General features: G+C 38.0%; 1 protein-coding gene and 1 non-coding gene across 2 annotated transcripts; one reads left to right on the top strand and one right to left on the bottom strand.

The window, feature by feature from the left end:
* Positions 1 to 28,277: 28,277 nt before the first annotated feature.
* On the bottom strand, positions 28,278 to 120,546 carry RAB2A (RAB2A, member RAS oncogene family). Its single transcript, XM_036263758.1, has 8 exons — positions 120,246 to 120,546; positions 85,157 to 85,228; positions 75,570 to 75,637; positions 63,284 to 63,366; positions 62,752 to 62,844; positions 53,247 to 53,358; positions 30,667 to 30,735; positions 28,278 to 28,542 (listed from the first exon to the last, which is right to left on the bottom strand). Exons 1-8 carry the CDS (start codon positions 120,289 to 120,291, stop codon positions 28,447 to 28,449), a joined length of 639 nt encoding a protein of 212 aa, XP_036119651.1. The 5' UTR covers positions 120,292 to 120,546; the 3' UTR covers positions 28,278 to 28,446.
* LOC118631927 lies at positions 57,452 to 57,638 on the top strand. The gene has a single exon (XR_004959924.1). It is a non-coding gene; the product is annotated as a U2 spliceosomal RNA (small nuclear RNA).
* Positions 120,547 to 144,179: the final 23,633 nt, after the last annotated feature.

The raw sequence follows: 144,179 nt of genomic DNA, 5'->3' as shown, positions 1-144,179 counted from the left end.
CCAAAGAAGTAAAAGACCTATTTTCAGAAAACTACAGGACACTGAAAAAAGAAATAGAGGAAGATATAAAAAAGTGGAAGCACATACCTTGTTCATGGATTGGAAGAATTAACATCATTAAAATGTCCATACCACCCAAAGCAATCTATAGATTCAATGTAATCCCCATCAAAATACCAATGACATATTTCACAGAACTAGAACAAATACTTCAAAAGTTCATATGAAACCAAAAGAGTCCCCAAATAGCCACAGCAATTTTGAAAAAGAAGGACAAAGTAGGTGGAATCACAATACCAAATATCAGTTTATACTAAAAAGCTACTGTAATCAAAACAGCCTGGTACTGGCACAAGAACAGGCATATAGACCAGTGGAACAGAACTGAGAACCCAGAAATGGACCCAAGGCAATATGCTCAATTAATATTTGACAAAGGTGGCAAGAGCATACAGTGGAGTAAAGACAACCTCTTTAATAAACGGTGTTGGGAAAATTGGACAGCTACATGCAAAAAAATGAAACTAGACCATCAACTTACACCAAACACAAGAATAAACTCAAAATGGATAAAAGACTTAAATGTGACCCGTGAATCCATAAAAATTCTAGAAGAAAGTTAGGCATCAAAATTTCGGACATCATACGGAGCAGAATTTTCACTGATAAATCACCTAAGGCAACAGAAACAAAGCAGAAAATGAACACATGGGACTACATCAAACTAAAAAGCTTCTACACAGCAAAAGAAACAGTCATCAAAATGGAAAAGCAACCCACTGTATGGGAGAACATCATTGCCAATGATACATCAGATAAGGGGTTAATTTCCAAAATATAGAGAGTACTCATACAACTCAACAAAAGAAAGACAAAGAACCCAATTAAAAAATGGGCAGAGGAACTGAATAGACACTTCTCCAAATAGGACATACAAATGGCCAAGAGATATATGAAGAAATGCTCAACATCACTAATCATCAGAGAGATGCAAATTAAAACAACAATGAGGTATCACCTCACACCTGTCAGAATGGCCGCCATCAACAAATCATCAAACAACAAATGCTGGCGAGGGTGTGAAGAAAAGGGGACTCTAGTACACTGCTGGTGGGAATGCAGACTGATGCAGACTGATGGAAAACACTATAGTGTTACCTCAAAAAATTAAAAATTGAATTGCAATTTGACCCAGTGATCTCACTTCTAGGAATATACCCTAGGAAGCCTGAAACACCAATCAGAAAGAATATATGTACCCCCATGTTCATAGCAGCACTATTTACAATAGCTAAGATCTGGAAACAGCTCAAGTGTCCATCAGTAGACGAATGGATAAAAAAGCAGTGGTACATATACACAATGGAGTACTATGCAGCTGTAAGAAAGAAAGATCTCTTATCTTTTGAGATGGCATGGAGGGACCTGGAAAGTATTATCCTAAGTGAAACAAGCCAAGCAGAAAAAGACAAATACCACATGATCTCACTTATATACAGAATATAATGAACATAACAGTCTGAGGAATATGGTAGACCCAGAAACATGCACGTAGGGTACAAACTGACAACCCTCAGAAGAGGGGGTGGTGGGGGTGGGAAGAGATGAAGCACAGAACTTATATGCATGTATGCATAACCAATGGACATGGACAACAAAGCCAGGGATGGGGTGAGGGGGTGGGAAGGAGAGTGCCAATGGGGTAAAAAATGGAGAAACATCTGTAACAGAAATAAAATTAAAAAAAAAAAAAAAAAAAAAAAAAAAAGCAAGCCAGACTTGACACTGGTGGCAAATACCACAAACAAAACATAGCAGCCATTGAAGCTTCATATTTGGTGGCACTCAGAATTGACAGAGCTATGAAACCTCATGACATTGCTGAGGATTTACTGTTGCCAGTGACCAAAGACATTGTTCGAGTTATGATCAGAGACTAATTTGTTATGAAATTGAGTGCAATTTCCTTATCTAATGACACTGTCTGCAGAAGAATAGATGACATGTCTGCTGATATTCTTGATCAGGTAATCCAGGAAATTCAATCTGCTCCAGAACTCACTGTATGATTCATCGGCAAATATTAGCAATGAAGACACTGCCACAAGAGTTACAAGAAGTGATGAAAAGTGTCATAAGTTGTATCAATTTTGTAAAGGCGAGCACTTTAAACAGTTGACTGTTTTGGCAACTGTGCAACAAGTTGGATGCACCATACAATGCTCTACTATTTCACACTGAAGTGAGATGGTTGTCAACAGGAGAAATTTTAGAACGTGTTTTTGAACTTCGTGATGAACTCAAAACATTTTTTAATCAGAAAGCAAGACCACAGTTCTAAGTACTTTTTAGTGATAAAAGTGAACTGCAGAAAATAGCTTACTTGGTTGACATCTTTGCTACCTTGAATGAGTTAAATTTATCACTGCAAGGACCAAAGGCAACATGCCTCGATTTGTCTGAAAAGATCCAATTATTCCAAATGAAACTTCAGCTTTGGCACACACACACACACAAAAATTGGATTAAAATAAAATTTACCTGCTTCCTTTGAGGAAGATGACATTGAACCAGACAATAAGATTACAATGTTAGTGTTTGTGAAAGAACACTGGCACATGCTTGCAGACAAAATTTCATTGTACTTTTCAAATCTACCTGACACCACATTTGCCCTTGCCAGAAGCCCATTCACAGTCAAAGTTGAAGATGTTCCTGAGACAGCACAAGAGGAGTTCATTAAACTTATTAACAGCAATGCAGCAAGAACTGATTTCTCTACAATGCCAGTTAGAAAATTCTGGATCAAGTCTTTGCAGTCATATCCTGTTATGTCTGAGACTGTGTTGCACCTTCTTTCGTTTCCAACAACATATCTCTGTGAAACAGGGTTTCCCAGCTTGTTGGTTATCAAGTCTAAATACAGAAGTAGACTTGTTCTGGAAGATGATCTTCGCTGTGCTCTTGCAAAGACTGTCCCAAGAATTTCTGATCTGGTGAGAAAGAAGCAATCTCAACCTTCACACTGATGTTGGCTTTTTACATATACTGTCACAAAATGTACCAATGTAGTTTACTGTTGTTATATTAAGACTGTTACCCATGCTACACCATACTTCAAGACAAAATTTTATTTATTTGTAATTAGAAATAAATATTTCACAATATATAATTACATATTATTTTTGTGATTAATCACTATGTTTTAATTGTGTTCAATTTATAACAATAAAAATATATCCTGCATATCAGATATTTACATAACGATTCATAACAGTAGCAAAATTACAGTTATGAAGTAGCAACAAAAATAATTTTATGGTTGGGGGTCACCACAACATGAGGAACTATATTAAAGGGTCACGGCATTAGGAAGGTTAAGAACCACTGCAGTAGAGGGAGCCACAATCAGCAGAACACCAACACCCATTGGGAAAATTGGGCAGGCTCCAAAACCCACTGAGACAGCCAAAATGGTGAAACAAAGAAACAAATCCCAAATGAAAGAACAAGAACTCTACCGAAGAAGAGATAAATGAAATGCAGTTAAGCAAGTTATCAGAGGTAGAGTTTAGAGTGATGATAATGTTGAAGCTCAACAGCATGAGTAAAGATATAGAAACATTGAAAACCAACCAATTGGAAATAAAGAAGGACACAGCAGAAATAAAGAACACATTGAAAGGAATAACTAGCAGAGTAGAGGCAACTGAGGATTGGATCAGTGAATTAGAAGACAGGGTACAAAAAATTACCTAATCAGAAAACCAAAAAAAAAAAAAAAAAAAAAAAACAAACAAAAACAAAAAAAAAAACAAACAAAAAAAAACCAGGAAGACAGTTTAAGAGAACTGTGGGATAACATGAAACATAACAACATCTGCATCATAAGGGTTCCAGAAGATGAAAAAATAAACAAGGGTTAGAGAATATATTTGAAGAAATAGTGACAGAAAACTTACCTAACTTGGTGCAGAAAAAAGACATTCAAATTCAAGAAGCACAGAGAGCCCCAAGAAAGAAGAAACCAAACAGGCCCACACCAAGGCACATAGTAATTAATATGCCAAAAATTAAAGATAAAGAGAGAATTCAAAAGGCAAGAGATAAGCAACAGGTTACCTACAAAGAAATCCCCTTAAGGCTATCACCTGACTTCTCAACAGAAACACTACAGGCCAGAAGAAAATGGCATGAAGTAATCAAGGTAATGAAAAACAAGGATCTCAATCCAAGAGTACTCTATCCAGCAAGGCTATCATTCAAAATAGAAGGTCAAATAAAGAGCTTCCCAGACAAAAAAAGGAAAAGGCTAAGGGAATATATTAGTTTGTGTACTAACATGTGGTCTGTCTTTGAGAATACCCCATGTGCACTTGAGAAGAATGTGAATTCTGCAGTTTTGGGGTGTAGTTTTCTGTAGATATCTATTAAATCCCTTTGATCTAGTGCATCATTTAGAGTTTTCTTGTTAATTTTTTGTCTAGTGGATCTATAGAAACCAGCACTGTTAAAGGACTGCTGTAGTTAGTAGAAGAAATAGGATGAAAACTACAACCACAATAAACAAAATGGCAATAAATAGTACTTATCAATAATAACCTTAAATGTAAATAGATTGAATGCTCTGATCAAAAGATACAGAGTAGCTAATTGGATAAGAAAGCATGACTCATATATATGTTGTTTACAAATGATCTATATCATAACAAAAGACTTACATAGGTTGAAAGTGAAGAAATGGAAAAAAATCTTCCAAGCAAACAGAAAGGAAAAAAAGCTGGGGTAGCAATACTCATATCCGATAAAATAGACTTCAAAATGAAGTCCATAACTAGACACAAATAAGGCCACTACATAATATTGAAAAGATCTATCCAACAGGAAGATATAGTCTTGGTAAACATATATGCACCATTATAGGAGCACCAAAATATATTAAAAAACTTCTGGAGCATTTCAAAGGAGAAATTGACAGCAATACAATCATAGCACGGGACTTCAGAATGCCACTCACATCACTGGATAGATCCTCTAGACAAAAAGTTAACAAGAAAACAGAGAATCTAAATGATGCAGTAGATCAAATGGACTTAATAGATACCTACAAAGAATTACACTCCAAAATGGCGGAATTCACATTTTTCTCAAGTGCACATGGGATCTTCTCAAAGATAGGCCACGTGTTAGGACACAAACTAAGTCTCTACAAGTTTGAGAAGATTGAAATCATATCTAGCATCTTTTCAGATCACAATGGCATGAACCTAGAAATTAATTACAACAAAAATATGCAAAGACATTTAAACATATAGAGGCTAAATAGCATGTTTTTAAACAATAAATGGGTCACCAAGGATATCAAGGAAGAAACTAAAACCTTCATGGAAACCAATGAAAATGAACACAAAACAATACAAAATCTATGGGATGTAGCAAAAGCAGTTCTGAGAGGGAAGTTCATAGCACTTCAGGCCTACCTCAAGAAAGAAGAAAATTTTCTAATTGACTATCTAACCTCACAACTTAAAGAACTAGAAAGCAAACAAAAAGAAAACCCCAGAGCAAGTAGAAAAAAAGAAATAGCAAAGATCAGAGCAGAAATAAATGACATAGAGACTAAAAAAAAAAATTCAAAAGATCAATGAAATAAAGAGCTGCTTCTTTGAAAAGATAAACAAGACTGATGGACCCTTAGCTAGACTCACCAAGAAACAAAGAGAGAGGGCCCAAATAAACAAAATCAGATATGAAAGAGAAGTAGCAATTGACACCTCAGAGATACAAAGGATCATTAACAAATACTATGAACAATTATATGGCAACAAATGGGACAATCTAAGTGAAATGGACAAATTTTGAGAAATACAGTCTCTAAAAACTGAAAAGGGAAGAGATGGAAAACTTGAACAGACCAATAACAATGAAGGAAATTGAAGATGTAATCAAGAATCTCCTAGCAAACAAAAGTTTGGGCCTGAATGGCTTCACAGGAGAGTTTTACTGAACATTCAACAAAGAACTAACATCCATTTTCCTTAAACCATTCCAAAAAAATTTAAGAAGAAGGAAGACTTCCAAACGTGTTTTAAGAGGCCAGCATAATTCTACTTCCAAAACCAGACAAAGACACTACAAATAAAGAAAACAACAGGCCAATATCCCTGATAAACATAGATGCCAAAATCCTTAACAAAATATTAGTAAATCAGATCCAGCAAAACATTAAAAAAATTATTTATCATGACCAAGTGGGATTCATTCCAGGGATGCAAGGCTGATACAACATTCACAAATCAATAAATGTGATGCACCACATAAACAAAAGGAAAGATAAAAACCATATAACCTTATAAATAGATGCTGAAAAAGCATTCGACAAAATTCAACACCCATTTCTGATAAAAATGTTCAGCAGTGTGGGAATGGAGGGATCACATCTTGACATAATAAAGGCCATATATGAAAAACCTACAGCCAACATCATACTCAATGTGCAGAAACTACAGACCTTTCCCTTAAGAACAGGAAGAAGACAGGGATGCCCACTTTCACCACTCTTATTTAACATAGTACCGGAAGTCTTAGCCACAAGTAGACATGAAGAAAAAATAAAAGGGATCCAAATTGGAAAGGAGGAAGTGAAACTGTCATTATTTGCAGATGACATGATATTGTACAAAGAAAACCCTAAAGACTCCTTCAAAAATCTACTACATCTAATAAATGAATTTGGCAAGGTAGCAGGATATAAAATTAACATCAAGAAATCGATGGCGTTCTTTTTTTTTTTTTATATCCTCACCAGAGGACATTTTTTGTTTTTTGTTCAGATAGAGTGGGAGGGAGAGAGAGGAAAAGAGAGAGAGAGAGAGAGAAACATCGATGTGAAAGGGACACATCAAGTGGTTGCCACCCACACGACCCAACCAGGGCTGGGGACAAACTGCAACGGAGGTATGTACCCTTAGTGGGAACCAAACCCGGGTCTCTCTGGACTGCAAGCCGATGCTCTAACCACTGAGCCAAATCAGTCAGGGTTCGATGGCATTCTTATACACCAATAATAAACTCACAGAAAGAGAAACTGAAAAAACAATACCATTTAACATTTGGCAAAAAAATTAAGATACCTGGCAATAAACTTAACCAAAAAAGTAAAGGACCTATTCACAGAAAACAACAGGACATTGAAAAAAAAAAATAGAGGAAGATATAAAAAAGTGGAAGCATATACCTTGTTCATGGATCAGAAGAATTAACATTATTAAAATGTCCATACTACCCAAAGCAATCTATAGATTTAATGCAATCTCCATTAAAATACCAACAACATATTTCACAGAACTAGAACAAATCCTTCAAAAGTTCATATGGAACCAAAAAAGACCCTGAATAGCCATAGCCATCTTGAAAAGCAAGGACAAAGTAGGTGGGATCACAATACCAGATATCAGGTTATACTACAAAGCTAGTGTAATCAAAACAGTCCTGTACTGGCACAAGAACAGACATATAGACCAGTGGAACAGAACTGAGAACCCAGAAATGGACCCAAGGCAATATGCTCAATTAATATTTGACAAAGGTGACAAGAGCATACAGTGGAGTAAAGACAGCCTCTTTAATAAATGGTGTTGGGAAAATTGGACAGCTACATGCAAAAAAACGAAACTAGACCATCAACTTACACCATACACAAGAATAAACTCAAAATGGATAAAAGACTTAAATGTGACTCACAAATCCATAAAAATCCTAGAAGAAAGTGTAGGCAACACAATTTCAGACATCATATGCAGAATTTTCACTGATACATCACCTAAGGCAACAGAAACATAGCAGAAAATGAACACATGGGACTACATCAAACTAAAAATCTTCTGCACAGGAAAAGAAACAATCATCAAAATGGAAAGGCAACCCACTGTATGGGAGAACATCATTGCCAATGATACATCAGATAAGGGGTTAATTTCCAAAATATAGAGAGTACTCATACAACTCAACAAAAGAAAGACAAAGAACCCAATTAAAAAATGGGCAGAGGAACTGAATAGACACTTCTCCAAATAGGACATACAAATGGCCAAGAGATATATGAAGAAATGCTCAACATCACTGATCGTTAGAGAGATGCAAATTAAAACAACAATGAGGTATCACCTCACACCTGTCAGAATGGCCGCCATCAACAAATCATCAAACAACAAATGCTGGCGAGGGTGTGGAGAAAAGGGGACTCTAATATACTGCTGGTGGGAATGCAGACTTGTGCAGCCACTATGGGAAACACTATAGTGTTACCTCAAAAAATTAAAAATTGAATTGCAATTTGACCCAGTGATCCCACTTCTAGGAATATACCCTAAGAAGCCTGAAACACCAATCAGAAAGAATATGTGTACCCCCATGTTCATAGCAGCACTATTTACAATAGCTAAGATCTGGAAACAGCTCAAGTGTCCATCAGTAGACGAATGGATAAAAAAGCAGTGGTACATATACACAATGGAGTACTATGCAGCTGTAAGAAAGAAAGATCTCTTATTTTTTGAGACGACATGGAGGGACCTGGAATATATCCTAAATAAAACAAGCCAAGCAAAAAAAGACAAATACCACATGATCTTACTTATTTGTGGAATATAATGAACATAACAGTCTGAGGAATAGGGTAGACCCAGAGACGTTGGGTACAGACTGACAACCCTCAGAAGAGGCGGTGGTGGGGGGAGGGAAGAGATAAACCACAGAACTTATATGCATGTACGCATAACCAATGGACATAGACAACAAAGCTGGGGATGGGGTGGGGGGATGGGGAGGAGGGTGTCAATGGGGTAAAAAAGGAGAAACATCTGTAACATAAATAAACAAAACAAAACAAAAAAAATAAGCTAATGAACAAAATAGACACAGAGACATAGAAATGAGTATGATTCAGACTGACAAACCTCAGAGGAAAGGGTGTGGGGGATGGATGAGATAAACCAAAGAACTTATATGCATGTATGTATAACTAATGGACATAGACAACAATGCTGGGGGTGTGGCGATCAGGAGGATGGTTTCTAGGGAAAAAGGAGAAACATCTGTAACAAAAATAAATCAATAAAAAATTGCCAAAAATATAAAAAATAAAATAAGGAAAAGCTATCCAGAGAATAGGGCATAAAAGGCTTCCCCTCTGTGCCTGGCACTAGACCCCCACCCACCCTCCCAAATAAATAAATAAAATAAAAGTAAAAATTTGTTTTCTAGCCAGAATTTAGTTCTTATAGTCAAATGTCTGGAATGTATTTCTTTATACAATTTTCTGTGTGTGATATGTATAATGTGTGTGTGTGTGTATGCATATATTTGTGTATATATATATATGATCATAATATATGTATTATTCTGCATCACACTTTTTTACATCTTATATGGATAGGTTTATATATTATCTAAATTGTTTTACTTAATAAAATGTCATATATATAGAATCTTTATTTTCTTAAACCATTATTTAGTATTCAATAACATTTTTCCTCTTTCCATTTAATCAACACATACATAGTGCTTACCATGCATAAAGTACTCTTCTAGTACTTCATAAGTGTTAGCTGATCTCATCATCAGATCAGCCCCACGGAATAGGTTTTACTCTATCCCCATTTTATCAAATAAAGTGAGGTATAAAAAGGTTAAGTTACTCCAGACCACAAGTTGCAGAATAGATTAAAAGTCTATTTTGAAATTCCCTTATTGAGCCTGGCTGGTGTGGCTCAGTGCATTGAGTGTTGTCCCTTGGACTGAGAGGTCCCAGTTCGATTCCCAGTCAGGGCACATGCCTGGGTTTCGGGCTTGATCCCTAGGAGGGGGCGTGCAGGAGGCAGCCGATTGGTGTCTCTCACATCAATGTTTCTCTCTCTCTAAAAAATTCAATAAAAACATTAAAAAATCAATAAAATAAAATTCCTTTATTGATTTGCTTCAGTTGATTTCAATTTTTTGCTGTTTCACTTAGTGCTGCAAAAAACATCCCAGGGATCTGGTGAAGAGAGGGGCTATGGGAGTCTAAAGGAAGTACCCAAACAGCTAGGAGGGAAATGTGCTGAGAGCACTAGTGTGGGTATGGAGGCATCTACGAAAATGCGCCTTTCCCATGTCTAACCTGGAAGGATTGGACCATGAAGACAATCAGTTGCACTTTGCCTTGAGAACAAGGCTATATGTCAACAAGGACAAGCCTGGACTTCAACAAGGGCAGGACTCCATGTGGAAAACTTCATCATTAAGCCATAAGCAAGGACTCTGATAGTGATTATTTTTCAATGTTTTGGATGTTGAATATGAAAGAATATCACAGTTTATTATCAAGTATCACATTGATATGATTTACTCTATTTACTTAGCAAATATTCAGTGTCTGCTGAATGATCATTCATACTGAACTGAGTCAAATGCATACTGAATGAATAGTTGCTGTTTGTTTTTTACATTTTGTAGCTAAAAGAAGAGAAAGGCTATTTCTTAGGATTATGAATGAGCTAAGAAATCTGTAGAAGAAAAAACAAACAATTTAAAAATAGATGAGAAATAATAAAAATTAGTAGGTATTGTGAAATGCCTTAGATTTGGTCAAACAGAAAACAAAATGGGAGGAAATTTCCTTCTTAAATGCACTGAATTTGAAAATTCGGACATAAGACTAATTTGTTTTTTCTTTATTGATAGAGAGAATGAGAAAAAAAGGAGAGAGAGATAGAAACATTGATGAGAGAACATTGATTGGCTGCCTCCTGTATGCCCCCACTGGGGATTGGGCCCACAACCTGGGCATGTGCCCTGACTGGGAATCGAACCAGCCACCTCTTGGTGCAGGGTTCATGCTCAGCTACGGCGCCACACCAGCTGGGCAGACTAATTTTAGATTTTGAAAACAAACTGAACTCTTTAAAACTTGGTTTCTGTAATGAATGTCACTGTCTTAAAAGCTTTGTTACACAGATAGACATACATAGTTCCTGTGTGAGTTCCTAGTCCACAACCACACTATTGTCTGTGTCCATGGCCTATGCATGTAAGTATAGAAGTTCTTTGGTTTATCATTTCTCATCCCCCCCACCCCGAGATATGTCAGTCTGTTCTATGCCTCTCAGGATTTATTTTGTTGGTCAATTTATTTTGTTGATTAGATTCCACAAATAAGTGAGATCATGTGATATTTGTCTTTCTCTGACTGGCTTATTTCACTTAGCATAATAATCTCCAGGCTCCTCCATGCTGTCTCAAAGGGTAAGAGATCCTTCCTCTTTTTTTTTTTTTTTTATCCTCACCTGAGGATATTTTTTCATTTTTTGTACAGATAGAGTGGGAGGGAGAGAGAGGAAGGAGAGAGAGAGAGAGAAACATCGACGTGAAGGGACACATCGAGTGGCTGCCACCCGCACGACCAACCAGGGCCGGGGACAAACTGCAACCAAGGTACGTGCCCTTAGCGGGAACCGAACCCGGGTCTCTCCAGACCGCAGGCCGACGCTTTAACCGCTGAGCCAAACTGGCCAGGGCCCTTCCTCTTTTTAAAAAAAATCTTCACCAGAGGATATTTTTACATTTATCTTCAGATAGAGTGGGAGGGTGAGAGAGAGAGAGCGAGAGAGGGAGAGAGAGAAATATCGATGTGAGAGAGACACATTGATTGGTTGCCTCCTGCACACCCCTGACCAGGGTCGGGGATGAACTGCAACTGACCGGGATCAAACCCATGACTGTTCCATGGGTCGACGCTCTAACTGCTAAGCCAAAACCACCAGGGTGAGATCCTTCTTTTTCGCACCTGCATAACATTCCATTGTGTAAATGTACCACAGCTTTTTTATCCATTCATCTACTGATAGGCACTTGGACTGTTTCCGGATCATAGCTATTGTAAATAATGCTGCTATAAACATAGAGCTGCATATATTCTTCCTGATGGATTTTCAGGGTTTTTAGGATATATTGCCAGATGTGGAATTGCTAGGTCAAATGGCAGTTCCATTTTTAATTTTTTGAGGAACTCCATACTGTTTTCCATAGTGGCTGCACCAGCCTGCATTCCCACCAGCAATGAAATAGTATTCCCCTTTCTCCACATCCTTATCAGCACTGATTTATTGATGATAGCCATTCTGGCAGATGTGAGGTGATACCTCATTGTGGTTTTAATTTGCATTTCTTTGATGATTAGTAATGTTGAGCATTTTTTTCATATGTCTATTGGCCAATCGTATGTCCTTTTTGGAAAAGTGTCTATTCAGGTCCTTTACCCATATTTTAATTGGAATGTTTGCCTTACTTTTTTGAGTCTTATGAATTCTTTATATATTTTGGAAATAACCCCTTTTCAGATGTATCATTGGCAGATATGTTTCCTGTACAATGGGTTCCTTTTTCACTTTAATGGTGGTTCCTTTTGCTGTGCAGAAACGTTTTAATTTAATGTAGTCCCATTTGTTTATTCTTTCTTTTGCTTCTCTTGTCCCAGAGAAAAGGTATTGGTAAAAATTCTGCTACATGAGATGTCTGAGATTTTACTGCCTATGATTTCTTCTAGGATTTTTATGCTTTCACAACTTACAATTAAGTCTTTTATCCATTTTGAGTTTATTCTTGTGTATGGTATAAGTTGGTGGTCTAGTTTCATTTTTTGCATGTACCTGTCCAGTTTTCCCAACACCTTTTGTTGAAGATCCGTCTTTACTCCATTGTATGTTCTTGCCTCCTTTGTCAAATATTAATTCACCATAATCATGTGGGTTGATTCCCGGGGTCTCTGTTCTGTTCCATTGATCTATATGCCTGTTCTTGTGCCAAGGCCAGGCTGTTTTGATTACAAGGCTTTGTAGTATAGTTTGATATTAGGTATTGTGATCCCTTCGACTTTGTTCTTTCTCAACATTGCTGAAGCAATGCGGGGTCTCTTTTGGTTCTATATACATTTTTGGAGTATTTGATATAGATCTGTGAAATATGTCATTAGTACTGTTTTTTAGAGTGGAAGAGAGAGAGAAAGAGGAGAGAGAGAGAGAGAGAAACACCAATGTGAAAGAGACACACTGATTGGTTGCATCCCATACGACCCTGACCGGAGCCAGGGATCAAACCTGAAATCCAGGTACATGCCCTTGACTGGGAATAGAACCCATGACACTTAGGTCTGCGGGCTGATGCTCTAACTGCTGAACCAAACTTGTCAGGGTATTGTTGGTATTTAAAAATTTTTATTTTTCTTTATTGATTTTAGGGAAAGAGGAAGAGAAATATAGAAACATTGATGAGAGAGAACATTGATTGGCTGCCTCCTGCATACACACCACTGGGGACCCGGCCCACAACCTGGGCATATGCCCTGACCAGGAATCGAACTGGGGACCTCTTAGTGCATGGGTTGATGCTCAACAGCTGAGCCATATTGGCCAGGCTATTGTTGGTATTTTAATGGTGGTTATGTGGAATCTATAGATTGCTTTGGGTAGTATGGACATTTTAATGTTGTTACTTCTTCTAATTCATGAACACGGTGTATGCTTTCACTTTTTATTTGTTTTTGTTTTTTTTTTATCTTCACCTGAGGACATTTTTTGATATTTTGTTCAGATAGAGTGTGTGGGGGGGAGAGTAACATCGACGTGAAAGGGACACATCGAGTAGTTGCCACCCACACAACCCAACCAGGGCCGGGGACAAACTGCAACCGAGGTACATGCCTTTAGCGGGAACTGAACCCGGGTCTCTCAGGACCGCAGGCCGACGCTCTAACCGCTGGGCCAAACCGGCCAGGGCTGCTTTCACTTTTTAAATATTTTCCTCTATTTCTTTTCTCAATGTGCCATTGCTTTCTGGATGTTGATTTTGTATCCTGCTACTTTTCCAAATTCATTTATTAAATGTAGTCGTTTCATGGTAGAGTCTTTAGGGTTTTCTATATACAGTATCATGTCATCTGCAAATAATGATAATTTTACTTCCCCTTTGAATTTGGATGTCTCTTATCTTTTCTTCTGGTCTGATGGCTGTGGCTAGGACTTCTAGTACTATGGTGAAGTAGGCATCCCTGTCTTGTTCCTGTTTTTAAGGGAAACACTTTTAATTTTTGCCCATTGAGTATGATGTTGGCTGTAGGTTTGTTATATATGGCCTTTATTATGTTGAAGTATGAGCCCTCTATTCCCACTTTGCAGAGAAATTTTATCATAAATGGGTGCTGGATTTTGTCAAACATTTTTTCTGTATCTATTGGTATGATCATATGATTTTTATCCTTCATTTTGTTTATGTGTTGTATCATATTTTTTGATTTGCAAATAATGTACCCACCTTGCATCCAGGAAATAGATCCTACTTGGTCATGGTGTATGTTCTTTTTAATGTATTGCTGAATCTAATTTGCTAATATTTGTTGAAGATTTTAGCATCTATGTTCATCCGGGATATCGGCCTGTAATTTTCTTTCTTTGTAGTGTCTTTATCTGGTTTTGGAATTGAGATAATGTTGGCTTCATAAAAAGAGCTTAGAAGTGTTCCTTCCTCTGGAATTTTTTTTGAATAGTTTGAGGAGGATAGGTGTTAGTTGTCTTTTTAATGTTTAGCAAAACTCTCCTGTAAATTCATCCTGACCGGTACTTGAGTTTGCTGTTTCTTGATTACTGCTTCAATTTGATTAGTTCTTGTCAGCCTATTCAGGTTTTTTATTCTTCCTGATTGAATTTTGGAAGATCATATGTTTCTAGGAATTTGTCCATTTCCTCCAGGTTTTCCAGTTTGTTGGCATATAGTTGCTCATAGTATTTTCTTACAATTTTTTGTATTTCTGTAGTGTCAGTTGTTATATTGAGTCTTTTATTTCTGATTTTATTTATTTGGGTCTAGTCTCTTTGTTTTTTGATGAGTCTGCCTAAGGGTTCATCAATTTTGTTTATCTTTTCAAACAACCTGCTCTTGGTTTCATGGATCTGTTGTATTGTTTATTTAGCCTCTATGCCATTTACTTCTGCTCTGATCTTTATTATTTTCTTCCTTCTATTTCCTCTGGGCTTTTCTTGCTGTTCTCTTTCTAATTCTTTTAGTTGTAGGGTTAGATAGTTCATTAGAGATTTTTCTTTTTTCTTGAGGTAGACCTGTATTGCTTTGAACTTTCCTCTCAGGACTACTTTTGCTATGTCCCATAGGTTTTGTGTTGTTGTATGTTCATTTTCATTTGTGTCCAGGAAGTATTTTATTTCTTCCTTGATCTCACTGGTAATCTGTTCATTGTTTAATAACATGCTATTTAGTCTCCATGTATTTGAGTGTTTCTGAGTTTTGTTATTATAGTTGATTTCTAGTTTCATGCCATTGTGATCCAAGAAGGTGCTTGGTATAAAATCAGTCACTGAATTTGTATAGATTTGTTTTGTGTCCTAACATATGGTCTATTTTTGAGAATGCTCCATGTGCACTTGAGAAGAATGTATGTTCTGATGCTTTGGGATGAAATGTTCTGTAAATATCAATTAGATCCATTTGTTCTGTGTCATTTAAGGCTGCTGTTTCCTTGTTGATTTTTTTGTTTGGAAGATCTATCCAGTGAAGTCAGTGGGGTGTTAAAGCCCCTACTATGATTATATTGCTGTCAATCTCTCCCTTAAAGTCCATCAAGAGTTTTATTTTTAAATATATTTGCGTGCTCCTATATCAGGTGTATATATGTTTACAAGGGTTATATTTTCTTGTTGGATTGATCCTTTTAGTATTATGTAGTGACCTTCTTTATCTCTTCTTAGGGCCTTTGTTTTGAAAGTCTATTTTGTCTTTTTTTTCCCCAGTTGCATGGAATATTTTTTCCAATCCTTCTCTCTCTCTCTCTCCTTCCTTCCTTCCTTCCTTCCTTCCTTCCTTCCTTCCTTCCTTCCTTCCTTCCTTCCTTCCTTTCCTTCCTTCCTTCCTTCCTTCCTTCCTTCCTTCCTTCCTTCCTTCCTTCCTTCCTTCCTTCCTTCCTCTTTCTTCTTTCTTTCTTTCTTTCTTTCTTTCTTTCTTTCTTTCTTTCTTTCTTTCTTTCTTTCTTTCTTTCTTTTTCTTTCTTTCTTTCTTTCTTTCTTTCTTTCTTTCTTTCTTTCTTTCTTTCTTTCCCTCCCTCCCTCCCTCCCTCCCTCCCTCTCTTTCTTTTTCTTTCTTTCTCTCTCTCTTTCTTTCTCTCTCTCTTTCTTTCTTTCTTTCTTTCTTTCTTTCTTTCTTTCTTTCTTTCTTTCTTTCTTTCTTTCTTTCTTTCTTTCTTTCTTTCTTTCTTTCTTTCTTTCTTTCTTTCTTTTGCCCCTAGCTGCTAGGGCTTGGGGAAACTGAACCCAGGACTCTCTGGTCTGCAGGCTGATGCTCCAACTGCTGAGCCAAACTGGCGAGGGCCTCAATCCTTCACTTTCAGTCTGTGTGGATCTTTTTTCTCAGACGAGTCTCTTGCAAATAGCATATATGTGGGTCATGTTTTCTTATCCATTCAGTCACCCCATGCCTTTTGATTGGAACATTTAATCCATTTACTTTTAAGTTTGTTATTGATAGGTACTTATTTATTGCCATTTCAATTTTCTGTATACCTATGTTCCTCTTTCTCTTGTTTTCTTCTTCTTAAAGTAGTCCCTTTAACATTTTTTGCAATGCTGGTTTGGTGTTGTACTCCTTGAGCCTTTTTTTTTTTTTTTTGTCTGGGAAGCTCTTTATTTCACCTTCAATTTTGAATGATAGCCTTGCTGGATACTATAGTCTTGGATTCAGGCCCTTGCTTTCCAGTACTTTGAATACTTCCTGCCACTCCCTTCTGGCCTGAAATGTTTCTGTTGAGAAATCTATTGACAGTCTGATGGGTGCTCTCTTGTAGGTAACTTTCAGTCACTCTCTTGCTGCCTTTAATATTTGTTCTTTGTTTTTAATGTTTGTCATTTTAATTATGATGTGTCTTGAAGTGGGTCTCATTGGGTTCATCTTGGTCAGGACTCTCTGTGCCTCCTAAACATGTGTGGCTTTTTCCTTCACCAGGTTATGGAAGTTTTCTGTCATTATTTCTTCAAACAGGTTTTTGTTCTGTGCTCACATTCTTTTCCTTTTGGTACCCCTATGATATGGTTTCTGTTAGGCTTCATGTTGTCCCAAAGCTCCCTTAAGATATCCCTCTGCTTTTTTTCCCCTCTATTTGCTGCTCTAATTAGGTATTTATTTCTATTTTATCTTCCAAATCACTGATTCAATCAGTATATTCTTTTTTTTTTTTTATCCTCACCCGAGGACATTTTTCCATTTTTTGTTCAGGTAGAGTGGGAGGGAGAGAGAGGAACAGAGAGAGAGAGAGAAACATCGACGTGAAGGGACACATTGAGTGGCTGCCACCAGCACAACCAACCAGGGCCGGGGACAAACTGCAACCAAGGTACATGCCCTTAGCGGGAACCGAACCCGGGTCTCTCAGGACTGTAGGCCGATGCTCTAACCGCTGAACCAAACTGGCCAGGGCTCAATCAGTATATTCTTGATGTCATATATGTTATTCTTTGTTTCTGACTGGTTCTTGTTCATGATTTCTATACCTTTTTCATGCTGTTTTAGTTCCTTGAGCATCTTTTTAACCATTATTTTGAACTCTATGTCTGATAGGTTGCTTTCCTCCATTTCATTTTGTTCTTTTTCTGGAGATTGCTCCTTTTCTTTTATTTCAGTGTTGTCTCCCCATTTTAGCTGTCTCTGTGTTTCCATTTATATTATAGAACCATTATATCTCCCCATCTTTGTCAGATGGCCTTATGTAGACAGTGTTCTGAGAGGCTCAGTGGTGCAATGTCTTTGATATTCTGAGCTGGATCCTATAGGAATATGCCTTGTGTGTGTTATTTGGGCTCTCCTGTTGTGATTCAGATTTGATTGTTGATATCCCATTTGTGGGTGGATCTACAGAGGCAAAACACAGATTAGTGGTCACCACGGGCTGGGGAAAGGGAGTAATGAGGGCTACCTGCTGAATAGATATAGGGTCTTCTTTGGGGGAAATGAAATGTTTTGAAACTAAAGGGGGTGGTTGCATAGATTGTGAATGAACTAGATGCTACTGAATTTTTCACGTTAACATGGTTAATTTTATGTTACATGAATTTTACCTCTGTTTATTTATTTATTTAAAGATGTTTTTATCGATTTTTTTTTTTAGAGAGAGAGGAAGGGAGAGGGAGATAGAAACATCAATGTGAGAGAGATACATCATCAGCTGCCTCCTACATGTCCCCCACTGGGGATTGAGCCTGCAACCTGGGCATGTGTCCTGACTGGGAATCAAACTAGGACCTCTCAGTCCATGGGGTGATGCTCAATCCACTGAGTCACACCAACTGGGCTGAATTTGACCTCGGTTTAAAATAAATAAAGAAAAAAGGATTCAGGTAGAGAAAGGAGTGGGAAAGCAAGAATCAGGAAGTTCATTGCCAGTGCATGGTTTTTTTTTTTTTTTTTTTTTTTTCAGAAATTTGCTGTGCAGGTGATGCTACCTGATGGCATGACATGTGGCCCTCAGACCAGGCGGCACCATCGAGACGCACACACACATGCCAGCCCCGTGCAGAAATGAAGGTTTAAGTGGCAAAGGGCTGGATTCCAAAGGGTTTTGATTAAATTGTGAGACATTTAAAATTAGGAAGGGGATTCTTTAATGTGCTGAGCTTGTCTCTAAATTTAGTAAACACAGATGAAGAAAATCAGAAACAGTAAGGAAGCGTTCTTTAAAGTCTCTTTACACCTAGCTTGTTCATGTCATAGGTGGTATTCCTCAAACCCCAGGCTTCATAAAGACACACCGGGCTGATTAAAGAGCTGAGTGCCTTCCTTTCAAACGCTCTCAGATCCATAATTTATAACCACTTTGTTTTGGGCTGAATTGTTGAGCCTCCCAAATTCATATGTTGAAATCCTAGACCCCAATGCTGCAGACTGTGACCTTATTTGAAGATAGAGTCTTTTTTTTTTTATCCTCACCTGAGGACATTTTTCCATTTTTCCTTCAGATAGAATGGGAGGGAGAGAGAGAAGAGAGAAACATCGACGTGAAAGAGACACATCGAGTGGCTGCCACCCACACGACCCAACCAGGGCCGGGGACAAACTGCAAGCGAGGTACATGCCCTTAGCGGGAACTGAACCCGAGTCTCTCTGGACCGCAGGCCGATGCTCTAACCGCTGAGCCAAACTGGCCAGGGCTGAAGATAGAGTCTTTGCAGAGGTAATCTAGTGAAGATGAGGCCATTAGTGTGGGCCCTAATCCAGTATGGCTTGTGTCCCTATAAATAGGGGAAATTTGGATACAAAGATACACATAAAGGGAGCATGATGTAAACAGACACAGGGACAAGACAGCCATCTACAAGCCAAGGGAGAGAGGGCCTCACAGCCCTCAGAAGGTGCTGACGCCTCGATTTTGGACTTCTGGCCACCACAAAGATGAGACAATAAAATCCTGTTATTTAAACCCCTTAGTTTATAACGCTTTGTTATGACAGCCCAGTGGCTGGCCAAATGGAATCAACAACATGATCTTTTGAGATCTTAAGTTTCTATAGGTAGGTCCTAGGACTAGATAACTTTGTGGCCACAGTCCCTGACAGAACCACTGATCGTTTGATTACAGTCCTTAATCCACTTAACCCACGATTACAGTCCTTAATAAATGCTTCGGTAATACTAATTGCCAAGAGCATGTTGAAATCAGTGCTCTAACATAAATCACCATGTGCTGGAGGGAAATGAAGTATGGATGACGTGTACCTGGGCTGCTCCGAACCCGGGCACAGGCAGTTGTGGAAAGACTCAGTGGAGGGCAGGCTTGTGGCCATTCACCATGTTCTTGCACATGTACCTTCTGTGAAGCAGCAGCTCCTGAGGACTGGAATGTGGCTATTTTAATGCAGAACTAATCGTCAACTAGAAGACTGCCATGGCCTTCTCCCTAGGGATTACCTCACCCTCCAGCTGGTCGCCTTCACTCTCCTCCTCATGCTCGGTACCTCATTAGCAAGATTCAAATGATCATAGATGATTTCAGTATTTCAAACTCAAAACACAACCCTCTTTGGTCAGCTTGCCCCCACTTTTTTTTTTTTTTTTTTATCCTCACCCGAGGACATTTTTCCATTTTTTGTTCAGGTAGAGTGGGAGGGAGAGAGAGGAACAGAGAGAGAGAGAAACATCGACGTGAAAGGAACACATCGAGTGGCTGCCACCCGCACGACCGACCAGGGCCGGGGACAAACTGCAACCGAGGTACGTGCCCTTAGCAGGAATCGAACCCGGGTCTCTCTGGACCGCAGGCCGACGCTCTAACCGCTGAGCCAAACCGGCCAGGGCTGCCCCCACTTTTGAATTGTTTTAACTTGCTTATTTCCACAATAGGAAGGACACCGTTCCTTGCATTTGTCATCTCTTCACTTTCATTGTCATCATCATAGGATCACACTTTGTATGCATTGACACATGCTTCACTTTTAAACTGAATTCTGGGCATAAAATTAAAAACCATATCTTTAATATCATATCCAGAAAGTCCTATGTGTAGTGTCTATGATTTCTCATGGGATCTCTATGTACAAAGATTTCATATTCTGAATAGCATCCTGATGTATAAATTAAGTTATTCTGAGGCAGGAAGATGTACGCATACTATTCCTAGAGTAACTTTGCTTCTCTCAGGATGAGCTAGTTCTTCATATGCTGAGCAGTGAGGCAGTTGTTACCCTCTCTTGAACCCACAGCTTCAACATGGCCTTTCACTGAAGGTGCAAACTATAAAAAAATGTCTTCCTTAAAGAGTACAAGAGGTGTATTCATTTTCTAGGGTGATTGTAACAAAGTGCCACACACTACGTGGCTTAAAGCAACAGAAACTTACTTTTTCAGTTCTGGAGGCTGGAAGTTCAAAGTCAAGATGTCAACAGGGCCTGTACTCCCTCTGAAACCTGTAAGGAGATCCTTCTCTGCCTCATCCTACCTGCCGGCGGTTGGTGGGCAATCTGGTGTTCCTGGTCTCAATCTCCGATCTTGTCGTCACGTGGCCCCTGTGTGTCTGTCTTCACGTGCCACCTTCTTAGAAGGACACAAGTAGGATATCATCCTAACTAATCACATCTACCACACTCATAACTCCAAATAAAGACAAATTCTAAAGTCCTGGCGGTTAGGGCATCAGCATATATTTGGGGAGGGAACAATTCAACTCACAACAAGGGAATAAGGTAAACTTCACACATTTAAGTTTTGAGGACAACTCATAAGGCAGCATTTTTGATTGATGGGGACAAAATCGTATTTACAAGAAAGTGCATGAAACACATGTGCAGCCCGGCCAGTGTGGTTCAGTGGATTAAGCGTCATCCCATAAACTAAGAGATCCCAGGTCAATTCCTGGTCAGGGCACATGCCTGGGTTGTGGGCCTGATCCCCGGTAGGGGGCGTGCAAGAGGCAGCCAATTGATGTTTCTCTCTCACATCGATGTTTCCATCTCTCTCTCTCCCTTGGTCTCTCTCTAAAAAACAAAATCAATAAAAACATACTTTAAAAACAAACAAAAGCCCTGGCCGATTTGGCTCAGCAGTTAGAGTGTCAGCCTGCGGTCCAGAGAGACCCGGGTTCGGTTCCCGCTAAGGGCACGTACCTCGGTTGCAGTTTGTCCCCGGCCCTGGTTGGGTCGTGTGGGTGGCAACCACTCGATGTGTCCCTTCACATCGATGTTTCTCTCTCTCTTCCTCTCTCTCCCTCCCACTCTATCTGAACAAAAAATGAAAAAATGTCCTCGGGTGAGGATAAAAAAACCAAAGCCAAACAAACAAACAAACAAAAAACACCTGTGCATGTATGATAAAGCAAATACTCCTGTAACTCCTGCTGCTCCTCCCAGAGAAGCCCCTCCTTCATTAAAACCCTCCTCCAGGATCCCCCCAGCACCCCACATTGCATTTAATTGTCATGCCTCCTTGTCTTCTCCAATGTGTGACAGTTCCTCATACTTTAAAAAAATTTTTTTTATTGATTTTAAAGAAGGGGAGCGAGAGGGAGAGGAACATCAATTTGTCGTTCCACTTATTTATGCATTCATTGGTTGATTCTTGCATGTGTTCTGACCAGAGATCAAACCTGCAACCTTGGTGTATTGGGATGACACTCTAACCAAATAAAGCTACCCAGCCAGGGCAGTTTCTCATTCTTCATCTTTTATGTCCTTGATATTTTTGAAGATCACTGGCCACTTACTTTGCAGAGTGTTCTTCAATTTGGGTTTGTCTGAGGTTTCCTAATGATTAGTCGAGGCTATTTATTTTGGCAAGAATCCCACAGGAGTGTTGTCCCATACACCAAAAGGTTGTGGGTTTGATTCTGGGTCAAGGGCACATACCTGGGTTGTGAGTTTGATCTCCAGTCAGGGCACCTAAGTGAGGCAACCAATCAATGTTTCTCTCTCACATTGATGTTTCTCTCTCTCCCTTCATCTATCTAAAAACCAATAAAAACATGAGCCACTCTTCTTCTGGAGAGCAAGCCCCTGTCATCGCCCCTTTCCCTTCCCCCACAGGCACTTATCTCCTTAATTCCAAGGAACTCCATGAGACTTGCAACCAGGGGAGCAAGGGGCAGCAGCAGCTCCTCTTGGGCTAAACCGCTGAACGTGTCTCCAAGGCCCCTTTCTCCGACTTCCTAGTAGCCAAGGCAGCACAACGTAAGCTCTCCTGTTGCTTCTTCTATGTCCTTCCTTGTTTCACTGTCCTACATGTGCTTTTGCTGTGACCAATAAGTTCTTGCTTGCTTTTCTACAATAAATAAAAACCATAAAACTAACAAACAAAAAGAAAAAAAAACATGTCTTCCTGTGAGGATTGAAAAGAGTCCCACAGAATTGTGCCCTTCTCAGCACATCCCATCCATTGGTACATGACATCCTCACATCTCATTGATCACTTAATGAAGGTAGTGTTAATTAACCACTAAGTTAGCACTTTTCCGTTTGTAATAGTATTTTGTGGAGGTACGCTGAGACTCTGCACATATCTTGTTTCTTGTCATGTTTTGCCCACTACCTTTAACACTCATTAGTGATTCCTCTTTGTCAGTTCTTGTGGTTTGATAATTTCCTGCATATATCGTGCCTGTTTCTAATTGGTATTCTACTGTTAAGAAGAAAACTGCCCCTGCTTTCCCCATTTATTTACTCAACCATGCATTTATATCATGGATATTTTATTCCATCGTTTATAATCCATTATTAGCATCAGTTTTTTCAAATTGTCCCATATTTGGCCATCGGAAGCAACAAACTGGCTCCTGTGTCCTTTGACATAAGTCTCCTCTCCTTTTTTGGCATGAGATGTTCCAGGCTCATTTTCTAATTTCCCTACCCCAGCCCTGGAATCAACCATCTCTCCAAGGAGCCCTAGTTCTCTTTATAACAGAATGGTATTTAGAAACCAGTATCTGAGCACTAGGTGTGTCTGCTGTTAGGTCCCATCTGTCGGCAAAACTAGGAAATACATGTATGCATACTCACACTCATCTGTCTGTATTTCCCTACACATCTGGACATATAAAGCCACGAGTTCCTAACAGCTCCAATTCCCAACATCACAGGGTTTATTCATGCCTTTCCCTACTTTTATTTCTAAGTCCTTTCTCAATGAGAACCTTTGCTTTCATTATCCACAATTTATCTATTTGCTCCATCTTAACCTGTAACCCTTTGCCAACTAGAAAATACTATTTGTGTATATTTCATTTTATCTTTAGCCTTACAGTATATAGTCAAAACCCCGTTTTCCAAAGTCGCTGGTTTTCTTTTCTACCCTCTGTCAGTGTGGTAATGTCATTTGTAATAAAGTAGGTTCATTCATTAATTCGTAATTCATTTTTACCTTCCTGCACATCATGGTTGATTTTACTTATTTTTGAAGTATGGAAACATTATCATAGTTCTGAGTCAGAGCTAAACAAAAATGTACACTGAGAAGTATCACTTGTCCCAAACATTCCATTCCCAATCACTTTTCACTCCATAACCACCCACTCTCTAGTTTCTAGTTTTTTCTGCAGATACACATATTTTCTTATATTGCCTTTTTTTCTTTTTAATCCTCACCTGAGGATATTCTTGCAGTTATGTCAGATAGAGCAGGAGGGAGAGAGGGGGAGGAGAAACATTGAGGTGAGCAAGACACATTGAGTGGTTGCCACCCACACGACCCCAACCAGGGCAGGGGACAAACTGCAACCGAGGTATGTGCCCTTAGCGGGAACCGAACCTGGGACTCTCCAGTCTGTGGCCAACACTCTAACCGCTGAGCCAAACAGGCCATGGCTTATATTGCTTCTTTATTACTTGAAAGATGGTAAACTATAGACCCTCTTGCACTTTGCTTTTCTCACTTAACAGTATTTCCTGGAAATAATGACAATTCATAGAACTCTTCCTTAAGGTTTTTACAGCTGTGAAGGACTCCAACGTATGGATGTACCAGTTTATTTTATAGGAGAGCACTCCTATGTGTAGACATTTAGGTTATTTCCAATTATTTTGCAATTACAACCAATGTTGCAATGAACAACCTTGTGCTTGTCATTTGTATTGTTGGAGGGTGTCATCAGGGTTTTCCTACAAGTGGGATTGGTGATTCAACAATGAAAATATATTTTGGTTTTATTAGGTATTGCCAAGTTTTTATCCAGAAAGGCAGCACTAATTTGCATTTCCACCAGCAATGTGTTTCACCAACAGAATATGTTGTCATGCTTTTAATAAATTTCAACAGAACTTGTCATACTTTTACTAAATTTCTTCTATTCTCATAGGTGAGAAACAGTATCTCTGTTTAATTTGCATTTCTCAATTATGTTGGAATTTTAAAAATACATTTTAGGGACATTATATCTTTTCTTTGGTGAATTGTCTTTTGCCACTTTTTCTCTATCAGGTTTTTGGTCCTTTGTCCTTCAACTTTTAACAGTTGGCCTCATGATTTTATAAAGCTAATGAACACTGAATATATACACTTGCACTTTAAAGTTTCCCATCATAACTTCAGTCAAGTCTGTACCATTACCTAGTATGTACCAATGTAATATGACATGCTCTACTATGATTTAGGTCTTATTTTTATTTGAACACCAAAGCACGTGTAAGCTCTAGAAAACACAGGTAGATATGTTGGTTTATGTAGTCCATTCTTATTATGAAACAGGGTTATCTTTTTTCATTATGGTTTTTTTCTTGTATTATTTTTTAGCTCATAGTCAAACCCTATCCTGACAATCTTATTACTAGCTCGGAGGGGGATTCACTACCTATGAGAAAACCAATATTTCATGTTCCAAAGCCAGACATAATTTTTTTGAGCAATTAGACACATTTTGGTATCATTTACATTCCTACTCTACAGATTACTAGAAGATAAAAAGACAATGTTCTTGTTAATAGGGTATTGTAAAATAAAATTTAAAATAACAACTATGTGAAGATTCAGTTGAGTTCCCATAAACAGGGTGCAGCAAAAGTAGGTTTACAGTTGTATGGAAAATATAATAATACAAGAATAACCTGTTTGCTGTACTCACAAATATAAACCTACTTTTGCTCCACCCTGTATTATTGGATATTTGTCTAATTATATGCTACTCTTTCAAAAATCTGTTCTCCATTCAGTTGTTTTAAATTCAGAAGACAAACAGTAACACTATCTTAATGAAGATTACAACTTTGAAATGTTACATGTTGAAACATTATTAAAAGTTGTATTTATTATTTTTTTTTAATGACTGATTTTCTAGCTCTTAAAACATGTCCATATGATGCTACAAAAACTAATCAATTACAGTATTCAAGATTCAATTGCAGGTGCCACTATTACATTATTTGTGATACGGATAATAAAATGAAGAATAGAAAGCAGACAATAACATTGTTTTGTTCACTGAGATAAGATCAGATATATAGAGAAAGTGGTAATGAATTAGAGAAGTCCATTCACTTCTAAATACACTTTAGGAGCTGTATTTGAGGGCTCCATCTTTTCTTAGGGTATTAAAGTACATGTGCTTTTAAAAAAATGTTTTTATTGATTTTTTAGAAAGAGGGAGAGGGATAGAAACATTGATGTGAGAAAGATAAAAAGCTCAGCTGCCTCCTGCACGCCCCCTACTGGGGATCAATGGAGCCTGCAACCCACGCATGGGTCCAGACTGGGAATTGAACTGGGACCTCTCAGTCCATGGGACTGACTGATGCTCAGTCCACTGAGCCACATCAGACAGGCTCATGTGTTGGTTTTATTTACTTTTTTAAACCATTAATTTCATTCTTATACTTGATTTATAAAAGAATTAGGCCAGACAGCATGGAAAAGAAACACATTAAACTTGGTATAAAGCAGAACAAGTCCTAGTTGCCTTAACTTTTGCTACTCATCACTAAAGAGAGTGAATGGTATGATCAATGATTTTGGTATGACTAATTTCAGGAAAAATAGTTCACAGTAAAAATACTCAAGAAACCCCATTTCCTCTCCCTTTTCACTCCAGGAGCTAGCTAAAAACAAAATTAAGACAGGTGACATCCCACAAAAGTAATGTTATAGCTTTAACAGAGCTTTGCCGAACCTTCAGGGAAGACCTATAGAAAAGGTAAACTCATGCTCAGCTGGTGTGGCTTCAGTGCTTGAGCGTCGTCCCATGCACCAAGAGGTCGCTGGTTCAATTCCCAGTCAGGGCACATGTCCAGGTTGCAGGCCTGATTCCCAATAGAGGGTGTGCATAAGGCAGCTGACTAATGCTGCTGTTTGTCTCTCATCGATGTGTTTCTCTCTCCCCCTCTTCCTTCCCCTCTAAAAAATATCAATAGAAAACAACAAAAAACGTGAAGTCATGAGTGAATTGAAAGTAGTTTCATATTTAGAACTTCTTCATAGAGTTTTTTATAGTTTAAATATGCTTTTGCACTGGTTGAGAAATAGAAAATATTGCTTATATCATCAATAACAAAAAAATTTTAATACTGTGAAGAGTTTTATCACATTTTAACAAAATTTTTTTTAAAAGGGCATTCAAATTATGACCCTTTTAAAAATATGTTTAGATACATGTAAAAGCTGTGGATGGACTAAAAAAAATAGATTTTTAAATAAAATGATGTGGTCATAATAAAAACACTTTTATACATAGGATTTTATTTTGCACTGCTATAACAATTTCATTATAGACCAGGAAAGAAAAGAAAGAGGGAAAAAAAAAGGGATAAAACCACCACACTGAGTATATTACTAAAGCTTTTCTACTCTTTAACAAGATCTTCCATCTGGTAGATTTATTGTTATATCCCCTTCAAAACAGACACGATGCTTATCATATTTTAAAGATTATATGTTACCACTGAAAGAAAAATTTTACACAGTCACTGTACATCAGGGTTGAAAAACTGTCCTGCATGAAAAATATACTTAGAAATCATGTGAATAAAAGAAAAATTACTGTGTTTAAGGAAAAATTAAAGTCCTCATAATGTGCCATCTCAACGTGGACATTCATTCTTCTTGGAGTCGCTTAGGTGTACAGAGTTCTTGCTTCTGCTCATTTCCCTCATTATATTATGTTTTTACCCAATAGCACTCATTAAGGCAAACAAATCCTTTTCTGAAGAGGTCTTAAAGAAACTGTGGACAAATAGCAAATTTTGGCATTAAAACAGGTTAACACATACATAGCTTTTTAAATGTACATTAAGCATATTTTTCTTGGACTAGTGACAAGAAAAGATGAACATGCTTGCTAACAACATCAAAAAGTTTAAAATTCAGTGTCCAAGCAATTCCTAATAATGCTGCGGTAGCTTTAAGCTCTAGACAGTTTAGAATTTATGCAAATGCATTAATGAATTCAAGCTTGGCAAATTACACCCAAGCAGGTTATTAAACTATATATACAGAAAGTAAATGATAAATACAGGATTAAAAGAATCCTCCTGTTTTTCCTTATAGCCTTGAAAATTGACAAACTTGTTGAGGACAGTTCTATTAATATTAAACATTAGGTAACCACAGGTGTTGGGAAACCTAAATACAACAAACCAATTTAAAATACTCAAGATGATTTTGTAGTGTTTAATACAATTCAGTCCGTAGGTAAGGGCACAAGACAACATTTAACAAAAATAATCACATCAATTGACCTAGAAATCAAATGCAAATAGACATGAATACAATCTCCAAAATCTGTCTTTTTAAGTGAACATTAACCATTTATTCAAAGTTATACAAGAATTTGAAAGAGTAAAGTCTTCTGTGACATAAAGCTATTTCAAATAGTTTCATGTCTCAGCTGAGCAGGAGAGGGTGAAAGAAATAGTGAGTAGGCCCCATTTGGGCAGCGAGGCAGTAAAAACGAACTCAACAGCAGCCTCCCCCCGCCTGCTGTCCTCCCTGATTGCCTGCATGTGTGGCGTTAGTAGCAGCATGCTGAGGGCCAATTTTAATGCCATTTGCCTGAAATAAAAGACAAAGAATAATAAATGTAACAATAAAAGCCCATTTAATTCTTAATGATATAACTTTACCAAATAACTCAGACACATATTAAAGAGATTTCTACAACAATTAAAACAAATCTCTCTTACGGGCTGTTTCTTCTTTTTAGGAACAATATTGTGGAAATATTTCTGAAAATAATTATTTATCATACCAAGTACTGGGTAAACAGAAACTGGATAGTGCAACTTTTCAAGGAATTCTCACAATGGAGAAAACGTTTAAAGCAATTATTGCAAGTCATCTTTAAAGGATAAAAATATGTAAAGCCTGTGCTGCCCTAACACAATGTCAAATCCTCTCTAGACAGCATTTCTCTTCCATGTTGAATCAGCTGTACAGGCTACGGGCATATGAGTGTTCTGTGTCATCAATAATTTCTATGATCCCCAAAGACATGGCAGCTTGCCAAGAACCCACACACAGAGCAGTTCTTTCATTCATCAAACTCACACTTATGTCTTAACCCTCACTCCCTCAAGTGGATTTTACCTAAAAATACAACACTTTGAGAAAAGTAATACAGTAGCTTCAGAAATTAAGCTCTTAAGGAAACTTTACGTCACAGTAAATCTCAGATTTATAGTGCTTGGCAGTTGTTCTGCAACAGGAGTAGCCTTGGGGTTTCTGGCACTAGCTCAGTATTGACAGCAGCTGATGTGGTTTCTTTTCGCTCTTTTGACTCCTCTTTAATAAAAAGCATGCCCTATGGCTCATTGGTTTTGCCCCCTCTGGGCTGGTAGCAACTTCTTGAGGAATCAAGGAGTCAGACTTGGCATTAGGCCAAATAAATCGCACGGCCTGTTGGCTCCTGACAGCACATTACAATCAAAGCTGCACCAGGCACAGTACAGCAGTCAGCTACTATATGAAACCAGACAGAAACAATGAACGTGCACTTTTACACAGTGGCTCAATTACTGTTCAATTTATATGGTATTAATCTCTGAATGGTGTTGCCTTTAAATTAACTCAAGATCTACCACCATATAAGCCTAGAAGATAGGATTTAGAAACCATAATACTCCATATTAAAACAAACGAGAAAATCAAGTACTTTTTGGAAGACTTGGCAAACCGTTTGGTTTGAGCAAACAATATTGAGGCAAATGATAAAGAGCCTCATTTATGTCTAGGCCAAGAGACACACACACAATGGCTTCCTAACATAATGCCTTCCTAACTGCGACTGGGGGAGGAATACGAGTTTTTCTCTTGGAAGCAAAAAGTCTTAATAAGAATGGCAAAAATGTTTATGTAACAGTAAATAAATAATATGCTATATCCACACAGTGGGGATTTAGGTAAAAATGATGACTGTTGGTAAACACTCTGAATTATATGCTTCACAGCTTTATAAACATTTTATCCTAATCATGTTGATCAAAACTGGCTCAAAATAATTTTCCAGAAAAAAACCCCACAACAAACCAATGCCCCCCGCAAAAAACCCCCCAAAACAAACCAGTGCCAGTGGCCAATTACAAATATTAATTTAGTTTCCTGAAAATACACTATGCTATACTGGGAGTAATTTCCAAATTGAGCATTTCCTGCTTTCATATCAGACAACAGGGAGAGCATCATCTTGCATTAGTGACACAGTACATGCATTTACACAAATAGAAAATTATTCCCCAAAGCAGATGACACCATATGGACATGTGGATAAAAGTGGATTTTCTTCTCTCTTTGGAGGATTTATATTATTTTGCATTGCTTACAATAAAATGGATAGGGTCACTTATGTTAATCTGTTTGCAGAGATAAAGTGATACTCTACTAGGACATAAACATTTAACTATGTTACAATAGCCAACAAAATTTCAGTTAGATGATTATAAACTAATCTGGTAAATTATACCAAATATCCATTTTAGGAATTAAAAAATATAAAATCATGAATCCAAATAGTAATCAAAACTCAGTTCTAAATTAATTAAAGTATGATAGTCTAACCACTATGCTGTATATCTGAAATACAAAATAACAGTAAATGTACACTGTACTTACAAAGAATAAATAAAAAAGCATAAAAAAATAAATTAATATTGGCCAATAATTTGTATATGTATATACTACCTCATTATTAATGTCAAAGACTCCTTCTTGGATTTTTTCATAAATTTCTTTTGCTGTATTAATAAATGCCTGAAATATAAGGTAGAGAAATTGGTTCAAATGATTTAAACCACAATAATAAAATGACATTATATACAAGCTCTGTAGAATATCATAAAGTTCAACATAAGAAAATCAACCAGTGTAATACATCATAGTAACATAATAAAGGGCAAAAACCACATAACAATTTCAATAGATGCAGAAGAAGCATTTGACAAAATCCAACAACCTTTCATGATAAAAACACTCAACAAAGTAGGATTAGAAGAGAACTTTCTCAACCTGATAAACAGAATCTAAGAAAAAAACCACAGCTAACGTCATACCCAGTGGTGAAGACTGAAAGCTTTCTCCTTAAGATCAAGAACAGAGCACAAATGCATGTGAATATATCAGCAACAACAGCCAAAAAGTAAAAACAACACAAATGTTCAACCGATGAATGAAAACCAAAATGTGGTATAACCATATAATGGAATTTATTCAGCCATAAAAAAATGAAGTACTAGCCCTAGCCGGTGCTGCTCAGTGGTTGGAGTGTCGGACTGCAGACCAAAGGGTTGCGGCTTCAATCCCTGGCCCTGGTAGGGGCACGTGCAGGAAGTAACCAACCAATCAATGTGTCTCTCTCACATGGATGTTTCCCCACGTCCTTCCACTGTTTCAAAAAATCAATGGAAAAAAAGACCACATAAAAGACCACATATAGTGCAATTCCATTTACACAAAATGTTCAAAGAGGTCAATCCACAGAGAAAAAAAGCAGATTATTGGTTGTCATGGTTTAAGTGAAGGGAGGAAATGGAGAACAATTGCTAATGGGTATGGGGTCTCTGGTTAGGGTGATGAAAATATTCTGGATTAGCAGTAATGGTTGCACAACATTGTGAGTATACCAAAACCCAATGAATTGTACCCTTTTTAAAAAATCCTCACCCAAGGACATTTTTCCATTTTTTTGTTCAGATAGAGTGGGAGGGGGAGAGAGGACGAGAGAGAGACAGAGAGAGAGAGAAACATCAACGTGAAAGGGACACATCGAGTGGTTGCCACCCGCACAACCAACCAGGGCCGGGGACAAACTGCAACCGAGGTACGCACCCCTCAGCGGGAATCGAACCGTCTCTCTGGACCAGAGGCCGACGCTCTAACTGCTGAGCGAAACCGGCCAGGGCAGAACTGTACCCTTTAAAAGGTGACTTTTTGCCAGGCGGGTGTTGCTCAGTGATTAAGCGTCGACCCATGCACCAAGAGGTGGCAGGTTTGATTCCTGGTCAGGACACATTCCCAGGTTACGGGCCAAATCCCCAGTTTGGGGCATGCAGGAGGTGGCCGATTGATGTTCTCTCTCCTGGATGTTTCTATCTCTCTCTCTCTCTCCTTCCCTCCCTCTAAAATCAATAAAGAAATAAAATAAATGGCCCTGGCAGGTTTGGCTCAGCGGTTAGAGCGTCGGCCTGTGGTCCAGAGAGACCCGGGTTTGGTTCCCGCTAAGGGCATGTACCTCCGTTGCAGTTTGTCCCCGGCCCTGGTTGGTCATGCAGGTGGCGGCCACTTGATGTGTCCCTTTCACATCGATGTTTCTCTCTCTCTCTCTCTCTCTCTCTCTCTCTCTCTCTTCCTATCACTCTCTCTGAAAAAAAAAAAAAAATGAAAAAATGTCCTTGGGTGAGGATAAAAAAAAATTAAAAAAAAAAAGAAATAAAATAAACAGGTAAATTTTATGGTATGTGGATTAAGTCTCAAAAGAAAAATGTGTAATGTGAGAATAACACGCATGAGAAAAACATGTCAATTATATAAACTGCGTTAACTTCCATGTTGAAACTAGCTTACTTTTGGAGGTTACTGTCCCCCACAAAATCCTTTTTGCCAGGAAATGTATCTTCATATACAGTTTAAGAGGGGAAAAAAATAACAAAGGATGCTTATAATAAAGAGATAAAAAGACAGCTCAACTTCTATGCAATGTGGAATAAAACTGTACCCTTTTCCCATACAGCACACTAGTAAATTGACAAAAAATAGTGTTAGAACATTGGAACCAAATTAAGCCTCTAAATACCAGAATTAATCCACAAACATTCTATAGTTATACACTATATTAAAACATTTTATGCAAGTATTGCCAATGGTATGGAAGGTGTTTCTAAATGATCAGATTTGAGAGATCACAAAAAATAGCATTAATAAGTCAGGTGCTCTTTAATTAGCATTCTATGAAAATTCATAAAGAAATCTATTCTTTACTACCACTGATACAGACTTAATTCAAAATTTGAAAAGTAAACAGGGTTTACGGAGAGGAACAAATCATACCTTTCGTCTTTTCTACACTGGAAATATCTGACTGCTGAACTTGCCACCAGAGCTTTTGTTTCCTAATTAACAGGACTGATATGTTTTCACCTTTAAAGGCCTTACAGCTCCCTGGAGTAATCAATCTACTGCAGCTCAATTACTGCACCAAGAACACACCAGTCAGTGAAGGAGACATGAACGACTGCGGCAGGAGCACAGAGATATGAATATGCATAAACTCTAAGTGGCTGATCGAATCATCAGAGAGGGTCAGGAGAATTTGCAGCAAAATAATGAGAAGAATTAATCACTGCAGATTCACAAGGCACTTTGGAAGTGAGTGAGCTTTTTCATGTGTGTTGGAGTTAAAGTGAAGGAGAAACTGGCTTTCAGCCAACTATAAATTGATTTACATTGCTCAAAATTGAAGTTATCCCGATAAATAAGGAAAAATTTAACTTTATTTCCAATAACATGTCAATTATGGTGATGGCCTTAGAAACCAGGCTAACCAAATACTGAAGTCAACAGGGTTGGAATTCCTTGTAGGGCCAGCCACATGTGTACATTTCACTAGAATGTTAGACAGAACTACATGGTCCTATAAGTGAGTTATAACTTCATATAAACACGTTACAAAAGTCATTATTAAATGTGCCAATTTATGTAAATAAATCAACTTTTTGCTAATTTGTTGATGAATCACTTTAAAAACTGGCTTAAGAAAGCTAAGGCTCTATAAAAATTTCCAAGTCAATACTAATTTTATTGCCTAAATAGTACTTATTATAGAGAAGATACTGTATAAATGGATTTTATCTACATCATACCAAAAATATTTAATATTATTAAGTAATTAATTAGTGATCAGTTTTAATGAGTCCTCAGAGTTTGGTTTAGTAGACATTAGTATACCTGTTTTAAAAGTGTGTGACTATAAACTGAAATTATCCAGTTCCCAAATATAATGAACATTAAGGCTTATTGGAGTTCAAATGAAACTTCTAAGATAAGAGTCTTAGGTGTCACAGACAGTATCTTTCCACTAAAGCAGCAAAGCATCTCAAGAACTTGGAAAGACAAAAAGAGATACATAACTGTTACAATAATTGACCATTTTCTTTAATTTCTCATTTCACTCTAGTCACTAAAAATCAAGCCCCATATATATTTTTCAAGGTAGAGAAATACCTCTAGAACACAGAAAAAAGAAAAAGAAAAAAAAAAAAGGAATTTAGCGACAATAAATTAAATAGATACTACAAAGACTTTCACTTTAAAAGCTTTAACAGGATGGTTTTAACTTGAAATTCCTTCAAATTTCAGACAGAATTTTAACCAGTTTTACCTTTCCTATTTCCCAGGCTATAGAAGCAAATTCTAAAGGGAGGGTGGGCTGGGAACAAAGCAGGCATGAGGGGTGTGCCAGTGTGCATGGTAAGTGGGGATGGGCATATGCAGCATTAAGGGAAGGGGTACTGGGGAAATTGCACACAACAGCAGCTGTGGCAGAAATACTGTGCAGACAGCTCCTGGTGGCAGAGTACAAGTGTTAATGATGATGATCCAAGTTACCCAGGAGAGAGAGGCTCAGTGTTTGCCATTTCACATAAGAAATAGAAAATATGTTCTTGAAAACTTTTATCATTATTCTTATAAGGTTGGATGTTTACCAGGCTAAGATTAAAAATCTATCTGGGCCCAGCCGGTATGGCTCAGTGGTTGAGCAATGACCCATGCACCAAGAGGTCACTGGTTTGATTCCTGGTCAGGGTAAATGCCCAGGTTGTGGGCCTGATCCCCAGTGTGGAGCATGCAGGAAGCAGCCAATCGATGCTTCTATCTCCCTCTCCTTTCCTCTCTTTCCAAAATCAATAAAGAAAAAATATTTTTTAACAATCTATCTGGAACACTTATTTCCTTAATATCAGAAAAATGAGCAAGCTGATGGCATACCTATAGAAAAATGTTAACATTAGTTAATGCAGTACTTTTAAAACATGACATCCTAAAGATCATTAAAGCTTTTGTGACACATAAGTTAGAACTACAGTAAGAACTCTATATTCATATATACTTCACATTTCACATATAGTCAGTCCATATAATAATAGGTTACAGAATAGGAGAAAATATCGGCTGAGAAACTAATGTCAAAGGATTGCATTATCAGCCCTGAGAAGCAAACAAAATCTAGGTGGATCCATGATCACAAAGTATCAACAGATTTCTGTGCAGCTGACTTAATTTGGTGAGCCTCTGCTTTCCTAGGCAGTGATCCACTCTAGTATCAGAAGCCCGACTCTCTTCATTTTATCATTAGCTCTCCTCCTTTGCCCTACTTTGATTAATTGCCATATTCAGTCCTTTACCTTCATTAGCCATTAATTACCTTCCACCTCAGACACTAATCTTTCAATCCTTGGCAGTAGTTATTTGAATGATCCTGATAATATCTAAACTTAAGCAAATTTTCAGACTTTTATAGTACAGATTAAAATAAACTATAATGCATTATGATTCAAATACATATGCAGCAAACACAGAAGCTTATGTGTACCCTACCTATATCATTTGTCATTTACCCAAGGGCACCTATTGTTATCACAGATGAACACTTCTCTAGACACTATGGGAGATACAGGAAGAGGATATAGTTCCTACTGTTGCTCAAATAAACAATTTAGTTGGGAGAATCTAAGCACAGGGGTTAAATCTCTGTTGAAGATGCAGGAATAAACAACATTCTGCACTGATTAACAGAGGGAGAACCTGTGCAGGGCAGGACTAAGGTAGGTCTGGCTATAGGCCATGCACAATGTACTAAGAGGGCCTTTACAGCTGACAAGAGAGAATAGAGGCAAAAAAAAAAATTTTTTTTACTATGGTTTAACAGTTTTTAAGGCAAAATACTGAAAAGAAATTCTCTCTACAACAGAGTAACATTTATTTCCTTATGTAACATGCTGCCACCTGGTGGAAAGATAAAAATTACAGCATGTGTTAGGTAAGAATTCAAAATAAAGTAGTTTTATTTAAACATCTTGAACAGTTGATAGAGACAAAGTACCCTGTAAAATAAGTGACTTTTTAATTTTCTCCTAGAACTGGGAAACATGCAATAACTAGAATGTTTACTCTTCTTCTCAATTGCTAACAATGCTACGGACATTACAAGTGTCCATTTGCCGAAGCTAATAACCAATATTTACTAAGTACTTACTATGGGCCAGTCACTATTCTAAATGATTTATGCAGGTGTTCATGAAGAAAAATACAAAGTATGTATAAAATTAAGGAAATTAATTTTAATTTTCTTTCAAGAAAATCTGTTTTTGGGATGAAGTTATACCTGTAAGATCGGCAGAATGGTTAAAGGTGAAGCTCTAGAACCAGACTGTCTAGGTTCAAACCTAGGTGTGTTGCTTGGGACCCACTGCTTAAGCTCCCTGTACACTGAGGAAAATAATGGTGCCTACTTCATAGAATTGTTGGATGAATATAACACAATGAAAACTGTGCTTGCCATCTCTCCTTGTCGTCTCTCCTCATAAATATTTGAGTATGGTGAAATGTGGGGAACAATAAGAGAAGAGAGTAGGTACTGAATGTGAACGTGCCCTGAAACACTGTAAACTAAAGGAGACACAGTGATCAATGCTCTTCAGTGAATTAAAATTAATTGATTAAATAAAACTAAACATTAAACAAGTAAATTAGCAACACATACTGTGTTCAATGAGCCCTAAAGAATAAAATATATTGAGATCAGATTCAAATATTATGCAAAGATAGGAAAGTCTTGAGAAAAGAACATTAGACTAGAATTCAAGATTTCGCAGTTTAAATACAAAACTCCTTCAAATTCTGTGACTTTAAAATGTTCTGATTTTATTTGATTAAGCTTCAGCGGGAGAGGACTCATACATACATCATCCAATATAGTAGCTTTCAAATTGTATTTCATGGAAATCCTGCAAGGGCCACCTCTTGGGGATGAGGTTGGAAGTAGGGATAGCCCACTGAAAGCAGAACACTTTTCTCCTCTTCCTCCCTCATTTCCCATGGTAGCCGTCCTCCACCCTCCCACCCCAAATCCAAAGCAAAACCGTTCTGCTTTTATTTCTTTCATACTGAGTTTCTTGTGTTCCGTTAAGAGGGCCACTGCTAAATCTACTAACTTAAAAAGCACACTTCTTACATTCTTTATAAAGCTTCTAGCTAAAAATTATTTTAGATTTCTAGAATTATTTTGAGAAGTATTTAATAGTTGTGATTATTTTCATCCTTTGTGTCCTTCCTCCCCTTTAGAAAAATTAACAGCAGCAGTGAATGCTTATTAAGGAGGAAAGGAAGTAGCCTAAACAAATCTTGATCAATTTTACCAGGAAAATAAAGGGGGAAAGAAACCGGAACAATTAGATTAGAAAGGTTTGGGAGATTACAGTATTTAATAATTTCCTATTTCTATTTTCTGTCAGAGACAACACACAGGTATGTTTAATTCCTTAGTAATTTAGCTCTTCCATTCAACAAGCATTTACTGAGTACTTGATTTCTACCAGGCACTGAGCATATTCTGGTACATTATGAGTATCTTTAACCTCAAAGATATGGTACAGGACATATGTAAATCCAAAACTGAAACACAGAGTGGAAACTTCCACAATAGGGATAATGTGGCATGACTACTTGATGGTAAAAAACTGTCAAGAGAAAAAGTCCTTGGAGTGAAAGCCTGAAGATTAAGTAAGCTCCCACGCATTTATTAGGAAAATTAAGGGGAGGAAAGAGTATTCTGGACAGAAAGGCAGATTTTAAGCTCAGTTACGTTGCAAGTAGGGGACAGACATATGTCTAGAGGTGACCCACTAGACATCAAGAAACCCTAAAAAGGTACAAATCAGAGGATAGTTTAGTAGATGAAATATAAGGAGGTAAAGTTGGCAAGAGGAAGACCAGTAAGGAGTCTAAAACAATATCCAGGTAAGAAATAAAGTCCTGACAAACCCAAACAGTGGTAACAAGTATGGAAATCAAAGATCAAACTTAGCATCTACTTTGGAGAAATCAGCAGAACTTGTTAAGTACGGTAAAAACGCTAAGGTGTTTAAGGAGAACTCCACTTTTGGCTTAACTGACTGGGATGGAAGGGTATGCCGTGAATTGAGATAAAAAAGGAAAAAAAAAATCAGGTTTCAAGGATAAAATGAGTTTATTTTAGACATAGGATTCTAATTCTTATGTCATATATATGAGGGAAAGTCTTGGTAGTTGGTGATCTATACAATTGTGTGCCTATGAATATACACTACAGATAAAAGTACGAATATGTGATATGCACATATCAGCATGATTTTCTTCAGTAAAGTTTGGCTATCCTGGTTTAAAAGTAGAGAAGATGAATGCAACTTTCTAAGTTAGTGTGCTGTGGATATCCTTAAAGTTCCCTAGGGTGATGGCTAAATAAGGATGGAGAAGCTGATTGATGCTAGTCAGCAAAATCTTATTTGTTAAACTAAACTTTCCGCAAGCATGATAAGGTCATGTCAGATTTCCAGTGGACCAAGGCAAGTAAGATGTGTTCTCAATGCAATTTAAACCTGCAGATTTTCAAGTACCGAAACAGGACACAAGTCTTAGCAAGAGACCTTGAAATTGGTCTTCTTAGTTATTTCTAAAGTCTTATCAAGTCACATGTTTTCCCCTGACATAGAAACCCACCTATCTGATGTCAGTTTAGGTGGCCTGGCAGGTTTCTGTAACCTGTCTGTGATTTAGCTGGCTGGAATTTCACCTTAGCTCTATCTTGAGTACTTTAACAGCAAAGCAATGACTTTTCAGCCCTGATTTTTCAACAGTTTTAAGATATATATATATATTTTAATCCTCACCCGAGAATATTTTTCTATTTATCTTCAGATAGTGTGGGAGGGAAAGAGTGGGAGAGAGAAACATCGATGTGAGAGGGACACATCGACTGGGTGCCTCCTGCACAACCCTGACCAGGGCCGGGGACAAACTGTAACCGAGATACGTGCCCTTGACCTAATCGAACCTGCAACTCATTGGTCTGTGGGCCGATGCTCTACCATTGAGTGAAATCGGCCAGGGATTAAGATATTTTTAATTACCAGACTTTTGTCTCGATTTCTGACATACGTGTGTGCGCACGCGCACAGATTTCAAGTGTACAGCTCAACAAGATGTTTATTTATTTTTCTGGTTTTACATAAATTTCCAATCTTAATTTTAAGTAAAATTGATAAACATAGGAAAAAAATAACCCATCAAATGGCTAAGAGATCTGAGAAGAATATTTGACAAAGTGACTACTGTTTGGGAAATGGCAAATTTAGTTATTATTCACACCACAGTCACCTTAGGTCTGTGCTGGAGGGAACATAATAATTTAAGTTTTGGTAATGTACAGCTCTAAGGAAATAAAATGTTCATTTACAGGGAAAATACATAGGGAAACAGGGAAGGGATTATACACATAAATAAACCATGTCTGGGGTATTTTAAAATCTTCAACAAGCTGGCATGAGGTTTTGGGGCAGGGTTACCCCCCCTAACCTGCCATAATTTTTGCTGCAGTTATCCCTGGGTCTAAAAATAACCTTTCAAACCACAAAGACCCCAGGCATCTACTGGAGTAAGCTCCTTGTCAAAGGAGGAGCCAAGTCACTCAGTGGGGTTTCCAAAAATCTAATATACATATATATTTAAATCCTCACCCTAGGACATGCTGAGAAAGAGGGAGACAGACACACACACACACACACACACACAGAGAGAGAGAGAGAGAGAGAGAGAGAGAGAGAGAGAGAGAGAGAGGAAAACATCGATCAGCTGCCTCCGTAAGTGCCCTGACTGGGGAGTGAACCAGCAACCTTTCAGTACATAGGGCAATGCTCAACAACTGAGCCACTCTGGCTGGGCTTGTAAGTTTTTACAGTGCTTAGGGCAAAGGTTCAGGACAGCATTCCATCTCCATGTTAACAAGTAGGACCAAGGCATAACCTGATTAAAAACAGAAGAGGAGTAAGGCTGAATTAAATAAACAAACCATCTAAACATTTGCTATCTACTATATGGGGAGATGAAAAGATAGTCTGTTTTCAAGGAATTCCGCCCTCTGGTGAGCTGACATCAAAAATAAATGTCGTCATAGAGTGTTAAGATAAATTCATGTCCAGGATGATACAGGAATGAATACAGAGAAAAGAGCATATGAATTCTCATTCGGTGTGCTTGTGTGGTGGTGGTGAGTGGTGGAAGGGGTCAGGGAGGTGGTGCCATGTGTCATTCCAAGAAAAGGCATCAGACTTGACTATATCTTTGAAGGATCAAGTAGGAAGGAAGGGCATTTCAAGTACAGAGAACACTTTCTGTGGATGGGGATCAAGAGTACCACACAGCTGATGGCTCTTAGTTTAATATGGAGAGCACTTTGTGGGGAGTTAGCAGATAGAGACTTGTATTCTAAGCAAAGGAGTTTGATTCTGAAGCAGTGGGGAACCACACTATTTAATAAAATTGGAATGTGACTCAATTTTCATTTTTAGAAAGATCTTACAGGCAACAATGTAGAGGACAGGGAGTCCAATTAGGAAGCAATTAAGGAAGAGGACAATTTGGAGAGATATTTAACAGGTAGAAATAACAAGAAACAAGTGGAAAATAACACATGCTGACTGAACAAATGACCGTAAAGTGGTCTGAGAAAGGGAATGCTCCAGGATGCAGGATACTGAAGGCTCGCAGACCACAGAAGGGCTATCTGTTCAGTCTGTGTGTGGTAAACAGGGAGGGTCGGAGAACCACTCATGCAGAGATGTCCAGGCAGCAGGAGTCAATGTGGAGCTGAATACACCCTAAAAAGGGTGTCTGAAGTCATAGATTTAGGTGACATTTCAACATGAAAAAGCTGGAAAAGGGCCCTGGGAAGGTTAAAAAGGCACAAAGAAGAGAAAATGGTATCATGGAGCTAAGAAAAAAGGACATTTAGTTAAGAGTAGTAAAAAATCCCCAAGGGACGGACTGTTTAAGGTAAGAACAGAAAAGCATTTGTTAGGTGAGGCAATTAGGAGGTCAAGGGTAACCTTGGCCATGGTAGAAGTAGTCACTGAGATGTAAAAAGAATGAGAAAATAGATATAGGTATTACTACAAACTAGAAGAGAACATATTCAGAACTGAAAATAACAGATTTTTATTTTTAAGATAGTTGAACGTGATTATGTAATTATGTGCCGAGAGCTGTAAAAAAGGAGAGGATTAAGATGATGAAGTTTGAAGGAATAATGCTCTGAAGAGATAGGAAAGGGCTCCACCAGATTCTTTAGTCTCTACTCTTCAGAGTTAGCCCATGATCAGCAGCATCAACATTATTTGAGAGCTGGATTCAAACAGGCCACACCCCAGACCTACTGAATCATAATCTGCATTTTAACAGGACTCCTAGGTGATCTGAATGCTCATTAATATTTGAGAAGGACTGCTCGAAACACAACTTATTTGGGAAAAAAATTTTTTGCAATATATTCTGAGCTTAAAAACTGTCTTCACATTCTCCACTGCAACCTGTATGTTACCATGAAGAGAATAAGCAAAATAAAAGAGACACCAATCCCTCAGATGTTGTGTGTTCCCCACTCCTAATTCCATATTTTGGGAGGAATGGCTTTATCACACCTGCAAATATCTGGATTACATAAAAGTCAACAAATTTCTTAACAGCTGGTTCTCAAAAACTAATACTATTGTAAATTCCTTATTTTAAGGGGGAGGGGAGTATTGTCTAGCTCCTCCTAAACTTGTTTGACTATGTAGAAGTGAATCATTTTAATTAACACTCCTCACAGGGGAGGATAACCTTCAGTACTGCTATTCTCCACTGTGTAGCACAACATAAAGAGGAATGGATGGGTACTGGATTCCAGTGACAGTAGAAGGCGCTCCTGGTGATCCTCATACCAACTTTACAGTCTGTCACAGGACAGACCACAGGGGTTAAATTTTCCTGGAACCCTGCAGAGTAGGACACTAAACAAAGTTGTGTTTCTGGAATGAACTGCCAGAGGGTGGCAGCTGAGGAACTATGAACCTGATGGCAGTTACCAGGCAGATGTGATCTCTTGATGTTCTCAATGATCTTCAAGTCTTACTTAAAAATGGAAGTCAAAATTTATCAAAAGTATTTATTGCTGGTCACACAGTTGATTCTTATTTGCTTATCAGCAAAATACTTAGTAAAATGAAGGTCAAAATAATTTTCTTCAATCAGAAAACCTAAATCTCCTTTTCCTAATATAAAAAGTGATGATACTATAAAGGCTCTGCACATTCAGCATAAATATTACTTGAGTAAATGATAGGCAACTAAATATCGGGTCCCCCCACTACATGCTTTACACTCAAATATATGTATAGCATCCAAATATTATGTTTAAAAAATCAGTAGTAATGGAAACTGAAAATGTAAAGAATGAGTTCCGATCTCCTATTACTATGGGAATACTATACAGACAAGAATATTTTGGTTACAATTGGCTTTTTAATTTCATTAACATTTAGGAGGTGAACTCCAGGGTATACTTCTACTATCACATTTATGAGCATATCTCCTCAGTGAGTTACAAAAAGGATAAATGATAATAAACACCATGTTTGGAGCCATCCCAAGTTATATAAAACTGATTAAAATCCACTTCATAGAAAGAATAAATTCCCTTATTATAACTTGTAACTTGGAAATTATAACTTAGTTTGAAAGCAAATATGCTTAAACATAACACATATGTACTGAACCAGTTTGCTAATACAGAGGTTTCATATGAATAAAGTTGTGTATATAATAAATATTTGTAAGTGTATATGTGTGTATGGTATTAATGTTATATATAATTTTATAAATATAAAACTGTATCTATCTATTTATCTACAAAATAGGAGATCTTGTCTCAGAAATTCTTACCTCTGTAAATAGTATCTAGTTTAAGCAAACTAGGGTATGATTTTATTTTTTATGTTCTTTAGAAAAAAAACATTTTTTTTAATAGAATTTGAAAGTAGGGACTGGTGCAGCCACTATGGAACTCAATATTGAGGTGTTTCCTTAAAAAATTAAAAACTGAACTGCTGTTTGACTCAGTGATCCCATTTCTAGGAATATATCCTAAGAAGCCTGAAACACCAATCAGAAAGAATATATGTACCCCTATGTTCATAGCGGCACTATTTACAACAGCTAAGATCTGGAAACAGCCCAAGTGTCCATCAATAGTTGAATGGATAAAAGAGCTGTGGTACATATACACAATGGAGTACTATGCAGCTGTAAGAAAGAGAGATCATTTATCCTTTGAGACAACATGGAGGGACCTGGAGAGTATTATGCTAAGTGAAATAAGCCAATCAGAGAGAGACAAATACCACATGATCTCACTTATTTGTGGACTATAATGAACAAAAAAAGCTGATGAACAAAATAGACACAGAGATATAGAAAGGAGTACAGTTCAGACTGACAAACTTCAGGGGGTTGGGGAGGCGGTGAGATAAATCAGAGGATGTATATGAATATATGTGTAACCAATGGACATAGACAACAATGCTTGGAGGGTGGGAGAAGGACAGGGAGGAGGGTGTCTGGGGGGAAAAAAGAAACAAAAATTAATTAATTAGTTAAACCATTAATTGATTAGTTAAAAAAATAAAGATTAGCTTTGGGAGAAAAAAAATGTAGAATTTTGAGTGTAATTTTTTTTTTAAATCCTCACCCAAGGATATTTTTACATTTATCTTCAGACAGAATAGAAGGGAGGGAGGGCGAGTGGCAGAGAGAGAGAGAGAGAGAGAAACACTGATGTGAGAGACACATCGACTGGTTGCCACCCTTATGACCCCAATCAGGGCTGGGGACAAACCACAACTGAGGTACGTGTCCTTGGCCGGAATCGTGCCCTTTGGTCCACAGGCCAATGCTCTCCACTGAGCCAAACCAGCCACGGCTTGGGTGCCATTTTTATTTATTTTTATTTTTTATTTTTTTATCCTCACCCGAGGACAGTTTTTGCATTTATCAGAGCGGAAGGGAGAGAGGGAGGAAGAGAGAGAGAGAAACATTGGTGTGAGAAAGACACATCGACTGGTTGCCACCCACACAACCCCAACCAGGGCGGGGATAGACTACAACCAAGGTACATGCCCTTAGTGGGAACCGAAACTGGGACTCTCTAGTCCGCGGGCCGACACTCTAACCACAGAGACAAACTGGCTAGGGCTGGGCGCCATTTTAAATTTAAGATTTGTTCAAGACCAGCAGCATAAATTCAGAGGTTATAGTTAAAGGAAAATATAAAGTTCAAGACATTCTAATTAGAGCAATGCTGAATGATGTATGAGTGGGTGCCTAAAGTGAAACAGAGGAGCTCAGTATGGTTTAGGAATTTATTGAACTTGGATTCGGGTGGCAACATCATCAGGAAGATGCTGAAACAATTGAGAATGCTCACTGTAGAATTCACAAGTCAGAGAAAGCCCATAAACAGAAGTGGTGTCACTTTATAACAGTACTTTCCAGTCTTCTTTCTCTCCCCCAGGTTGTTATTCCAAAGAAGTATTTTAAAGATCACAACCATATACCATCCCATCTACTAATAAATAAAGAAGATTCATGTATTATGCTGAGGTATATCAATTCACTTCATTGATTTTAATTGTATCCCATTATAATAGCCCAATGTTTCTCAGTCTTGGTACTATTGACATTTTGGGTCAGATCATTCTTGGTTATGGGAAGCTCTCCTGCATATTTTTCTCTAATACTACACTGACCCTTCTCCTCTTCAGCAGATTTACTGATTAAAAGTAAATCTATCTCCATCAACAACTCAACTAATGCTGAAAAAATGGTGTTATTGTATGTTGTAAGTTATCCAATCTCTTACAGGGAAATACAAGAGTTAATCTTCAGCCTGGCTGGTATGGCTGGTTTGGTTGGACTGTTGTCCTGTACTTCAAAAGGTGGAGGGCTCAATTGCTGGTCAGAGCATGTGTGGGAGCAGCAAATTGATGTTTCTCTCTCACATCAATGCCTGTCTGTCTCTCCACCCTCACCCCCATTCCTCTCTCTCAAGTCAATTAAAAAAAAAAAACCACAAAACTAAACTTCACGGTCTCTACTTGCATTACATATCCTCTCCTACATGAGGGTCTTCCAAGTTCAGGCAGTAAGTTGCGGATAAATTCCTGTCTTAGCCCATAGCCCCGCTGATGGAGGATGGCATTAATTAGGCAAATCCAAGTCCTTAGAAAGCAAAAACATAAGGTATAGTACTTAAAACAAATTTCCATTAAATTAATCCCTATTTTCTATAACCCCAAGTCATTAACTAATCAAGAATCTATGGACCCTATGAAACTAACATATTTTAAAAAATATGTTTTTATTGATTTTAGAGAAAGGGAAAGAGAAATAGAAATATCAATTAAAGAGAAACATTGATTGGCTACCTCCTTCACATGGAGCCCACAGCCTGGGCATGTGCCTTGACCAGGAACTGAACCAGTGACCTCTTGGTACATGGGACAATGTTCAATCCACTAGCCACACTGGCTGGGCCAATAGTAGCATATTTATTTGTTTTATATATATATATTTATATATATTTTTTTATCCTTACCCGAGGACACTTTTCCTTATTTTGTTCAGATAGAGTGGGAGGGAGAGAGAAAGAGAAACATTGATGTGAAAGGGACATATCAAGTGGTTGCCACCTGCACAACCCAACCAGGGCTGGGGAAAAACTGCAACCGAGGTACACGCCCTTAGCGGGAACTGAACCCGGGTCTCTCTGGACCGCAGGCTGACACTCCAACTGCTGAGCCAAACCATCAGGGCTTATTTGTTATATTTAATCATGACTCCTCTTTAGATTTAATTCTAGTAGGCTAACTCTTATATAAATCCCAGAAATGATATATTATAATTTTATGAGCTATACAGTTTCCTATTGAGGCCTCAGCTCTCCTGCCACAGAAACCGGTGTTGAGTACCTATCACAATGCAGATGCCTGATAAATGTTGGCTTAGTTGTCCTTCTTCCCCCTTCTTGAAGTAGAAAGAATATCCTTTGTTAGTCTTCCCCGATCTCAGAAAAAGAAACTAAGTACCTGTTTTCTAACATTTGCAGAATAAAATAAAAAGGGTGCTATTCACACTTGATATCAGATCGCTGCCTCCTGCACGCCCTCACTGGGGATTGAGTTTGCAACTTGGGCACGTGCCCTGACCGGGAATTGAACCGAGACCTCTCAGTCAATGGGATGCTCGATCCGCTGAGCCATACTGGCTGGGCAAGATGATGGCACTTCAAATTGATTTAAAATAGTAGTTCCCTTAATCTTATTGTGACCCTACCAAAATGCTTTAATACAGGTGATGGAGAAAAATAAACTAAAGAATAAATGTGTACTGTACAAATATCTTTACATAATGATGTACTTGTTTTAAAGTCTAACAAAGCGTAGGAGTTTGTTTTAAAAAAATACTAGTTTGTCTATCAAAGTGAAAAATATATAATGTTTAATCCATTTTTGAAGTTCTTCTTTTAGTTACTTTGCTAAATGTAATACTCATCTTCCACCCAGGTCCTTCTAATTCCATATAGACGAGTTCTTTTTAAAATAAGTATCAGTATTAATTTCACTGTCAGCTACTTCTGAGAAATCTTATTAAGAAAGTCTATGCAATCCTGGCTGGTCTTCTCAGTGGTTAGAGCACTGGCCCGCAAACCAGAGAGTCCTGTGTTCGGTTCTCACTAAGGGCATGTACGATTACAGTTTGTCCCCGGCCCTGGCTGGGTCGTGTGGGTGGCAGCTACTTGATGTGTACCTTTCACATCGATGTTTCTCTTTCTCTCTCTCCCTCCCACTCTATCTGAACAAAAAAATGAAAAAATGTCCTTGGGTGATGATTAGGAAAAAAAAAATCATTGGGTGGCCTGGCCAGAGTGGCTCGGTGGTTTAGTGTCGACCCATGCACCAAGAGGTTGCTGGTTCAATTCCCGGTCAGGGCACATGCCCAAGTTGTGGGTCAAATCCCCAGTAGGGGACATGCAGGAGGCGGCCAATTGATGTTCTCTCTCATTGATGTTTTTATCTCTACCTCCCTCTCCCTCTAAAATCAATAAAGAAAAAAAAAAAGTAAAATAAATTTAAAAAATCGGTTGGGTGTATTTGTGTGGGTCTATTTATGGGTTTTCTATTCTGTTCCATTGATGTATTTATTTATCCATTCACTAGTATCACAGTCTCAATGACAATACCTACAAAAGACTTATAATCAAACAGAGCAATTTTCCTCTTCTATTCTTCTTTTTCAAAATTATCTTAGCTAGTCTAGTTCCTCAGTCTTTCCACATATATTAATATTGCCAGATATTGACAAAAACTCCTACTGGATTTTGCTAGGAATTAGGTTAAACTATGTATTAATTTACAAAGAAGTGACATCTTTACTTGGTTGAGTATTCCAAACAACTAACATAGTATCTCTATTCATTTATTTAAATCTTACTTTTTCATCAAGTTTTACAGTTTTCAGCATACATGTCCTATTCATGTTATTTTTATATTTATACATAGGTATTTCATTTCTTTTTTCTGCGATTATAGATGGCATTGTATTTTAAACATTGGTGATCATTGCTTACTAGCAGAAATAGATTTTTAGATACAGGGTGAGGAAAAGTAGGTTTACAGTTGTTCATAAAGAACATAATACAATTATTAAATAATACAATAAACTGTTTCTTGTACTCCCAAATGTAAACCTACTTTTGCTCCACCCTGTATTTGTCTTGTGGTCTGTAACCTTGCTGAACTCACTTTTTACCTCATGCGTGCATGCATGCGTGTGTGAATTCCTTGGGATTTCCTAGAGAGCCAAGTATGTCATACACAAGCAGAAAGTTTTATTTCTTCCTTTCTAAGTTGTGTGCCTTTATTTCCTTTACTTGCTTTACGCACTGACTTGGACTTTTACTGATATGTTAAATAATGGTGAGAGCAGACATTGTTCTCTTGTTCCTAATCTAAAGTGTAAAGCACTCAGTCTTTCACCATTAAACATAATATCAGCTATAGAGTTCTTGTAGATGCTCTTTAACAAGCTGAGGAATTCAATTCCTTTTTTTTTGTGAGTTTTAAAACATGTGGGTGTTGATTTTTGGCAAATACTTTTTCTGCACTGACTGCTATGATGTGGGTTTCTTCTTTATACTGGTGGATGATACTGATTTGCTTTTGAGTATTGAATGAGCCTTGCATGCCTGGAACAAATTTCATTTGGCCATGATGCATATATTTTATGTACAAGTATATTATTTTATATATTGTTGAAATTCTATTTGCTGATATTTTGCTGAGAATTTTTGTATGCACACACACACACACTTTTAAAAATATTTTTTCTTTATTAATCTTAGAGAGAGGAAGGGACAGGGAGAAGAGAGGGAGATAGAAACATCGATGAGAGAGAACATTGAATGGCCACCTCCTGCATGCCCCCCACTGGGGATTTGGCCCACAACCAGCGACCTTTTGATGCATGAGTTGACACTGGCCAGACTGTATATATTAATAGAAGTTATCAGTCTGAACTTTCTGGGGTTTTTTTTTTTTTTTTTGGTATGTTTTGGTTTGATAACAGGGTAATATTAGTTTTATAAAATAAATAAGGAGATGTTCCATCTCTTCTACTTTCAGGACAAGACAGTATAGAATTGTTCAACCTTTCTTTAAATGTTTGGTAAAATTCTGTAGTGAAACCATCGGGCCTAGAGATTTCTTTTCAATGTCCTGGCTGGTTTGGCTAACCAGTTAGTGCATCAGCCCACGGACCAAAGATCGTGGATTCAATTCCGGGAAAGGGCATGTACCTTGGTTGTGGTTTGGTCCCCAACCCTGGTAGAGGTTGTGCAAGAGACAACCAATCAATGTGTCTCTCTCACATCTATGTTTCTCTCTCTCTCCCATTCTGTCTGAAAATTAATGAAAAAAAAAATATTTACAGAGATTTTGTTTTGGAAAATTTTAAAAGAATGAATCTGTTTCACACTAGGTGAGCTATGGTAGTTTGTGTTTTTTTGGGGGGGGTCTATTTCATGTAATTTATCATATTTATGTATTATTAATTTGATGTCTGCAGGATCTGTAGTTATATCTTGTTTTGTTCATACAGGTAATATGCCTTCACTCTTTGTCAGTTTTGCTTGAAATCTGTCCATTTTACTGACCTTTAAAAAACTAGCTTTTCTTATTTATTTTCTCTATTATTTTCCTGTTTTCAGTTTCACTGATTTCTGCTCTTATCTTTATTATTTCTCCTTCCTTGTATTTGCTTTAGGTTCTTGATGAAGGAGCTAAGATGATTGATTGGAGTCTTTCCCTCTAATGTATGCATTTAATGCTATAAATTTCCCTCTCTGGAGCATTATGTTTCCTATAAATTCTGATATGTTGTATTTTCATTCAGTTCAATGTACTTTATTTATTTATTTATTTATTTTAGAGAGAGGAAGGAAGAGACAGAAACAGCAATGTGAGCAAGAAACATCAACTGGCTGCCTCTTGTATGCCCCCTAATGGAGATGGAGCCTGCAAGCGGATATGTGCCCTGACTGGGAATCAAACCGGGACCTCTCAGTTTAATGTATTTTAAAATTTCTTTTTACACTTCCCCTTTGAACACCTACACTACTTAGAAATGTATTGTCTAGTTTCCAAGTCTCTGGAAGTTTTTCCAATGATCTGTTATTGATAACTGGAATCAAGAGAACTGAAAGAAGAAATAGATAAAACCATAATCATAATTGGAGACTGTCTTTGATTTCTAATTTAATTCTACTGTCTAGTTTAATTCCATTGGTTCTAATGCTTTTTGCTTTACATATCTTTTGGCTCTGTTGTTTGTGTATACAAATTTAAGATTACTATGTCTTCCTGATGGACTCATCTTTTATTATTATATGATGTCTCATGGCCTCCGGCAATTTTCTTTGTTCTTAAGTCTACTTGATACTACTAGAGACACTCCTGCTTTCTTTTGATTACTGTGTGATATATCTTTTTCCATCATTTTATTTTCAACTTGCCTGTATTGTTTCTATTTGAAGTGAATTTCTTGTAGACATCATATAGCTGTTATGTTTTCTAATCCTCTTTGCCAATTTCTTTTGATCGTTGTAGTTAGATAATATACATTTCATGTATTTATTGCTATGTGAGGTCTTAAGTCTGCCATTTTATTTTTATTTACTATTTTTTGTTTTTATTCCCTGCCTTTCTGAGGGAATTCTTTATTTATCTAGAATAGATAAATTCTACAATTTATCTATTGTTGTTTTTACTGTATCTCTGTATATTTTAGTAGTTGCTCCAGGTATTAAATTGTATACATAAAACTTACCACCGTCATTATTTTTTTCTCAGAACCATCTTTTTTGTTCTCTTTCTAGGATTCTGATAACACAATGTTAGAGCTTTTGTTATTGTCGTACAGGTCTCTGAGGCACTGTTAATTTTTTCCATCTATTTTCTCTCTGTGGTTTAGACTGAGTAGTTTCTACTGTTCTATTATCCAGTTCACTATGTCTTTCCTCTGTTCCCTTCATTCTACTAATCTCATCCATCCACTGAATTTATTTCAGTTATATTTTTCAGTTTCAAAATTTCTATCTGATTCTTTTTTATACCTTACACTTTTTTTTAGCTAAGACTATATTTCATGTGTTTCAGGCATGCTCCTAATTATTAATCGAGGCACTGTCATAATAATTTTCCAAAAATTTTTTCTGTCAGATAATTCTAGTATCTGTCATCTTGCCATTGGCATCTACTACTTTTTTTTAAATCATTCCATTTGAGATCTTCCTGATTCTAGGTTTGAAGAGTAACTTTTTACTGAAAACTTGACATTTTGGGTATTGTTTTATTAGACTCTAGATCTTATTTAAATGTATGTTTTATCTGACTTTCTCTGACACTGCTCCCACAGGGAAATGATAAGTATGGAAGAATCTCATTACAGTCGGCTGATGGTGAAAGCAGCACTCAATTTTTTTCTGTGATGTTTGGCAGTAAAACAGTGATTATTATTATTATTATTTTAATTAATTAATTTTGTTACAGATGTTACTCCTTTTCCCCCATTGACTCCTCCTTCCCTTTCCCTCCCCACCCTGTCCCCGGCTTTGTTGTCCATGTCCACTGTTCATGCATACATGCATGTAAGTTCTGTGGTTTATCTCTCCCCCACCACTCCTCTTTTGGGGATTGTCAGTCTGTACCCCACTTTCATGTCTCTGGGACTACCCCATTCCTCAGATTGCTATGTTCGTTATATTCCACAAATAAGTGAGATCATATGATACTTGTCTTTCTCTGCTTGGCTTGTTTCGCTTAGGATAATACTTTCCAGGTCCCTCCATGTCGTCTCAAAGGATAAGAGATCGTTCTTTCTTACAGCTGCATAGTACTCCATTGTGTATATGTACCACTGCTTTTTTATCCATTCTTCTACTGATGGACATTTGGGCTGTTTCCAGATCTTAGCTATTGTAAATAGTGCTGCTATAAACATGGGGGTACATATATTCTTTCTGATTGGTGTTTCAGGCTTCTTAGGGTATATTCCTAGAAGTGGGATCACTGGGTCAAATGGAAGTTCAATTTTTAATCTTTTGAGGTAACACCATATTGTTTTCCATAGTGGCTGCACCAGTCTGCATTCCCACCAGCGGTGTATTAGACTCCCCTTTTCTCCACACCCTCACCAACACTTGTTGTTTGATGATTTGTTGATGGCGACGACCATTCTGACAGGTGTGAGGTGATACCTCATTGTTGTTTTAATTTGCATCTCTCTGACGATTAGTGATGTTGAACATTTCTTCATACGTCTCTTAGCCATTTGTATGTGCTGTTTGGAGAGGTGTCTATTTAGTTCCTCTGCCCATTTTTAAATTGGGTTCTTTGTCTTCCTTTTGTTGAGTTGTATGAGCACTCTATATATATTGGAGATTAACCCCTTATCTGATAGATCATTGGCAATTATGTCTCCCATACAGTGGGTTGCCTTTCCCTTTTGATGATTGTATCTTTGCTGTGCAGAAGCTTTTGAGTTTGATGTAGTTCATGTGTTCATTTTCTGCTTTGTTTCTGTTGCCTTAGGTAATGTATCAGTGAAAATTCTGCATATGATATCTGAAATTTTGTTGCCTACAGTTTCTTCTAGGATTTTTATGGATTCATGAGTCACATTTAAGTCTTTCATCTATTTTGAGTTTATTCTTGTGTAGGGTATAAGTTGATGGTCTAGTTTCATTTTTTTGCATGTAGCTGTCCAATGTTCCCAACACCATTTATTAAAGAGGCTGTCTTTACTCCACTGTAAACTCTTGCCACCTTTGTCAAATATTAATTGAGCATATTGCCTTGGGTCCATTTCTAGGTTCTCTGCTCTTACTAGTCTTATCCAGAGGTGGAACTACAGCATTATTCTGGGCACACTACTTTTTAGCCTCATTTCTGCTTTTTGTAAAATAGAGTATAGCAATATATCTACCTTATAGAGAATTAACTGTCTACTCATCTTTGTACATTATATTAATACTATATTCAAACATATACAGCATAAAGAACATGATATGTTCAGAGAACTTCCAAACAGCTCTCTTTGACTAACAGAAATAATTACGATACTACAAATTTTATCTATTAAAGATGGCAGAATTCCCATGCATTGTATAATATTATACAGCAATTAATATAATACTTTACCTATTTAATCAGAAGTGGCTATAAATAAGCTATAAATATTCAGCATTTTGAAACATTTCCAAACTTCATTACTGTCCCTTTCCTCCTCTCATACAACATAAAAAAAGATTTTAGGAAGAATGTACACAACGAAGAATGTACATTCTTCCTAACGATGTTAAAGGATTCTGGCTTTCAGAAAAGGTTCAGAATATAAGTCAAGACTCTGATCTAAGATGAGTACTACAAGTAATTTCAAAGGAAAGAAATTTTCCTACTTTATGATATTCAAAGATTTAAGTGATTAAAAAGCTTATGGAAGATACAGTAATAAGTAAATATTAAAGTACATAAAATAAATGTATTAAGTAAAAAGATGACAAACATTTATAGGGGCCTCTCATGTACCTCTTCTACATTGGAAGCAGTCTTAGCAGAAGTTTCCATGAAAATAAGTCCATGTTCTCGTGCAAAAGCTTCACCTTCTTCTTTTTTTACTTCTCTTCTAGATTCTAAATCACTGAACACAGGAAAGAAAAAGTCATGTTATAAACCAACACAGGACAAATAGAGGAATCTATAGAAAATGTATCAAGAGTTTCAAAATTGTATTGACCATTCCCTCAATTAATTTTTAACACATATAGGGGGAAAAAGAGGGAACATCTGTAATACTTTCAATAATAAAGATCTGAAAAATTTTAACACATAGTAATCAACAGCATTATGTTGGGTATTATGAGGGTCAACGTGTTTAGAGCACACTGCTTAGTTTCAAAGAACTAACAATCCAACAGAAGATTCTGAATTACAGTTCTACAATGCAAAAACTAGGAGAAACCTAAAGGGAACATACAGCCCAACACCCTGCCTTTAAGTATACTTGATTCCCAAAGAAGGTACCATTTTACTCAAATTAATGTGAGAGAGCAAAACCACACTAGTTTCCTCATCTTTCAGCCAGACTGACTTTCTATGAATGTGATTAATAAACAAGTCACATGCCCAGCTGGTGTGGCTCAGTGGTTGAGCACTGACTCATGCACATGCCCAGGTAATGGGCCTGATCCCCAGTGGGGAGCATACAGGAGATGGCCAATGGATGTTCTCTCTCATCAATGTTTCTTTCTCTCCCTCTCCCTAAAATCAATCAATAAATAAAAAAATTAGCCCTGGCCGGTTTGGCTCAGCGGTTAGAGCGTCGGCCTGTGGTCCAGAGAGACCCGGGCTCGGTTCCCGCTAAGGGCACATACCTCAGTTGCAGTTTGTCCCCGGTCCTGGTTGGGTTGTGAGGGTGGCAACCACTCGATGTGTCCCTTTCATGTCGATGTTTCTCTCTCTCTCTCTCTCTCTCTCTATCTGAACAAAATATCAACAACAACAACAACAACAACAAACTGGCTTTCCTTGGAAAAAAAAAAACAAGAGAAAGAGAAACAGAAGTCTAAGCTAGAAATTTGGGACAAAAGCATGGTATTCATTTTTATCATACTGGAATTGTATCAGGTAGAGGGAGAAGTAACAGCGTACTTCAAGTGTGTTTTATTGTAAACATTTAAAAACTTCACTACTATAAAATATTTTAAGCACAAAAGGAAGGATAGAGAATATAATACCCATATACCTTCATCTAGCCTTGACACAGTATTTTGACAGATTTATATCAGTTTTTCTGTTGAGAAATAAAATCAGTACACAGCTGAATTGCCTCCTGTGTGCCTGTTTGTTCCTGATCACATTCTTTCCCTTCTTACCTTGAAGGTAACCACCACTCTGTACTTGGCATTTTTATTCTCATGGTACTTTTATATTTATACTCATGTAGAGAAGGGTTTATTTTTTTTGCCTGTCTAAAAAATTTCAGCTGCAGCCCTGGCCGGTTTGGGAAAGCGGTTAGAGTGTCGGCCTGTGACCAGAGACTCCCAGGTTCGGTTCCCGCGAAGGGCACGTACCTCAGTTGCAGTTTGTCCCTGGCCCTGGTTAAGGTCATGTGGGTGGCAACCACTCGATGTGTCTCTCTCACATTGATGTTTCTCTCTCTCTTCCTTCCTCTCTCCCTCCTGCTTTACTTGAAGATAAATGCAAAAATGTCCTCAAGTGAGGATTAAAAAAAAAAATTCAGATGCAGCTATCTTTCTACAACTTGTTAAATTCTGGTCAATATTATGGTTTCCAGATATATATACACAATGTATATAGGTCTAGTTTCTTAATTTCTTACTGTTCTATTATTATAATCTATTGAATGAATGCAGTAATTTATTTTCAATTCACCACTGACATCGCTATTTACAATGTCATTTAATCCACTTGACAGATCAAGAGTCTGAGGCACCAAGTCTTACCCAGAAGGTTAATTTAAGTAAAGCACCCAAACTCACACTCTAAGAGGCACTGGTAGAGTGATTGCATCTAGATCACTGTGTTATACTTGTACTATATAATTAAAACATTTTTTAATGATTACATTTTCTGATAATTATATTGAAGAACTTTTGTCAAATAAGAAAAAATGCAAAGAAAAAATTACCCATAATTTCACCTTCCCGAAGTAATTAACATCTTGGTGAATATACTTGTATCCACTATAATTTGTTTTTTTTTTTTTCATTTACTATATTTTGGATCATTTTTCCATGTCATTTTTGCAGACCTTTATAATATTATTTTTACTGAGTGCACAGTAAAAATTGGTAGTATTTTACGCAAATCCACATTACACAAATTAGGAACAACACAAACAAAACAAAGATGTTAAAGTCTTACTCACCTAATGTAAAGTAATATCAATGTTTCAACTTTACAAAATTCTTGCTGAATTTTGTCATTTCAAAGCTGGCTAACTGAATAAGCTGTCAGTCATGTTTACAAAGTTGCCATATCTGCCACTATCAGACACTGCTGTTTCTGATTGAAACTTCTATGACTGATTCTGGTGACTGTTTTGTGACCTTCACAGCTGTTACACTTGAGAAATATTTTATGATTAAGTAAATGCCATCTAAGCATTCCTTCAGTGAAACAAGTGCTGAAAAACATTCCTAAAAATCTGAAATGTTGGAAAGAAAGTCTGTTATAAGATACTATAAAGGGAACAGCAAGTATATGCCATACTGTTAACTTAAGAGACTGTGCTATAAAATATTAATGGTAAGATGAGGACATAAAAAACAGGCAACCTAAGTTTGCAATATTATAGCTACATTAAGTAGGCAAGGATAATTTATCTAACTATAATCTGAGGGCCTCCTGTGAGTCAAGACCCTTCCTGGATCTGGGGACAGACCACTCAACAAAATATAGACAAAAATCCAACCTCCCTCGCCCCCACATGGACCTATGGAGCTTACACTCTTAATAGGAATTAAAAATGGGAGACGGGGGAGACATGGGGAATGGGACTGGGACACAGACTCCTGAAATTCAGCCCATTTATCTGACAATCATTCTTAAGGAAAAATTAGCTTGGAATTACACATCTTCAAGAAAATACCTTTCCCTTAACTACCTACCCTCTTCCCCATTTTAAGCTTATGCCATGTTTTATTTAAACAATCTCTTACTTAGGGGATATATAAAGTTACTCTCAGTTTTCCACTACCAGTATCTGATTGTTTGCACTTTGAAATGTTATTTTAGCAAAGACGGTTAAGAACCTGGACATTTGAGGGATGGTTCAAAGAAAAGGAAGGGATACTTTACTATTCATGGTGTTTGTTTTATCATTCTAATTTGGTCACTTCCTCAGTTTTCCAGGCAAAAAAGCATACTGTTCCCTTTGACTTTTCATTCCATTAATCCCATTTAAACAGCTTTCATTACTTCTTTCTTTCCTAAATCATTCTCTTATCATGCTCACTTTTAGTTTAAGGTTTGTGATAATCCTTTAGCTACTAAAACCTTTCATCTATGTAGATTTTGCTTTCTATTTCTTGCATAACCAATTTAAAATGACATAGTAATAAAAATCTGTGTTATCTGTCACTCTGACTAGGTCACTTCCCTTCTCAAATCCCTTCACTGGCTCCCTAGTGCTTAATGCAACTAATTCAAAAATTACTTATTCCCTGTTTCCATGTTTACCTCAATTCATCTCATCTAATAATAATCACCTCATTTATCTCTGCTCATTTCCATTCACTCTTTGCATGTCATACATTCTTTTTTACTTTCTCCTATCTTCTTCCTTAACATGACTTTCTACAGCACTATCCCCTCATTATAAGGGCCACCCACCCACAGTCCTTAGAAACATCTCTTGCGTATACTATTCTTTGATTTTCCTTCTCACATTTGGACTATAAGCTCCTCAGGACAGCAACCAAACCTAAACCACTAGTAAGCTGCCACCCACCATGTTTCAGACACACACACACACACAAAAACACTGAAAATATATAAAAATTCTCTTTCTTCTCCAAATATTCTCTTATTATTTCATATATTACCATTGAATGATAGTATTAATACGTCCATATTACAAAGATTTAAACTTCCTTCCAATAGCCTTAATCTTAAATGGTTTAGTGAAGTGATTTAAATGAGCAAATGATAAGCAAGAAAGCCCTTGAGTAAAAGCCAGGATAATACATACACATAGCTACAAAATAATAAAAAATTGGCCTTTTGGCTAAGATCAACTGTAGTATCTGTTCTTATTAGTTTAATATCTGATAGGTCCTCTATCTAGGGACATTATTTAAATGTATTTATGGAACAGGGAGATGGAATAGGAGCTTGCTCTGTCCACTCCACGCATCAACCTGGTATTGCATTACCTCCGGGAACGATGCACCAGAAAAAAAAAAAAAAGGCCTTTTACAATGAAAGTATTACTTAAGTAATATTTTCTCTTAACAACCGAGATTTCTATTAAAACAATACTTTCTATAATCAAATTTATACAGTATACTGTTATTTCCTCTTATCTTTTAACAGCATAACTGACATAAAAGAAACTACATTTAATATAAAGTTTGATGACCTGTGAAGCCATCAACCTCCCCAGTGTTTCCTCATACCCCACTGTAATACATCCTTTCCTCCCCCTGTACCCTAAGCAACTAATGATCTGCTTTCTGCCACTATAGTCTGTATTTTCTAGGATTTATATAAATGGGATCACACACTATGTCTTCTTTTTTGTCTGTATTTTTCACTCAGCATAATCATTTTGAGATTCATCTACTTTGTTGTATATAACAATAGCTCATTCCTCTTTATTACTGAGTGGTATTCATTGTATGGTTATAACACAATTTATTCATTTACCAGTTAATTAAAATGTGAACTGTTTCCAGTCTTGGGCTGTTACAAATGAAGCTGCTATGAAGCTCCGCCGGTGTGGCTCATTGGTTGAGCGTTGACCCATGCACCAAGAGATCACCGGTTCAGTTTCTGGTCAGGGCACATGCCCAAGTTGTGGACCAAATCCCCAGTGTGGGGCATGTAGAAGGTGGCCAATCAATGTTCTCTCTCATCAATGTTTCTATCTCTCTCCCGCTTCCTTCCTCTCTCTAAAAAAATCAAAAATAAAAAAGCTGCTATGAAGACTTGTATATAATTCTTTGAGTGGACGTATAAAACATGCTTATACTGGGTAAAAACCTAGCAGTAAAATGGTTAGGTGGTATGGCAGATGCATGTATACTTTCTAAAGCAACCACCAAATTGTTTTAAAAAGTTTATAACACTTTAGATTCCCACCAGCTGTATATGAATTTCAGTTCCTCTACCTCTTTGCCAACACTTGGTATATTAATCTTTTTAATTTTAGCTATTTCAGTGAGTGTGCAATAGTATATCACTGAGGTTTTCACCTGCATTTCCTTCATGATTAGTAGTGTTAAATATTTTTCATGTGCTTACTTGCCATCTGTATATCTTCTTTAGTGAAGTGCTGGTTCAGATCTTTTGCTTATTTTTAAAAACTGGGTTGTCTTTTTATTAATGAATTGTAACAATTCTACATTTATTCTAGATTCAAATCTTGTTGGCTATATGTTCTGCATATATTTTCTCCTAGACTGTAGTTTGCCTTTTCATTTTTGGAACTGTCTTTTGAAGAGCAAAAATTTTTTAATTATAATTTATTTTTCCCCTTTTAATTTATTTTTTCTGTCCTATTTATAAAATGCTTCACAATACGGGAGACATTAAAATTTTGTTTTCTTCTAGATTTTTTTCTTTTTTTATACTTTTAGCTCTTACATTTAGGTCTATGATCCACTTCCAGTTAATTTTTATACATGGTGTGAGGTAAGGGTCAAGGTTCACTTTTTGGCACATGGCCACTCAGTTATACCACCATTTGATGAAAAGATTACCCTTTCTACTACTGAACTGCTTTGGCACCTTAGTCAAAAAATTAATTGACCATATATGTATGAATCTACTTCTGGACCTTTCACTCTATTCCACTGATCTATGTCCATGTATGCCATTATCAGACTAAAATGATTATAACAGCATAATAAATCTTGAAATCAGTATTAGTGAAACTAGTGAATCCTCCAATTTTGTATTTTCATATTAATTTTAAGATCAGCTGGTCAATTTCTACCTCCTAAAAATGTCTGATGAATTTTGAGATTACATGAATCTTTAGATCAATCTCGGAAGAACGGACATCTTAAAAATATTCAGTTTCTATCCATGAACACAGTTTCTCTCTTCATTTATTTAGTTTTTTTTTTTTTTTTTAATTTTGGACTTAAGGACTCAGAAGATGAGAAAGTAGTCATTTAATATAGGAATTTTAGGAATACTAAGGTTAGAGTTGAAGAATCAGAGAGCTGTGAAGAAAATTGTTTTTAAAAAATTATTTAGGGAATTTTTTACTGAGATATAACTGACACATAATCCTGTGTAAGTTTAAGGTATACAATCTGTTGATTTGATATATTTACATAACACAGTATGATTATCAACATAGCATTAGCTAACAGCTCCATCATGTCACACAATTATTTCATTCTCTGGTAAGAACATTTAACATCTAGTCTTTTAGCAACTTTGAAATATGTAACACAGTATTGGTAACCACAATCACAATGCTGTGCATCAAATCTCCAGAACTTATTCATCTTCTTACTACAAGTTTGTACCCTTTGACCAACATCTCCCCAATCTGTTTATTTTGTTTACAGTATTCTCTTACTATCCCTATACTATCTGAAGGATCTGTAGCGGTTTACTCTTTTATTCCTGATATTGGTAATGTGTCTTCTTTTTTCAGATCAGTATCTATTTTATTTATCTTCTCAAGAACTAACTTTCGGTTTCATTGGTTTTCTTATTACCTCTTTTTTCTTTTTTGCTTACCTTGGATTTAATTTGCTCTTACCTTTCTAGTTTTTAGTCTTCAAGTGAAAGTTTAGGTTACTCATTTGAAACTTTGTCCTAATAAAAGTGTCTAGTGTTATAATTTCCTTTTTTAGCATTGCTTTAACTGAATCACACAACTTTTCAGATTGTATAGACAAAAAATAACTTCTGTAAAACAGATAATGATGCAAATAATGTGGTTCATAGAAATGCAAACTGCATTTATCAGCCTGTGGATATTGTTCAGTTTTGCATCCATTTGTAAATTCCCTTCAGCATTTCTTACTTGATTTTAAATGTGGTATTCTGAGTTCTCTTTTAAATCAACTGTAATATCTTACTGGTTCCTTCATTAATTAATGAGATAAAAGCTTTGATGTGTTCATATCATATGACAATGATTTTATCTTTCTAAAAACATTATCTATTAACACTATTTTATAAACTTAAAAAACTAACAAACTGTGTCTAGCATTTTAGAAATACTAATTCATTTCTTACTACTGTAATTTTCTACTAAAATTGGTAACTTTCTGCATTCTTGCAAGTTTATGCAGACTACTGGAAAGAACACATTTTTTCAATGTACTATCTTTATTTTCTTTATTAATTTTATTTGTTTTTTTTTTTGTTGTTTTTTTTTTGTTTTTTTTATCCTCACCCGAGGACATTTTTCCATTTTTTGTTCAGGTAGAGTGGGAGGGAGAGAGAGGAACAGAGAGAGAGAGAGAAACATCGATGCGAAAGGAACACATCGAGTGGCTGCCACCCGCACAACCGACCAGGGCCGGGGACAAACTGCAACCGAGGTACGCGCCCTTAGCGGGAACCGAACCCGGGTCTCTCAGGACTGCAGGCCGACGCTCTAACCGCTGAGCCAAACCGGCCAGGGCTCTTTATTAATTTTAGAGAGATAGAAACATCGAGAGAGAACATCGACTGGCCACCTCCTGCATGTCCCCCACTGGAGATTTGGCCCACAACCTGGGCAGGTGCCCTGACTGGGAATCAAACCAGTGACCTCTTAGTGCATGGGTCAATGCTCAACCACTGAGCCACACCAGCCCGGCCCAATGTACTATCTTTTTGAACATAGAGCACAAGGACATTCACTGCAGATAATGCTCCCTAGAAATATAAAATAAGATAGAAAAAAACACACATTAATATGACACCAATATAAAACTTTGAGTTAAGTTTAAAAGTACTAATGTGATTATCTACTGAACAATTTTAAAAGTGTTTCAGGATTTTAAGTAGAAATACACTGGCTTAATCACTGTGTTGTATTAACTCATAAAATATACATTGTGATGAAAAAGGAAAAAATATTTTTTTTTAGTTTTGGCAGATACTCATTTTTATTGCCAAGTATTTGAAACAATTTGGGTAATATTTAACAGTGACTTAGCCCCCAAATAAATCCGTGGGTTTTATTTTAAATTACTAATCAGATAAAACTTTTAAATTTTCTTTAAAGTATACCTTCCAACAAAAACTATTTGAATAATAATTTTCAACAAAGTTTATTATCTGTACTTTAGAAATCAAATTATTTCACTCATTATGTGCAATATAAAACTGAAACTCATAGACACAGAAAACAGCGTTGGTGGTTACCAAAGAAAAGTGGGTGGGGTGGAGGAGTAAAAAGGGAGGAAAGGGTAAAGGAGGTCAAATGTACAGTGACAGTAGATTATTTGACTTTGGGTGGTGGGCACCTAATGCAATATACAGATCATATATCATAGAAATGTACACCCGAAATGTATATGATCCTAATAACCAATATCACCTCGGTTTTTTTTTTAAAAAAAAGGAAAGAAAGAAAGAAAGAAAGAAAGAAAGAAAGAAAGAAAGAAAGAAAGAAAGAAAGAAAGACCGACCGACCTGGCCTGTTTGGTTCAGCAGTTAGAGCATCAGCCTGCGGACTGAAGGTTTGACGGTTCGATTCCTGGTCAAGGGCATGTACCTGCGTTGCAGGTTCATTCCCGGCCCTGGTTGGGGTCGTGCAGGAGGCAACCAATCAATGTATCTCTCTCACACTGATGTTTCTCTCTCTCTCCCTCTCTGCCTTCCACTCTATCTAAAAAAAAAAAAAAGATAAAAAATATCCTTGGGTGAGGAGTAACCAAAAAATAAAAATATATAAATTTAAAAAAATAAAAAAACAAAACATATAAAGCATCTTAGGATTTTCAAGTTTTTATAATTTGATAAACTACTAACTGCCCTGGTTGGTTTGGCTCAGTGGAATGGTTAGAGCATAGGTCCATGGACCAATGAGTTGCGGGTTTGATTCCGGACAAGGGCATGTACCTTAATTACGGCTTGACACCGGCCCTGGTCGGGGTTGTGGGGGAGGCAACCAATTGATTTGTCCTTGTCACTTGGATGTTTCTCTCCCTCCCTCCCACTCTATCTGAAGATAAATAGAAAAATATCCTCAGGTGAGGATTTAAAAAAAAACCACTAACTTAACTTACTTTTGGACAAATGTACAAGATAAGAGCTTTTAACAGCAATCACATAAACAGCTATCCACAGTTGTCATAATTAATACAAAAAAACTTTAAATTATTCTTACCTTTTATTTCCAATGAGCATAATGACCATGTTGGAATTGGAATGCTGGCGAGCATCTTCTAACCAGGTGGTCAAGTGGTTGAATGTATCTCTCCTAAGCATAAATGATAATTTGATTACTACTGTCAAAGAATTTCCCCTAGTAAAATACAATGAACAGTACATATTCCATTAAAGATAACTAATTTTAGCCATATCCACTTATGCAATGACAACAGATTTCAAGTACAATATCTGGATTTAGAGTCCACTGATTACAGTTCAGTTTAGAAATTAAATGTAATAGCATTTGATTAAATTCCAATATATAAATAATAGCAAACTGATCAATCTAGGGTACTTTTTTTAATATAAGAAAATAATTTAGTTGCAAATTTTTGTAGTAAATTTATATTTCATTTAAGACATACAAGTTTTAAAGGCAAATAGCCAGGAAACAAAGGCAAAGTTATACTTTTATTACTGGTAACCATATTTATTTAGAAAAATCCTCTGCATTGACCACTGAACTGAAAAAATCTCTCAGTTCTTACCTTGTAATGTCATATACTAGTAAAGCCCCTGCTGCACCTCTGTAATATGACCTTGTGATGGAACGAAAGGACTCCTGCCCTGCCTGTGAGGAAAGAAAAGGTTGAGAGTTTCCTTTAATAAATTGTTCTCTTCATTTCCTTATTATTCATATGTAGAATATGGGCAGGTAAGGAATGAGTACCTAAAGGAAAAGTAGAAAACCTAACTTCACCAATCTTAGGAAAAAGTCACATAATACTACTATTTCTCAAGTCAACCAGACAACCAGATGCACATGCATTCCTCCCACCCCACCACCCCCAAGACCTCTAAACCCTTTTTGGCAATCCCTGACAACCCAATTGACTGAATGGCTTCACAATACATGAATCATTATTAGAGCACAGAATGGACTCCTAGCAACTAAGCTCTGAAGACAAATTTGAAAGGAAGCAAATAACCCAGAGCCTCACATTTGAATTCAATAACCCACTCCCTGGGGCAGCTGTTGACACTAGAATAAATAAAGTCCATTGTAAATAAATGATGAATGACATCTTTACGCCCACCATCTGCTGGTGTAAAGGTTGTTGGAAGGCCAAGGATGCAGATTTTATCAGTTATATCACAAACTGCAGTGAGCTTTCAACAGTCATCAGATGGAATTCTTTGAGCAATCATTTTATTATGAAAAACAGAAAATGGTTCTGAATTTAATTTATATAATTTTTCTCCACACTTAATCAATTTTCTCAGTATTTGATATATAATGCTGTCAAAAAGCAACAGGATGTAAAAGTCATCTTTATATTCATTTGTGAAAAAAGACTTCAGAGATTATGCAAAATAAGTTAATTTCTCTTTTACTGGTGGCACTAATGTTTTGTGATTTTAAGAAAGGCTGGTGAGGAATATGCCTATTTCCCTCAGTTCTTATCAAAAATACTTTTTCATTTTTAATCACTTCTTTTCTACCTTTGAGAAAAAATATGTAAATTAAGTAAACATAGCCAGTTTTCACAATTTTTGTATTCAAAATCTACTAACTTCTTGAAACATATTCACGTTTGCATGTTCTGAATTCTGATCTTCTGATGTAAGTATTAAGCCCCTCTTACTCTCAGTACACAAACAGATAGCTCAGGTTCTGTGCTGTTCTAACACTCAACACTATAATTCCTTGTTCTTCTTGGCTCTTCTACTATACTCCCTCTTCCCCATGCCCCACTCCCAGAGCCTAGCACCGGCTCTGGCACACAACAGAGAAAGCCTGCTGAGTGAAAAAATTAATCCTGATCTTAGTCAAATGTACAAAATGGTCATTACTGTGTCCCACATAAATAAGTAAACATCAGTAAATCCTAATATGCTAAGATTCAGTAAAATAACTTCTATGTGGAAACTAAAGATTAGGCCCTCTCTTGGTAATTTATGAGCAATTTTGGCACTTAGAATAATGTTATGCTAAATGAGATACTGAGAAAGCCACATATAAAAGGGCTGTAAAAATTCCCAACTCATTTCACATAGATTAAGGCTATAACATAAGATGACACTAGTTGGAAGCATAAAATTAAAATCATGTAAATATAATTTACTGGAATGTATCTTTCAAAAAAGTCCTTTCAAATTAAAGTTCAAAATGCAAGCATTATGGGAATTCCTCCTTTAATTGCTTAGCACGGAAAAACTAAGGATTAGATTTTTAAGAGATTCATTTCACTGTAAATTATATATAACAAGATAGGAGTCTGTGGTAAATAACATAAAAAAGATAAATATTTTATAAATTTAAAATAAAAATCAGGTTTAGAGTTCTTGTATCAGCTATGCCTAAACACTGAGCAAGGCAGTCCCCTTTTAAAATATTCTTGCAGGGACATTCTGTGGGACAAGTTAAAATAAATACACTACCAAAGGAACACCACTACAGAGCTAAAATTTCAGTGTTTACAGCCAAAAGAGGAGGGAAAACATACATTTACATACCATTCCCATTTCTCCCAAATTATTTAACAAGAACAAACATGGTGCAATATGGAAATAACATATAAGGCATCACCTTATGCTGAATCCATCGAATCTGGATTTTGCCCACCATTATAAAAATCAAACAAAAACACATTAAAAAAACCACACATTCCAAGTGAGGACTATGATTGTTGCTATGCATCTTAAAATCACTCATTACCCAATACTCAGCAGTTTCCAAATTCTTGAGATATGACTTATAGGAAAAACATCCTATGACTCTGAATCCAATCTTTTTGTTAATACTGGTAGCCTTGAAAAAAATCTTCCGCCAATAAGTGTTTTATTATGGCTTATCCAAATATAAACAAACAATAGCTAACTGCATAAAGCTAGCCAAATGGTTAAGTAATCTAGTTTTTAAAAAGCGCTTCCAATATAAACTTGTCCAAACTGCGACTGACCTATGTTGTTTTAAATGAAAAAGTATGTCAACTTAGGAAATATTTTTTTCCCGGCTTCAGATTTATTTGAACAAATAGCACAGGAGGAAGGACACCAGCTCCATGCAGACAGCAGCCCAGGAGTCACACCAGTCCTTCTGTCCTCACATTGGCAGGGGGAGAGCTCTACTGTGGAGCCTTTTGGGGGGCCTGGGTACCTTCGAGAGCCTGAGCTGCAGCAATAACCTAGGGCTTGGTTTGGGCCTTGGCCTTGGACTTTGGCCAGCAAAGCCCGAGACCCTCGGCAATGTGGGCACAAGCAAGTTTCTCAAGCTTGAGGCTGCTGCCCTTTGGGATCTTGGGCTTGACCTCCTTGGGCTTTACGAGGGCCTTCATAGCCTTGGCACGTGCACTCATAGCCTTGGCATTGTTGGCCTGCATCTTCTTCAGGCCTTTCTTGTTGTGCTTCTTGGCAAAATGCATGCTCCTTAGGAACTTGGGGTCTACACCCTTGAGAGATTCTTATCTTTGTGATTGGCGTTTCTTGATGCCATTTCTGTGCCATTTTAGGGACTGGTCATGTGCGGTGTGGTTCTTGAACTTGGCCAGATTTGCACTGAAGCCCACTACAGAGAGAGGTTTTTTTTTATCCTCTTCACTAAAAAGTATTGGGTTAAAGAGATTTCTAATATAAGCTAAGGGTATAAAGAAAAATGCATTTAATGAAATGAGGATGACTAGCTAAGTGAACAGCACCAGAATAACCTGGTGGCTAGAGTAGACAATACAGCTGTTGATTTCTGTAAAACATCAGCAAAGATACCTAGATATCCACAAAGTATAATATACCCAGATATCCGCAAAGTATAATAGAGTAAATTTGCCTTGAGAGATAATGGGCAAGTTCCATTTTTAGTGATGTTTAGGATTAAAATCAGAGTCATAGAACATTTGTGAAAAAGAAACTTTATAGACCTGCATTTTTCATGTAAGGATGGCTAAATCAAACAAATTTGATTCTTTTCTCCATACCTTTAAAATTTACTTCCAATTGCTATATAGATTCCCCCAAATTGGCTTCCCCATCTGCCTGAGTTGTTCTGTTGATAATAAGTTTCATAGTAACCAGGTTGGCAACTTAACTCTTCTTCCTCTCCTATTACCTCTATAACACCCAACTTTACGTATATTAAGCTACTGCTCAAAACTCTCTAAATACCCTGAAGCTCTTAGGAAGTTGATCTCTATTTGTTTCTTAGAATTTTATCTTCATAAATGAAAGTACTGTTCATACAACTAATTTTTTGTCTGATATCCTGCCTATATACTCTGATTATACCTGCTTTCGTATCTGTTTCCCTTTCTGACTGAAAATCCATTTTCTCCTCCCTCCACCTATCCAATTTCTATTCCCTTGGATAACCAGTTCAAGCCCCCAATTCTCTCACAAAGCTAGTAAGCTCATCAACCACAGCCCATAAGTTATCCTTTTCTTCAAGTAAATCCAAAAGCGCTTTCATGTGGTCATTTAGTTCTAACACTACTGATTGGATAAAACCAACACACTGCTCAAATGCTTATCTTTTTTCCCTCTTTAGTTCTTGAGGGATAGCCTTACAAAACAGTGAAGTACTATATTTATAGCAGGCACTAAAATGTTATCTTGATTGATCCCAAAGAGCCAATAAAGTTAGAAAATTAAGATCTGTGAGAATCAATATTACAGTAGTACCTCTTACTGTCATTTTTAGTCATTTATTTAATAATTCCAGTTATCAAACCCTGGCCAAGAACGAAAAAGAGAAAAAAGAAAAAAAAATGTCTAAGTAGCCAAATAAGTTGTCCAGTGCCCAGGCATGCGATCTCAGGCACTTCGCTAAACAGACTCAACTTAAAAATCTAGACCAGTGATTAAGAAACTGGTATCATCGAGGAAATTGAGAATTTCATGCATTGAGATCTACATGCATGAATAAAACTTCTGTTTTGGACAACAGTGACATTAGTAAGAATCAAAGTGACATTTAGGCTGCCTCAGTGTCCACAGAAAGGATGGAGGAAAGTCAACCTGGACTATAGCTCTAGGGCTTTTAAGAGAGTCTCCTATAAAAACTCAAGTAGATCCTAAGAGAAACAAGAGTTGTAAATAAGACTTAGAGGATGTGACTGCCAACTCCAGATTATTTCAATTCTGCCATTTAAGAGAAAACAGAGAACATAGGTGGGAAGTAAATATTAGAGTAAACTGAAATGTCTGAGATAGCTTCCTGTCCCTGTGGTTGTTCAATAAAAGGTTGATGAATAGCTGCCGAAGGAGGCAAAACAGGTGCGCCTCCGAAAGCCTCTCAACTCCTGGAGTTGGACAGGAGTGACGGAGGCAGAATTGTTTCCCAGTGCTTGGTTCCAGGCCCTTCCCCTCGCCCCACTGAATTCTGGCCATCCATCTTAGTGCTTCACTGATTCACAAAAAATATTCATTTTCGGGGTGAGGAGCTGGGTATAAACTGACATGTTCTACAAAGGACTCAAAAAAATCTGTGATTTGCTGAAAAGGTATTTTTAGCAGGTACATTTCACATGATTTTTTTTACATAGTTTCACTAACTCGTATGTGATGTCAACTATCTGTAAATATAAAATAAAAATATAGGGCCCTGGCCGATTTGGCTCAGCGGTTGGAGTGTCAGCCTGCGGTACAGAGAGACCCGGGTTCGGTTCCCGCTAAGGGCACGTACCTCGGTTGCAGTTTGTCCCCGGTCCTGGATGGTCGTGCGGGTGGCGGCCACTCAATGTGTCCCTTCACATCGATGTTTCTCTCTCTCTCTCTCTTCCTCTCTCTCCCCTCTGCTCTATCTGAACAAAAACTGGAAAAATGTCCACGGGTGAGGGAAAAAAAAATAAAAATAAAAATAAAAATATAGGGAAATTGAGTAGATACATAGACTTAAAACATTTATATTAGAAATTTTGTGGGAGAATAAAATTTATTTGGAAGGTGACTAAAAAAAATGACAGAAAACAAAAGACAAGAATAGAATGAGGAGGTGGTAAGGACTAGATGAGGGTCTAAAAGTCACAGACTTCTTATGCCCTTCTGCCATCAGTTAATGAATAGGAACTGGGAGTAATTTATGTTCTTCACTGACTTACTGTGACAGAGATGAAGAATATCACACATTTGACTTCTGATAAAAGATAAAAAGTGACACAGGGCCAAGGGAAACTGCTTTAAGGGAGGCACAGATCTGTTATCCCTGCTTCCAGCAAGGCCTCCAGGGGTACCTGGTCGCACTTCCTATTTTCAAAAAAAGCAAAGATGGTAGATGTGGATATTTTAAAGGGAAATGCCTTATTTTCATTTTTGTAAGTGGAAATGGATATACAATGAATGACAAATATACTAAGATATTGAGACTTAGACATGAAGGCAAAATCATTTCTTTAAGGCTGATGAAATTAACCATAACATTTGGCAAAATTTTCCCTGAAGGTTTCAGATTAGCTTTGTATATATCCCGGGCCAAGAACAGACATAATCCCTGCTAAAAGTGTAGCTTGCTATCCAACGTATAGAAACACTACAAAACAGCAATATGGGAAACTGTTTCACTTAGCATAAACTGAGTGTGAAACCAACCTGAATGATAACATACATTAAAAAGTTTTGGAAATCAGGTAAGAAAACAATGAAAATAAGAGAAAAGACTATAAGGTAGAGACTCAAAAAACAACACTCAAAAGTAGTAAGTTATCAGACTTTTGGGGAACATTCCTTAAATTTTGGAACAAGCCACTGAATCCTAGCACCCTCCATTGGAAGCCCTGGTAGTGTTTTGGAGGAGAGGTCATGATGTCCTCAAAGGCACCACAATCTCTCCCTTTTAGACACAGAGAAAAAAAAAACTACCTCTTGTAAAGGTAGTATGAACAAGAGTTCTTTTTTCTTTTTCTCTTTCACATTGTCTAACATATAACAGATTTCTTTTGAAAGATCATTGCAGTATAAAACAATCTACTCGCATGCTAAGAAAAAAAAAAAGACGCCTATCAAAAGAAGGCTAGTTAACTTACAGAAGAAATAGGCAGGAAATGAATGACTTGTTCAAGTTACAAAAAGCCCAGGGGAAGGGCCTTGGCCAGTGTGGCTTAGTTGGTTGAGAATCATCCCACACACCAGAAGGTCACAGATTTGGTATCTGGTCAGGGCACATGCCTGGGTTCTGGCCTCAATCCCCAGTCAGGGGCGTGCAGGAGGCAGCCAATGGATGTTTCTCTTTCACATGGATGTTTCTGTTTCTGCCCCCCCCCCCCCCACCTCTTCCCTCTCTCTCAAAAACAAATAGAAAAAAAAAAAAAAACAACCCAGGGTAAGGGAGAGGGATTTTGTAAGGGAACATCTTAAGGAAAGAAGAACAAGGCAACTAAAATAAACCAATGAGGTGGTTTGTGCCTAAAATATAACAATTTTCACTACTATATCAATCTTGTCTTTTGAAATTATGTATCTTACTAGATGCTGGTTCTTGAACACATCCAACAATCCTATAAGTTGCTTAGACAAAATGAGACAGACAGTTTATTCATTCATGAAATAAACTTACCAAACACTGTATCAGTCAGTAAACTAAGAATACAAGATACAAACTTAAATAAGATACCTTTACCTCATGATGCTTATTCTGTGGTTAGATAGATAAGTGAACAAAGAACTATGATAACAACAGGATCAGGACCGTAACACAAATCGTAAAATATTATAAGGAGAAAGAGCTATCCCATAGGGGTCAGAAAGGCTCCACAAGAGATGATAAAGAGCTGGGCTTAAATGGAAAGGAGGAAAAAGTATTTCAATCAAAGCAATTACTTATGTAAAATATAAGGCATAAAAACATGTATTAAAAAATATCAAGTAGTTTGTTTCACACTACACTACAGAAGGATGTGTGATACATAACTTTATTAGCTAAAAAAGCAACCTAGTTTAGGTAAAAAAAAAAAATCATTTTCAAAAAAGAAACTTTTAATGAAGTAGAAAACACTTCTTTTTGGCTGAAGATAATTTTAAATCTCTAGGAAAAAGGGACTTTGCATATTTTATTTTTCTCTTTTTGTTGCAGCTTGGAAATCATGTTACTTGAAAGAATATAAATCAAAACACTTATGAGATGCTATAGGCTGGGGGGGGGTACCCTAAAAAATAGTGAAAGGATAAATCTTCAATGAGAAAAAGGAGATAAGAAAGAATAAAAACATAGAGCCTAATGTATAGCTCTAGGGCAGAGCAAAGCAGAGATTTAGGGTTTTCCAGTGCAGGGACGATGGCGCGTGATACACAAGAAGCATTAGGAAACCTAGGTCTCACAGTGGTCTTCAGCAACTTGCTTGGTCTTGGGAATCTAGTCTGAGACTCTATTTCTTCACGGTTCCTTCCTTCATTCACTATCGCAAGTGACAGGTGAGAAACTAAGATTATATAACTAGAGAAAGACCAGGAATACATGATGATAAAATTCCCCATATTTTATATTTCATTTACTAGTTTACATAATATGCTCTTTGTCATACATAGTAAGAGACTTTTTGGTTCTTCTCAACTGGGATTCCACCAAGAACTAAGTCCTAATTGCTACAAAACAGTTTTTCTCCAAGTGTGATCTTAAGACTCCTGGATAGTCCTGAGAAATTTTCAGAGTCCATGAGGTCATCCATTTCCCAACCATCTATTTGTGTGAGGTTGTATTTTCTTCATATATTTCAACTAAATAACACACATAAGACTCAATGGAGAAACATTTATGAAAAAGAAGTCAGTAAAGAGTGTTTTCAAAATGTAACAAAATGACACTCTTCTCACTAGAAAGAAAATATATTATTATATATATTTGGTTTGGAAAAAACATAATTCCATAAAAATTGCATTATACCAACATATAAGTTAATTACAGTTATTTCTAAGTGAATTAATTGAATATTTAATAAGTTTCTCAGTATTAGTTTGTAATATGGTAAATACTGAGAGTTATAAATAAGCCATATAAGCAAAGGTTCTTTGGGTCTCCTCACTAATTTTTAACAGTATAAAGGGATTCTAAGATCAAAAAATTCGAAAACTGCTTCCTTAAGACATCCATTGTATATAATAAAGTAACTACTGTTTTATGCATCTAAAATGGGAGAATAGAGAAAATAGTTACTCAAATCATGTTCTGTGGCTCAGATGAGAAACTGCCATTAAAAATTATATAGCATGACAGATTGACATTATACTGTAAACAGAGAACCCTAAAGATTCCATGAAAAAACTAAAACTGATAAATGAATTCAGTAAAGTAGACTACAAATTAAATATATAAAAACCAATTTCATTTTTTATACAGCAATATTGAACTATCAGAAAGGGAAACTAAGCCCTGACCGGTTTGGCTCAGCAGTTACAGTGTCAACTCTCAGACCAAAGCATCTCAGGTTCGATTTCCAGCCCTGGTTGGGGTTATATGGGAGGTAACCAATCAATGTGTCTCTCTCTTACACCTATGTTTCTCTCTCTCTCTCTCCCCCTTTCACCCTCTCTAAAAATCGATGGAAAAATATCCTCGGGTGAGGATTAAAAAAAAAAAAGGAGAGAAAGGGAAAACTAAGAAAGCAATCCTATTTACAATTGTACCAACCCCTCCAAGAAAACAAACAACAAAAATAACATGAACCTAAAAATAAATTTAACCAATGATATAAAAGACCCATCTGTATTTGAAAAATTGTAAGACACTAAAAAAAGAAATTGAAGAGTGGAAGCATATACCATGTTCATGCATAGGAAGAATTAACATAATTAAAATGTCCATACTACCCAAAGGACTCTATAGATTCAATGTAATTCCTATCAAGATACCAATGGTGTATTTCACAAAACTAAAACAAATATTTCAAAAATTTATATGGAACCACAAAAGACCCCAAACAGCCACAGCAATCTTGAGAAAGAAGAACAAAGTTAAAGGAATCACACTACCTCTTTTCAAACTATACAATCTACAAGGCCATAGTAATCAAAACAGCATGGTAATGGCATAAAAAGAGACATGCAGATCAATGCAACAGAGAGCCCAGAATAAACCCACGCCTTTATGGTCAATTAATAGTCAACAAAGGAGGCACACATACAGTTGGGTAAAGACAGTCTAGTCAATAAATGGTGTTAGGAAACGTGGATATGTGCAAAAAAAATGAAACTAGACCTCCTTTTTACACCATACACAAGAATAAACTCAAAATAGATGAATGACTTAAAATTCAGACTCAAAACCATAAAAATCCTAGAAGGAAACATAGGCAGTAAAATCTCAGACATTTCTCATAGCAATATTTTTTCTGATATATAACCTTGGGCAAGGGAAACTAAGGAAACAATAAACACATGGGACTACATCAAACTAAAAAGTTTGGTTTTAATTTTTTTTCTTTATTGATATTTTTTTTGAGAGAGAGGAAGATAAAGGGAGAGAGAGAGAGAAACACTGATGAGAGAGAACATTGAGTGGCCGCCTCCTGCATGCCCCCCCCTGGGGATTTGGCTCACAACTTGGGCATGTGTCCTGACAGAGAATCTAACCAGAGACCTCTTGGTGCGCTCAACCACTGAGCGACACCAGCTGGGCCAAACTAGAAAGTTTTTGCACAGCAAAGGAAATCATCAACAAAACGAACAGACAACCCACTGAATGGAAGAATATATATAAATTATACATAAATTTATAATTTATATAAATTATAAGGGGTTAAAATTTATAAAGAACTATAAAACTCCACACCAGGAAGGCAAACAATCCAATTAAAAAATGGTCAAAGGGCCCTGGCCAGTTTGGCTCAGCAGTTCAGCTTGCGGACCAGAATCCCAGGTTTGGTTCCCACTAAAGGCACGTATCTCAGTTGTGGTTTGTCCCCGGCCCTGGTTGGGGATGGGGTTGGGGTCATGTGGGTGGCAGCCAGTCGATGTGTCTTTTTCACATCGATATCTCTGTCTCTGTCTCTCTGTCTCTCTCTCTCCCTCCCCCTCTACCTGAAGATAAATGCAAAAAAAATTCTTCGGGTGAGGGTAAAATGAAAAAAAAATGGTCAAAGTACCTGAATAGACACTTCTTCAAAGAGGACATACAAATGACCAACAGACATGAAAAGATGTTCAATGTCACTAATCATCAGAGATGCTGATTAAATGAGATATCGCCTTACACCTGTTACAATGACTATTATCAAAAAATCAACAAACAGCAAGCACTGGCGAGGATGTGGAGAGAAGAGAACCCTTGTATACTGCTGGCGGGAATGCAGATTGGTGTGGCCACTGTGCAACGCAGTATGGAGTTATCTCAAATAATTAAAAATGGAACTGCCTTATTACCCAGCGATTCCACTTCTGGGAATATACCGTAAGAAACGCCAAATACTAATTCAAAATAATACATGCACGCTTATGTTTACTGAGGCGTTATTTACAATAAACAAGATCTGGAAGCAGCTCAAGTGTCCATCAGTAGATGAGTGAATAAAAAAGATATGGTACATTTACACAATGAAATACTTACTCGACTGTAAAAAATAAAACTCTTACCTTTCATGACAGCATGGATAGACCTGGAGAGTATTATGCTAAGTGAAATAAACCAGTCAAAGAAAGACAAACACCTTAACAAAAAAACAAAATAGAAACAGACTCATAGATAAAGAGAATAGAATAACAGCTGTCAGAGAGGAGGAGCTGGGGGCTGGATGAAAAATGTGAAGGGATCAAGCTAACGAAAAAAAGAACAACTCATAGACACAGACAACAGTATGGTAATTACCAGAGGAAAAGAGGGATTGGGAGGTAGAAGAGGATAAAGGGGGGAATAAATAGTGATGAAAGGAGACTTGACTTGGAGTGGTGAAAACACAATACAATATACAGATGATGTATTAGAAAATTGTACATCTGTAACCTATATAATTTTATTAACCCATGTAATCCCAATAGATTCAATAAAAATTTAAAAAATATATAGCAAGTAATAGGCATTCAATAAGTGAAACACAGAATTAGGATCGAAAGCAAGGTGGCTTCAAGTGGTTGGGACTAAATCAAACTTTTAAAATTAATTAATGGCCCGGCCAGTGTGGCTCAGTGGTTGAGAGTTGACCCATGCACCAAGTCGCCAGTTCAATTGCCAGTCAGGGCACATGCCCAGGTTGTGGGCCAAATCCCCAGTGGGGGGTATTCAGGAGGTGGCTAATCAATGTTCTCTCTCATCAATGTTTCTCACTCTCTCTCCTAAATCAATAAAAAAAAATTAATTAATGAACTGTCAGATCAAGACTCTATGGTATTGACATTCATCTTTTACCTCACATGTGTACTTCAAACATTGCTGGTTTTTCTTAAAAACACAGTTTTGGCAGTCTTTACGTTTAGACTACAGCCTGAGCATTCACTCAGATATGTTCACCAACATCCAATAACTGGGGTACATCTGTTGAAAACACTGCATAAGAAAAACTGATCTTGCCCTTGCCAGTGTGGCTTAGTGGTTGGAGTGTTGTCCCATACACCGAGAGGTCTTCGGTTCTATTCCCAGACAGGGCAGACACCTCAGTTGCAAGTATGATCTGTAGGAGAAGCAACTGATGGATGTTTCTCTCTCGCACTGATGTTTCTCTCTCTCTGCCTCTGCCTCTCTCTCTAAAATCAATAAACATATCCTTGGGTGAAGATTAAAAAGAATAATAATAAAGAAAAACTAATCTTTTCTGGTACCACATTTCATCTCATGGCTGCAGGGGTATTAGTATTTAACAAATCCTAACAGGCATAAAATAACATAAAAAAAATAAACATACAATGTACTTTTGCTATACTTACCGTATCCCATATCTGAAGTTTTATTTGTTTCCCATCAATAGTTATCATTCGAGCACCAAACTCTACACCTGAATAGAGTAGAAAATGATTTGTTACACAATCGAGTAGGAATATATTTCACATGTAAGGGTTAAAACAAACAAAAAAAGATGTTTAGTTCCAGGACATGCTATGCCAGGTGATATACAGATGAACTTTAACAAACACAGCTCCTATCCTTAGTAAATGACATAAGCTAAGGCCATAATTAAAACACTGATAGTCGAAGCTAGTGTAGTCAAAAAACCAATATAAAAACAGCTAGAAATGAGATTTAAGAACCATAATTATTAGTAACAAATATTAAGATCTCTTAAAAACAATATCATATAAAAAAATCACCTAAAAGGATAGAAAAATTTCAACCAAGAACAGTCTTGGTTCCCAGTATGGGCTACCAATTAGGAAAGAAATCTCCAAATCTGTCCTTTAGAGATAACCACTGTTAAAACATATTTCCAGACACTGCTCCATGAACAGAAACACACACACAAAGAAGTATACAATTTTATGTAAAAGGGAATATATAAGTACTGTTCTGCAATTCCTTTTCAGTCAAAAATATGTCATAAGCTTTATTCCATGGCAAATATCTTTGCCAATAGTAAATATATAAAATTTTCTGCATACATTTTCAGCTTATGATTATGATTTTACACAAATTGCAGGTCGAAGAGAATACAAACTTTATACTTACAGGTTTACTAATTTGGCTTTTCCCCTGGCATTTATCATCTCTTTTGAAAGTACTAATTCAATCACCAAAAAAGGAGAAAAAGAGGGAATGGTTTCAGAAGAGCAAACAGCTGTGAAGACAATTTTGAAATAAGTCTATCACTTGTATCACACCAAATCGTTACTGCTTGGAGTGTGTTCTATCAGTATTTAGAGCAGTCAGGGTGAAGGAAAGAGACACAGGATCCCCAGAAACCAGATGTCTTCCTGGCAGGAAAAGAGCCTCTAGTTGCCCAGGAAACGGCATACTGCCCAGTGTCAGAATTCCATTTCAGCATCTCCTTTAATTCCCCCAACTGTGATTAGTAGGGTGAAATAAAAAGGTAATTTGTCCTCCCATGATAACTTGATGGAGTTTTTACTCCACATTTTGACAGTTATTCCATCCTACTGGCATACTGAACACCAAGAAACTAATGGTATGTTTCTCAGACTTAAAAGTATAAGAAAGCTAGAGAAAAGAGACCCAGGAGTCATGATGCACTAGAATGAAAAATGCAGAATTTTAAAATTATGCCATATAAAATCATTACAGTGTTTACAAGTCTACCTAGTTATATACATACACATACATTCACTTAAAAATATATATGGCCCTGGCTGGTATGGCTCAGATGGTTGGAGTGTCATCCGGATTCCCAGTCAGGGCACATACCAGGTTGCAGGTTTGATTCCCGGTCAGGGCACGAATGGGAGGCAACGGATTAATCACATGCATCTCCACCCCCCCCCCCTTTCTCTCTCATATCAATAAAAACAAATCCTCGGGTGAAGATTTAAAATAACTTTTAGGAAAAAAGCACGTATATACATAGTAATATACATGCTATGCCACAAGGTAAGAGGGCACACAATAAAACCTACCAGCTTATCATTAATGACATAAAAATGAGACGAGTTGATGGGGAAAAAAAAACCAGTGGTACAAATGTTCTATGAAGTATCCAGTATTTTAAAGGAATGTATTAAAATACAAACTACTACATATCAGCAAGGTATTTGACAAAATGAAAGCCTTTTCATGAATCTATTGTTTTTAGCCACAAATGGAGAGAGAAATCCTATTTTTCCTTCCACTGTCATGAATAGACTTTTAACCAAATACAAAAAAAAAATCTGTATTGCTCCTTGGCATTCCAGATTTCTTCAATCCAATGCACAATGTAAAATTTGGCAAAACAAACAAACAAAAAACAACTACTACAAATTAGAAACAGGCCCTTGACTGTTGCCAAGGGTGGGCAGACAAGGTAGGCAGGGGCAAGCAGATGCTTCTCTGGAGCTGACACACTGAGCAGAGGGATAAAGATACTAAAACTGAATGGCAACCATTCCATCCTAGCAGATGAAAGGCTGAGACAGCCTCTGCTGCAAGACCACTGTTATGGTTCCTGTTTCCAGGGCTCTAAGATGCTTCATTTCATTCCTGGCCATTTCCAAGTCTAAGTCTCCACCCTCGTGTGGGTTCTTTATAAAACTCCAGATAGTCTAATATATTCCTTTTACTTAACTTAGCCATAATTGGGTTTTCATGTATATATAACTCTTTATTCAAAGTAAGTAGATAAAAGTTGTTGAAGCTTAAAGTGTTTAAACAAAGATTTTTGCCTCTAAAAATATATCCAATTTTTAAAAAATGTTACATAAAAACCAGGATTGTTTCTAAAGTAGGGAAATGTCAGAATAAAATTGATGTTTTAACTTCATTTATCAATAGGGTTAGGACAGAGAATTTAAAAAAAACCAAAAACACCAAGAGGCAGAGAAACTAGTTAAAAGGTTACTGTACTACCCACCCAGGAATAAGATAAAGAATGATGATAGAAGGGAAGTCTGTTTTCCTATCGAATAAAACAAAAATAGAATTCAATTTCAGCTGCAGAAACATAACTCTTCTATGCTATGTGGCAAAAGAAAATACAGAAACCTAAAGTGTCCTAGGAATTTTAGCAACAAACAAGCAAAACATCAAGAAACCTTATTTCTCTAATGGATTGTTAAAACTTTTAAATCTTTTTTCCTTAAACACACACACACACACGCCTGAGAATTCTATTTAAAAAAGCTTCCCTTTTTTTTTTTTTTTAAATAGACTAAACCATCATCCTCTATGCCCTTGAGGCTATCTTCCCAGGTACATTTTCAATTAACAGACAATTTGGCTGCCAAAGAAACTGTCTGTGGAACCAAAGGCAAGGTCTCATTTACCTGACATTGTCAGGGAGTGATGCTTATTTTTTCAAATGCTATTCACTTCTAACCTTCCACAACAAAATACTCAGAAGGTAAAAACACATTTTCTAATTGTCTCTCGATCATTATCATGCTTGCATAATAAGTACTTGCATCCTTGCATAGTAACCATTTATTGAACATTCAATAATCAATATCTATCTCCTTATTGTGTTTCCCTGGGCAAGTTATTAAAATCACTTCTGTTTCTCAGTTTTCTTATCTATAAGGTGGTGTTAATGATACCTACCTTATAACATTTTTTCCAAGATTAAAAGAATTATTACATACCAAATAGAACAGTGACTGATACAAAGTATTCACTATGTCAGCTATTATTATTCCATATTGTACACCAAAATTTCTAAATCACCACTCACATAACAAATGATGATACTCCCTACGAGCAAGGGCCACCTGTCATAGCCAGGTGAGTGTAGAGGTCCAGAGGCAAAATGTGACTCCTTCTCCCAGGTAGGGCTGCCAAAGCAGAGAGCAAACTAGGTATCAAACAAGAAGTCAGGCTGAGCCTTCCTTAGACCAGCATGAGAACATATGGGCCTGTACCTGAAACCCAGACATTGCAGAGGTTCAAAATTGAACTTGGGAAGACTTTCCTAATTGTAGAAACAAAGAGGAAACAATATATAAAAAAAATAATTTCCTCAATTTTCTATGAAAAATAAAGAGCAAATACCATATTTAAAGGTAAAACACTAGAGGAATTCAAATTACACCGAGAAAAAGATTATAATGCCCTCAATTTAACTTATAGTAGCAAAACAAAAAGGTAGAAAAGTATTAGGTAAGGAAAAAATTGTGACTTCCAGATAAGACCAAAGCATGTACCTAGAACATGCAAAAAAATTAATTTAATAACTAAAAAAATCCTATTCACAATCGCAACAAAACATAAATACCAAAATGAACTTAAGAAAAACACACAAGGCCTATATAAAGAAAACTGTAAAACTTTACTGAAGAGCATTTAAAAGGTTGGAATAAAAACACATATTGTATAGGTAATAGGTAATCTCAATACAATAAAAACAAATTGTCTCCAAATTAACTGATAAAGTTAATAAAATTCTTATCAAATTTTAAAAGCCCCTAAAAACTTTGCAACTTGGCAAACAGACTAAAGTTTATCTCGAAGAATAGATGCACAGATTAAGAACACTTATAAAGAAAAAAATGTCAATCACATATTACGTATACCACAAAGATACTACAAACACCACAGTGTGATACTGCTTCATGAAATAGCAGAAAAACATTAAATAGAATATATTTGAGAGTCTCCAAACAGGCTCACGAATATTCAGAGAGGTAACATATGATAACGGTGATTGTTCAAATAGGAAAAAAGAAAGATTGGCTTATTTAACTTATAGTGTGGGATCACAAATTATATAGGGAATAAAGAAAATCATACTACACGACCAAATACCAGACGAAGTACAAATTTATAATATCAGAAGGATATATAAGAGAATATGACTGGAGTTTTTGCACTGGGGAGGCTTCTTCAGTAAGGTTTGAAACCATGAAAAAAAATCAATGGATTTGACAAAAGAAAACCAGTAGTAAAAGGTGCAAAGATACAAACATGTAATTAAGAGAGAAGACATAAAAGTGGTTCTTAAACATATAAACAAAAATGCTCAGCCTCACTAAAAAATAAAGAACTGAAAAGTAAATTAACCATTCTTCACTCTCCTATTCACAAACAGTAAAAACAGTAATAAGTACAACAGAGGCAAGGGTGAACAGAATCAGGTATTTTAGTACACCAGTGGAAGAAGTGCAAATTAGAAAAGCTTTCTGAGTATTTATGAATATATTTTAAAACTCTAGAAGGTGATACACATGCCAAACTCTTCACAGTGGTTGCTGGAAGGCAAATGGCAAGTTATACAGGAAATTTTACTTTCTCTGCATGTTTATGTTTTCATAGTAATCACACCCTGTCAGGAAAATATTTAAATTTTAAAATTCAGGTACATAAGCTTTGTGAGATCTAAATTAGATGCTCACAAGAGGTCTTTTATATTATCTTCCTAGTTCTTGGCAGTATTATTCTAAGTAACTCAAGTTATCAGAAAATGGAACGCCAAATAAATGAGGTGTCTTTTTAACTGATAGACTGTGGGGAGCCTGATAGAAATGATGATTCAATTCTACCACCTTTCTCCCAGAAGTATACTTTCATTTCCAGCAGTCATTTCTTATAGGTTGAACGGTTTAAGGAAATGGGGGAGATAAGTAGGAAGGTAGAATCAACATACAATGGCCTACTAGACCAGTATTTGTCAAACTGTTCATTAATAGGTAGTGAAATAAATGTAGTGGGAATTAGTGGGCTATAACTAGAGTCATTTGTAAACAATATAATTGAATAACATTAAAGAAATGCATGTATTAAGCACTATATAATGTTAAATGTTGCTTTTGAAGCTCTCCCCCACCAGATGGACAGTAATTAATTTAGCAAATGTTTATAGAGTCCTTATATATGTACCAGGTGCCGGAGATACAGCAAAAAAACAAAATAGATAATTCTGCTGCAAAACTTTATACAGGTGGGAGACAATGTTCACTTACATTTAGTTGTATAAAAAGTTAAGGAGAGGTAGGCCCTCTCTGGAGTAGGCTCACACCTTTCTTCCCTCTCAGGCATGCAGCTTTACTTCTCTCTCCTAAATTCTAGGGTCCCCAAGAGATTTGCAACTAGGGGTGCAATGGGCAGCGGCAGCTCATGCAGGGTTAACCCCCTGAACCTGCTTCCAAGACCTCCTTTTCTCTGACTTTACGGTGAGCTAACAGCAGCCCAGCCATGGCTCTCTTCTGTCCTGTAACATTTCTAGAGGGCTACAGCAGAGCACTGCCTAGACTCTCCTGTTGCTTCTTCTATCCTAAGCCCTTCCTTTGTTTCACTGTCCCCAGCTTTAATAAACATACTCTTTAAAAAAAAAGAAGAAAAAGAAAGTTGAGGAGAAAAAGAAATCTAGGGGCAAGAATGAGTGTTGAGTGTGTGTACATGTACACCTATGAAGATCTGGGAGGAAAATAATCAGGAGCTGTTTGGGATATGTAAATTTTGAGATGCCTATTAGATACCCAAGAGTGGAGATATTGTATAAACAGCTAAATATGTGTATAGAGAGGAAAGAGCCCTAGTTAAAGTGGGTTCAAGAATGAATGGAGCCCTGGCTGGTGTGGCTCAGCAGTTAGAGCGTCAGCCTGCGGACCAGAGAGTCCTGGGTTCGGTTCCCGCTAAGGGCACGTACCTCACTTGCAATTTGTCCCCACGCAGGTTGGGGTCGTGTGGGTGGCAACCACTCAATGTGTCTCTCTCACGTCAATGTTTTTCTCTCTCTCTCTTCTCCCCTCTCTCCCTTCCGCTCTATCTGAAGATAAATGCAAAAATGTCCTCGGTTGAGGATTAAAAAAGAAGACTGAATGGAAACAAATTAGAAATAGAAAATATGGTCTATTCTTTCTGAGATCTTTTGCTAAATGGAGAGGAAAGGATTAAAAACTAGAAAAGAAAATAGCCATGAAAAATAACCATCAAAAAAGGGAAAAATTAATGACAGCTGGAAAAAAAAAACGGCTGAAGCAGTGTTCTTAAGTGGGCCTTGCTAGCAACTTAAGAGTTCATCCACAGTAACAAGGAGAAGGGAGAGTTTATGGGCACATACAGGTAGATGGGCCTATGTAGTGGTAGAAACCTGTGAAAATCTTTTCTACAATACTTGCCTCTATTTCTGAGTGAAATAGTAACCAAAGTTATGACCTGAGAGCGAGAGCGAAGACAGAAAAGGTGCTGCATGTTTAAAGAACAAGAAGGTATACTATAGTTATACAGGAAAGTAGAGAATAAATGGACTGGAAATAAAGTATAATTGTCAGGCAGTTCGAAGTTAGTGTCCAAGAAATTAAATTAATATGACACTAGTTAGCATGGTTCTGTGTTTTTCTCCATGCAGGCATGAAGTATGAATAGTTAAATTTAACCCATGGATTAACTACAAGAGTGTGATGAAACAAGACAAGCGGATGGGAGAGTGTATGCAGGAGTGATTATAATGACAATTATAATGGTTAGAATTAAAACCGGGTATGGAGGAAAGTTATGAGAGAGAGGCGAGAGTGAAAAGATGGTAGGATCAATAAATTATAGGTTTGATGGGGTAACTAAATTGTTAGGGTTAGGAATCAGAGGGTGTTGGCTAAAGGGTGGGAGGAATATAATCAAACAGTCAGGTGAATGAAAATAAAATTCTGAAGTAGCTGTAGATAATGGTAATGACAAGGTCCTGGGTGTAACTATGATAGCTGATATACTTCTGGAAGTAAGATCACAGGAGAGAAAGTAAAGGAACTGAGTGGCCAGGATGTTTGTGGGGGTGTGCTCAACTGTGTGTACATGGTCAACATTACAAAATATATTTTTAGCTGGGTAATTAATATTTAAAAGCCATTGCTTCAATGCTTTTCAAACTTTAATATTTGTATGAATCACTTGTAGATCCTTTTCAAATACACAATCCGATTCAGTAAATTCTTTAACAAGCTCCCCATGATACTGATGTCGTTGGTCCAGTGCAATAGTCCTTCAATAGCCTTTGAGCAGCAAGGCTCTACTCTGGACCTTCAATGTAATTATATCCAGGAAACTATTTATAAACTGCTTCTTTGATCCCTATCATAACAATTTTCACTAAGATAGTAGTCAAAGGGTAAGGAAAATCTCAATCTTGACCCACCTTTTTTATTTCTTCTTTTCTACCATTTAATTAATACTTCTTAGTCATGACCCAACCATAACTTTTCACCTTTCAGGCAAAGGCAAGTATGCGGCAGAACCAAATATTTAAACAGAGAGAATTTAATGTTGAGAACTGATTACAGTAAAGGAAGAGCTGAGAAGCCCAAAGGAGAGATGGTAAAGCAATATTACCAGATATTAGCAAAGCAGGAAGCTGCTACCATCCATTGGCTTTGGGCTAGAGCCATGGATGACATAACAGCTAACCCATGCAGAGAGAGAAGAGAAGATCCTTGGCTTCTCTTTGCTTTTAGCCTTCTATCTCCAGGTGCCTCCCATCAGCAAACCCAGAAGGGAGCCAGCTGGTATAGTTATACAAGTTACAGTTTTCCAAACAACTCCCTTTGGTCTACTCCCTTCTCTTCACAAATATAACCTATACCAATTTCTGACAACAGGCTCAGGCATATCCTCTCCATCAGGCATGCCATAATAATTTAGAAATTTAAAGGTATATTTCAATGAAAAGAAAGTCACTTTTGTTTAGTATCGTATACTAGCTAATTGCCTCAGGACTGAGTCATGCCTAAGAGATGGGTACCAAGGTTCAGACTTATTGAGCAAAGAGCAGATTCTACACAGATATGAGCTCACCAAAGTTAAACTGTGTCATGAGGACCAGAAATAGTAGTACTGTTTTACCAACCATTATTATATATACTTAAAACTATCAAAATAAAAATGGAATGTGAATATTCTTACTAACAGTTGCTACCTAGGAAAATTTTATATATCCACAAAATACATGTGGCTTGAAAATATTAATTGGCTTAGTAATTTGATTCATAAACATTTTATCTTTGATTTGGTATTTTAAAAATACACAAGACATGAGAATTAATTTGCTAGCAATAGTGAATTAATACATACTGAAAACAAGCAGTCATTGGCTAATAAGATACATTAAGCTATCAGTTGTAAACCCTAACTAGATTACCAATTACCTTATTTTTTTCATAGTTGACTAATTTCTACTTGTTAATGGGCTACAGCCATAGGGTAATAATACAGTTAGATTCTTTAGCTTTTAAGGTATAAATATACTTATTTTTAAACAAATGCAACCCTGAAACAGTATTCTTATTTCAAGTTTATAGTTTTTCATTCATTTTAATTTTATACTTTTATATATTAATGAGAAATATCACTAATAAGAATAGCTAATATTTGCTGGCAACTCCTTTCCAGTAACTGTCTCATTTATTCTTCACAACTGAGGAAACTAAAAAATGCTTGATAATAGTTTTTCTTTTTAAGTAATTATAGGTAAGCCGAGAACACTTATCATGCTGCCAACCACTGTTTGAATGCTTCATATTTGTTAACGCATTTACTGTTCACAATAACTTGGCGAGGCTGGTATTACTATTATTCTCATTTTATAGACAAGAAAACTAATGAAGTGGTCAAGTGGCTTGCCCAGCTAGTTAGTGGCAGCGCCTTAATTTGACTCTGGCAAGCTGGTGGAAGAGTCTCTACTCTTACCCTATGTTATACTGCCTCTCATTTGTTTCATTATTAAATAAAATAAAATATATTAATGTTTTGCTACATTCCAATCACTTTTACAAAGTTGGGTAATATTATTTTTATTATACTTATATTTTAAAAAGCGATGGAGACTGAACAAGTTGAGTTTCACCGATTTTTTTTTGATTCATTACTAATAGATTGGATCCCTCTTAGCACATTCCATTTCCACTACCCAAAACTTTTGAATGCTTCTCATGTCTTTTATAAAACTTACCGATAGTAAGGTCATGCACTGGTTGAAACCTCTTGTCTGTAAACTGTAGCAATAAGCATGATTTACCAACACCTGAAAGTTAAAAAAAATAAATAAATTGAGACACAAAACTCACAGAAATTAAGAAATTTTACGAAAGCACATGGAAAACAGGCAGCCAGGCAGAGTTTCTGGTGCTCTGTGAACAATCTATTACAATTTCTCAGTGCTCTAATTTCTTGAGAAATTAGAGGACCTTAGAATTTGGATGGAAGATGTTAACCAATCCAGAACACCCTTTTCATCCATTCTTATTCATTCAACACTACAGTCTAAAAGATGAAAAGTGGCAGTAACTCCTAGAGGATAACTGAGGTTCCCTCAGTAGCTCCTAGAACATTATCATACGCAGTTAAGTGTTCACGTTTCCTTTTTGTGTAGTAGTAAAAATATTTAAAAACAATTTCCTTTTTTGGCAGTTTATCTTCTTTTCTACAAATAAACAAATATGCTAGCAGTGTTTGGAAAAAGATGCTTGTTGTATTTTCTAGTACATTTCAGGATCAACTCTAATCTGAATTGCATTCCTTCACTCTACCACCAAATTTCACTGCATTAAGGTTATGAAAAACTTCCACATTCCTAAACCGAAGGTCTATTTTCTATTTGTCCTACTTGCCCTCTAATGAGAATTGTATATTGAACATCACCACCACCTTCCTATTCATTTTCAGGCCTTTATTCTCACACTAGACCAAGTCCACTTATTTGATAACATCCTGTACTTCTACAAAACTCAAAAGGCAGTCATCAATTATTCATTCATTTTACTCAAAAAGTCTGTATTGAATGCTAACTATTCACTGTGCTAGGGACTTGAAGATAACAACTGTGTGGAAAATTACTATACTTCCTTCTTTATAGTCTAATACAGGTAGAGAAACAGGATGGATGCCCATATAATCTATATGAACTGTAATTTGAATAATTATAATAACCACCATTTGAAAGAAGAAAATAAAGTGTAACTTATTAGGATGAGTAACAGAAGAGATTTAATTTAGACTGAAGGGCTAAAGATCTTTCTGAGGAAGCGACACTTAACCTAAGCTGTTCAATGTCTTCTAGATTATAAACTCATGAGAGAAGGACAATGAATATCTTGTTTTATGAGAGATAAGGCACTTAATTTTGCTGAAGGATTGGCCCTAGTGCCAAATATTATAGACTGTCAAAATGACCCTGGACGCCCCGGCCGGTTTGGCTCAGAGGTTACAGCGTCGGCCTGCGGTCCATAGAGACCTGGGTTCGGTTCCTGCTAAGGGGGCGTACCTCGGTTGCAGTTCGTCCCCGGCTCTGGTTGGTCATGCAGGTGGCAGCCACTGGATGTGTCCCTTTCACGTTGACGTTTCTCTCTCTCTCTCCCTCCCACTCTATCTGAACAAAAAATGGAAAAAAATGTCCTCTAGTGAGGATTAAAAATAAAAAAAGGCCCTGGACTGTTTTGATCAGTGGTTAGAGCATTGGCCTGCGGATCAATGAGTCACAGGTTCAATTCTGGTCAGAGGGCAGGAACCTCAGATAGAGTGGGAGGGAAAGAGGGAGTTAGAGAGACAAAGGAAAACATCGATGTGAGGGAGACACATCGACTGGTCACCACCCACATAACCCCAAACAAGGATTGGGACAAACTGCAACTGAGGTACGTGCCCCCTTAGCAGGAACCAAACCCTGGTCTCTCTGGTCTGTGGGCTGACGCTCTAACTGCTGAGCCAAACTAGCCAGGGTTGGAACAAAGTAATTTTTAAAAACTGGTGATGATTCTGTTTTTAAAATTATAAGACAACTTTAAGATTTGAAAGAAAAAGCATCAACTGTAATTGAGAAATTAAAAACTGATTTAAAATACATAAAAATATGAAAAAGCAAAGGTTAGAGAAGTAGAAGGGCCACTTCCTAACAACTGAAGAAAAATGTTGTTCAATTATCATCCTGAAATCACAGCTGCATATTGTCATATACTACACTAGGTCCTAAAAAAAAAGTAACTAAATATGAATAACCTATTTCATGATTTAATGTGATCCACTGAAGAACTATGTTTTGTAGTCTTATCAAAGAACCTACAGACCTCAAACACAGATCATACAGAGATATAGTTAGTTTGTTTAAATATTAGTAACTTATTTTGCAAACACAAAACTTTATTCTTCTGTGTTAACATTCCAAATTGAAAAGCATATGAACCATGACAAACAATACTCTGCTCTTTTTAAATTAAATATTCATAACTCAGCAAGCTTTACAGTTCTTAACACTATTCAAATCTACTTGCATTGTCCAGGCCGGTGTGGCTCAGTTTCTCTCTTTCTCTCTCTGTAAATCAATAAAAGCATGTCCTGCCCTGGCCAGTTTGGCTCAGCAGTTAGAGCGTCGGCCTGCGATCCAGAGAGACCCGGGTTTGGTTCCCGCTAAGGGCATGTACTTCGGTTGCAGTTTGTCCCCAGCCCTGGTTGGTCATGCGGGTGTCAGCCACTGGATGTGTCCCTTCACGTCGATGTTTCTCTCTCTCTCTCCCTTCCTCTCTCTCCCTCCCACTCTATCTGTACAAAAAAAATGGAAAAATATCCTCAGGTGAGGATAAAAAAAATAAAATAAAAAATAAAAAAATAAAAGCATGTCCTTGGGTGGAGGATAAAAAGTAAAATATATTTAAAAAATTTTTTTTTAAGTTTCAAAGAAATTTACCTGTATTATTTCCTAACCTGTGACTTTGGACAAATTACAGAAACTGAAACCCATTTCCACATGTGTAAAATAGCAAAAAGAAAACAGCATTCTTACTTCAAATAAACATCATGAGGCTCAAATGCAAGAATTCTGAATTTTGAAAATTCAAGTTTTAAAAATGTTAAGTTGAGGATTCTTCAAGATAAATACAGCTGAGGAGCAAAATCTCATAACCCATATGATCTTGAGTATAATTAAATATATTTTCTAAAATTAATTGAAGAAAACATTCACAACTTAAATTTTTCTTTTGAATAAAATGACTTCAGAGTTGTTTTTATGCTATTAATTTTCCACACATCATCCCCTTACATCTAAAATAGCAATCCTCTCAATTACTTCAATTAGTCACTGAAGTGGCAGACTACTGTAGTGGGTTGAACAGTGGCAAAGTCGCCCTGGCTGGTTTGGCTCAGCAGTTGGAGCGTCCGCCTGAGGTCCGGAGAGACCCGGGTTCGGTTCCCGCTAAGGGCATGTACCGCATGTACCTCGGTTGCAGTTTGTCCCCGGCCCTGGTTGGTCGTGCGGGTGGCAGCCACTCGATGTGTCCCTTTTGCATCGATGTTTCCCTCTCTCTCTCTCCCTCCCACTCTGTCTGTACAAAAAATGGAAAAATGTCCTCGGATGAGGATTAAAAAAAAAGAAAAGTGGCAAAGTCCTAACCTCTAGAACCTGTGATCGTGGCTTAATTTGCAACAAAAGGATCTTTGTTGATGTAATTAAGGATTTCAAGAAGAGATCAGCCTGGATTTAGGTTGGGGCTTAAATCCAATGACACATGTCCTTAAAAGAAAAATGCAGATACACAGGAGAGAAGGCCATCTGAAGACAGAGGCAGAGAGACTGGAGTTATGCTGCCACAAGCCAAGGAACACCTGGAGCCACCAGAAGCTGGAAAAGGCAAGGAAAGATTTTCCCTGGAGACTTCAAAGGAAGCATGGTCCTCTCAATACCTGGATTTCCCACTTCTGACCTCCACAACTGTGAGAGGTTAGGGTTGTTTTTTTTTATTTTAAGCCCTAAAACAAGTTTGCGATAATTTGTTACAAAGCCCTAGGAAACCAATACACTTATCTATGACAAATCATCTTTCATTCCTCTTTTTCGTTAGACTTTTAAGTTGTTAGTTTCCCAGTCTTTTTGACTCTGTCTGCAATTCCTAATGTAATCAGTAAAGTGACTCAAACACCAGAAATATTAATAGTGAGTGATAAAGGAGAAAGGAAATAGAGAATACAGGGCATTTGTTTGAGAAATCTGCCACGGAAGGCTAAGAGAGAAGGTAAGAGATAGTCACTCAAAAAATATTTATTGAGTACTTAAAAGTCCAGGCACTGAGCTTAGTAATAAAAATAAAGAAATTAAATAAAGTTCCCAAAAGGATGTGGCTTTAAGAATGCAAGACACCTTTTACCTGACACTAAAAGGTATAGAAAAGAGTATGCTGACAAGGCTGAAAGAGTTACTAAAGAATCAATAAGATGAAAAGGAAATAAATAGGAAGATATGGAGAACCAACCCTCCTTCCTTTCATGAAAACCATAGACTATTTCTGTATCTTTGTTTCACAGTATTAATGTACTCAAACATGTCTTCTGGGATGAGACCAAAATCATGAAAATGAGTAAAGCAGATAACCTTAGCTGAAAAGTCTCTGATTCCCAATATTTCTTACACACTGGGCTTTTGGTACATATTTATTAGCATACTTCAATTGTTCTTTCTCCAATACTCAGTGACTTCCTGTCCACTTAGCTAACAGCTACTTAACTTTAAAACTTAACCCAAGTGCCATATAACCTCTAAGAAGCTTCCATAATACACAACACTTACCTTTGCAAAGTGAGTCTGAGATGATCTTACCTACACTAGGTGTGGCATGGCCTCTAGACCTGAGCTCAGAACAACAGATAAAGAAGTCAGACCTCACTGAGGGGTAAAATTCATTTTAAAAACAAACTTAGGAAGAGCTCCAACCATAGTATTTACTTAGCCACTATTTGCTGAGCACCTGCGGACACACAATACAGAGTGGAGATGGCTTAACTTGAGTAGTACGCTTTAACTTTACTACTTAACCTGCATTCCTTTTTTGTTTGTTTGTTAAGAACTGTTTATCCACTTTCAAAGAGAGAAACATCGATCTGCCTCCTGCATGCCCCCCACCAGGAATTGGGGCAGCAACCCCTTGATCCGGAATCTGACCAGGAATCAAACAACCTCCTGGTGCATTGGACAATGCCTAAGAAACTGAGCCACAATGGTCAGGGCTACCCTGCACTTTTTATGAAACCTTTTTACTTTTACCTTCCTCAAAGTTTTAACTCCCCCTTCCCCTACATTTTTATATAATGTCCTTTTTCTGTCCAGGATCCCACCCAGGATACATTACATTTGACTGTCATGTGTCCTTAGGCTCCTATTGGCTGTGATATTTTCTCACTTTTCTTGTTTTTGATGATCTTAACAGTTTTGAGGAGTACTGCAGAATGTCCCTTAATTGGGGTTTGTCTGATCCCCCCCATAATTGATAGAGTTATGGGTGTTCGGGGGAAGATCACAGACAGTACAATTTTCATCACATCAAAACAAGGCTATTTACTATCAACATGGCTGATTACTGCTGATGCTAACCTTGATCACCTTGCTGAGGTAGCTTTTCCAGGTTTCTCCACTGCAAAATAACTTTTTTTCTCCCTTCCCTTTCCGTAATATACTCTTTGGAAGGAATCACTATGTCTAGTCCACTCTTTTGGAGAGTGGACCTTACCAAAGTTTTAACCTCTGTATTTCCCCTGACCTGTTTCTCTTTGTATGATGTCATCTGTCAACCTCCACCCCAATATCCAATCTTCTGGCCCTTCCAATGTTTTAACACTGACACATATTATTACTTTTATATAAAAAGAAAAAGAAAAAGGGTCCATATTTGAAATATGCACTCTTCTGAAATGGAAAGTGCCTGAAAATTACCTTCATCTTTAATTTTTTCACTCCCTATAATACTCTTCCCTAAACCCTGTTGATTCTAGTTTTCATTAGTAACATCCTCTTCACCTTCATTACCATTGCCTTAGACCTTTTACTTGAACCTTTGTAATAACCATCTAATTACACCCCAGCCTTTTTATCTGTTCTACATATGACTGCACTCGGAACGGATGAGAAAAGAAAGATGACAAGGATTACCTTTAACATCTAGTCTCTGCCATTGTACTACAATATAAATATATATGTACATATGCATGTATGTGTATACGTATCCCTACTTTAATCATAACTCTAGTACTGTACTCTTTCTTTTAAAAATGTCTATCTTGCCCTGGCTGGTTTGGCTCAGTGGTTAGAGCGTCGACTCGCGCAGTCCAGAGAGACCGGGTTCGGTTCCGCTAAGGGCACTTACCTCGGTTGCAATTTGTCCCTGGCCCCGGTTGGGGTCATGTGGGTGGTTACCACTCGATGTGTCTCTCGCACACCGATGTTTCTATCTCTCTCTTCCTCTCACCCTCTCGCTCTATCTGGAAATGAATGCAAAAGTGTCCTCAGGTGAGGATTAAAAAAAAGAATTAAAAATGTCTATCTTTTTTACTGTCCAGAGAACAAAGTTCAAACTCTACTTAACCTGTCACAACCTAGTACCTACCTAGGTCCAACATGTTTATTTTTTTTATTTTTATTTTTTAATCCTCACCCGAGGACATTTTTCCATTTTTTGTTCAGACAGAGCGGGAGGGAGACAGAGGTAGAGAGAGAGAGAGAGAAACATCGACGTGAAGGGACACATCCAGTGGCTGCCACCCGCAGGACCAACCAGGGCCGGGGACAAACTGCATCCGAGGTACGTGCCCTTAGCGGGAACCGAACCCGGGTCTCTCTTTACCGCAGGCTGACGCTCCAACCGCTGAGCCAAACCGGCCAGGGCTGTTTAATGAATTTATCTTTCCAGCCTTATTTCCAATAACCGTCTGACACTAGGTCTCTACTAGAATTAAACTGGATGATTTATACCAAGGAAGGTATACGTTGTGGCACTTAGCAGATATGTAATAAGTGACAACTACCTTTCTGTTTTGTCTTACTTTTACATTTTGATCATTTACCATTTCTAAACTTTTTCTAGTACTTCGATCAGAGCCCTTACCTCATTCTATCAGCACTGCTAGATTATAAACCCCTTAATGGCTGAGATATATCTAATTCTTTTTTTTTTTTAAATCTTCATTTGAGGATATGTTTATTGATTTTAGAGAGAGAGAGAAAGGGAGAGAAAGAGAAACATTAATGTGAGAAACAAAGATCTGTTGCCTCCCATATACACCCTGACCAGGGATCAAACCTGCAACCTCAGTATGTGTCCTGACTGAGAATCAAACCCACAACATTTTTGGTGCTCCAACCAACTGACCCACCCAGCCGGGGCCACTTTTTAAATCCTTCATAGCACTACCTAGTCCTGTGTTTTACATTTGGTAAACTTTGCTGTTGGTGAACCACAAAAGTTGAAGCGCAAAGTGGCAAGGGACGACTGTATATTTATCAAGAATCCTATTTCGCGGAAATTCGTTTATCGCGGTAGAGTCTGGAACTGATTGACTGCGATAAACGAGGGCTGACTGTACTCGATTACATTTGGATCCTGTGTATGACACTGGTAGAAAAAGTTGTTTCAGGTCTCTAGGCCTTGTTTGCTTAATTGTATAATGGTTATCATATGACCATCTACCTTATTCATAAGGTTACTGTGAGGAATACCACAGTTAGCATGTGGAGAATAAAAGTGATACTATATCTGCTTCTTTTTCGTTCCCCAATGCCTAAAGGCAGGCTGACACTTTATTCCATGCTAAGGCCAGAGTATTCTATACATACTTTATTAAACACTTATCACATTATATTTTTATTGTCAATTTATACATCCATCTTCCTCCCTTAACAACAGTTAACATTCACCTTTTTGTACAGTAGTTCCCTTTACTGGGGGGTATGTTCCAACACCCCCAGTGGATGCCTGAAACTGCAGATAGTACTGAACCCTGTTTGCACTGTGATTTTTTCTATATGTACATACCGATGATAAAGTTTAACTTATAAACTAGGCAAAGTAAGAGATTAGCAATAACTAATAATAAAATAGAAACATTGTAACAACATACTGTAATATAAGTTATGTGACCGTGGTCACTTATTTCAGGGGATCCCTTGCTGAAATATTCATAGAGGTACAAAGCTTTCTGGTACAACACATTGCTGTCAATTGTAACATATTTTCTGCTCTTACCTTCCACCTACAAACTTAAAAGTCTTTTACATCTTACCTAAGCACTTATGAATTGTACCTGTAACTTATGCAGTTCTAGGCAGAGCAAAATTAGCACAACTTTCTGTTTCCTTCTTCACAATTTCACGGACAGAAGATCTGTTCTTAGCATAGATCCCAGCAATCTCAGCACATCATTTTTTTATTAAGTTGAAAACTTTCACCTTTTCACTTAAAAACAAAACAAAACACTTTATGGCTTCTTTTTTGGCATATCCGAATTGCCAGCATCATTACTCTTGTGCTTTGGGGCCATTAGTAAACTTTTTAAAAAGGTGACTTGAATACAAGCACTGTGATACTGTCACAGTTGATCTGATAACCAAAATGGCTACTAAGAAACAAACTGGCAGCAAGTGTCTATGGCGTGGAGACACTGGACAAAGAGATGATTCATGTCTGGCAGGATACAGTGGGACAGCATGAGATGTCATCACGATACTCACAGTTTAAACTTATAAATTGTTTATTAAGTTACTTCTGGAACTTTCCATTTAATATTTTTGAACCCTCAATAAAATCCTATGTTACTCAGTGGGCCTCAGCCATGCTCCTTTAAGGAAGTCTGGATACCAGATTTGTTCCTTCCTTCCATACTCTGCGTCAGTCTTACGGGTAGTAACTATGCCCTCTATCTGCTGTAACTGTATTCTTCAGTGTTCTCTTTCCCTCTTAACCAATTTTCCATTATTCTATTTCTACATTATAGTGAATGATTCTTTACGTTAGACTTTTCCTGTTCAAATTCCTGTGTGGTTTCTGTCTCCTAGTTAGACTCTTAACTGATAAATCTAGAATGATTAATACATACTTTATTAAGATAGGCCAAATTTAATTTGAAGATAAATGTTTCTGAATATAAGAAAGAGTCTAGATTTTCTTAGTAAATACCTAGTTTGTCTTTTTTAGTGCAATATTTTCACAAATACAAAGCTATATGCAATTTAAATTTTTAAAAGCTGAAAAATAAAATGGAGCATTTGCTAATTAGGGAATAAATGATAGACTATTTTAAATCTAACAGCAAGTCAGATAGCAGAATGTGGTAAAAAATAGCATCATTTTCTATTCTCTCCCAACTCCTGAGAACTTCCCCCACAAATTTTTTGTAATGGTGGAGAATGGCTAGAGTGTTTGAGAAGAATCAGAGTGGAGAAAAGTGAAGTACATAACCTTTCAGAATCTTAGAATGTCACAGCTTGCTGAAATCACAGAGGTCCTCTCTGTGCATTGATTTTTTAAACAGTAGGCTATAACCAGTTAGGTCATGAAATCAACTTAGGGGATCACAACTAGCATTAAAAAATGATTAGAACAGCCCTGGCTGGTTTTTCTCAGTGGTTAAAGCATCAGCCTATGGGATACAGGTTTTATCCCTGATCCTGGTTAGGGTCGTGTGGGAGGCAACAAATTAATGTGTCTCTTTCACATCAACGTCTGTCTGTCTGTCTCTCTCTCTCCCTCCCTCCCTCCCACTCTATCTAAAAATCAGTAGGAAAGTATCCTCAGGTGAGGATTAAAAATAAAAAAATGACTAGAAGAAAATAGCAAATATTAGACTGCATGTGCTATACAAGGTGAGGATAGTACAGTTTGGAAACTTTTGTTCTATATATATATATATATGCACTTACATATCTAACACTGGGTTACAACATATTGGAAATTACTTTCTAGTATTTAATCCAAACACACATCCAATGAAAGAACTCATCTACAATAATTTTGCTAGTATTCATGGCAAAATAAATCAACTAAAGAATTTAGGATACTTCTGTGGCTCAGTGGTTGAGCACTGACCCAAGCACCAAAAGGCTGCTGGTTCAATTCCCAGGGTGGGAGGGCATGCAGGAGATGGCCAATCGTTCTCTCTCACTGATGTTTCTATCTCCCTCTCCCTCTCCCTTCTTCTCTCTCTAAAATCAATAAAGAAAAAAAAATTTTTAAAAACAATCTAGAATACTTCTATTCTCTCTCTTTTTTAATCCTTACCCGAGGACATTTTTTCCATTTTCTATTCAGACAGAGAGGAAGGAAGGGAGGGAGGGAGGGAGGGGGGAGAGAGAGAAAGAGAGAGAGAAAGAGAAAGAACCATCTATGTGAAAGGGACACATCAAGTGGCTGCCACCTGCACGACCCAATCAGGGCCAGGGACAAACTGCAACCGAAGTACATGCCCTCAACGGGAACCGAACCCAGGTCTCTCTGGACTGAAGGCCGACATTCTAACTGCTGAGCCAAACTGGCCAGGGCTCTATTCTCTTTTAATGAACATTTACAAGGATAGGTATCAAGGGGGAAATTTGAGTAAATCATCTGCTAGCAAATTTAACATAGTAAAATAAATACAACTTGGACATCATGATTTATCCACCAGTTGACAATTCTATTACACAAACCTCTTTGTAAAAAGATTTTTCCATTAGGTAAAATTAGGATGACCCTATAACCTGGTTTGCCAGGGGTAGGCTTAGTTACTCCTGTTGATCTGATAAAGTATGGATCTGATCGGAAGATATAAGTTATATGGTTTTCCTAAAACACTGACCAGCAGCATCAGCAGCATCAGCATTATCCGGAAACTTGTTAGAATGCAAATTACTAGGCCCATCCCAGAAGTACTGAATCAGAAACTTTGGGGTGGAGCTCTGCAATCTGGTTTACCAAGCTCTCCAGGTGATTCTGATGGGCAGTAAAGTTTCAGAACCATTACCCTAGACACAACCAGCTAAAATGCTAGTTTCAGTGTCCAATCCTCTTCAGTTTAGTTTTCCAGCTACAACCAATCTGAAGCTACTACATGGTTATATAACAGATAAATAACTGAAAATGCTGGAGATATGTTTTACCATCCGTACAGGTGAAGTTCAAAACATAATTATCTTGGTTTCCACTTAGTATCTTTGGCAATTACCAATCTTGAAATAACTGGACTACATGCTACCTGTCAAATAATCAAAGAATCACTTCAATAAGGACATTTCATTTTTATTGCATCTATGAAGTCCTATAACCAAGTTTATGCTAATGTACTCTTGTCTTATTTAAAATATCTGCATGGTCTTTGACTATATGAAGGTGAAAACATGCTCTCTCTTCATACACAATCTTACCTGACCATAACAGTAAGTCTGTGAAATCAGTAAAGTGGGAATGACAACCTTATTTTTTCTTTTTTTCTTTACTGAATTGAGACAGAAAGGGAGGGAGAAGGAGAGAGAGAAACATTGATGAGAGAGAACATCAACTGGCCGCCTCCTGCAGGCCTTCCACTGGGGATTGGGCCCACAATCTGGGCATATATCCTGATTGGGAATTGAACCGGAGACTTCTTGGTGCATGGGTCAACGCTCAACCATTGAGCCACACTGGCCAGGCATGACAACAACTTTATTTTATTATTATTATTTTTAACCTCACCCTAGGACATTTTTGCATTTATTTTTAGATAGAGCTGGAGGGAGAGGGAGGAAGAGAGAGAGAGAAACATCGAAATGAGAGAGACACATCAACTAGTTGCCACCCACATGACCCCAACTCGGCTGGGGACAAACAGCAACTGAGGTATGTGCCTTTAGCAGGAACCGAACCTGGGACTCTCCGGTCCACAGGCCAACACTCTAACCACTGAGCCAAACCAGCCAGGGTGACAACCTTATTTTAAAGATGAAGAAACTGCCCTGGCCGGTTTGGTTCAGCGGTTAGAGCATCGGCCTGCGGTCCAGAGAGACCCAGGTTTGGTTCCCGCTAAGGGCGTGTACCTTGGTTGCAGTTTGTCCCCAGCCTGGTTGGTCGTGCAGGTGGCAGCCACTCGATGTATCCCTTTCATGTCGATGTTTCTCTCTCTCTGTTCCTCTCTCTCCCTCCCACTCTATCTGAACAAAAAGTGAAAAAATGTCCTCAGGTGAGGATAATAAATAAATAAATAAATAAATAAAGATGAAGAAACTGAGGCTTAAGTGATATGCCTCAAGTTAATAATAAACAGGCAAAACTGAAACTCAAAATTGGGTTTTTTGATTCTAAATCATATTTTCCATCATACCATCCAACCTCCTGAATTTGTTCTTCTCAGTTACTTATTACTATTCATAACCTATACTTCTCCTAATTAAAAAGAATTTTATCATACTTTCCAGGTATTAAAAGCAATACTAAGAAGGAGGAGAGAACATTTATAAGCTAAACGACTCTGACCGGGCAAAAATTTAATGAAGAAAGAAGGTTTAAAAAAGTGAATACAATTTATTTGACATTGACTTTACCCCAAACAATAATGTTCCAGTTAATATCAGGTCTATTAGCACTCTTTAATCTGACCATTTTCCTAATTCTTTCATAAGCAAAGATGCCAAATAAGAAGTACACATCTCAGAAATACATTTCAATGAAGTAGGATTGAAGAGGATTTTTTTTTCAGAATGCTATGGAAGGTGTTTGAATGTAAATGTCCACTATAATCATTGTGCTATAAATTTATTGTACATTATGTCTAAGTAGTATGTTATGATACAAATGGGTATCAGAATTAAGGCTGTAAGCAAAAAGAACTATTTCATGCAGTTGCCAGATTAAACTAGTAAGAGCCCAAGAAGTACATGTTAACAGTAACTAAATCAAACTATTAAATTCCCAAACTTTGACTTAGCATCAATGAACACAATTAATGTTGAGAGTAGCCTACTGAATTTAAGTACATGAAACATATACCAAGTTCAAAATAAATATTTTCTAATATTTTTTATTGGAAGGTGATTTGGCAGTATTTATCAAAATGTAAAATGTAAATTCCAATTGACCCACAAACTTTACTTGTTACACAAATGCACAAGAATGCTTACCACAGAACTGTGCATAATATTCATCAACAGGTAAGGTAGGCATATGTTGTTTCTAACAACCCAGCATGAGAGAACCCTTCTTTGAGCTCCCTAGCAGCTAGGGCATAGAAATGTGACCTAGGCTAAGCCAATAAGATTCTCTTGTCCAGAATATAGAATCTGAAGGCCTGCTCCAGTATCAGGGACCATATCAAGAGAGACTCCACGGTGGCTACAGTGGAGATGAGAGACCACTGACATGTGCCCAGCATCTTCTTCAGAAGGCTATACTGACAGCAGGAATTTGGCTATGCCTTATGTCTTCCTTGGCTTTGCCATTTTCAAGCTCAATAATACTGCCTTCTGATCATAGCTCCTTCTGTTCCTGTGGAGCTTCCGATCTTTCCAATAAAATCTTATCCTTAATTTAGCCACAGTAGGTTTCTGCTGTTTGGAACCATAGATTGGAATAACAGAATCAGGAACTGATTAAACTATGGTTCAGGTAGGCAGGTGTTTAAAAAGAATGAGACACATTTATATGTGATAAAATGTTAAGACATCCAAGATTCACCCTTAAGTAACAAAAAAAGGGCACTGGACAAACAGTACAAATTGTATAATCCTACTGGTGGGATTGGGACACACACGCACAAAGACTTATAAGATGGGGAGAGGAAAAGTGGCAGCAGAATGAATGGAAGCTACACAGACCATCTCCCAGGACCAAATTGGAATTACAACTAAAATAAAGGCCAATCGTCGGGAAAAACCAACAGAAAAGCAGCTGGAGAGGACCCATATAACCAGGGACAGAAAAAAGACACTAATTCAAGCCTGGTAGAAACTGTGGAGGCCCGAGGGGGCAGGCTGGGAGCCCATGGATAGCAGCTGAGGGCTGTTTTAGATGTGAACAGTTCCTGTTGAGAAAGAAGAGGTTTTAAAAAGCACCGAATCAGCTACAGCCACTCACCTTGGGCTTTGGCAGAGGGAGGGCAGAATGAACTGGAAGGGTGTGGAGAGTGTCTGGGGCTCCTGGCTCAGGAGAGAGCTGGAGGAGAGGACGTAGGGAGTTTTGTGCTAAATCACTCCCTCATAGGACAGTAGCCATCTTACTCAAAGAGCCCCTTCCCAGAGCTCTGGGGAGAAGCAACGGCCCCTCCTGAAGAAATTCAACACTACCAGGCCAGGCTAGAGAAATGGATATTAAGGCTCATTAACATATAGAGTCTGACAGCAAGAACATGCCCCACCCACTGGAAATCCTCTTACAGCTGAGGGATTTTCCATTCAGTGGAGGGCTACAAATTGAGGCTGATCAAGTAACTGAGACTTATAGCCTCCGGGCCAAAGCTAGAAGATAACTGAACCTATCCTTGGCCTACAAATCTACCCAGGAAAGTAAGACTTGACAGTGGTGTTTAAAATGAGTCCTCCCATACTCATCCAAACCTAGTAAAAGGAGCCATAATCAGCAGAACATCAACACCAACAGAGAAAATTTGGCAGGCTCCAAAACCCACTGAGAAAGCCAAAACTATGAAACAAAGAAACAAATCCCAAATAAAAGAACAAAAGAATTCTACTGGAGAAGAAATAAATGAAATGGAATTAAGCAAGGTATCAGAGGTAGAGTTCAGAGTAATAATTATGAGGAAACTCAACAGCATGAGTAAAGATATAGAAACATTGAAAATCAACCAACTGTAAACGAAGAATGACATAGCAGAAATAAAGAACACACTGGAAGGAATAAACAGCAGAGTAGAGGAAGCTGAGGATCAGATCAGTAAATTAGAAGACGGTAGACAAAAATCACCCAAACAGAGAACCAAAAAGAAAAAACCATTTAAAAACAGAAAGACAGCCTTAGAGAAATGTGGGACAACATGAAACATCCACATCACATGAGTGCCAGAAGAAGAAAATGAGCAAGCATTAGAGAATATATTTGAAGAAATAGTGACAGAAACCTTCCTTAACTTGGTGAAGGAAAAAGGCTTACAAGTTCAAGAAGCATAGAGAGCTCCAAGTAAGAAGAACCCAAACAGGCCCACACCAAGAAACATAATAATTAAAATGTAAAAAATTAACAACAAAGAGAGAATACTGAGGGCAGCAAGAGATAAGCAAGAGGTTATCTACAAAGAAACCCCCATAAGGTTATCAGCTGACTTCTCAACAGAAACACTACAGGCCAGAAGAGACTGGCATGAACTAATTAAGGTAATGAAAAACAAGGATCTGAATCCAAGACTACTCAATTCAGCAAGGCTAGCATTCAAAACAGAAGGTGAAATAAAGAGCTCCCCACACAAAAAAAGCTAAGGGAATATATTAGCACCAAACCAGCACTGCAAGATATGTTAAAAGGACTGCTGTAATTAGTAGAAGAAATAGGAAGAGAAACATAACCATAATGAACAAAAATGGCAATACGTAAGTACATATCAATAATAACCTTAAATGTAAATGAATTAAATGCTCTGATCAAAAGACACAAAGTAGCTGAATGGATAAGAAAACATGACTCATATATATGTTGTTTACAAGAGACACACCACACAACAAGACTCACATAGGTTGAAAGTGAAGGGATAGTAAAAAATTTTCAAGCAAACAGAAAGGAAAAATAAGTTGGGGTAGCAATACTCATATCTGATAAAATAGACTTCAAAATGAAGGCCATAACTAGAGACAAAAGAGTCCACTATATAATAGTAAAAGGATCGATCCAACAGAAGGACATAACCTTGTTAAACATATATGCACCCAATATAGGAGCACCAAACTACATTAACAGACTTCTTGAGGACTTCAAAGGAGAAATCAACAGCAATACAAGCACAGCAGGGGACTTCAACACCCTGTTGACGTCACTGGATAGACCCTCTAGACAAAAAATTAACAAAGAAATAGAGACTTTAAATGATGCACTAGATCAAATGGACTTAATAAATATCTACAGAGAATTACACCCCAAAACGGCAGAATTCACATTCTTCTTAAGTGCACATGGGACATCCTCAAAGACAGATCACATTTTAGGACACAAACTAAGTCTCTACAAGTTCAAGAAGAATGAAATCATATCAAGCATCTACTCAGATCACAATGGTATGAAACTAGAAATCAATTGCAACAAGAACACGCATAAACATTCAAACACATGGAGGCTAAATAATATGTTATTAAACAATTAATGGGTAACTAAGGAAAAAATTAAAAACTTCCTGGAAACTAACGAAAACGAACACACAACAACACAAAATCTATGGGACCCAGCGAAAGCAGTTCTGAGAGGGAAGTTCATAGCACTACAGGCTACCTCAAGAAACAAGAAAAATTACTAATTGACTATCTAACCTCGCAACTTAAAGAACTAGAAAGTAAACAAAAAGAAAAACCCAGAGCAAGTAGAAGGAAAGAAATAGTAAAGGTCAGAGCAGAAATAAATCAGAGACTAAAAAAATAATTCAAATAAATCAGCGAAACAAAGAGCTGGTTATTTGAAGATACACACGATTGATGGACCCTTAGCCAGACTCACCGAGAAACAAAGAGACAAAATTAACAAATAAAATTAACAAATAAACAAAATTAGAAACAAAAGAGAAGTAACTGACACCACAAAAATACAAAGGATCATTAACAAATACTATTAACAATTTTACGCCAACAACTTGGACATTCTAAGTAAAATGGACAACTTTCTAGAATCACACAGTCTCCCAAAACTGAACCGGGAAGAGATAGAAAACCTGAACAGACCAATAACAACTAAGGACATTGAAGATGTAATCAAGAATCCCAGCAATCAAAAGCCCAGGTACAGACGGCTTCACAGGGGAGTTTTAGTGAGAATTCAAATGACATCCATTCTCCTCAAGCTATTCCAAACATTCAAGAACAAGGGAAGACTTCCAAACTCATTTTATGAAGCCAGCATAATTCTAATTCCAAAACCAGATAAAGATGCTACAAAGAAAGAAAACTACGGGCCAATATCCCTGATGAACATAGATGCCAAAATCCTTAACAAAATATTAGTAAATTGGATCCAGCAATAAATAAATAAATTATTCACAATGACCAAGTAGAATTCATCCCCAAAATGCAAGGCTGGTACAATATTCACAAATCGATAAAGGTGATAGATTACATAAACAAAATGAAAGATAAAAACCATATGATTGTAGATGCTGAAAAAGCATTCGACAAAATCCAGCACCCATTTCTGATAAAAACATTCAGCAATGTGGGAACAGAGGGACCACATCTCGACATAACAAAGGCCATATATGAAAAACCTACAGCCAACATCATACTCAATGAGCATTTCCCTTAAGAACAGGAACAACAAAGTGATGCCCATTTTCATCACTCTTTCGTAACATAGTTCTGGAAGTCTTAGCTACAGCAATTAGACATGAAGAAAAAAACAAAAGGGATCCAAATTGGAAAGGAAGAAGTGAAACTCATTATTTGCAGATGACCCGATACTGTACACCTAAAGACTCCATCAAAGATCTACTAGATTTAATAAATGAATTTGGCAAAGTAGAAAGATACAAAACCAACATCAAGAAATTGACGGCATTCTTATACACCAACAATAAACTCACAGAAAGAGAAACTAAAAAAACAATCCCATTTACCATTGTGGCAAAAAAACTAAAATACCTAGGAATAAACTTAACCAAGAAAGGACCTCTTCTCAGAAAACTACAGAACAATGAAAAAAGACATAGAAGAAGATATAAAAAAGTGAAAGCATATACCTTTTTCATGGATTGGAAAAATTAACATAATTAAAATGTCCATACTACCCAAAGCAATCTATAGATTCAATGCAATCCCCATCAAAATACCAGAGACATATTTCAAGGACCTAGAACAAATACTCCAAAAGTTAATATAGAACCAATAAAGACCCCAAATAGTCACAGCAATATTGTAAAAAAAAGAACGAAGTAGGAGGGATCACAATACTATATATCAGGTTATACTACAAAGCCAATGAAATCAAAACAGCCTGGTAGTGGCACAAGAACCAGCATATAGATCAATGGAATAGAACAGAGTACCCAGAAACTGACCCAAGTCCTAATGCTCACTTAATATTTGACAAAGGTAGCAAGAGCATACAGTGGAGTAAAAACAGCCTCTTCAATAAATGGTGTTGGGAAAACTGGACAGCTACATGCAAAAAAGTGAAGCTAGACCACCAACTTATACCATACACAAGAATAAACTCAAGATGGATAAAAGACTTAAATGTGACTCATGAATCCATAAAAATCCTAGAAGAAAATGTAGGCAACAAAATTTCAGACATCACAAGCAGCAAAATTTTCACTGATACAACACCTAAGGCAAGAGAAACAAAGGAAAAATGAACACATGGGACTACACCAAACTAAAAAGCTTCTTTACGGCAAAAGAAACAAGCATCAAAATGAAAAAGGAACCCCCTATATGGGAGAGCATAATTGCCAATGATACATCAGATAAGGGATTAATGTCCAAATATAGAGAGTACTCATACAACTCAACAAAAGGAAGACAAAGAACCCAAATAAAAAATGGGCAGAGGATCTAAATAGACACCTCTCTAAACAGGACATATAAATAGCCAAAAGACATATGAAAAATGCTCATGTTACTAACCATCAGAGAGATGCAAATTAAAACAACTATAGGGTATCACCTCATACCTATGATAATGGCTGCCATCAACAAATCATCACATAAGTGCTGGAAAGGGTATGGAGAATAGAAGATTCTAGTACACTGCTGGTGGGAATGCAGACTGGTGTATCCACTACGGGAAACAATATGGTGGTGTTTCCTCAAAAAATTAAAAACTGAACTGCCATTTGACCCAGTGATCCCACTTCTAGGAATATAGCCTAAAAAGCCTAAAACACCAATCAGAAAGAATATATGTACCCCACTATGTTCATAGCAGTACTATTTACAGTTGCTAAGATCTGGAATCAGCCCAAGTGTCCATCAATAGATGAATAGATAAAAAAGCTGTGGTACAGCCCTGGTCGGTTTGGCTCAGCGGTTAGAGCATCAGCCCTAGACCAGAGTCCTGGGTTTGGTTCTGGCTAAGGGCATATACCTTGTTTCGGCTTGTCTCCGGCCCCGGTTGGGGTCATGTGGGTGGCAACTAGTCAATGTGTCTCTCTCACGTCGATGTTTCTCTCTTTCTCTTCCCCCCATCTCTCTTTCCCACTCTATTTGAAGATAAATGCAAAAGTGTCCTCGGATGAGGATAAAAAAGAAAAGCTGTGGTACATATACACAGTGGAATCCTATGTAGCTGTAAGAAAGAAGGATCTCTTATCCTTTGAGATGACATGAAGGGACCTGGAGAGTATTATGCTAAGCAAAATAAGCCAATCAGAGAAAGACAAATATCACATGGTCTCATTTATTTGTGAAATATAATGAACAAAATAAGCTGAACAAAACAGACCCAGAGACATAGACGTAGGGTACAGACTGACAAACCTCAGAATAGGGGGGTAAGGGAGAGATAAACCACAGAACTTATATGCATAGCCAATGGACATAGACAACAATGTGCGAAGTGGGGAGGGGGGTGGTGGGATCGGAAGGAGGGTGTCAATGGGGGGGAAAAGGAGAAATATCTGTAACAACAACAACAACAACAAAAAGACTTATAGATGCATAGAAAATTTCTGGAAAGACACACAAACCACTGTTTAACATATTTATGTAAAGTGGTAGATAATTTAATTTTAATTTTTTACCTTGAATACTTACACTTTCACCGTGTGTGTGTGTGTGTGTGTGTGTGTGTGTGTGTAGATCTATTTTAGGATCAAACACAATGTAAGCAATACTTTACGGGTCTCATTCAACAACATCCATAGTGATGTGGTATTTAAATAACTACCAAAAATAGTTACTCTAAATGTTGGTGTGCTAAGAAATTACAAGGAAGCCTGCAAGAAAAATAATGAGTTGTGAAATAAAAAGACTTTGGTTTTCTTTTTAAACTCCTACAAGCCACTAAAGGATCAGTAGAACCTTTTAACAAGATGTACTCATGACTAAGGTTGAAAATTCATATATTCACACTCTAATCCAACATGATATTTCCATTTCTCAGGTAAATTCTCCAAGAAAGGAAATGTCAAGCCAGAAAGGATGGGGGGGAGGGGGCCAAGAAAGAAAAAAATGGCTAAATGATGGAAAGGGCTCATTAATTAATGTCAGAAAAGTGAGTTAAGGGTAGAAATTTATCCTGTTTAAAGATGAGGAATAAGGCTCTTTCTTTGAAGTTATCCAGAGGATAAAAACTCGATATGCCACACAATGTTCTTTACAGTATGGTCCCAAGACTCCGTTAGTCTTAATTAAGCCCCTACAAAATCCTGACAAAAATCCTATACTGCCACACTCTGTATAACATTGCTGGTATAAGGTCATCCAACCTCGGTGAAATGAAAGACTGTGAGCAGCTCAGCTCAATTCTGTTCTCCACAGATAACAAAAAGGAGCAAAAGCACAAACTGATTCTACAGAATTATGTAGTGGGGAATCAGTGAAACAATGAGACCAAGTCTGATCATGTCATGCCTGGTTTATCATTTGTAAAGTGGGGTCAACAGGATTACTATGAGAACATATATGAGTCAGAGCAAAGCACTCAGCTTACAGTAGGTGTTCAATAAATGTTTACCAAAAATTTGAATCCAGCCCTGGCCGGTTTGGCTCAGCGGTTAGAGCGTCCGCCTGCGGTCCGGAGAGACCCGGGTTCGGTTCCCGCTAAGGGCATGTACCTCGGTTGCAGTTTGTCCCTGGCCCTGGTTGGTCGTGCGGGTGGCAGCCACTCGATGTGTCCCTTTCACATCGATGTTTCCCTCTCTCTCTCTTCCTCTCTCTCCCTCCCACTCTGTCTGTACAAAAAATGGAAAAATGTCCTCGAATGAGGATAAAAAAAAAAAAAAATTTGAATCCATTCTGAGTGATTCACTCCACTTACAATTAATCCTCTCCAAGCTCCTTTACTACTCAGTACATATTTCTACTGCACTACCTTGTAATTTATTGTAGCAAACGGGTCTCCTCTTTAGAGTAGAACAGTCATGTTCATTTTTCTAACTGCAGCACAGAGACTGCCCACATAGTAACTTAAACTTCTTTAAAAAGGAAAAAAAAAAAACACTGCCCTGGCCAGTGTGGCTCAGTTGATTGATGGGTCGGTCCCATTCACTTAGCTGTTTTGGGTTCGATTCCTGGTCAGGTCACATACCCAGGTTTTGGGTGTGCCCCCTGGTCAATCCCCAGTCCAGGAGTGTACAGGAGGCAACCGAATGCTTCTCACATTGATGTCTCTCTCCCTCTCTCTTAAAAAAAAAAAAAAAAAATCAATAAACATATCCTCAGATGAGGATTAAAAAAAGAAAACGGGAAAAAATCCAATCCAATCCTCTACTCTTTGTATAAATTCCATCACCAAACCTTGTATGTACCAACCAAACTCCTGCTAGAACAGCTCCAGTAACAAACCAACTCACCACTTAACAAGCTCTTTCCATTTCATAGGGAGTCCAAATCTATCTCTCCTCTACTCACAGTCCTAGTTCTGTCTGTGAAAAGCCACAAAGTCTGTTTAAGCCCTCTTTTATATGAGTCACCTAAGTATTTAAAAGTCATTATTATATTCTCCTTTAAGTCTTCTCTTTCTTTATGGGTTAAAATGTTTCAATTATTTCAACTGTTCCTAAAATGCCATGGTTGACAGAACTTTCATACCACCCTACGGTCCCCTGAGCAGACTCCAATGTGTAGATGTCCCTCTGAAATAAGAGTTTCCATAACCAAATTATAGTTGAGTCCTGACCAGAGTAGAACTATTACCTGCCTTGTCTGTACATTATAGTTTTCCTAACACAGTAGCACATTTATTCCTTTGTTAGCTTTATCACTCATCTGACTCATACTGAACCATGTCATGTAAAACTAAGTTTTAAAGGATATGCTATTTAAAAATTTTTTTTTTCTTTATTGATTTTAGAGAAAGGGAGAGGGAGAGATAGAAACATCGATGAAAGAGAATATTGACTGGCTGCCGCCTGCATGCCCACCCACTGGGGATCTGGCACACAATCTGGGCATGTGCCATGACCAAGAATCAAACTGGTGACCCCTTGGTGTATAGGTCGATGCTCAACCACTGAGCCACACCAGCCGGGGGCTAGAATAGGCTGCTATTTAATCAGCTGACCTACATCTTGTATTTGTATGGTTGTTTTTAAAAGTAAATATATAGGGCCCTGGTTGGTGTGGCTCAGTTGGTGGAGTGCTGTCCTGTATACTGAAAGATTGTGGATTTGATTCCCTGTCAGGACACATACCTAGGTTTCGAGTTCAATCCCCAGTCAGGGAACATCTGGAAGGCAACCAATCAATGTTTTCTCTCACATCTGCCTGTATATCTGTCTCTTCCTTCCCCTCTCTCTAAAATCAATAAGCACATCTTTGGGTTAGTATTAAAATAAACATAATAAAAGTAAACATAGGGCTTAAACTACACTTTATTAAATTCCATTTTGCTAAATTTAGCCAATCATTCTACTTGTCAAGGTCATTTTGGATTATGTCTGGTATACTCTACACATTAGCTCTTTCAACCAAATTGGATTTTATCCAACTTGTTGCTAATATAACACATAAAAAAAATATCCAGGACTGAATGTAGCAGCATGTTCTCTCCAGCTTGCCTATATCTCAGCCCTTTATGGATACAGTGATTCAACCAATTAAAAATCCACTTAGCTGTGAAACCAGAAGAATTTCTTTACCTCATACCAAATGTTATCGTGAAAAAGTGTAACAAATACCTTTAAAGTACCAGTGAATCAACTAACCAAGCATACAAATATTACTGCTTCAATATGTAACTAATAACTCATTTCCCTATTAATTTTTGCATCAAGTAAAACTTTGAGCATAAGTGATTTTTGACACCTACACTAAACTAAAACTGAACTAAAAATACTTTGTCGAAAGAGGTAAGATAACCTTTGATCAATAGATTCATTTACATTGAAGACTTCCACAGATCTAAAAAACTACCTCTTTCCAGAGGGGTTCAAAACAGAGAAATCATTCAGGACATATCAGAAGATACCAAAAGTGGGTGTAGAAGAAATCAAGTTATAAAATAACTACATACTAGCCTTACCACCTCTTTCCTAAAGACTAATGAAAAAGAGCATCTCCTACTTGATATCCTTCTCAATCTGAAGTGGGCTATAGACATCTGAGATAGAAGACTTATTCTTTTATGGAATTGAGAGAGAATTTCAGGATCAAAGAACTGCTATTTTGCAGACTAACATGTGATCTTGTTTTCCTTCAACTCAACTAATTAGTTTCGAGTCAGCATAGTGAATACCTTTTTTTTTTTACAGGCAAGACCTCCCCACCCCACCCTGTAACTTAATTTTAGGATGCTCAACAGGTTATAAAAATTGTCTCTAAGATATTACTATTAATAAAGCACTTTTGTAGATTAGAAGGCACCTGTACCCATTGTTTACTTCAAACTCATGAAAATCCTCTGAGGTAGATAAGCCAGGCATTTCTATTGTTTTTTTTTTCCATATGAGAAAACTGAAATTGAAGCAGTTTGGACTTTACCAAGATAACAAGTAAGCAGAGGGGCCACTACCCTAATCAAGATATTCTAATTAGGCTGTTAGAAATTTTTCAAGTGTGCTGCAAGCTGAAATAATCAGAAAGAGCCTAACCTACAGCATTGGTGAACAACCTTTAAAGGTGCACTAGGCAGGAACTATACACATTTTATAAATAGAAAACTCAGGAATTTAAATGAATTGTTAATTTGCAAAAATAAGAGTTAGTGGAAGGTATCCACTTTCCATTACTCTCTCTACATTGTCCTACAAAGAACAAGTGACACTATAACATGCTTGGGAAACATGACCACCACATTGCTGTCTGTGTGGAACATGTGCATGCCATACCCAGAAGCCCATGGCAAATGGGCATACCTGTGATCTATGTCTTGATCCCTCCCCATGTGACTGAACCAAGTTGGTACCTGATAAAAATAAATTCACCCTTATCTATAATTAAATTCCCCTGGTAAAAGACAGCCTCTCATGTTGAATTTTTTAAAAATACAGCAATGGGCTATATAAAAAATACAGGCCTTTTAAAAAAAGGTGAAACAGTAGAGTTGAAAGAAGAATGAAAGTTAACTGATAATTACTCCAGAGAGTGATTTAGATTAGCTGGTAACACTGGCAATACCTCCACCCACAAGTACTTCAAGGTATATCTCCAGAACTCTAGCACCTGTATGCTAATAGGCAGGCACATGAATAATCCATGCAATACTGTCTTCTACAATACAACAAACAACCCATCCTAAAATGTTCTTAAGTAAAAATAATGTGAAAATCATAGTACAGTCAGACAACAGAATTAAATTAAATCAATCAAGCAATTGATATCAACAAAAAGTTTCAGAGTAAGCACAATTCCATTAATATGAAATTCTTTAAAAGTACATAAAATATTGTACACTGTTTACAAATACATATGTGCATATGTAGTAATCATTTGGAAACTTCCAAAGAAATAATAAACACCAAATTCAGGAGACAGTTACCTCCAGGGACGAAGAGAGGTCAAAGTAAAAGAATATATAAGGGGCTTCAAATATATGTGTAATGTTTGTTTCCTAAACAAAACCAAAAAATGTGGATTCCAAGAAAACAGAAGAGAAGATGAAAAAGTATTGAACCATGTCATGTCATGGTTTGGCCCAATTGGTTGGAGTGTCATTCCATCCATTGTAAGGTCGTGGGTTTGATTTCTGGTCAGAGCACATACCCAGGTTGCGGGTTTGATCCCCACTTGGGGTATGTCTGGGAGACAACCGATGTTTCTCTCCCTTTCCCTTCCCCTCTCTCTAAAACCCATAAAAACATCCGTGGGTGAGGATTTAAAAAAAAACACATGCTAGGCAAATATGAACGAAAAGTTAATATTCAAAAGTAGTGTCAAACACTTGAATACCAAAAACTACACTACCAAATATGTAAAAAGTAAAAGGTAACTTAATGACAAAAGAATAACCCACACAAATAGCAAGTCTAATCTAATGGACAAGTATGGAACCCTGCATGTACACAAGTATACACTTTTCAAGCATACATGGAATATGTACAAACACTAACCAAGTACTAGGCTACAAAATTAGCCTCAAACACTGAAGAATCAATACACATAGTCTATTTTCTCTTACCTAAGTGACATAAAGTTAGAAATCAATAATGAAAAGATTGTTTAAATAAAAAGAAGAAGCCCTGGCCGGTTTGGCTCAGCGATTAGTGTCGGCCTGTGGTCCAGAGAGACCTGGGTTCGGTTCCCGCTAAGGGCACGTACCTCGGTTGTAGTTTGTCCTCGGCCCTGGTTGGGTCATGCGGGTGGCAATCACTCGATGTGTCCCTTTCATGTCGATGTTTCTCTCTCTCTTTCTCTCTCTCTCCCTCCCACTCTATCTGAACAAAAAATGGAAAAATGTCCTCGGGTGAGGATAAATAAATAAATAAAATAACTTGAAGCTTAAAAAATAAAATAAAAAAGAAAAAAGAAAAGAAAAAAGTGCTTAAAACCAAAAACACACATTCCGAATTATATCAAGGGTTGAAAAAAAAAGGCTATGAGAGGAAAACCAGGATTTCAGAGTGGCCAGTTCCCCAAGACTTGTTTACACAGTTTTTTTTCTGGGATTCCTATAAGCACCCTTTAAATTACTACCAAAGCATCTTTTCGTGGCTGCTCTGTCTGTGAAGTAGTCACTCTATCAGTCTCACTGCTTCACTAATAAACTTTCACTTAAAAACAAACAAACAAAAAAGCAAAAAAACCTCTTTTTTGTGAGCTAGTTCGAAGAGGTTTCTGTTCTTTATAATAAAATGGGTCCTTCCTAGAACAAATTCCTAGAGTCTTTCTATTTTATTTTATTTTTTATCCTAAAGTCTTTCTAAATCTTTAATGGCCTAATGGTCAGAGAGACTAAATAAAGCAAGACTGCATATATACAACTGAAATAAAATTAATCTTGATAAAAAATTTTGAATCTTGTTAAAACAATGCTGATAAACTAAGGAACTTTCCATAAAACATCTAAATGCAAACAAATATACTAAATACAAGAAACACCAACATAAGCTAGGAAACAATTACAGTCAAGGATAGCAGATTCCTCAAAGCATCAGCTGGCTCCAAATGAGCAAGCTAAGCAGGGATGTGGGTGGGGGGGGGGGGGGAGATTAACCTGGGGGACACATGAAGGGCAAAAGAAATAATTTTTGCTATGAACAGCATTACTATACATTACTGGTTAAGTTTGGGTTAGTTTTTCAAATGCATATGGAGAAAGAATAGAAACATTCAAAGAATAAAAAGAAGAAATATTAACCATTTCTTACTGATGACAGTGTTACACATATTATCTCATGCATTTATTCCATTTTATAGATGAGGACACTGAGACTCAGGGAGATTCAAGAGGCTGCTCAAACTCACATAGCTGCTCAGGAGCAGAGAAAAGACTTTTATCCTTGCTTTAAGGAGGATAGTTCTGCCCTATTTTGCATGAGTGGAGTTGGTTATCTGGTTTTAGTAAAGGGAACTGAGAGACTATGTACTCCCACAGCCACTCAACAGACAAAGCAGTTGATAAGCCAACGGAAGAGGTCTGGTATGGAATTTGAGGGAATCAAGAGATATGTATGACATGACATGGAAGAGAGCATGTGGACTTTGAAGTCAGAAAGACCTGGGCTCAAATTCCAGCTTGGTCAGTTATTAGCCATGTGATGTGACAATTAGTCTCCCTTTCCTCACCTGCAAAATGTAGTCTTCCTCATGGATATTACTGTTCAGATTCAATAAGTTGAACCATTGGGAAAGGCCATATATGTAATATAAATATACCAGTTATATATTTACATTTTTCACTATATTAAGACCCATTATTTATAATTAAGTACATGAATGCATGCACTTTTAAAAAAGCATGAGATAACATAATTAGGATAAATAAGCGGAGTTTTCTGTTTACACTGTTTGGTGCTAAATACAGTGTTCACTTCTAAAAGGTGTACACATGGTTGTGGACTGGTAGCTAGGTTGGTTAGAGCGTCATCCGCATATGCCAAGGTTGCAGGATTGATTCCCAATCAGGGCACATACAAGAATCAACCAATGAATGCATAAACAAGTGGAACAAATCGATGTTTCTCTCTCTCTAAAATAAATCAATAAAGTTAACACTTTTAAAGGGGTACACAACAATCACTGTCAAATATTAATGTTGCTTCTGACTTCAACTTATTGTTTCTATCTTATATTTCTCCCTAGCTCTCTGTCTAGGCAGAATAATGCCCCCTCCCTACCACCACCACCACCACCACACAAAGATATACAAGCCATAATCCCCAGAATTTGTGAGTATTTTGCTCTAGGAGGCAAAGGGGACTTTACAGATGTGATTAAGATTACAGACTTTGAGATGATATTATCCTGGATTATCCAGGCAAACCCAATCTAATCACGAGTCTTAAAAGCAGAAAACCTTTCCCAGCTTCAGATGTGATGATCCAAAAAGAGTCAGAAAGATTTGACAATAGAAGGATTTGATTCCTTGTTGTTGGCTTTGAAGGTGGAGAAAGGGGTCATGCGCCAAAGAATGTGGGTATATGGGTGGACTCTGGAAGGTGGGAACAGCCCTCAGATGACAGACAGAAAGACAATGGAAATCTCAGCCCTACAGCTGGCAGGGAACTATATTCTAACAACACCATAAATGAGCAAGGACCCTCCACTTATTTTATATAAGTGCCTTAATCCTTCTTCAGCAGGGGAAATAAATTGGTCAGTGCATGTAGTAGCCTACCCAGCACACATTCATGGCTTTCTGAAGCACTAACTCTGTGCCAGACATGGTCTTGCTTTCAAGAATTTTGCTGCAGCATGCATCAACCAAGTATTTTCCTTTCTCCCTCAGATATGACCAGAAACACAGTTAACTGTCAACTACACCTGAAAATGGGAATATTTTGAAGAGAAAACTGGGAGAAACTTAAAGGGCTGCATCACATCACAGCTATATAAGTAAAAACTTACGTTTGGCTCAGTGGTTAAAGCATTGGCCCATGGACCAAAGGGTTGTGGGTTTGATTCCTGATCAAGGGCACGTACTTGGGTTGCAGGTTTGATCCCTGGCCCAAGCTGGAATCCAAAAGGAGGCAACCAATTGATGTGTCTCTCTCACACTGATGTTTCTCTCTCTCTCTCTTCTTCCTTCCCTTCTTACTCTATCAAAAAAAAAGAAAAAGTAAAAACTTATAATGGGAAATGGGTGGGGTGAGAGGAGGGAAGAAATAAGTAAATAATTTGCCCCAAATGACATCTCAGATTCTTCATCTATAAAATGGTAACCTCACATATCTGTTCAAGGATTAAAAAATAAAAAGCTTTTGATATTGTGTATGAACTATAAAAAGTGTAGAGACTTCCTTGTAAGAATCTACTACATAGACATAGTGCCATAGGCTAGTTCTACATTGATACAGAATTCTATATAAATTCAGCCTGGATATATCTTAGGCATGATTTAAATAAAATCCCAGAAAGCAGAAAATCTGGCAATAAAATAAATCAACTTTAGAAAAAAGGCAAGCAAAAATGACCCAAGACTGACAAGTAGAGGGGAATGCATGGTACTATGACCATGAAAAATGTTTTAAAAAAATATTGATATCCAGGACTCACTGCAGGTCTACTAAAGCAGGATCTCCAAGGATGAAACCCAAGTCATCTGAGTTAACAAACACTGCAGGAATTTAAGGGGGGTGACTCCGCCTGTATGATAAGAAAAGGGAACCTGGTATCTTCTTGCCAGGTGTCCTTCACTTACAAATGAGGTATAACAGCTAGAATATAGAATATTTAAAGTCTTGCAAATAAATGAGGCTGATGAAATCAAGTGGGAAAGTTTCATGTAAAAAATGAAAAGTTACAAAGGGGAGCAAGGGAGGTCAGGGTGTGGCTGCATCTTTTGTACCAAAGGACACAGTCTCCAAGACGAAGGATAAGCAGAGAATATCAAAATGGAGCAAGCATAGCTGGGCCAGAGTGAGAGGGAAAGACAGCTGAGCTGGCAAAATTAGGATCTGCTCAAATAAAATAGCAAATTACTGGCGACTCTAAGAGGAAAGCTGGCAAGATAAAATGCAGGGGAGCAGTGGGGACAATAAAGGAGAAAATTAATTTCATGTTGGAGCAGAAGCAGGAATGGGGTAGGGACAAAAAGGACAAGAGAACTGAGAATGCAGAGAAGAATATTATTTGGGATGAGTAGGTGGGTTCACTAGGAAGAAAGTAAAAGGAATGAGTATACAGGCCTCTATGATTCAATATAAAGCCTCAGGAGCAATATAAATATTAGGGGAAACAAGTAGCAAATAAACTGGTTAGGAGAGAAAGAAAAGGAAAAGGCTGGTCAAATATATTGAAAGACTACAAATAATATGCATAAAGCAAAAACTTAAGTATAACAGAAGTATATTGTCTAAACTTTAGATGTTGTTATAAAAGGTATTTCAGACATGTTTTCGCTCTCATTTAATAAAACTACTAAACATTTAAAAACAAACTAAACAACAAAGTTTAGAGATGCATAAGTGACACAACTATGAAGTAAGGGAAGGATTAATACAGACCTCAGGCTAGTGGAAGCTTGGGAGTGAAGTAGAGGTATGTGATGAGGATCTGTATTTCTTTAGCTTGGGTGTTTGATTTACTGCTATTCTTCAAAACTATTAAATTATGAATATATGTTATATATCTAAAATATTCACATTTCATAACTAAAAAAATTTTAATGAAATTTTTCTACCTCTGAATTCCCCAGTTTTTTCTTTTTTTAAAATTTTTATTTATCGAATTTTTTAAAGCAAGAGGAAGAAAGGGGAGGGGGGACAGAGAGAGAGAGAGAGAGAAACGGCAAGTTGCTGTTCCACTTATTTATGCATTCACTGATTCTTTATGTGCCCTGACCAGAGATCGAACCCACAACCATAGCATGTTGGAAACCATGCTAACTGAGCTACCTGGCCAGGGCTTAAACATTTTTAAAAGATTTTCCTATTTTTCAATTATAGTTGACATATAATACACTATTATATTCATTTCAGGTGTGCAACATAGTAATCAGAAATTTCTATAACTTATGAAGTGATCATCCCAATAAGTCTAGTACCCATCTGACTTGTCCTCAAAAGACTGAAGAGTGAAAGGGACCAGTAAAATGAAATAATGAGTGGTGGGCTTGTTCATCTTAAAAGAATGAATGAATAGGAATTGGTCAGCTGAAAAAATTTTAACCTAACCTTTTTGGGAAGGTGGGGGTGCGTAGCAAGAAGGAACATGTCATATAGAACACAACTGGGATGTGCTTTTGTGTGCCTAGTTGAGTGCAGAAAAGAGGAAGGAAAATTAGTGATGAGATTAAAATTATAGGCAGATGCCAGAATGTTAGGAGCAACAATTATAGAATTATTACAATTTTTCTCTCCCTCTATACTTGATAATTATCTTCCTATGATACTAGACTAGGCTTGTTATAAACTGATTTCTACCTTATATCTAGATTTAAATGACACATTTTTATTTATTGATACATTTTAGAGAGAGGAAGGAAGGGAGAGAGAGAAAAAATGATCTGTTGTTCTATTTATTTATGCATTCACTGGTTGCTTCTTGCATTTGTCCTGACTGGAGATCAAACTCAAAACCCTGGCCCGAAACCTTGGTATATGGGGACGACACTCTAACCAACACAGCTACACAGCCAGGGCTGACCCATTTTCCTACATGATTTTTCAGGAATAAAACACTACTAATGAAATATTTTACAGCTATAAATTAACTGCATTTGGTCATACAGTAAGAAAACAAACATTTCAACAGTATTATCACGAAAATGTAAAAAGTTTTTAAAAACTCTTCTAGCCCTGGCCAGTGTGGCTCAGTAATTAGAGCATCAGCCCAAGGACCAAAGGGTCACAGATTTGATTCCCAAGAAGGGCACCCACCTGGGTTGCAGATTCACTCTCTGGCCTCAGTTGGGGCATGTAAGGGAGGCAAACAATCTTTATGTCTCTCTCATGTTGATGTTTCTCTCCCTCTATCCCCTCCTCCACTTTCTCTAAAAATCAATGGAAAACAATATCCTCAGGTGAGGATTAACCAAAATAAATTAATTAATTAACCTAAATAAATAAGTAAATAAACCAAAATAAAAAAAGGCCTTTAGCCTGCTCCCTCCCTCCAGGGAGCACACCAGGCCCTTCCTTTCCTCCTTTTCCTCCCCCACAGGCATACATCTTGTGTAAGGGACCCCACAAGGCTTGCAATCAGGGGAGCAATGGGAAGTCCCAGCTCATCCTGGACTAAACCCGTGACCTGTTTCCAAGGCCCCATTTTCTCTAATTTGTCAGTGAGATGACAGCAGCCCCACCTTGGCTCACTTCTTTCCACTAAGGTTCCTAAGGAGCCAAAGCAGCTCCACCTAGTCTCTCTCCTGTTGCTTCTCCTATCCAAGGCCCTTCCTTCTTTCACTGTCCCCAGCTTTACTAAATGTACTTTCAAAATTAAACACACACACACACACACACACCCTCTTCTATGAAAGAAGGAATTCTGAAAAGAAAAAGGAGCATGCTACTTTCACATTTGTCCTCATTTTATCTCACTACTGAGGGTCAGGAAGGTTAATGACTATTTTATAGACGAGGGAAAGTGAGAAACAGGAAAAGTAGTGATTTTCATTCTAAGATGTATATTTTTCACACTGACTTTTAAAAAAGTCAAGATGGATCTGACACTACTGATTTAATATCAACTTCTGTGGGGAGGGCCATGGTAAGTATATCTCATACTATGGGTATACTTTTTATTTAAAATCCTCACCCAAGGACATTTTTTGATATTTTGTTCAAAATGGGGGGGGGGGGGCATCGACATGAAAGGGACACTTAGAGTGGTTGCCACCCACATGACCCAACCAGGGTCGGGTACAAACTGCAACCGAGGTACATGCCCTTAGCGGGAACCAAACCCGGATCTCTCCAGGCCGCAGGCCAATGCTCTAACCACTGAGCAACCGGCCAGGGCTATACTTTTGAGTTAAGGAAACATGGTAAAGCATTTCGGCAAAAGTCAATAGTAAGAAAGTGGCAACTCTGGCCAGGTGGCTCAGTTAGAGCATCATCTAGATATGCCAGTTGTGCGTTTGATACCCAATCAGAGCACATACTAGAATCAACCAATGACTGCATAAGTAGAACAAATCGATGTTTCTTTCTCTCCCTTCCTCTCTTGCTCTAAAAAAAAAAAAAGAAACATTTAAAAAAAAGTAAGTGGCAGAATACAGCTAAAAAAATTCTGTCAAGTTAGTAACATATATTAATAGAAACACAGTGGCATGTTTGGCTATTCTTTCATTAATTTAATTAAATGTATAGGATCTCCCTACCAAAAGGCTCTTCCTGAAATACAAAACCATACAAAACATTTTTTCTGCCCTCAAGAAGTACATAATCAAATATAGATGCCTACACAAGTATCTATAAAATATTCTGTGATTAATATCAGAAAGATAAATCACTTCTCAGCCTTTTGACTAAGAGCATATATGACACTGATAGAACAGATATCTATACTTGAGAACAATATATTACATGGACTTTTGGAGCAGGGAGATGGAATAGGAGCTTCCACTCCACGTCTGAGAATGGTGTACCCCCTGGGAGGGGATATCAGAAAGATGATAGAAAATGAGATACATCCAGAGAAGGAGTAGTCACTCTCAGCCAGCATACCAGGAAAAACCTGACACATACATGTTAACTCTGAAAGCATTATGGTAAGGTTAGGCTCTGAAAGACTAATAGAATTTCCACAGGGAAGGCACTCTAAGCAGAGGGAGCAGCAGGGATCAGAAAAAAAGCCACTGGGCCTCACTGGCAGAAGAAAGGCAGGGAATAATGAAAAGTAAATGAGGCTAAAATACGGAGTTCCTTCAAGATCAAACAAAACAATGTGGACAGAAGGAGAGCCTCCTAACAACGTTTCAGGAAGATTAATCTGACAGTAAACTATACAGGATGAACTGGTGTGGGAAGAAAGTACTGCAGTATAGGTCCAGTGTCAAGTATTCAGTGCCTAAACTAGATGGTAACAGCACTAATGGCAACAAAGGTGTGCGTTCCTTTTGAACTGCCTGGGCATTGTTTTTGAATAAAAGCAAAATCCAAGAAAACAGCACCAACATGTTAACATTTGTAGCCCCACTACTCCTAACACAATGCTTTACCCATAGTAAATGCTCAATAAATAAGCTGAGAGAAGGAAACTTGCAAATGCTAATTTGAATCTTCACTACTGCTACATGTCCACAATCACTTTTCTCTCTACCATTCATATTACAGTTAAGGTGAAGTCCTTTTCCAGTCTTGGGTTTTACAGCCTAAATCAAAATTTGCTAGTAGGCTTTAGAATCCCACTTCCTTTTCCTTCAAAATATGCCACAGCATTTTTTAAAGTATATAAATTTGCTACTAAACATTTGCAAACCACATTTGGTCTAACTGGGATTTTCTGTAGAAAATCATCCAGTTTCTATACAGACACAAACCAAAAAACCTAGATAAAAAATCTTATTTATGGCAGAAAGTTTTCTTTTAGGCAGCAATCGACATCTTTCTAGTGTTACTTATTGAAGCTGCTACATCACTAGTGTAACCACAAGTTGCACCTTACATTTCCAAAGTTGTGTAAAGGGTCTAAAATTGTGCAAGAGTCACCAGTGAAATCGGATTCTGGTATATTAATAGTTACAACAGCCTGGCCTGTGTGGCTCAGTGGTTGAGCGTCCACCCATGCACCAAGAGGTGGCCAGTTCGATTCTGGTCAAAGCACATGCCCAGATTGTGGGCCAAATTCCCAGTTGGGGGCATGCAGGAGGCGGCCAACTGAAGTTCCCGATCGCTCATGGATGTCTCTATCAGTCTCTCTTTCTACCTTCCTCTCTCTCTAAAAAAAAAAAAAAAAATCAATAAAGAAAAAATATATAAAAAATAGATATAACAACTGAAGAAGCCTGTTTTATTATTAGACTGCAAATATTACCAAAATCACAGGTATTAAGAAATATTTTACATGTTTACTTATGTGTGAAATATACTCGGATGTTATTTTAAGAGAGAATAACTGAATTTCTTTCTGTTTCAAACAGACATCAGGTCACCCGAAAATTGGCAGTGGTGACCTGGATTTGATATATCGAAAAAAATCAGAGTGTCCCCAACATACTAACACACATGCACACACCCAGAACAGTGAAGAAGGCCTTGCACCCGAGTTTACACGTGGCAAAAGGCTACAGAACTATTTTATGCTTTAATGACCTCAGAAGGGATTTCTCAGGCGTCAAGTTATGGGATGTGATTTATTCTGACTTTGTAATTGGAGGTGTTAGGAAAAAACACACGATAAATTTTCAATATTTATAGACTGCAAAAAATTTCTTTAAAGGTCTCCTTCTCTGTTCCTCAGCTGGCTGTCCCACACCAGGGAGTGCTTTGCCCAGGCCTAGGCAGATGCATGAAGGTCAGAGAAGGCGGGACTGTTCAGGAAACCCAAGACCCTCCTCCCATCCATCACCTTCTGCTCTCCTGTACCATCCCTTTTCTTTCTCGGGGCGGCGAGGAGGCCCCAAAGTGAGAAGCAACCGTGTGAGCCGGACGGCCCTGGGCTGCGCGGCCCCTCCTGTCACACACTTCCTGACCGACCATCGCGAACGGCGGCCACGGCCCCCAGCGGCAGGGCTGCTCAGGGCGAGGGCCGCGGGCCGGGCGGCCAGGCCGCGGCCGCTCGCAGTGCCCACGTCACCAGCTCTACCACTGCGGAAACGGAGCTGCGCGGCCTGGAGGGAGGCGTCCGCTGGCGACGGCGCCCCGGCCAGACACCGTTTGCCCCTCGGCCCGGGCCCGCAGGCCGCTGACAGCCCCCCGGCCGCGCCCGGGACCCTCACCTGTGTCGCCGATGATGATGTACTTGAAGAGATAGGCGTACGCCATGGCCGCGGCCGCTCCGTGCCAGGGCACACGGCTCCTCCTCCTGCACTGCTCCTCCTCCGCGCCCTTTAATCTGCCGCCGCTCGGCCTCGGAACGCCAGGCCCCGCCCGCCGCTGTCAGCAGCCGTGAGTGAGGAGCTGAGAAGAAGCTGGACAAACTGACACCGCGGAGCCTAGGGAGACAGCACCCGGCCGAGCTCAGTGGAACAATAACAGCTACCGTGGCGCCTCCGCCCCGCCTCCGCGCCGACCCGGAAGGGCTTCGGCCGCCGGCGCCGCCGGAGTAAAGGGGAGGAGTCCGCACGCCAGCTGCGCCGGTCGGCCGGGGTCCCGCCCAGCCAGGGCTCTGCCCCGCCCAGCCAGGGCTCTGCCCCGCCCAACCAGAGCGCCGGCCTGCCGGAGCCCCGCCCAGCGCCGCGCGGCCGCGCCCTGTCCTTCCTGAGGCGGGCGAGGCCAGGCGCCTATGGTCGCGGCAAATTGGAGCCGGCGACCCGGGCGGCCCGGAGAAGGTGGGGGAGGGGAGGAGGGTCCGGTTCTTTCTCAGCCACGCGCGGGGGCGCGAGGCCCGTGGTTTGGAAGCTCGCGTTCCGCGCCGGTGCCTGCCCTGGGCTCGTGAAAAGGTGTTTGAAAAGGCAGGAGCCCGTGTGAGGTGGGTTGGAGTGCGATGACGTTTCTGAATTTGGAGACCCGGACTTGACAGTGAAAATGAAATTATTTGTGTATTCGAAACCGTAAATAAGGGAATATGAAGTAAATCATGGTATGCCCCTACCCGGCCCCTAACTAAAAAATATAAAAAGCCTGACTTATGGTAAGCGAAAATGAAGCACAAGACTCGGTATATAAATGTATACCTATCGTACATATATTACTTATATGTAAACAATTATTTATAATATATAACAAATAATATATAAATTATATTTCGTTGTTATATCAATATAAATACATGTTTTACCACTGTGTAAAAAAAAAAAAAAAAGACCAATCTACGTAAATACCCATATGTGTATAGTCAGCCGGACAGGAAACAGCTGGCCCCAGGTGAGCTGTGTGATTGGAAGAAAGAGATGTTTCTCTGAATTATTCATGTGCAGTTTGAAATTTTTTTTGCAGTGTTCATGCATTACCTATTGAAAAATACAGTTAAGGGAATAAACTAATAACTTTTTGTTCATTCAAATAATACTTAGTACGTACATATTTTGTTTCCTGCACCCTTAGGAATTGCAACGAAAGGCAGACCCTGTTGTAAAGAAGCACACATTTTGGAAGAGGGAATGTAGGACAGAGTAGTGTTAGGATAGGTTACATGAAACTAGAAGACGACGATGTCAGAAACAGGCGTATGAATTATGAATAAGAACAAAAGGACAAAAGTTTAGGCAAAGAAACTGAAGTTTTAGGCGCAAGAAACAGAATGTGCAAAGTTCATGGATCTGTTCTGGGAATTTAAAGTTGTGTAAAGGGGAGAAGTGACGAATTTAGTGGCCTGGTGTCTGTTGCCTAATATTCTCTCATTTGGGATCTCATTATGTAATTCTGCTAACAGCTCCATGCTTGGCTGGCAGTGGTTGGGTGCTACATGGTTTGATTAGCCTTGCCAAGTGTGAACTCACAGGCGTTTTCCCTGGAGTATTTGGAGGGGATTTTACTAAAGGTTCAGCATACAAGAATTTGACTTGAAAAGTTACCTGGAGTTTCATGATCTAATTCACTCATCTTCACTTCAGGGAGGGGAGGTCGCTGTGCAAGGCCTCCAGGTTCCAGAGTCCATTTGTCCCTCCCATCTGAGCCTTCACTCTGCTTTTCTGGTGATAGACATCAAGAATATCCCTTCTTTCCAGGAGAAACCCAATTTTCTACTACTCTCAGAAGTATGGCCCCAACAGGACAGCTCTATCAGGATGTTGCGTAAAAGCCTAGCATCCTAATGAGTTAGGAACATTCCCACACTGTTAGAAGAGGTGAGTAGCTGGAGAAGTCACCAGTGCCAGGTCTTGCAGGGTCTTGTAGCCATGTCAGTATGCACATAGAACTATACCCAGTGGACACAAGTGAAACTGAAGAGAAAGGTCAGAATTGGGTATGTAAGAAATCATAGAAATGGACATAATGCTATAGAGGCAATGCCCGGTAAAGAGGATGGGATAGTGAACACATAATACAATATGCCAATGGTGTATTATAGACTTGTATTAACTACTTTTATTAACTACTGTCACCCCGATAAATTCAACAAGAGAGAAAAGAGAAAAGAACTATATACTTTTATTAACTACTGTCACCCCGATAAATTCAACAAGAGAGAAAAAAGAAAAGAACTTAGGAAACCTGGCTTTTGATTTTGGCCCTGCCACTAACTGATTGGATAATTGTAACAAATGATTTGAACAGTGCACTAATCTATTAAGTGAAGGAGTTAAGTGATACCTAAGAGGGCTGTTCCAAGTCTGAAGTCCTTCAGTTTGATGCCTATTCAACCTTAAGATCTAAAGCCATTTGTAAAATAGGTAGTAATCTTCTCATTTAAATGTCAGAGCCATAGAAGTTAAATGTATATTCTTCTTGCACAGAATTGCGATGCATTACTTATTTGTGCACAGAAATTGTAATTGCTACAGAGCAGTGTAATCTCAAAAGAGCAAGGACTCGATTTTCAAGTCTTTCCCTGAGCCTCGGTTTCCTTATCTTGAAAATGTAGATTAATAACTATCTCACAAAATAAATTTAGGATCAAATGAGATAATGTATATGAAGATATTTTGTGAATTATGAAAAATACATACTTAATATATAAAACTCTTAGTGTTGAATAATTTTTTAAAATTACCTTGAGGGAGTGAAGACCTAGTCACAATATAAATTCATGTTTTACATTTAGCTCCATTCCTATCTCTATGTCTGGTTTTTTCCCTACATGCACTTCATAATATTTTCTCTAATCCTACATGCTGTCTTAAAACCTTTTTTGAAACAGTACAGGGTAACCACTGAAACTTAATTTAAAATATTTACCCCAAAATTTAAAAACATTTTTTAAGATTTTTCAGGCAAAATGACAGAAATAAGTGGTAGGATACTTCCTGGGTTTTCCATTCAGTTTGATTTTTAGCTATTTCACCCCCTTGGGGATGAATTCCAATAACCTCATCTCTTTCTTTATTCAAGTTCTCCATGGCATCTTAAAGTACAGTATAATATGGGATTTTGCATTTACTGCTTAGCCAAACTTTTCATGTGTTTACATTTTCTCTGGTTTCAATTGCTCTGAGATATGGGAAGAAAGGTAAGGTGGGATGGGTTGGGAGAAAGGTGGCTTGAAATACTGTAATCCATAGGCTCTTACTTTGGTTTCTTTAGCCAGTTTTGTTTTGTTTTTTCTTTAATCCTCACCTGAGGATATATATTTTTTTCCATTTATCTTCAGATAGAGTGGTTGGGAGAGAGAGACACACATATCGATTGGTTGCCTTCTGCAGGACCCCAACCAGGGCCGGGGAGACCAGGGCTGGAGACTGAACTGCAACCGAGGTACATGCCCTTGACTGGAATTGAACCCGAGACTCTTCGGTCTGTGGGCCAACGCTGCAACCTCTGAACCAAACTGGCCAGGGCACGTTAATGAACTTTGGGACCTCTGATCCTCCAGAGATGGTATGTAAAATGTATGTGTTTGCATACATGTAATTTTATGGGAAAGATTCTCGTGTGGATCCATGACCCAGAAATAATCAAGAATCACTGTGAAATGGCCTCTTTAGCCATTTCTAAATACTGTGACAGAACTAATTTTTCAGCAAATACAAGCTCAGTACCAATTCTGGAGTAAAATAGAACTAGTTTCAAGTCCTGAATTTCCCACCTATCAACTGACTGATCTTGGATAAATTGCTAAACTCTCTAAGCCTTAGTTTTTTCCATGAGATGACATAAGTAAAGCATCTAGCATAATGTGAAGCGCACAGTAGACATTAAATAAACATTGAAGTCACTTCCCTCTTCCTTTCATCTTGTTCTCTACCTCCAGCTTGTCACTAAGAACTGTAGGAGTTAAATGAGGCTAGTAAAGGCCCTGCCTTAAAGGAGATTAGAATCTACTTGTGCTGAGTCACACTAGTTGCTTTGGCCTGGCCAAGGCTACAGGAGAGGTACTGTGTTATTTTAGAGGATAGAATTTTGTTTTGGAAAATGAGGGTAGATTTTATGGAAGGAGACCTATTTAAGCTAAGCATTTATGGGCGTGATTTTTCATAGTTATTGCTTTAACCTAGTCATTCCAATTGCTTCAGCCCTCTCTGTTGTTCTTTTATTCACCTTATCCACCTGATCTGCCATTTCTATTCTAGTAGGGTAACCCAGTTAGTATTCCCTGTTTTACTTTTCTATGCATGACCTATTGTTGACCACTTGTAAAAGCCAGGTATGACTGTTTTTTCTCTTCCATCCATTCTGCTCATCCTTCACAAGCTTACTTGAAGAGTCAAAAGCGAATGATCGCATATTTACATCCATAGTCAACAGGTATGTCAATGGCGGAAGAAACTTTCTTTTTATATGTAGGCTATTCTTTTTACCAATAGACTGATCATTAGTAATACATGGGACCTACGTGGGTGCATGGACCAGAGAAACAGTGAATATTGGAATAATAAGCTTATTTTATAAAATAATGGGTTAAAAATAGAACTACATAAGATATTTTGAATTAATAATTAATAAAAAATGTAAAAGAGTTAAAAACCAGAATAATGTTTTTAAATTAACTACGTTTCTAAGACATTAATATTTATATAGTGCTTTCAATAGAGAAAGTAGTCTGGAGAAAGGCCCAATATTAGATTCCAAAAGGCCTGAGTTATAGTCTCTTCCCTGCCACTACCTAGCTGACCTTGAGAAAATTATCTTTAAACTCTTTGTCATATGTTCAATAGAGATAATAATTACCGTGATTATATAATACAATTGCTGGTGGGTAGATATGAGAGCACTTTTTTTTTTATCCTTACCTGAGGACATTTTTCGATATTTTGTTCAGATAGAGTGGGAGGGAGGGAGAGAGAGAGAAACTCCCACATCCAGTGGTTGCCACCCACACAACCCAACCAGGGCCAGGGACAAACTACAAGGAGGTACGTGCCCTTAGCGGGAACCCAACCCCGGTCTCTCTGGGTCACAGGACGATGCTCTAACCGCTGAGCCAAACCGGCCAGGGCTGAGAGCACTTTGAAAAGTACATTATTACAAGGATGGGGTACATATAGTAAATTGTGAGTGATTTTCTGCACATGTATCGAAGTATATTAAAAAACCAACTGTGTAACATCAGTAATATTTTATTATCTGCTTTTTTGTGTGTCAGCAGAGACTACACCATGTAGTTGCTTCAAACACTCCTCTCCATTTGTCTTGTGTTAATTGGTAGGTGTTCCTTGTTTTGGAAAAATTGGGATTGGAATGAAAATGGGGATGTATGAGGAGTATTCTTTATTTTTTTAAATTGGCAGTATATTTATTGTTGAAAGTATTACAGATGTCCCCCTTTTTTCCCAATTGACCCCCTCGTTCCCACTCCCACCTCCTTCTTACATTTCCCAGCTTAGTGTCCCTGTTGATTAGTCCTGCATATATGCATATAAATTCTTTGGTTTCTCCCCCCACCCCCACCCCCTTCCCTCTGAGGTTTATCAGTCTGTTCCTATTTCCATGGTTCTGGATCTCTTTTGGTCGACAGCTTATTTTGTTCCTTATGTTCCACAAATAAGTGAGATCATGTGGTATTTGTCTTTCTCTGACTAGCTTATTTTGCTTAGCATAATACTTTCCAGGTCCCTCCATGTTGTCTCAAACGGTAAGAGATCTCTCTTTGTTACAACTGCAATGTACCACAGCTTTTTTATCCACTCATCTACTGATGGGCACTTAGGCTGTTTCCAGATCTAAGCTATTGTAAATAGCACTGCTATGAACAAAGGGGTGCATATATTCTTTCTGATTGGTGTTTCAGGCTTCTTAGGATGTATTCCAAGGAGTGGGATCACTGGGTCAAATGGCAGTTCCATTTTTAATTTTTTTTTTTTTTTTTTTTAATCCTCACCAGAGGATATTTTTCCATTTTTTGTACAGATAGAGTGGGAGGGAGAGAGAGGAAGGGAGAGAGAGAGAGAAACATCGACGTGAATGGACACATCGAGTGGCTGCCACCCGCATGACCCAACCAGGGCCGGGAACAAACTGCAACCGAAGTACGTGCCCTTAGCGGGAACCGAACCCGGGTCTCTCCGGACCGCAGGCCGACGCTCTAACCGCTGAACCAAACTGGCCAGGGCCCATTTTTAATTTTTTGAGGAAACCACCATACTGTTTTTCCTACTGGCTGCACCAGTCTGCATTCCCACCAGCAGCGTGCTAGAGTCCTCTTTTCTGCACACCCTCACCAGCACTTGTTGTTTGAGGATATGAGGAGTATTCTTAAAATTGTGCTGAAGAAACAACTCTTTACAACTTCTGTAAGGGCTTCAATTTATTTCAACCTTAACCCCTACAGATCTTTAAATTTTACATTTTCTCTCCCTTTCTGAGGAAATGATAAGCTAGCTCTGTCCCATTGAGAGTTATGGGCAGAGAAAAACTTCTGTCACTGTCTTTCTTTTTTTTTATCCTCACCCAAGGACATTTTTGCTTTTATCTTCATACAGAACAGGAGGGAGAGAGGGAGGAAGGGAGAGAGAGAAACATCAACTGGTTGCCACCCACACAACCCCAACTGAGCCAGGAACAAACAGCAACCAAGATATGTGCCCTTAGTGGGAACTGAACCCAGGACTCTCTGGTCCGCAGGTGACGCTCCAACCACTGAGCCAAACCGGCCATGCTGTCACTGTCTTATATGTGAGACAGAATCTTAGAAAAGAAGCGGTGCAGGGCATTGTGAGATCACATTTTAACCTTCTTCTATCTCCTCTCCCTATCTAATCTTATCTCTGCTTCTAACAATCTCATTATCAGAATTTTTAACATAAGGAGTGAGACAGAGGAAAATGACCACCACGTAATCACATTTCACTTCTAATATGGAGAAAATAGGAGTCTGCTTTCCCAAATTTTCTTATTTTTAAAAATAAAAGTTATGAAAAGAATAAATCTATTCTTCAAAAATTGAGTTTACAGCCCTGGCCGGTGTGGCTCAGCTGGTGGGCATTATCTGTACACTGAAAGGCTGCTGGTTCAGTGCCTGGTAGGGGGTGTGCCAGGAGGCAGCCAGATGATGTTTCACTCTCACATCAATGTTTATCTTTCTCCTTCTCTCTTCCTCACTCTAAAAATAATCAATAAAAAATCTTTTTTAAAAAATTAAGATTACATCTAAAGGCTCACATTTTAAAATCTGCAAGGCTAATTTATATTTTTCCCAAGAATTGTTGCACACTTCTGCTCTTTTAAATTTCTCAGTTTAAGAAATCGGGGGGTCAATTCTCAATAACTTCTTCAAATGAACAAATTGTGAGAAAGTATAGTACAACCTTAAAACAGCAATCAACATTTATTCTTATATCATTTTGGTGCATCAGAAATGTAGGAGCAACTTAGCTGGGTGGTTCTGGCTTGGGGCCTTTCATGGGGTTGTAGTTAATCTTTCAGCCAGGGCTGTAGTCATCTGAAGGCTTGACTGGGGCAGGAGGATCCACTTCCACAATGGCTCATTCACATGGCTATTGGCAAATGCCTTAGTTCTTTACCACTTGGACCTCCCATGGGACTGCTTGAGTGTCCATGGAACTTGATTTCTCCCAGAGTGAGTGATATGAGAGAAATCTTTTATGATCTATCTGTGGAAGTCATATACCATCACTTCTGTATTCTTTTGGTCCCACAGACCCACTATGGTAAAATGTAGGAAGGGACTACACAAAGGTATTAATACAAGAGTCAGGGATCATTGGGGGTCATCTTAGAAGCTGGCTACTATAACCTAAAGAGATCAAAAAGTAAAACAGGGATCTAATAAATGTCTAACCATCTGAAATTAGATACATTTTGAGTCAAATCAGGTTAATTTAACCTATCTAGCTCTAATACAATTTTGCTGTAAGTAGATTAGTATGTAAAACTTATTGTGCCCTGGCCAGTGTAGCTTAATTGATTGGAGCGTTGTCCCATTCACCAAAGGGTGGTTGGTTCAGTTCCCATTCTGGGCACATACCCAGCTTGAGGATTCAATCCCTGGTCAGGGCATGTGTGAGAGGCAACTGATATCTCACATCAATGTTTCTCTCTCTCTCTCCCTCCATCCCTCTCTCCCCATCCCTTCCTCTCTCTAAGCTCAATTAAAAAAATAAAAGAAGCTTATTGTAAGCACTGACCTGGTGGCTCAGCTGGTTAGATCATTGTGAGTTCAGTTACCAGTCAGGGCACATATCTAGGATTCAGGTTCAATACCTGGTCAGAGCATGTACAAGAGGCAACTAGTTGATGTTTCTGTCTCATGTCAGTATCTCACATCAATGTTTCTCTCTCTATTTCTTTCTCTCTCTCCACCCCTGTCTCCCTTCCTCTCTCTCCAAAAATTAATAAAGACATATCCTCAGGTGAGGATTGTTAAAAAAAAAAAAAATGCTTATTGTAGTTTTGGTTTTGTGTACTTCTAAAAATATTTTAGATAAATGATCTGAAAAATAATTATTTTACAGTTGCAAAAGGAGAACACTTTTCAGTTTTAAAAATTATACTTAAAACTAATTGTTTTGAGGATAGAATACAATGACAATATAGCTCCTTAAAAGGATCCTTTAAAAGGCTCCGTCCAGGTGGCTCAGTTGGTTGGCGCATTGTCCCGTGCACCAAAAAGGTTGCAGGTTCAGTCCCTAGTCGGGACATGATGTAGGCAACCAATCGATGTTACTCTCTCCCTTCCTCTCTCTCTCGGATCAATTAACATATCCCTGGGTGAGAATATTAAAAAAAAAAGGAATTTTTTAAGAGTGTTTGTTTCCATCCTAGGTCCTTAAGGATTCATGTGGTTCAACAGAGTAAACAACTTATTTCTACTTTTTCAGTAACTTTATGGGACCTCAATATTTTTCCACCTAAGAAAACTCTTGTATCAAAATATAATTGTTGATTATTCATTTTAAGTTTCAGGTTAAAAAAATCTACATTAAATAGAGATAGGGGAAGTACTGCCTTTAATTAAGCAAGTTTAAGGTACAAACAAGAAGTTTGACTGTCAGCTTATTCTCTAAAAGTAGTCTTTTCTGGTACTACAATATAGTAAGCTTTATTAGAAGAACTGCAGGCTTATGTCATTTTTAGAATCTTATCTTAAAGTTTTCATTACTAGACTTAATGGAGAGCATTTGTTACTCTTAGTAAACGGATATTTTAATTTTCTTGATACTGTATTTGATACAGATTATAATACAAAAGCATCTGTTAGAAAGAGTAGATTATTCAGCATTGATATACTATACTTTTTGTTCATTTTTCCTTTAGAAAAATCAATTATAGACAAAAACCTCTTTAGAACTAGATCCTGCTTCCTCTCTTTGAATTGACTGAATGCATATCTGGACGGTTCTCCTTTCGCTTCACTCCAAAAGATACTAAATGCAAACTTCAAGTGTGAGATTGTCTCCTCTGAACCCTGAGATAAGCTATTTTGCTTATTTATAAAAGAACAGAAGGAGGTTCTTGAATTACTATTCGAAACACAAAAACTGAATTATTTACGTTTTCTTTCTTGGAAACAAGCAGAGATGAGGAAACAAATATATAACATGTCTTAGTATAAGTGACCCACTTTTTTATTGAAAGTGGACTCAGTATCCAGACCTCCTTCAGTTAACATTAATTCACTTAAGAAAATTTTGAAGTCACTAAATCACTGAAGTAAACAGCTATTCAATGATTGATTTAATGTAGCTGTGTAAGAAGGAATTGAGAACTACCATTCATATGCCAGGTGTTAAGGATAGATGTAGAGAGAGATTAACATGAAGTTAATGAAGCTTAAGCTCAGGGTCCCTCACTTGCATGAATCCATTCCAAGGCAAGTGTGTTCACATAGTCAATTTTCTTTTCTTTCTTTGTAAAATTTGCAAAAGTTAAATATTTAAACTTTAATTTATGAATGCTGTTGTTTCTCTTCGCTCAGACTTCCTGTTAACACTTCCCCTTGTCTTGGGAGGTACTAGAGTGTTCATAGATTTTTTTTATTTGGTACTGATTAAGGAAGAGTTGACTTGGGGACACATTTAGCTTTATAAGAAATATTTATGCAACAGGCTGCTGTTAGTTACCACCACCTTCTTCCATGGCCGCTATTCCACCGCCTGGGCCTTTGTCCCAGGCCCACCTATTGTGCAACTCGCTTATGGAACTAGTGTGACAGGAACACATTGAGGAGTCATGGGCATGTGTGGATGAGATGAGGGCCTACACTGAGAAAGCCCACTGACTATGGGAAGCTGGGTGACACCAACAGATGAGCCATATGCATGGCTGACTTCTGACCCACAGAGAAAGACTTGATCCCAAAGCTGTTTCAAGTACTGGCTCCTGCGTATGAAGTTTCAGAATGGGGGTTATGGGGGAATGCTGCAGATACTCAATTGGAATCAACAGGATTGGGCCAAGAAAGCAGTGATCTGGACTAAAGGGAACTGCCTCCCACCCCTGACAACCATATATTCCTAAATCAGCTACTTCAGAAGCTGTGGCAGGACCAGGAAGCAAGCATCCACAGCTAGCACACACCTCAAACATCAGAGATTTAACTGGAGCCAAAAGGTGGGTTGCCCTCATCAGTGCCCATGATTATAGGCCTTTGGAGCTCTTAATCTCTAAGAAGAACTGGAGTTAGAATTGTGAAGTGGACAGTCTTAATGGAGCCCAGAACCTTCTGCGGAGCCAAATAACCATCTCTGCACAACAGGTAAAATTCCTTGAATAAAGAAAAAGAAAAGCCCTGGCCGGTTTGGCTCAGCGGTTAGAGCATCGACCTGCGGTCCTGAGAGACCCGGGTTCGGCTCCCGGTAAGGGCGCGTACCTCGGCTGCAGTTTGTCCCCGGCCCTGGTCGGTTGTGCGGGTGGCAGCCACTCGATGTGTTCCTTTCACATCGATGTTTCTCTCTCTCTCTCTGTTTCTCTCTCTCCCTCCCACTCTACATGAACAAAAAATGGAAAAATGTCCTCGGGTGAGGATTAAAAAAAAAAAAAAAAAAAAGTATTCAGTCACTCATGTGTGTAGTTGAATTACTGAAATTTGTACAGTATAGAAAAGACTTTCAAAAATACTGCAATCCCTGCTGTGCACAACACATCGTATGGTGTAGAGTCCACAGCTCAATGTGAGCATGTCCTACTGGATTAGTTTTCTATTGCCATGTAACAGAAGACCACAAACTTAGGGGCAAAAATCCTATTTTTAAAAATTTTTAATTAAAACAATTTTAATTGAATTTATTGGGGGTGACATTGGTTAATAAAATTATATAGGTTTCAACAAAAATAAATTAATAAAAATTGGGGAAAAATTATATAGGTTTCATGTGTACAATTATATCATTTATCATCTGTTTTGTTTTGTTTTTTCTCCTCACTGGGACATTTTTGCATTTATCTTCAGATTGAGCCGGAGGGAGAGAGCAAAACATCAATGCGAGAGAGACACATTGACTGTTTGCCCTTTACACGACCCCAACCAGGGCCAGGGACAAACTGCAACCAAAGTACATGCCCTTAGTGGAAACCGAACCCAGGACTCTCTGGTCTGCGGGCCGATGCTCTAACCGCTGAGCCAAACTGGCCAGGACTTACATTGTTTTTTCATCATCTGTATTTATATTGTGGATTCACCACCCCAAGTCAAGTCTCCTTCCATCACCATTTTTCCCCCTATACCCTCTTCAACTCCCCCGCCCTTTCCCTCTGATAACCACCATACTGTTCTCTGTGTTTATGAGGTTTTTGTTTTTTGCTTAACCCATTTTTTTTTTATCCTCACCTGAGGACATTTTTCCATTTTTTGCTCAGATAGAGTGGGAGGGGGAGAGAGAGAGAGAGAGAAACATTGACGTGAAAGGGACACATTGCATGGCTGCCACCCGCACAACCAACCAGGGCCGGGGACAAACTGCAACCAAGGCACACGCCCCTAGTGGGAACCAATCCCGGGTCTCTCTGGACCGCAGGCTGATGTTTTAACCTCTGAGCCAAACTGGCCAGGGCAATTAACCCATTTTTTTATCTCACTGATCTGTAGGACAGAAGTCTGGCATGGTGTGAATGGACTCACAAGGTTAAAATCAAGGCACCGGTATCTAAATTAGCATTTGATTAAACAACTGGGAGAAGTATATGTATATCAGGGAGTGGTGATCTTGGGGACCATCTTAGATTTCTGCCTACCACGCTAGATTTCTGTTTATGCAGAACTATGAGGTATACCTATTATAGAGCTTTTCAACTCAGGATATATATTTTCCAAGACTTTGAAGAAAAACATAAAGTGAAAATTTGTTTTAAAAGTTGACATAACTCGCCCTGGCCAGTTTGGCTCAGCGGTTAGAGCGTCGGCCGGCGGTCTGGAGAGACCCGGGTTCGGTTCCCGCTAAGGGCGCGTGCCTCGGTTGCAGTTTGTCCCCGGCCCTGGTTGGTCGTGTGGGTGGCAGCCACTCGATGTGTCCCTTTCACATCGATGTTTCTCTCTCTCTTCCTCCCTCCTGCTCTATCTGAACAAAAAATAAAAAAGTGTCCTCAGGTGAGGATAAAAAAAAAAAATAGTTGACATAACTCAAACATTGTAACTGCAATGCTTTTTGTGAAAACAAATGAGAGCCCTAGCCAGGTAGCTCAGTTGGTTAGAGCATCATCCCCCTATGGGAAGATTGCAGGTTTGATCCTGGGTAAGGACACATATAAGGAGCAACCAGTGAATGTATAAATAAGTGGAACAACAAATCAATGTTTTTCTCTCCCCCTTCCTCTCTCTAAAATCAAATAATAATAAAAAACTAATGAGAAATTTTGGACTCCTAATTTATTTATTAAAAACAAAGTTCATAAAAATTAGAATATGTAATAAAAACAATAAAGATGAATGATAAATAAAATTATTTTGTCGTAGAGAACTAAATTACAAAAAAAAGCCTTTACAGAATACACCAAAACCATTACAAGGAAGAACTACATTTTGAAAAGAAGTATAAGCAGGCTCAGTGCCTATGTTGGACTCAGAAGAGAGGGTCCCCCCCCCCATATCTCTGCAATTTAGAGCCCCTTGCACATCACAAATAAGAAGCCCAGAGATAGTTAGCTTTTATTTTGACTTCATAGTAGAGGTTCTTGAAAGTTTGGTACCAGCAGAGGAGGACCAGAAATTATGAGATGGGGATGGGTGAGGGGATCTGATTTCAAGGCCAGAAGAAAAGGTAATTTGTGGAGTTAGGAAGAAAATGAACCCAGCACATGGAAACAGTTGGTCACTCCAAATTACCCAGGTGGGTGTCTAGGCAGATCAGGGACCCTAACACTTGCTCTCTTCTCTCTTCTGCTCTGCTGGTATAGTTTTGAGAACTGAAATTCCAGAAAGGATGGGATTGTTTTGTGAGGAAAAAGGGAGAGTATGTGCCCACTCTGACTCTCTGAGGAACTTAATCATAATACTCGCCTCTGGTTTCTGGGTGGGTACAGGCAGCACTCAAGATCCATGGGTTAGGCAGGCCAGCTTGGTGATGTATATGGAAGGCATATGGAAGGACTAGGAAGGAGATAAGCAGGTTACTTATTTTGCATGATGAACAATGTATAAGTGCAATTAATTGAACTAGGAGAAGACCAGGTGCGTGAGAAAGAGAATCAAAGATTCTGTTTTGGGCAGGTGAATTGAGATGCCAATAGATATCCAAGTAGAGATGTCAAATGAGCAGTTGGATGTTTGAACCTGAAGGTTGGGGGAGTGGTCTGAACTAGAAATAGAAATGCCATATAGCTGGTATTGTTGGGGACAAGTGTTTTTTTCAAGTAACTTATAGATGTTTATGGTTCTGATACAGTTATAATAAACCTAGTTATGAATAAAAGGAAAGGCGCAAAGGGAAGGCCAAATAACATAGGCATGCCATTTGTACAGCTTTGCCAAGAAACTGCAAAGCCACCAGTCTATTCCCCACAGATCCCTGGGGGAAGGGATTGGGCAGGGAAAGAACAGATGCATGCCCAGTAAAGTCTGGGTGACATAGGGAAGGTACTTGTCTGTCAGTCACACCTTGGAACAGGTGATTGGCCAGAGCAGACATGGCTACTGCAAGCACAGGAAGATTGAAGATACTTAAGCTCCTAAACAAAGGAGTTCTCGCTCTTGCTCTCTTGGAACTCACGTTGCAGGGGGTGTACTCTCACACTCCTGCATTCATTCACAGGGCTCACAGTCATGTGGGCCCCACACAATGGACTGATGGACTATAACTGGCCTGATGCTATACCAGACCCAGCTCCACCATGGAACAGAAACTCTGGACACTGGCTTTGCTTCTCTCTCTGCTGAATCCCCAGCTGCACCTCTTCCAGGACTGGATTAAGGGATATGGGACTTTAGAAACCAAGGGATATAATTCCATGCACATTAAAATCATGAATCCTCCTGTGCAAGTCTCTGAAAATTCTTTATCTGAAGATATTGTAAGGACTAATCCCAAGTACCCAGTGAGGAAGGACATACCCTACTTGCACTGGTAGATACTTCATTGCCACTGATAACAGTTCCTCTATTTATATATAGATTATATATTTGTATCCATTACCTATTTATCTATTGAGTCCCTAACAATTATTGTTAAAATCTTCTAGAAGTTGAATACAACTGCGAATATATAATACCCCAAATGATCTAAACTTCACAACAAATCTGATACAGGTATTTTAAATTTTTATATATATATATTTTATCCTCACCAGAGGACATTTTTTCCATTTTTTGTTGTTGTTGTTGTTGTTGTTGTTCAGATAGAGTGGGAGGGAGAGAAAGGGAGAGAGAGAGAGAAACATTGATGTGAAAGGGACACATCGAGTGGCTGCCACCCGCACGACCCAACCAGGGCTGGGGACAAACCACAACTGAGGTACATGCCCTTAGCAGGAACCGAACCCAGGTCTCTCCAGACCGTAGGCCAACACTCTAACCGCTGAGCCAAACTGGTCAGGGCCAAATTTAAAATATTTTATAGAGAAAGAATATGAGGCTTAAAGAGATTAAATAATTTTTCATATCCTGGCAGCTAAATGCCAGTGCTGGAAGCTGGGTATATGGGTATAATGAGAGTTTTGACCTCCATGTACAAATTTAGACATCATCAGCATGTAACACATGAGAAAAATGTATTTGTCCTTCAACAGGAAGTGATGGACACTTTATGTTCATGCAGAAGGGATATATTGAGTCTCCCAAGAGAACTCACAGGATGGTATATATAGCAACCTGATTTTTCTTTACCGCTAGAGTGAATCCATCTTTCAGGAATGGATTTGCATTCACCTAGTTTATGAGTCCAACTTTTAGAAGCTGGTTGCAATGAGAAATCATGGTCAAAGAGAGAGGAATATGTAAAATCCATACAATTCACTTTTTCTTATCCTGGATAAAAGTAAAGTGTATGGAAATATTTAATGGCTTTAGGTTAAGAGAACATAAAGCATCCATCTCATTTTTGAAATAATCTTTCCAGGGAAGAAAATCTGACTCACAATGCCTTTTGTCATCTCATTAACTCTCTCATTTCATCAGTCTGATTCTTAATAGTGGAATTGGGGAGTCCACTGGTGGAAGTGGGAAATCCCCTTCCCCATGGGTCTTTAGGTCTTCAGGATATCTTGAGAAAAAGAATTTTCTGAGACTCTCACAGAGGATGAAAGATTTCATTTGCATGGAATTACACTTCTGGGTTTGCATAGTCCCATTTCCCTTAAAACAGTCCTGGAAAATGTGCAGCTGAGGATTCAGCAGAGATAGAAGCAAAGTTAGTGTCCAAAGTTTCCATTCCATGGTGGAGCTGGGTCAGGCTAGTTATAGTCCCTCAGTCCATTGTGTGGGGTCCACATGTCTGTGTGCCATGTGAGCAAATGCAGGAATGTGAGAGCACACCCCCTGCAACAAGAGTCCCAAGAGAGCAAGAGCGAGAACTCCTTTGCTTAGGAGTTCATATATCTCAAATCTTTCCACGCTTGCAGTGGCCACACCTTCTCTAGCCAATCACCTGTTCCCAGGTGTGACTGACAGACAAGTACTTTCCTTATTTTACCCAGACTTGGCATGCGTCTACACTGCAGCTTTCTGGCAAAGCTGCACAAATGGCATGCCTATAAAATTCGGCCTTTCCTTTCCTTCTTTCCTTTTAATTAATGACCAGGTTCATTACAATGGTACCATGACCACACCCTATTGTCTCACTCTTAGCTGCAAGACATATCTTTGTGGCATCTGAAGGCATTTGTAATCCTAGCCTAATAGCCTTAACCATGTACCAAATACTCTGATGAGTGAAAAACTCCTCTGAGTAGTATTTCAATAGAGAATGCCAATTTTTATCTCTCAAATCTTTTACTTTGTGAGCTTCTAAGGCTGACCAACCCTCCTTCTGATGGACAGTTGCTTCTGATACCTTAACAAATTCAAAGTACCATCAAGTTCTGGCCCTGGGATCCAATCTGGATCTTTAGGTCTCTCCTATAACTTCATTTTGTGGCAAATTAGTTACTGACTATATGACTTAGCTAAGCCATTGATTCCATCTGCCCTTCAGTTTCTTAATCAATTAAATGGGGAAAATAACATCAAAGTCATAGAGTTACCATGCAATGCCAAGGATATGCAAAGCTTTCAGTATGTTATATAATTATCACATTATATACTGAATTTTAAAATAAATTTTCAGGGTACAAACTTATTTCCAAGTCCATAGATGAACCCTTGCTATAAAATCCAATGACTGTCATATCAGTTGCATGTGATTTTGAAGCAGTTCCCCCCATCCCATCCATATCTCTGTGGTAATGGACCCCAGATAGGTTCTCTATGCATCAGAGGGTGGTAGTCCAGACACCAAAAGAAGAGAGAATTTTTGAAGGAAGACTTGATTAATGCATTTAACAGAAAGACTAGAAATCATAAAGATAATAATTCTTATTGGATTTATCATTTAGGTTTTAATCAGAGAACCTTGCCAGTGCTGTTTCATTAAAGAACTTGGGGGCATACATCAGATAACAGTAGTTCCTTGCAAAGTAAAGAAATGGCCAGCTCAGAACGCCAGTTGTGCCTCCTGCTAAGAAACAGTACTGTACACAAGAGGCCCACCCTGGAATCTCACTGGCGTCATGGGGAGGTGTGGTAGAAGAAGAAACAAATTTGGTCTTTGTTTCTGTTTATAGCATGAAGCTCCTAAACCTTTGAAAATTCCTGAGTGATGGGAATGTATTTTGTTATTCATAAGAAAACTCACCCCCCCCCCTTTTTTTTAATCACACCTGAGTTTATGCTAATTAGGTCACTTAAGGTAGGATCCCTACGTAGACCAAGAGCATTGGAACTTTCAGGTCCACCATCCAGCCTCTAGGAAAGGGAAAGGTTGCTGCAGATTAAGCTCTATAAAAACTCTTGGACAATGAGGGATTTGATGAACTTCTGAGTTGGTGAACACATGGAGGTGTTGGGAGGGTGGTGTGCCTGGAGAGTGCTTTTCCATCTGGCTGTCCCTGAGTTGTATCCTTTTATAATAAACAGGTAAATGTAAGTAAATGTTTCCCTGAGCTTTGTGAGACAGTCTAGCAAATTACCAGACCTGAGGTGAGGGTCCTGGGAACTCCAATTTGTAACCAGTCAGTCAGCAAGCAGTATAGGTGGCCCCTCAGACTTGTGATTGTCATCTAAAGTGGAAGCAGTCTGGTGGGACTGAGCCCTGAAGCTGTGGGATCTGATACTGTCTCCAAGTAGATAGGGTCAGAGCTGAGTTAAATTTTCGGACACAGTCAATATACACTGAGAATTGGAGAATTGCTTGGGGGTTTGGAAAACACCTCAGGAGGACAGGAATATCTGAACAAAAATCTGGAAGGCAGGAACTTGTGGGTGCAAGGGAGGCAACCAACAACAACTACTGTAGACATAGATCTTAGAAGCAGATGGCCTGGGGTTTACATCCTGGCTCTGCCACTTTGGAGCCTTATGATCATGAGCAAGTTAATGAATCTTTAAAGGCCTTATTTTGTTTAATAAGTATACCTGGAATAATGATACCTATCTCATGAGATTACTGAGAGGATTAATGAGACAATGTAAATATCCTGGTCCATAGAAGGGACTCAATGAGTGTTAGTTTTCTTTCTTCCTGCTCTTTTATGCATTAGTTTACAGTATAGTCACGTGCTAGAATCTGAAGAGATCAGTACCTTGGTATTTCCAGCAAATATTTTTTGAGGTGCTAATATCCTCTAGTAGCATCAGCCATCATTTAAACAATTAGATTAGGAACATTACAGATGGTCCCAGCACAATGTGTTCATGTCACAGATGGTTCATAATAACAAGTCTGGAGTAATAAGCAAGAATAGGCAAATCAGTTGTGCCTTTGGGCTGGCTTTCATCTCCCTAATATACTATTTCTTTATAAAATAAAAATATGTATGCATACATATGTTTGCCTTTCTATATGTTTCATAATTAGGTGAAGGTGAATAAGAAAATGACTGTCATTCTGGTTTTAAGTGCATTTTCTTCCTTTCAAACACAGGCTTTTGTGCATACTGCTCTCTCTGTCTGGAAAATAACTCCTATTTTTTTTCTCAGATTTACCATCTAAATCACCAATTTCTCTGGAAAGCCTCTCAATTTCTCAGCTTAGATAGGACTTTTCTTTTTTTGCTCTCATAGCCTTGAGTTTTTACTATCGATTGCTATGTTGTTAACCACATGTTATTAAATTCATTGGTTCAAATACTAATGCTATTATTTCCCATAATTTTTTGGTTGATCATGTGGTTCTTCTTCACGTGGTCTTCACTGAGTTGCTGAGATAGCTGGAAGGTCACAAGTCTGGCATATAGCTGGCCTCCTACTGGGAGCTCAGCTGGGGTTGTTGGCCAGGGTTATCCTCCACATGGACCATATGGCTGGTGAGCTTCTTCACAGAATGATAACTGGATTCTAAGAAAGTGCATTCGAGGAGGTCTAGTCCCATTGTGCAAGTGTTCATCAAACCTTTGCTTGAGCCATGTATGTAATGTCCCAGTAGTCAAAATTAATTTTGTGACCAAACTAGTGTCAACATAGGGATTACACAAGGGCAGAACATTAGGAGGCATGGTTCACTGGGGATCACCAAGTCGACTACATCCAGTGAAACTTTCCTTCATAGTACTCATCATTGTATGCAATTCTGTATTTTATGTGTTATTTTTTCTCTCTCAATAGACTCTAAGATCCATGAAAATAGAGATAGTTATGTTTTTTGCTAATCATTGTGGAATAGAACTTTAAATGAAAGTTAAAGGTTGTGGAGAAGCCCAAGGGACAGAGAAACTAATAGGTGCCACCATGCAGGTCTTGCAAAAGAGATTGGTCCAAAAATGACCTGGCTATTGCTAATTGATCACCTACTTCCACACTATTTTGGAGAGATTTGCAGGTATTCTGTGCTCCTTCCCCAATATGGCTGAGGGGAGGGGAACTGTCTCTCACCTGAAGTCAACTGAGAGGGGTTCAAAAACTATTTGGAGCCCTGGCCGGTTTGGCTTAGCGGTTAGAGCGTTGGCCTGCGGTCTGGAGAGACCGGGTTCGGTTCCCGCTAAGGGCACGTACCTCGGTTGCAGTTTGTCCCCAGCCCTGATTGGGTTGTGTGGGTGGCCACCACTCAATGTGTCCCTTTCATGTCGATGTTTCTCTCTCTCTCTCTCTCCCTCCCACTCTACCTGAACAAAATATCAAAAAAATGTCCTCGGGTGAGGATAAAAAACAAAACAAAAACTATTTGGAGAATTTAAGATGTGACCCTTGGATTTTGATGCACCATCCCTGTTAACATTTCATCATTGGCAGGCACCAGGGTTGTTTGTGGGCATCCGACCCTGCAAAGTAGGTAGGTTTCATTCAGGTTTTACAAATGAGAAAACTAAGTGAAGTTTAATTACTTGTTCAATATCACAAAACTAATAAGTAGTAGAATTGTGTTTTGAACCTAGGTCTGTCTTCAAATTTGTGTCCTTCCACAGGAAGACATAGAAAAGACACATGCTTTCAGAAGCAGACATGGAGACCAAGTTCGGGGTACAAGATATTGAATAGGAATCAACACCTATGAAAGAAAGGGGGAGGAAGCAGTATTAGGCAGATGGAAAAGTTGTGCTGTGGCCTCAGATACCCTACAGGGGCCCTGGAATAAAGGTTATCAATTAGTATGGTCTCTCTTTGGGTGGAAACTGGACGTTATGCCTCTGTCTCACTCAGGCACGGGATACACATGACCTCAGTGTGATGGTTAATTTTGTGTCAACTTGACCAGGACATGGGGTGCCCAGATATTTGGCGAAACATTATTTCTGGTTGTGTCTACGGGGGTGTTTTTGGATGAGATTAGCATTTGAATTGGTAGAGTGAATGAAACAGATCCCCCCCGCCCCCGCCCCCACCACCACCACCATGAGGGTGGGCATCATCCCAACCTTTGAGGACTGAATAGAATAAAGAGGTGGAGGAAGGGAGAATTCACTCTCCCTGCTTAAATTTATGAGCTGGGACTTGGTCTTTTGCACTTGGACTAAGACTTATATCAACAGTTTCCCTGGTTCTCAGGTCTTCTGATTTGGACTGAAATTTATACCATTGGTTTTCCTGGGCCTCCAGCTTACAGATGGCAGATCATAGGACTTCTGAATCTTTATAATCATATGAGCCAATTTTTCATAATCAGTGAATCCCTCCCCTCTCCCCTCTCCTCCTCCCTCTCACTGTTCTCAAAATTCTGCAGGTTGACTGTTTTCAGTTGAGGTGTCCTGTGCAAATGTAGTAAGATGGCAGCTGAGACATGGGCAGATGGTGCCTAGGCTTGGATGACTGGAACAGTCAAGGCTGGCTGGACATCTATCTCTTATGGCTAGTTTGAGCTTTCTCACAGTGTGGTAATCTCTGGGTAGTCAGACTTCTTATATGGTGCCTGGCTTCTCCCTGATGGAGCATTCCAAAGGACAGATAATATTAGCTGCCAGTCTCTTATGCCTGAAAATGGGCAGAGCATCACTTTCACTGTATTCCATTGGGCAAAACAGTCATAAAACCCACCCAGACTTAAGGGGAGGGGACATAGAAACCCACTTCTTGAAAGAAGGAATATCAAATAATTGGCCTTTTTTTTTTTATCCTCACCCAAATACACTTTTGCATTCATCTTCAGATAGAGCAAGAGGGAGAAAAGGAGGAAGAACAAGAGAGAAACATCGATGTGAGAGAGATACATCAACTGGCTGCCACCCACACGACCCCAGTCGGGGCCAGGGACAAACTGCAAATGAGGTATGTGCCCTTAGCGGGAACCAAACCCAGGTCTCTCTGGACTACAGACTGACATTCTAACTGCTGAGCCAAGCTGACCAGGGCTAATTGGCCATTTTTAATCTGTCTCATCTTTGCTTTGGCATTTGACACTCACCACAAAAGATAAGATATGATGATCCTTGGTCTTTCTTTGTCCACTGATGATTCTCCTCTAGTCTCCTTCATTTATGATTTTAGAGAGAAAGGGAGAAAGAGAGAAAGAAACATCCATTTGTTGTTCCACTTATTTATGCATTCATTAGTTTATTCTTGTATGTGCCCTGACTGGATATCGAACACGCAACCTTAGCGTACTGGTATCATGCTCTAACCAACTGAGCTACTCATCCAGGGCTTTTTCTAGTCTCCTTCAATGGTATCTTCTTTGTCCCATTACTTGAACATCCTCTTCCTTTTCTCTCTTGCCCACGACGATCATATTCACTCTTATGATTTTAGTCACCACCTTTAGGCTGATGATTGACCAAATCTCTAAAGATTACTACCCTAATATTCTGACTCACATGGCCAAGAAGCCTTTACAACACCTGTGGAATGTGTCTGAACTGGCTTTGTGTTCGCCCACCCATGGGTAGAGCCACAAGTTTTGTCCTGAAGGTGGTTGGGTCTTACTTGCAGGGCTTTCCTGAGAGTCTCCTGCTTCCACCCAACTGCACCACATTCATGGCAACCCTCAGGTATAACCTCCATGAATGACATCGTAGGATGACCTGGGACATAGATCAGAAAAGTGTCCAAAAGATGTGGGAAGGCTGACTAGCTGCATGAACAGGAATAATTTACATGAACATTTAAAATCTTTCACAGTAAGACCTGCATTTAGTGACTTCCAGGTCACTCAGCTATAGGAAGCATATTCATAGTTTGTATGTGTTTTTTTCATTGTACAATTACACTTTTATAGTTAATAAATGAACAACTCAATCAGCCAACTCATGATTCACGGCACTCATTCCTAAAGACACAGTATCCAGCCAGACCCTTTCTCACTGAACATATGAACTTGATATTCAATAGTAAAAATAAGCTGGTAGTGGTCCCTGAAAAAGTACTTAAAAACAGATATAGATGTGAAAGAACAGCTTGCTTTAAAAGCAAAAGAAATAAACTGTGAACATTGTTTAAATTAATCCTACTTTTGTTACATAACAATTTTTGTTAATTTTGTTATAGTATTTATACTTGGGTTCTGAGTTAGCAGACCATTTCTGCATCATACCACTTATTAACTCCAAGGTGCAAGGACTTAGAATCTGGGATAGCCCATCAGTGTGCTTTCTTTCCTGTAGCTGGTCCAAATCTAGACTGATCTTAGTAATCAGCTCATTGTATAAGCATTTCAGTTTATGGATGTACCATAATTTGGCACCCTCAATCTGATGCCATCTTCAATAAAATTCAACAAACACATGTAAGGCACTGTGTTCCATGTTCTGTATGATATAAAGAGCCTGAAAAGTTAAGATTAATGAGGGAGAAACTGTAAGACAGTAGAGCTAGGTAACAGTGTCAGAGGTACAGGCTTCTTGTAGAGAGCATGGAATTAACTGTTACTTCCCTTTTGAGAAGAGGGATGGGTGAGCATTCTAGATAGAAGAGCAGTGTAGAGGCATGAAGCAGGAGTCCAGGCTGTGGTTGGGAATGATGAGGTAACTCTTGGTTAGAGCACAGAGTATATGTGGGTGGGTATCAAGGAAAAAAAGCGTTTTTCAGGGAAAGGTGAATCATCAAGGCTTTTGAGCATAATTGAGTCTTGCTCCCAACACGGTTTCATGACTGTCTCCCGGGGAGTATCAAGTCAGTGCTTGATTACAAGGGCATCTTGTTCTCACTCTTCGCAGAGTGAAAAGTCTCATTTTAAAATAAAAAACAAAACGAAACAAAAACTCCTTTGCTTGAGCTGAGTCTCTTTCTAATAACTCCCTAAATACCCAAGCCTGTCACAATAGACTAGAATCTCTGTCTGGATCCCCAATTTCTACACGTTCTTTAAAAATCCTTAACCCCACTATCAACAAAAATTCACTTTAAAAAAATTACATGTCATACGTACCTTATTAGAGAAAATTTAGAAAATGCATATGTCTACAAGTATAAAATTAAAATCTACCCTTGAGCCTCCAAAGCAACCGTAGTTGAAATATTGGTGTATGTTTTTATGTTCTTTCCTTTGTATTATCTATTTTTACATAAAGTGCTTGATATAAAAAAATGAATATACTGTAGATTGCCCTGGCCAGTGTGGCTCATTAGGTTGGGCATTGTCCTGTGTACCAAAAAGTTGTCGGTTCGA

This window comes from Molossus molossus, unplaced genomic scaffold (genome assembly GCF_014108415.1).
Source record: "Molossus molossus isolate mMolMol1 unplaced genomic scaffold, mMolMol1.p scaffold_m16_p_16, whole genome shotgun sequence".
NCBI classification, from domain to species: Eukaryota; Metazoa; Chordata; class Mammalia; order Chiroptera; family Molossidae; genus Molossus; species Molossus molossus.
This window is presented reverse-complemented; position numbering and strand designations above follow the sequence as displayed.

Coding starts and splice junctions, on each gene's coding strand:
- RAB2A (XM_036263758.1), bottom strand. CDS start 120,291: ATGGCGTACGCCTATCTCTTCAAGTACATCATCATCGGCGACACAG. Junction 85,229..120,245: donor CATCATCATCGGCGACACAG/GTGAGGGTCCCG, acceptor TTTAACTTTCAG/GTGTTGGTAAATCATGCTTA. Junction 62,845..63,283: donor CTAGTATATGACATTACAAG/GTAAGAACTGAG, acceptor ATTTATGCTTAG/GAGAGATACATTCAACCACT.